At 48.4% G+C, this 141,465-nt stretch overlaps 10 protein-coding genes and 2 long non-coding RNA genes across 13 annotated transcripts; 6 read left to right on the top strand and 6 right to left on the bottom strand.

Moving 5' to 3' along the window:
- Positions 1-6,656: 6,656 nt before the first annotated feature.
- Positions 6,657-7,232, top strand: LOC120662908. The gene has a single exon (XM_039941960.1). The coding sequence runs from the start codon at positions 6,657-6,659 to the stop codon at positions 7,230-7,232; it is 576 nt and encodes a 191-aa protein (XP_039797894.1).
- A 17,735-nt stretch (positions 7,233-24,967) lies between these two features.
- Positions 24,968-28,296, bottom strand: LOC120658664. The gene is made up of 2 exons (XR_005668801.1): positions 28,202-28,296; positions 24,968-25,947 (listed from the first exon to the last, which is right to left on the bottom strand). It is a non-coding gene; the product is annotated as an uncharacterized LOC120658664 (long non-coding RNA).
- Positions 28,297-40,877: 12,581 nt separating this feature from the next.
- Positions 40,878-43,690, bottom strand: LOC120658524. Its single transcript, XM_039936776.1, has 4 exons — positions 42,721-43,690; positions 42,361-42,609; positions 42,107-42,198; positions 40,878-41,845 (listed from the first exon to the last, which is right to left on the bottom strand). Exons 1-4 carry the CDS (start codon positions 43,552-43,554, stop codon positions 41,065-41,067), a joined length of 1,956 nt encoding a protein of 651 aa, XP_039792710.1. The 5' UTR covers positions 43,555-43,690; the 3' UTR covers positions 40,878-41,064.
- Positions 43,691-47,529: 3,839 nt separating this feature from the next.
- LOC120658516 (formin-like protein 13) lies at positions 47,530-53,684 on the bottom strand. Its single transcript, XM_039936765.1, has 4 exons — positions 52,371-53,684; positions 52,103-52,299; positions 48,869-49,107; positions 47,530-48,518 (listed from the first exon to the last, which is right to left on the bottom strand). The coding sequence occupies exons 1-4, from the start codon at positions 53,507-53,509 to the stop codon at positions 47,724-47,726; spliced, it is 2,370 nt and encodes a 789-aa protein (XP_039792699.1). The 5' UTR covers positions 53,510-53,684; the 3' UTR covers positions 47,530-47,723.
- A 21,950-nt stretch (positions 53,685-75,634) lies between these two features.
- Positions 75,635-78,976, top strand: LOC120658515 (pentatricopeptide repeat-containing protein At1g25360-like). Its single transcript, XM_039936764.1, is given in 4 exon segments — positions 75,635-75,725; positions 75,728-78,332; positions 78,470-78,682; positions 78,781-78,976. Coding segments are annotated over 2 exon segments (2,388 nt in total). The 5' UTR covers positions 75,635-75,649; the 3' UTR covers positions 78,040-78,332; positions 78,470-78,682; positions 78,781-78,976.
- A 735-nt stretch (positions 78,977-79,711) lies between these two features.
- LOC120658556 lies at positions 79,712-85,644 on the bottom strand. The gene is made up of 13 exons (XM_039936817.1): positions 85,202-85,644; positions 84,948-85,122; positions 83,893-83,973; positions 83,572-83,654; positions 83,362-83,477; positions 83,169-83,279; positions 82,954-83,066; positions 82,557-82,863; positions 82,395-82,478; positions 82,255-82,305; positions 82,096-82,167; positions 81,448-81,516; positions 79,712-80,087 (listed from the first exon to the last, which is right to left on the bottom strand). The coding sequence occupies exons 1-13, from the start codon at positions 85,209-85,211 to the stop codon at positions 80,055-80,057; spliced, it is 1,305 nt and encodes a 434-aa protein (XP_039792751.1). The 5' UTR covers positions 85,212-85,644; the 3' UTR covers positions 79,712-80,054.
- A 4,565-nt stretch (positions 85,645-90,209) lies between these two features.
- Positions 90,210-91,906, bottom strand: LOC120658661. The gene is made up of 2 exons (XR_005668798.1): positions 90,870-91,906; positions 90,210-90,534 (listed from the first exon to the last, which is right to left on the bottom strand). It is a non-coding gene; the product is annotated as an uncharacterized LOC120658661 (long non-coding RNA).
- An 8,908-nt stretch (positions 91,907-100,814) lies between these two features.
- On the bottom strand, positions 100,815-102,609 carry LOC120658571 (U-box domain-containing protein 4-like). Its single transcript, XM_039936836.1, has 2 exons — positions 101,473-102,609; positions 100,815-101,384 (listed from the first exon to the last, which is right to left on the bottom strand). The coding sequence occupies exons 1-2, from the start codon at positions 102,475-102,477 to the stop codon at positions 101,301-101,303; spliced, it is 1,089 nt and encodes a 362-aa protein (XP_039792770.1). The 5' UTR covers positions 102,478-102,609; the 3' UTR covers positions 100,815-101,300.
- Positions 102,610-106,692: 4,083 nt separating this feature from the next.
- Positions 106,693-110,134, top strand: LOC120658554 (eukaryotic peptide chain release factor subunit 1-3-like). The gene is made up of 3 exons (XM_039936815.1): positions 106,693-106,847; positions 108,216-109,657; positions 109,745-110,134. Exon 2 carries the CDS (start codon positions 108,244-108,246, stop codon positions 109,555-109,557), a length of 1,314 nt encoding a protein of 437 aa, XP_039792749.1. The 5' UTR covers positions 106,693-106,847; positions 108,216-108,243; the 3' UTR covers positions 109,558-109,657; positions 109,745-110,134.
- Positions 110,135-124,058: 13,924 nt separating this feature from the next.
- LOC120658639 lies at positions 124,059-125,097 on the top strand. The gene has a single exon (XM_039936911.1). It carries the CDS (start codon positions 124,524-124,526, stop codon positions 124,821-124,823), a length of 300 nt encoding a protein of 99 aa, XP_039792845.1. The 5' UTR covers positions 124,059-124,523; the 3' UTR covers positions 124,824-125,097.
- A 2,425-nt stretch (positions 125,098-127,522) lies between these two features.
- Positions 127,523-132,745, top strand: LOC120658538 (BTB/POZ domain-containing protein At3g49900-like). Its single transcript, XM_039936798.1, has 4 exons — positions 127,523-128,049; positions 128,212-128,284; positions 130,498-131,010; positions 131,517-132,745. Exons 1-4 carry the CDS (start codon positions 127,820-127,822, stop codon positions 132,324-132,326), a joined length of 1,626 nt encoding a protein of 541 aa, XP_039792732.1. The 5' UTR covers positions 127,523-127,819; the 3' UTR covers positions 132,327-132,745.
- Positions 132,746-137,390: 4,645 nt separating this feature from the next.
- On the top strand, positions 137,391-140,785 carry LOC120658559 (arabinosyltransferase RRA3-like). 2 transcript variants are annotated; one of them, XM_039936820.1, is made up of 3 exons: positions 137,701-138,621; positions 138,711-138,767; positions 139,467-140,785. In XM_039936820.1, the coding sequence occupies exons 1-3, from the start codon at positions 138,598-138,600 to the stop codon at positions 140,553-140,555; spliced, it is 1,170 nt and encodes a 389-aa protein (XP_039792754.1). In that variant the 5' UTR covers positions 137,701-138,597; the 3' UTR covers positions 140,556-140,785. The 2 variants fall into 2 exon arrangements, with proteins under 2 accessions (XP_039792753.1, XP_039792754.1); XM_039936819.1 differs by lacking the exons at positions 137,701-138,621; positions 138,711-138,767 and adding an exon at positions 137,391-137,670.
- Positions 140,786-141,465: the final 680 nt, after the last annotated feature.

The following is a 141,465-nucleotide window of genomic DNA, read 5'->3' as shown; positions in this document are numbered from 1 at the left end:
GAATTATGGGCTTGGACCATTTATTCTAATCAATGCAATAAAAGAATTTAAAGTCCACCATTAAATGCTAGGGAATGAATTGCTTAATTCTGTATCAGGATTTGAGGAGGATTTCAACCGACTTAAAGAGTGGACTTCGTGTACACCACTTGTGAAGCCGGTAAGAGGAGGTTGGTGAACCACGCGCGCGTGCTCGCTCGCCTCGCCGGGCCGTGGGCATGGGCGTGGGCGTGGCCGGACGGGCGGTGTGTGGCCGGACGTGACGTGACGTGCAGGTGCGGTGCGGTGCGACGTGTGAGATGAGAGAACATTTTGCTGTTGAAAGCATTAAAACAGAGACAATAAAACGTTGTCATTAATAGGTGAATGATGACACAGAATAAAACCTTTGCGGTTAATGAAATTCCTGTGACTCAATTGCACCAGTAATTGCTGCTCATCAAAGCTCATTATGACGTCCAGGTTCGTTGAATCTGAGGCACCTCCACGCCTATATAAACCAGGCCCTCCTCCACTCATCCTCACACCACAAGCACTCTTGCTTCAGGTACTCCTGCTTAGGAGACCTCTCCCTTCTCCATCTGCTGCTTTCTGCCATTCCCATCGCTAGTGTTGCGCGCACAGCTTTAGCGAGAGCAGGCCTCCGGAACCTCTGCTCGCTGAAGGTCCTGCACGGAGCGCGGGCAATCAGGTTTTTGGGGAGCGTCTTGATGCGACTGCTCGCTCCCTGAACGACTAATTCGTCTACATTCCGGCATGAACGACTACTTCGTCTACTTCCTGGTGACCGTTCGTGGGACTGCACTACGAACCTCTTCCTGCATCGACGTCGTTCGGCTACAGCAGGAAAGGCCAGCCGAATAGAATGTCTATTCCAGTTGGTAATGGCGCAACCGGTGCCTCCGGCACTAGTACCGTCTTGGGGTACATTCTAAACCTATTCTGGTTTAATATTTTGTTCATGCTTAATAGTGAGAATAACATGAACACAAGCACATATTTTGTTCACACATTATCACTCTTTTATGCCATGAAATTGCTAGTAATATTTGGAATTAAAATATACTAAAAATTGCCTAGTTTTCTAACAATCCAAAAACCTGAACTTGTTAATAGGCTTTCGGTATCTAGCTTTGCTGCAACAATCAAACCACAAACGTTGGTAAGAGCGGCTTATACTATGGTTGACAGTGCTGAGAGTGATGCATGTAAAAGAGGATAAGCCTGAACAGTTCACTCCAGAGGAAGGGAGTGCGTTTGATGAGGCTGATACCCTCTTTCGAGGCTGCGTCATTAGTGTTCTCGCTGAAAACCTGGTGGATTCTTATGTCCTACTGCCAACTGGCAAAGAATTGTGGGATGCTCTTGAGGCTCAATATGGAGTGTCTGATGTCGGCAGTGAGTTGTATGCGATGGAGCAGTTCCTTGACTATAGGATGGTCGAAGACCGTTCTGTAGTGGAACAAACTCATGAAATACATACTCTGGCAAAAGATCTTAAAAATTGTATCAAAGAGTCCCCATGTGTGTTACCCGATAAGTTTGTGGCCGGATGTATTATCTCTAAGCTGCCACCTTCTTGGAGGGACTCTGCTACTTCTCTAAAACACAAGAGACAGGAGTTCACCATAGATGGACTCATTGGGACTCTTGATGTTGAGGAGAATGAGAGAGCAAAGGACATACGTGGGAAAGGAGTTGTTGGTGCTTCTAGTGCCAATCTTGTTCAGAAGAACAACTCACACAAGAACAAGAAAAAGCCACCGCAGAGCCAACCAACGACTAAGCAGGCAACCACCTTCAAGAAGAAGAAGAAGAAGAAGAAGGGAGCTTGCTATGTGTGTGCTAGTACGAAACACTTTGCTGCAAAGTGTCCGAACCGCAAAGGAAACGACTCCGCCAACATGGTCATTAGCGAGCCTGGAGGAACATCGGGGTATAGTAATTTATTACCTACATTTCTTTCAGGTTTTTGTTCACCCGAGTAGTGGGTTGACACTGGTGCTAATATTCATGTTTGTGCTGATGCTTCTTTGTTTTTTTCTTACCAGGACGGCGGGACTTCCTCCTTGCTAATGGAGAACGGATCGCATGCGCGTGTTCTTGGTGTTGGTATGGTAAATCTGAAGTTTACTTCGGGGAAGACCGTGAAGCTGAAGAACGTGCAGCATGTCCCCACCATCAAGAAAAATCTAGTCAGCGGCTCTCTACTGTGTAGAGATAGTTTTAAATTTGTCTTTGAGTCCAATAAATGTATCTTATCTAAGTTTGGTACTTTTGTTGGAAAAGGTTATGAAAGCGAATGCTTGTTCTGTCTTTCTTAGACAGATGTTTGTAATAAAGTTGCTTACAATATTATCAACATTGGTGAAATAAATGTTTGGCATTCGAGCCTTTGTCACGTTAATTTTGGTTGTATGATGCGCTTAGCTAATTTGAGTTTAATTCCAAAGTTTACTTTTGTCAAAAATTCTAAGTGCCATGTATGTGTTGAATCAAAACAAACTCGCAAGCCTCATAAGGCTGCTGAGGCGAGAAGCTTAGCACCTTTAGAATTAATTCATTCCGATTTGTGCGAACTGAATGGAATGTTGACAAAAGATGGTAAAAGATATTTCATGACTTTGATCGATGATTGCACTAGGTTTTGTTACATCTATTTGTTGAAGTCAAAAGATAAAGCTTTACATTACTTTAAAATCTATAAAGCTGAAGTAGAAAACCAATTTGAGAGAAAGATCAAAAGAGTTAGGTCAGATTGTGGTGGTGAGTACTTCTCAAATTTATTCACTTTATTCTGCGAGGGACATGGTATTATTTATGAGAGGACGCCTCCCTATTCACCTCAGTCAAATGGGTTGCCGAAAGAAAGAACCGCACTCTAATGGATTTGGTTAACGCCATGTTAGATACAGCGGGACTTTCCAAGGAATAGTGGGGTGAGGCTATATTGACTGCATGTCATGTTCTAAACCGTGTTCCTACAAAGAATAAAGAGATAACACCATTCGAGGAATGGGAGAAGAAAATGCCAATACTTTCATACTTACGTACATGGGGTTGTTTGACAAAAATGGGTGTGCCAATAACCAAGAAACGTAAGTTTGGACCTAAAACTGTGGATTGTGTCTTTTTAGGTTATGCTATTCACAGCATTGAGTATAGTTTTTTAATAGTGAAATCTGGAGTACCTGACATGCATGTTGATACTATAATTAAGTCCAGAGATGCTACATTTTTTGAAAATATTTTTCTCATGAGAGATGGAACAAGTTCATCTAGGCAAGAGTTCATCATGGATGATAGCTCTGCTGAGCCGATAGAACGCAATGAACCTACACTTGTGGAAAATCCTGAAGAGGGTAACAATGATGCTCCAAGAAAGAGCAAAAGACAAAGGACTGTAAAGTCTTTTGGTGATGATTTCATTGTATACTTCATGGATGATACACCCAGAACCATTGAAGAGGCATATTCATCTCCTGATGCTGACTATTGGAAGGAAGCAGTGAGGAGTGAGATGGATTCTATTATGTCTAATGGAACCTGGGAGGTCATTGAACGTACTTATGGATGTAAACCTGTTAGATGCAAGTAGGTGTTCAAGAAAAAGCTTAGGCCAGATGGTAGTATTGAAAAGTACAAGGCCAGACTTGTGGCCAAGGGTTATACCCAAAAAGAAGGAGAAGATTTCTTTGACACTTATTCACCAGTTGCCCGATTGACCACAATTCGAGTGTTACTTTCCCTGGCAGCCTCTTATGGTCTTCTCGTTCATCAGATGGACGTTAAGACGGCTTTCCTCAATGGAGAGTTAGAAGAAGAGATCTATATGGATCAGCCGGATGGGTTTGTATCAAAGGGTCAAGAAGGAATGGTTTGTAAATTGTTGAAATCTTTATATAGTCTCAAGCAAGCGCCTAAGTAGTGGCATGAAAAGTTCGACAGAACTTTGATGTCTACTGGCTTTGTTGTGAACGAAACTGATAAATATGTGTACTATCGTTATGGTGGGGCTGAAGAAGTGATTTTGTGCTTGTATGTGGATGACATACTGATTTTTGGCACTAGCCTTAATGTGATTAAGGATGTCAAAGAGTTTTTATCTCAAAATTTTGAGATGAAGGATCTGGGAGAAGCTGATGTTATTCTTAATATAAAGCTGGTAAAAGAGAGCAATGGTGGGGTGATTCTTACACAGTCTCACTATGTGGAGAAGGTGTTAAGTCGCTTTGGTTATAGCAACTATAAACCTGTCTAAACACCATACGATGCCAGTTTAATTCTTAGGAAGAACAAAAGGATAATGCGAGATCAGCTGAGATATTCTCAGATCATTGGTTCATTGATGTATTTAGCTAGTGCTACAAGACCTGACATCTCGTTTGCTGTAAGCAAACTGAGCCGATTTGTTTCAAACTGAAGCGTCCCCTCATAAGAGAAGACTTAAATCTGATACAAAGCACCAGTCCCAGGAGGCTGATGCCACATTTATTACATCAGATGGTTCAAAACCGTACAAACCTTGGAGGACACTCGATACAGATGATAATAATAATTAACCAGGCTACGACATAACACCAGACCGCGAACCACATAGGGTCTACTACGGGCTCAGAGTACTGCGACAGCGGAGGCATCTCAACAGGGCCGGTTCCACAGGCAAGGTTGGGTGTAGAACGATAACCCTACTCGGCGTCGTCAGGTACGAAGTCTGGGTCTTCTTCTGTAAAAAGTAAGAGTGGGGTGAGTACAAACGTACTCAGCAAGTCCAACCACACCCACGGAGGGGGTTATAACATAATAATATGCATAGGTAAATCAAGGATAAGGTTACGGTTTACTTTGCAGAAAAACAACATTTTATGCAGGGGTTTATTTTACGGAAACCTTTTAGAAATCAATTTTTTTTGCAGTAACACAGAGTTTAGGTTTTAAAACTGCTACCGGACTCCCCGTCTGTCGTAGCACACGGCACAACTGCCGGACACAATTTCAAAACAACTCACACCAGCCCATCCCAAAGAAACACTAGTTATGTGACCACACCGTAACTCGCCCAATACCGTGGGCACGGACTATTCGAATAGATTCTTAACTCTGCAGAGGTGTGCAACTTTACCCACAAGTAGGATACCACAACTCGAACACCGTCGTGTCGGTGTAGATCCCAACATAGCCATTACCCACCATAGCTAAGCCTGACTAGCCATCACGGGATGCACCAAGAGGTCATTGACCGTTCACTTAGGTATAACCGGGTATAAGTCACTCGGGGCTTATCCCTTTTCCTTAGTCACCCGTTCCTCTCAGCTCTCCTGATGGCTACCACACCAACTAGTGGGATTTATGCTACGCCGTTGCCCATTCAACGGTCGAGTGGTTTGCACGATAGTGGAGTTAGGTGAGATGACACACCAACTCGGTCCTTAGACACGACAAGATGGATATCTCCCTTCTTTGCCCTGCCACACAGGCATAAGCACACCAATCGGCAATTCACACAGAGATGCCGTCCATCCCGTCCATACTCATCTTTCGAAAATCCACGTTTTATCCCTTCCCACACGCACACATTTTCTTTATCAAATAAATTATGTTATGAGTAAAGTCCTAAGCGTTCTAATATCGATTAACGTCCAAGCAAAATCAGACATTAATCTAGGTGGTCAAGGAATGGTCATCACAAATCAAGGGGTGGCTATCCAACTGTGTTTTCATGCAAGTAAAACATATGCAACTTTTTAAAACAGGCCATTGGGTTGTGTTTATAAAACTAGGACAAAAACATGCATCAAAGGATGGGGTTGAACTTGCCGTCTTCGTAGCCTTCAGGGAAGGCCTGTCCTTCGGGCTCGGGGTCACGGAACTGGTCCTCGTTCTCCTGCTCATAGTACTGCTCGTTGACGGGCTCTCTTTCATTCACTCCGTGGTCTACAGCGCTCACAACAGGCACACAATCAAAACACAGAAAATAAAGATTTGTCGTCGAGCTCGAAACGGAAACACATGAAATATAGAGCATAGAGTATTATTTTTGAATGGTTTCTGAATGGTATGGCCAAAATTGAGTTAAGAGAGGCGTGGTAATGTTTTGGGTAGATCCGAGGTCGTTAGGTGCATAAAATGATAGGTCAAAGGAGTGTTTAGGCCCTAAACAGGGGTCCAGGGGCCTAATTGTAATTAAGTTTATGAAGGCAGGGGCTTGGTTTGCATTTTAGAAGTTTCTTGGGTTAATCTAAAAGAGTCAGGGGCCTATTTATAAATATTTTCATGAAATGGGGGTCTTCTCTTATAAATAAAACAAAGGACGGGGTTTCTTTTGCAAAGAGTGGAGGGCTTCTTTTCTGAATCAAGGGAAAGGGAGGGGGTTTTGGGCTAAATGGCCCCTTTCCTCCTCCTCCCTCTACGCTGGAAAACAGGGGAAGGGGGCCGGCGCTCGTCGGAGCTCGCGGGCCCGCGGCCTGGGGGCACGGCGGCAGCCCGGAGTAGGGGGAAAAGGAGGCGGCCGCCGTGGGAGGTCGATCCCTCCCGTTGATTTGGGAGATGGTGGCTCACAGGAGGTGGTACGATGGCGGCGGGTGGCGGCCAACCCTGGTCAGTGTGGCGGCGGCACCGCAAGGCACGACGGCGCCCCGGATCCGGGGAAAAAGAAGATGGGGAGCTCGGGAATCCCAGTGCCTACCTCGGCTCGAGCTGCGGTGCTGCGGGATGGGGGCTCCGCGGTGGCCTGTGCTCGCGGCGGCGGCAATGGCGGGAGTGGTGCTAGGAGGTCAGGGAGGCGGCTGCGGAGCTCGGGCTGGGGATGTGGTGCGGAGGAGCGGCGCCGGGGCCTTTATAGGCGTGAGAGGCGGTGGAGGTTTGGCGGGATGCGGCGGAGGCCGGCGACCGAGTTGATGGCGGTGGGGCTGGCTTGGCGCTGTGCGGCCGTCAACGGGGGGGCGGGCGCGCATGGCGAGGTGACGCGACGCTGCGGCCAGGCGGCGACCGCTGCAGGCGGCGCTGTGCCGGAGTCGCCGCCGCTGTGCAGCGTCAATGGCGGCGGTGTTCGCGCGGCAGGCGGGCCGGTGCCGTGGCTCGACGCGTCGCGGCTCGGCGAGCGCGTGCACGCGCACGCGTGCACACGACCGGCCCGGGGCGCGGGCACGCGGCCAGGGAGCGGCTCGGGTGCAGCAGGGCGCAGGCGAGCGGGTCCGGGCGGCGGTGTGCGCGTCGCGGCGGGCGCGGGCTAGGCACGGCCGGGGCGCGTGCGGCCGTGGGGCTGCCCTGCAGCGTGGGTGCGTGCGGCAGGGGTGGCGCCGAGCTGGTGCGGCCGTGGCGCAGACCGGGGGGGCGTGCTCGGTGGGGAGGAAGGGAGGGCCGAGCGGGCGGCGCTCGGGAGCGGCAGAGCAGAGGGAGGGGGGCCGAGCGCGCGGGGCAGGAGAAGAGAGAGAGAGGGAAGGAGAGAAAAAGAAAAAGAAAATGGGAAAAAGAAAAAAGAAAAAGGAGGGGAGAGAAATAAAGAGAGAAAGAGGGAGAGAGGGGCGGGCGCGTCGGCGCCGATCGCGGCCGCGGTCGGCCACGCGTGGCGTCCGGGCGCGCGCGAGCGCGATGCGCGGGTCGGGGGGAAAACAGGGATGGGACGGCAAGAGATTTGGATGTCGGCTCGATTCCTCGGGGGTATCAGGAAATCAGGCGGGAGATGATTCAAGAAGGGGATTGAGCTCAACGACGAAACAAAATTTTTAGGGCATGATTTATTTTAGTAAATTTTCGGGATGTTACAAACCTACCCCACTTAAAATGAATCTCGTCCTCGAGATTCGACTGGTTCCTAAATAGGTGGGGAAATTCCTTCTTCAGAGCATCTTCGCGTTCCCACGTAGCTTCTTTTACTCCATGTCTGCTCCACTGGACTCTGCAAATTCGTACCTCGGAGTTTCTGGTCCTCCTGGTGACGGTGTCTAGAATCCTGACCGGTATTTCCTGATATCGTAGGTCTGGCTGCAGATCTATTGTTTCAACCGGCACATGCTCCACTTCGGGTATCCTCAAACACCTTCTCAACTGCGAGACATGGAACACTGGGTGTATATCTGACATTTCTTCAGGTAGCTCCAGACGGTATGCTACTGCTCCAACTTTCTTCAGAACTCGGTATGGTCCGATATACCGAGGGGCCAATTTTCCTTGTACCTGAAATCTTCGGGTTCCTCGAATGGGTGATACCTTGAGATACGCGAAATCTCCTGGGTTGAAACTTATTTCCCGTCTTTTCTTGTCCGCATAGCTCTTCTGTCGGGACTGGGCTGCTTTTAGCTTTTCTCGAATCTCGGCGACTCTTTCCTCTGCTTCCTTTATGAGTGCGGGGCCGACTAGGGCATGTTCTCCAACTTCTGACCACATCAGAGGGGTTCTGCATTTTCTTCCGTAGAGAGCTTCGAACGGTGACATGCCCAAGCTTGCTTGGTATCCATTGTTGTATGAGAACTCGGCATAGGGTAGGCTTTGTTCCCAATCTTTGCCATAAGTGAGGACACACGCTCTCAGCATATCTTCCATAATCTGATTCACCCTTTCTGTCTGACCATCTGTCTGTGGGTGATAAGCGGAGCTAAAGTCCAGCTTGGTGCCCATAGCTTTATGCAAACTTTTCCAAAATCTAGAGGTGAACTGGGTCCCTCTATCTGAAACAATTCGGCTGGGCACACCATGCAACTTCACTATGTTTTCCACATAGAGCTTGGCTAGCTTCTCTCCGCCGTAATTGGTCCGTACGGGTATGAAGTGAGCTGATTTAGTAAGCCGATCCACTATTACCCATATGGAATCGTGTCCTTTCTGGGTTCTGGGCAAGCCCACTACAAAATCCATTCCTACTTCATCCCATTTCCAAACCGGAATGGGTAGGGGTTGCAACAATCCTGCCGGCTTCTAGTGTTCAGCTTTGATTCTCTGGCAAGTATCGCAATGGGCGACGAATCGTGCAATATCTGCCTTCATCCCATTCCACCAATATTTCTGTTTTAAGTCCATGTACATTTTGGTGGATCCTGGGTGGATGGAGTAGGCCGAGTTATGGGCTTCGTCCATGATTATCTGTTTGAAGTCTCCCTTCCGGGGTACACAAATCCTATCTTTATACCATAACGTTCCCTTATTATCCACCCTAAAGTCTGGTGCCTTATTTTCTCCGGTCTGCCTCCGGATTTCCATCAGTCCTTTGTCCGTTCTTTGGGCTTTTCTGATTCTTCCTTCTAGAGTAGATTGAACGTTTAGCACTTGGCTGGAACCTCGAGGGACAATGTGCACATTTAATCGTGCCATTTCCTCTCGTAAATGGTCATTCTTGGGCCCGTAGGATTTCCGACTTAGGGCATCGGCTACCACATTGGCTTTACCAGGGTGATAGTGAATTTCCAAATTATAATCTTTGACTAATTCCAGCCATCTTCTTTGTCTCAGGTTCAAGTCTGGCTGGGTGAAGATATACTTCAGACTTTTATGGTCGGTAAAAATTTCGCACTTATTTCCAATCAGATAGTGCCTCCAAATCTTAAGTGCGTGCACTATGGCTGCAAGCTCCAAATCGTGAGTTGGGTAGTTTTGCTCATGGGTCCTGAGCTGACGGGAAGCATATGCAACGACTTTCCCATCTTGCATCAGCACACAACCCAATCCTTGTCGGGACGCACCACAATAGATGACAAAATCCCGATGAATATCCGGCAGGGTTAGCACTGGGGCTGTCGTCAATCTTCGCTTCAACTCCTGGAAGCTTCTTTCACACGACTCCGTCCAGGTGAACTTCTTCTCTTTCTTGAGCAGCTCTGTCATGGGCCGGGCTATCTTAGAAAATCCCTCAATGAATCTCCGATAATACCCAGCTAACCCGAGGAAACTTCTGATCTCACTGACATTAGTTGGTTGCTGCCAATTGGAGACTGCTTCGACCTTCTCGGGATCCACTGCTACTCCTTCCGCGGTCAAGATATGACCAAGGAAAGCTACTTTCTCCAGCCAGAACTCACACTTGCTGAATTTGGCGTATAGCCTATGCACTCTTAGCTTTTCCAAAACTACCCTTAGGTGCTGCTCGTGCTCCTGAATACTCTTCGAGTAAATAAGTATGTCGTCGATGAAGACTATGACAAACTTATCTAACTCGTCCATAAATACCTTGTTCATGAGGTTCATGAAATATGCAGGTGCGTTTGTCAGCCCAAAAGACATCACCGTGAACTCAAACTATCCGTATCGGGTGACAAAAGTTGTCTTCGGGATGTCGCTCTCCCTGATTTTGAGCTGAAAATAGCCGGACCTTAGGTCAATCTTGGAAAAGTACCTGGCTCCTTTTAGCTGGTCAAAAAGGTCATCGATCCTGGGAAGAGGGTACTTGTTCTTGATAGTGACTTCGTTCAGTGCTCGATAATCAACGCACAACCTCATACTTCCATCCTTCTTCTTGACAAATAGAACCGGGGCTCCCCAAGATGACGAACTTGGCCTGATGAAGCCAATCCGTTGTAGTTCTTCCAGCTGTTTCTTTAGTTCCGCCAACTCGGAGGCGGCCATCCTATACGGTCTCTTGGCTATGGGGGCGGTTCCAGGAACAAGGTCAATAACAAATTCTACGTCCCTGTCTGGTGGCATACCGGGAAGTTCTTCGGGAAAGACATCGGGGTACTCATTCACTACTGGGACTTCTTCCAAGCTCTTGGCTTCCATACTGAATACCATCGGGTTTGCTCCACTTTCCCGGGTGTGGCAGGTCACTCGGACTCCTTCTGGGTTTGTTAGGTGTACTACCTTGTCCGTACAACCTATGAGGCCATTATGTTTGCTTAGCCAGTCCATTCCGAGGATCACATCTATCCCTTCTGACTTAAGCACTACTAGGTCTGCTAAAAACTCTACCCCACTTAAATTGATCCTTACCCGTAGACAACCCAGTTGACACCTGATGTCTCCTCCGGGCGTCCGGGTTAATAGGGGTGTTTTTAGTAGTACCGTAGGTATTTTATGTTTCTCCACAAAGCTCGAGGATATGAATGAGTGTGATGCTCCAGAATCAAACAGTACTGTTGCAAGAGTTGAGCTGACTAGGTACTCACCGAGTACTACGCCCTGGGCTCCTTGAGCTTCCTGTGCGTCGATGTGGTTGACACGGGCTCGTCCAAAAGACTGCTGGGATTGCCTCTGCTGGTTGTTGTTGTTGTTGCCACGGAGGGGCACTCGGTTGGCACCGGTCAGAACTGGCTTGGGTCCGTTCACTGTGTTGGAGAAAGCCGAAGTAGCAGGCTTGTTCTTGGCATAGGGGCAGTCGGCGATGAAGTGACCCATCTCACGGCAGTTGAAGCAGGCTCTCACGTTGCTGTTGTTGTTGGTGACCTGGCTCGCATTATTCTGTGAGGCCCTCATGGTGTTCTGGCTTCTGGGCTGTGTGTTAGGGGCCCGTGGCCCTGTCACTTGAGACTGAGTTTTGTACTGCATTGGGGCTTGGGACCTTGGTGCGTTGTAGCTGAGACTTCTGGCCTTCTGAAAACGATCCTGCTGGCGAGACTTACTCTCCAGAAACTTGCGCTTGTTCTCTTTCCTTTCATCAATCTTAGCCTTCTCGGTGAGGATCGCCTTGTTCATCAAGGTGTTGAAATCAGGATAGATCTGAGGAGTGAGCAGGGTCCTGAGTTCTGGGTTTAGTCCCTTCTTGAACATGTCCTGCTTCTTCTCGTCGTCGTTCACTTCATCTGGCGCATATCGAGACAGCTCCATAAACTGGTGAGTATATTCTTCCACCGACATACTCCCCTGCTGAAGTGCGCGGAACTCATCTGCCTTGCGCTTCATGGTGGCCGAGGGAATGTGATAACGGCGGAACTCCCTCACGAATTCATTCCAGGTGATGGTGGAGGCATCTCTGGCAGCAGTGCAGTAATTCTCCCACCAGGCTAAGGCAGTCCCGGTGAGTTGATGTGCAGCCAGAAGAACTTTATCTCGATCCTGGCACCCAAATGGCTCGAGCTTCCTCTGGATCACGCGGAGCCAGTCATCTGCATCCAAGGGGTTGCTGGATCCGGCAAAAGTGGGTGGCTTGGCCCTCAGAAAAGCTGTCAGCTTGTCATTAAAGGTCTGCTCTCGTGGCTGCCTGTTCACTAGAGCATTGGCCAGTGTCTCCAGTATGAGAGTCTGGTTATGGATTACTTGTGCCAGGTCCACGAAAGGTGGTGGTGGTGGCAGCTGTGCACCATGATTTTCTCCTCTGCCCTGACTCACTTCTTGTTCTTCCTGAGGATGGTTTTGCCCGTCAGGGTGTACTCCTGCATCAGCAGCTGCAGGGTCCCTGACGCGGGAGGCCCTCGTGAAGCTCCGGGAAACCATCTGCAGATTGGGTAGGGTTTTTGTGAGATTGGGATTAGGTGATGTTTAAGTTGTTTAACTCGTATTTTTGAAAAGGCAGAATTAACCTTCTGCCGAAGGGCACACACAACAAGCACACAACAAGGCAAACAAGCAACCTTCACTAAAGCGAGGCAGGGTACAACACGGGAACACGACTAGAACGCGTACTACACGTCCGGGTACACAACTTTAAAAGAAAAAGGGGCACAGCACTTCTTCGGACCACACGGCTTCATTCCTTGTCGGTTGCTCGCACTTCAGGCAGACTCATTGGCTTGTGTGGGTTCCTCCCTCGGAAAGGAACTCGCGTCCTCCGGGGAAATGAGTGGTCCTGGCTAGCCATTCTCTAGATCTCCGTTTTCCCGGGGTTGCGTTGTGGCTTCTCTGGCGGCGGCGGCCGTAGACCTTCCAGGGTTCTCGGGTGAGGCTTGTGGGTTTCCAAAGAGTGGTCCCCATCCTACGATGGGCGTTCCGAGCAGAACATGGTCTTCTCCAATTGCTGGGACTGGGGTTCCACTTCTAGTCCATTCCTGCATACGCCGATCCCGGGCTTGCCTGAGGCTCTCCTGAGCAACTGCTTCACTGCTGACCGCGGCTGCGGCTCTTGCCTCGGCTTGGACTGCTCGGATCTGTTGCAGTCTTACCGCGAGCTCTGCTTGCTCGGCTCGATGGGTCTGTTCCCTCAGCAAGTTGGCTTGCTCGTCAAAGAGCTGATCCAAGGAGGCTAGGTAGGTAGCCACTTGGTACAGGAGGCCTTCTTCAAGGCGGCGCCGTTCCAGGCTTCTCATTCGAGCTTCCCAAACTGGTGTCCTGATGGCTGGTGGGAAGAACCTCATTGGTGTGGGGGTGAGGTGTCCTTCGAAAATCCGGCACAGATAACGAAGTGCTTTCCTGACGGCTAGGGGATAGGTGTCCTGGTGCCTAAACCCTGTAGCAGCCACTCGCCATGACAGGATGTCGGGGTAGCGGTCACTTCTGGTGACCACTAGGATCACCCTGCAGCGGAGAGTGCCATGATGCTCGTACTCTCTGCTGTAGTACCTTGGGCGTTCCGTGACGCCAAGGCTCTCCAGGGCGTTGATCAAGAGGCTGGGGAAACCAGGTGCAGCTTGGCAGTCGCCCTGGGTCCATCCTTCCTCAGCCATCTGAAAACAAAGATAGGGTGAAGATCTTGCACGATTATTTGAGGTACACAAAAGGGGTAGATGATTTTTTATTTATGGCATCATGGGGGGGTACAACTTCATGGGCACATGATTATTATTAGAGCAAAGGTCCTAGCTTGGAGACAACTCCTATCATGGAGACTCTTCCTCGATCCTAAGAGGGCGCTTCTTCAGTGGGAGATACTGATCCATCATGTCATCCTCGGTCTGAGTTCCTTTATCCCAGTGGGTTTCTTCAGGTTCTTCTTCTTCAGTTTGAGTTCCAACATCCCAATGGGTTTCCATGCGCTCTTCCTCTTCGGCCTGAATGCCTACATCCCATTGAGCCTCTTCGGGTTCTTCTTCTGCGTCTTCTTCTATCCATCCGCCTATTCCCCAGCGAGCCTCGTACCTCCGCATACGAGCTTGGAGAGCGGCTAGCGAGTCCTCGGCGCGTGTGGCTCTTGCCCGCTGTTCTTCCAGTTCTTCCTCTTTTTCATCCATTTGGACTTGGAGGGCGGCTAGGGAATACTCGGCATGTACGGTCCTCGACCGTTGTTCATCCAGCTCCTGGGTTGCCTTTTCTGCTCTGTGGACTTGCTACTTCAGTTGTGCTGCTTGCTCGCGATAGAGCTCATCCAGGCCGGTGAGATAGATGGATAGGTGAGAGACCGTGTCTTCTAGGTCTTCTTCTTCTCTTCCAAGTCCTCTCATCCTAGCAATCCATGTGCGTCCCCTTCCTTCAGTCGGCGGGAAAAATCCCATAGGAGTCCGCTGGAGGTGATGCCTGTAGATCACTCGGAGCCGTCGCAGGGCCTTACGGGCGGCTTTCCGATAGGTATCTGGGAAACGGAATCCAGTGGTGGAGATGAACCAAGGGTCCACATCAGGGTAGCGGGTGCTTCTTGCTATGAAGATCATCAGGTCACACCGAAGAGTGCCCTTGGAGTCGTACTCCCGGTAAAGAAATTCTGGCGGATCCACAACTCCAATGCGTTCCAGGCTGAGTATCAACAACTTAGGAAGGCCGGGCTCTGCGAAACAGATTCCGCCGATCCATCCATCGTCAGCCATCTGGAACAGGGCAAGAACCAAAGGTAAGTGTTTGTGTGAGGAAAGGATTAAGGATAGAAAAGTCCTGAGGTGATTGGTCCTGAAAACGGGTTTCGCTCCTAGGGTCACGTCCTACGGCCAACCTACGGCTCTGATACCACCTGAAGCGTCCCCTCATAAGAGAAGACTTAAATGTGATACAAAGCACCAGTCCCAGGAGGCTGATGCCACATTTATTACATCAGATGGTTCAAAACCGTACAAACCTTAGAGGACACTCGATACAGATGATAATAATAATTAACCAGGCTACGACATAACACCAGACCGCGAACCACATAGGGTCTACTACGGGCTCAGAGTACTGCGACAGCGGAGGCATCTCAACAGGGCCGGTTCCACAGGCAAGGTTGGGTGTAGAACGATAACCCTACTCGGTGTCGTCAGGTACGAAGTCTGGGTCTTCTTCTGTAAAAAGTAAGAGTGGGGTGAGTACAAACGTACTCAGCAAGTCCAACCACACCCACGGAGGGGGTTATAACAGAATAATATGCATAGGTAAATCAAGGATAAGGTTACGGTTTACTTTGCAGAAAAACAACATTTTATGCAGGGGTTTATTTTACGGAAACCTTTTAGAAATCAATTTTTTTTGCAGTAACACAGAGTTTAGGTTTTAAAACTGCTACCGGACTCCCCGTCTGTCGTAGCACACGGCACAACTGCCGGACACAATTTCAAAACAACTCACACCAGCCCATCCCAAAGAAACACTAGTTATGTGACCACACCGTAACTCGCCCAATACCGTGGGCACGGACTATTCGAATAGATTCTTAACTCTGCAGAGGTGTGCAACTTTACCCACAAGTAGGATACCACAACTCGAACACCGTCGTGTCGGTGTAGATCCCAACATAGCCATTACCCACCATAGCTAAGCCTGACTAGCCATCACGGGATGCACCAAGGGGTCATTGACCGTTCACTTAGGTATAACCGGGCATAAGTCACTCGGGGCTTATCCCTTTTCCTTAGTCACCCGTTGCTCTTAGCTCTCCTGATGGCTACCACACCAACTAGTGGGATTTATGCTACGCCGTTGCCCATTCAACGGTCGAGTGGTTTGCACGATAGTGGAGTTAGGTGAGATGACACACCAACTCGGTCCTTAGACACGACAATATGGATATCTCCCTTCTTTGCCCTGCCACACAGGCATAAGCACACCAATCGGCAATTCACACAGAGATGCCGTCCATCCCGTCCATACTCATCTTTCGAAAATCCACGTTTTATCCCTTCCCACACGCACACATTTTCTTTATCAAATAAATTATATTATGAGTAAAGTCATAAGCGTTCTAATATCGATTAACGTCCAAGCAAAATCAGACATTAATCTAGGTGGTCAAGGAATGGTCATCACAAATCAAGGGGTGGCTATCCAACCGTGTTTTCATGCAAGTAAAACATATGCAACTTTTTAAAACAGGCCATTGGGTTGTGTTTATAAAACTAGGACAAAAACATGCATCAAAGGATGGGGTTGAACTTGCCGTCTTCGTAGCCTTCAGGGAAGGCCTGTCCTTCGGGCTCGGGGTCGCGGAACTGGTCCTCGTTCTCCTACTCACAGTACTGCTCGTTGACGGGCTCTCTTTCGTTCACTCCGTGGTCTACAGCGCACACAACAGGCACACAATCAAAACACAGAAAATAAAGATTTGTCGTCGAGCTCGAAACGGAAACACATGAAATATAGAGCATAGAGTATTATTTTTGAATGGTTTCTGAATGGTATGGCCAAAATTGAGTTAAGAGAGGCGTGGTAATGTTTTGGGTAGATCCGAGGTCGTTAGGTGCATAAAATGATAGGTCAAAGGAGTGTTTAGGCCCTAAACAGGGGTCCAGGGGCCTAATTGTAATTAAGTTTATGAAGGCAGGGGCTTGGTTTGCATTTTAGAAGTTTCTTGGGTTAATCTAAAAGAGTCAGGGGCCTATTTATAAATATTTTCATGAAATGGGGGTCTTCTCTTATAAATAAAACAAAGGACGGGGTTTCTTTTGCAAAGAGTGGAGGGCTTCTTTTCTGAATCAAGGGAAAGGGAGGGGGTTTTGGGCTAAATGGCCCCTTTCCTCCTCCTCCCTCTACACTGGAAAACAGGGGAAGGGGGCCGGCGCTCGTCGGAGCTCGCGGGCCCGCGGCCTGGGGGCACGGCGGCAGCCCGGAGTAGGGGGAAAAGGAGGCGGCCGCCGTGGGAGGTCGATCCCTCCCGTTGATTTGGGAGATGGTGGCTCGCAGGAGGTGGTACGATGGCGGCGGGTGGCGGCCAACCCTGGTCAGTGTGGCGGCGGCACCGCAAGGCACGACGGCGGCCCGGATCCGGGGAAAAAGAAGATGGGGAGCTCGGGAATCCCAGTGCCTACCTCGGCTCGAGCTGCGGTGCTGCGGGATGGGGGCTCCGCGGTGGCCTGTGCTCGCGGCGGCGGCAATGGCGGGAGTGGTGCTAGGAGGTCAGGGAGGCGGCTGCGGAGCTCGGGCTGGGGATGTGGTGCAGAGGAGCGGCGCCGAGGCCTTTATAGGCGTGAGAGGCGGTGGAGGTTTGGCGGAATGCGGCGGAGGCCGGCGACCGAGTTGATGGCGGTGGGGATGGCTTGGCGCTGTGCGGCCGTCAACGGGGGGGCGGGCGCGCATGGCGAGGTGACGCGACGCTGCGGCCAGGCGGCGACCGCTGCAGGCGGTGCTGTGCCGGAGTCGCCGCCGCTGTGCAGCATCAATGGCGGCGGTGTGCGCGCGGCAGGCGGGCCGGTGCCGTGGCTCGACGCGTCGCGGCTCGGCGAGCGCGTGCACGCGCACGCGTGCACATGACCGGCCCGGGGCGTGGGCATGCGGCCAGGGAGCGGCTCGGGTGCAGCAGGGCGCAGGCGAGCGGGTCCGGGCGGCGGTGTGCGCGTCGCGGCGGGCGCGGGCTAGGCACGGCCGGGGCGCGCGCGGCCGTGGGGCTGCCCTGCAGCGTGGGTGCGTGCGGCAGGGGTGGCGCCGAGCTGGTGCGGCCGTGGCGCAGACGGGGGGGGGGGGCGTGCTCGGTGGGGAGGAAGGGAGGGCCGAGCGGGCGGCGCTCGGGAGCGGCAGAGCAGAGGGAGGGGAGCCGAGCGCGCGGGGCAGGAGAAGAAAGAGAGGGAAGGAGAGAAAAAGAAAAAGAAAAATAAAATGGGAAAAATAAAAAGGAAAAAGGAGGGGAGAGAAATAAAGAGAGAAAGAGGGAGAGGGGCGGGCGCGTCGGCGCCGATCGCGGCCGCGGTCGGCCACGCGTGGCGTCCGGGCGCGCGCGAGCGCGATGCGCGGGTCGGGGGGAAAACAGGGATGGGACGGCAAGAGATTTGGATGTCGGCTCGATTCCTCGGGGGTATCAGGAAATCAGGCGGGAGATGATTCAAGAAGGGGATTGAGCTCAACGACGAAACAAAATTTTTAGCGCATGATTTATTTTAGTAAATTTTCGGGATGTTACACAAACCCGGGAGATGATCATTGGAAGGCTCTTGAAAGAGTAATGCGCTATCTAAAGGGGATAATGAACTATGGAATTCACTACACCGGGTACCCAAGGGTACTAGAAGGGTATAGTGATTCAAACTAGATTTCTGATGCTGATGAGATAAAGGCCACAAGTGGATATGTGTTTACACTTGGTGGTGGAGCTGTTTTTTGGAAGTCTTGCAAGCAGACCATCTTAACGAGGTCAACTATGGAAGCAGAACTCACAGCATTAGATACCACCACTGTTGAGGCTGAGTGGCTTCGTGAGCTCCTTATGGACTTGCCGATAGTTGAAAAATCAATACCGGCAATTCTAATGAACTGTGACAATCAAACGGTGATTGTCAAGGTGAACAGTTCAAAGGATAACATGAAGTCATCTAGACATGTGAAAAGGCGGTTGAAATCTGTCAGAAAATTGAGAAACTCTGGAGTTATAGTCTTGGACTATGTTCAGACGGCTAAAAATCTGGCAGATCAGTTTATAAAGGGTCTTTCACGAAATGTGATAGACAATGCATCTATGGAATTGGGCTTGAGACCCACGTGAGTCATTCTATAGTGGAAACATGTCCTATGTGATCGGAGATCCCGTGAAATAGGATGGTGAAATAAACTAAAGTCTGACTGAGAGAAGAGAACCTTTGTGAAAAAGGCTCATTCCGTGTATAAGGTGCATTTCTCTTCTAATCTGTATGGCAGGTTGGTCTATACCTTAATGTGTTCCAGGTGGTTTCTTTAAAATAAATGAGTTGTTTTCTTAAAACAAAGATGTTGTCCTACAGAACATCTGAAAGGAACACATCTATATGAGTCTGACTACTGGTCATGGTCTATGAGAACTAGGTATTCTCTAGAAACTCATGAATGGCCTAAAGTATGACTTATAAGCTCCAAACCGCAGGGATGCTTATGCAGCCTAGTACCAGTGTAGGGTTCTGGTCAAACTTGTTTGCACAAGACTGGCAATTCAAGGCATAGTCCATTGTACAGTTGTGAATAAATGTAGCCTTTGTCCTAGATGGAAGTTCAACTTAACAGTCTCTGTCAAATACTGGTATATCAATGAGGGAATGAGAGCATTTCTAGTGTGGCTTGAATTTCTTGGTGGGGATTGTTGGAATTATGGGCTTGGCCCATTTATTCTAATCAATGCAATAAAAGAATTTAAAGTCCACCATTAAATGCTAGGAAATCAATTGCTTAATTCCGTACCGGGATTTGAGGAGGATCTCAACCGACTTAAAGGGTGGACCTTGCGTACACCACTTGTGAAGCCGGTAAGAGGAGGTCGGTGAACCACACGCACACGCGCGCTCGCTCGCCTCACCGGGCCGGGCCGAGGCACGGCCGGCCGGACGGGCGGTACGTGTGCGTGTGCTTGTGCGTGGCACGGCCGGACGTGACGTGACGTGCAGGTGCGGTGCGGTGCGACGTGATGTGCTGAGATGAGAGGATGTTTTACTATTGAAAGCATTAAAATAGAGACAATAAAACATTGGTATTAACATGTGAATGATGACACAGAATAAAACATTTGCGGTTAATGAGATTCCTGTGACTCAATTGCACCAGTAATTGCTGCTCATCAAAGCCCATTATGATATCCAGGTTCGTTGAATCTAAGACACCTGCACGCCTATATAAACTAGGCCCTCCTCCACTCATCCTCACACCACAAGCGCTCTTGCTTCAGGTACTCCTGCTTAGGAGACCTCTCCCTTCTCCCTCTGCTGTTTTCTGCTATTCCCATCGCTAGCGTTGCCCGCACAGCTCTAGCGAGAGCAGGCCTCTGGAACCTCTGCTCGCTGAAGGTCCTGCACGGGGCGCGGGCAATCAGGTTTTTGGGGAGCGTCTTGACGCGACTGCTCGCTCCCTGAACGACTACTTCGTCTACATCCCAGCGTGAGTGACTACTTCATCTACTTCCTGGTGACCGTTCGTGGGACTACACTGCGAATCTCTTCCTACATCGACATCGTTCGGCTACATCAGGAAAGGCCAGTCGAATAGAATGTCTATTTCAGCTGGTAACGGCGCAACCGGTGCCTCTGGCATTGGTTCCGCCTTGGGGTACATTCTAAACCTATTCTGGTTTAATATTTTGTTCAATTTTATTAGTGAGAATAACATGAACACAAGAATATATTTTGTTCATATATTATCACTCTTTTATGCCATGAAATTGCTAGTAATATTTGGAATTAAAATATACCGAAAATTGCCTAGTTTTCTAACAGCAAGCACTTCTCCATGAGATGTTGTCGAGCCATTATTTACTATAGATTTCCAATCAAAATAAAATCTGTAGCTTTCACGTGGTGTGGACAGTGGCCAGCGTTGCCTCTTTCACTTGTTTAATTTACAGGAGAATGAAACTCCTTCTGCTCGCAAAGAATTTAAACAAGTTTTAATATCCTTTGCCAGTTGGAGATCATTCGTATTGTACTTGATGAAAGCGAGATCTCATTAGGTGGAAGCGTCGATCTGTCCCCCTTGAGTTCAACGCTTGCCTCTCTCTAGGTTTTGCCGTCCCTGCCGACTGCGGCGAATGCCCAAGGGCTAAGCTAGCTAGCTCTAGTTGTCTAAGGTCATGTATGTCGTACCAGCTCGAGCTATGAAGTATTTTAAAATTTAGCGGTTTGATTATTTTAAAAAGTCCATACCATTATTGTGTACTGAAAGATGGACTGCACTATATTATATTTATTTAATTTGGTGCCGCCTTTTTTCCGTAATGCAGATCGACGTACGATGTGATAGTGAATTTCTTCAACCCTGATATTCAACGTGATGCAGAACTGACAGCTAGCATAACTAACGAGAGAGAGAGAGAGAGAGAGAGAGAGAGAGAGAGAGAGAGAGAGAGAACTTTTGCAAATGCTCTAAATAAAACTATCTCCATTTCTTGGGAGTGTCATTTGTTACGAATCATCATTATAACACGTGTACATCTAAATATAAACGAGGACGTTTAGGTTGGGTAGTTACACAAAGACGACGATGATGATACGTGATGAGCTGATGATCCAAACATTCTTCTTCCACGTTCTTGCCACTATAACTGCCACTGAACTAACGTGATAATTTTAATAACGTATAACTCTAGAAAGCTCCTTTATTATGAATCAGCTCTAGAATGCTGAACATTAAGAATGTACAAGATTCAACTTTACTGTTAGTCATGCATGCTATTTATATGTTTAATCAAGATTCGCAAAAAATATTACATACATTTTGACCGCTAAGGTACTTTAAAAATTCACCACACTCTAATATGAATAAGAACATCAAGTTTGACTCATATTTAAATTCGAACTTATTTATTATGAATTAAAGAGTTTACATTAGCTTATATTTTTGAATTTATATGTTTATATGCTTTTTTATCTGGATGGGTTGGTTCTAAAATAATGCCATTGTTATTTTTGTTGAATATCCTATAAGTATAAGCTAACTAGTAATGTTAAGCTAGAAACACGATATCAGTACTAAACCTTTGAGTGGATAATGATAAATTGCCATATGCATCATCAGCATGGAGCAGATACTTAATTATAAGCACACATCAAATGTGGATGCTGACCATACTCCTTAGGGCCTATTTAGTTACCAAAAATTTCAAGATTCTCTGTCACATCGAATTTTTGGACACATGCATGGAGCATTAAATGTAATTTAAAAAATAACCAATTATACAGTTTAGCTGTAAATAATGAGATGAATCTTTTAAGCCTAATTAGTCCATGATTGGACATTAGTTGCCAAATAACAACGAAAGTGCTACAGTTCTAAAATCCAAAAAATTTCACCAACTAAACAGGGCCTTATTTAAAACTAGCCAGACTACCTGGAGGTACCGTATGAATAGACTTGAGAGCTGCATGTTGGCCATATATATAACTCATGCACACATTTGATTGTATAGTTGCAATCATACTATACACATTTTTTATTTTTCCCATCAACTTATGATATAAATTCATAAATTTATCCTTGCGTTTTCTCTGATTTAATTAGGATTATTATTGGTACCCTAATCTAGCAATTTTTATATTTTATACATATAATGATATAAGGTCTTAAGCCAAGGTGTAATTTTGTAGTTTAGAATGTTGCAAGATTTAATTTGCGTCTCTTGAAGAACCATACCCCAACAAGAAGATCGCCAAAAAGGTATGGAACATTTTTTTATTCAGTGACTTGGTGTTACGCTATGATTTGCAAGCAGCGCTAGCATAGTGTTCTCATGGGATTAAATAAATGGCCAGCGCTTCTGTTTGGGTCCATGGAGTGTTATACACTTGTACTTGAGTTCTTAGTTTATCTGATCCAGTTAGTTACTAGTACAGACAAGGAGTTAATATGGATGCTAGGTGGTTAGGGATTGGTAGTTAGGTTGTTTAATCATTTCAAACATCCATGGCAAGGATCGAATATTCAATAAAGAACTTGGCACTAGTTTTTCATAGGACTGATGTGTTATTATATAATGCGGTGCTTTTAATGTTTAAGGAGCAGTCAAGCTCAGCTCTACAATGGTGCATCTTAGTGAAGTAACCACTGTGATTATCCCTTATTTTCAGCAAGGACACATTTGCTTGGAACTCCGCCTATGCTGTCTGGAAGACTCTCTCTCTCCTGAGTCGTCTCAGCATAGCCGGTCCCAAGCCCGGGTAAAGGAGGAGTGTTGCATTAGGTTTCGGCAAACCAGCATAAAAAATAGCCACTCTAATGGATTTGAAACCCACACGTTTGCTTGGAATTTTTAAATGAAACAGCTTAGTTTAGTGGTGTGTAGGTAGTGAGATAATACTGATATAGTTCTAGCCCAATACAGTGAACCAAGAGTGCTGGCAAATCCTGACGGATTCCAATTGTGTGGTGTTATTCCAACACAAGATTTGCTGCCTAGATGGGTGACAACACTGACAGCCAAGATCAAGCGTTTATAATTCTTTCATTAACCCCAACTATCTTTAATCCTCACTTTGCAAAAAAAAAGAACTATATCATACCCTACTGTGTAAGAGCTGTATAAAATGGAGTGTACAGTGCATCACAACATAATTTTTGTAAGTAAACTTCACTATCGCCTTCTTTTTTGCAATTAACTGGCAAGATGGTTATAATCAAGGCAGGTTCAGTGCATGAGAAAGGCCGGGAGGAACACACACACACGAGGGGCAGTCTAATTAAATTTAAATCTAAATTATCTTAATTACCCCATTAACCTACTTTAATGACATATAGGAAACTTCCTTCTCTTTTTATGAACCACAAGTCAACCAGTATTAGTAAATATTCAATGCTTCATCAACTGCTCTATTGTTAGTGTTATATATACCGTGTCAAGCAAATGTCAACAGTCCTAGCTGACATTGAATTAGCTCGAACTAGAAGACTTAAATAAGTCAAAAGGCGTTATGCATTTTCAGTTTGCCGACACAATTCATCATGAAATTTCTCTCTCTGATCCTTTGTTTTTTTGGCACATAAAGTCTGGATCAAGTTGGGTTGTAAGGAAAATGAAGTATTATATCTTCTTAAGAGTGTACGCATAATAACATTATTTAGCTGATTTTTTCTAAAAAAATTATATATGATATGGCCCCTATTGCGCCAACAATGACTGAAGTGCATAAACTAGGACAGGAACAGATGATACAAACCATTTGTCCAATGATAACTGCAATATGGGGGCAATCAGATCAGTAGACTATTGACCAGTTAATTGGCTGTTGAAGGTTTTGCTCCAAATTAGATAAATACACACACACACACACACACACACACACACACACACACACACACACACACACACACACTACTAAGCAGTTAGTATGATAAAACTTGAATTTCGGTAGAATAAATTTAATTAAGAAAGCATGAGTCTTGCTGCAAACTTTATTTTGGCTAAATACAACCCGAAGCACAAATCTTATGGGTTTAAGATTCCCAAGTACACATGGTGCAAGTCAGCTATGAATAGCTGTATGATGTTCAAACAGTGCTTATTGACTTCTTAGAGCTGCCTTTAGTGTCTTGTAAGAACAGCAATTTCCAGTGTAGACAAATTCCAGAAGTACATAAAGCATATGCTAGTCTCTCATATAAGAACACAATTAAACTGTACGGTTAAATTGGAATCTAAGTAAAAGAAAGTATGGCAGTCAGGTGAGTGGCGGTTCAAGATTGATTGTACTACTGAGTATTAAAAAGTACACACTATACATACTAAATTAAAATACATTATCTTGTAAACTTAAGTTTGTACGCAAGAAGTCAATTCCGGAGCACCAGTTAGAAAGAGGTATGCGATGAGCAAAACGAAAACAGTTTCACATGAAAAAGAAATACATGATTTGATGGATAACTACAGAAATACATGAAAAAGAAGTTTCATAATAACCTATAGTTTCTAATGATAAGTACAAAGCAAGTCAGCTGCAGGTATGTGATGAATGATGAGTAATTAGTGTTTGCTATCCGAAAACCTAGCACTTTCATTCAATTTCTATGAATGATTCTTTCCAATAATATTGCCTGGAAGGCGCGCATCACCTTTCACTGCTCTGTGCTCTCATACAGAGTTTGGAGAGGGCAACCATGTGCTTCCATAAATTGGTTAGCATTGACAAAACAGAAAAAAGAACACTTATGCCTATACTTAATTAGTGCTGTGAAGTTCATAGTACCAAGATCAATCTTCACTAATTAATGCTGACAATAATCTAATCTTGTGATCACAAACAATTGACTACACCCATAATCGTTTGAAGTTATAATTGACCCCACTTGCATTTTATAGTAGCAAAAATGAAGGGACAAATTTGTGTTGCACCGGCAGTTCTGTGCTATGGAATCTGTTTTTCTCCCCATTTTTGGGATCTGACAGCTCTTCAAGTTGCTGAAAATGGGAACAATTGTTTCTGCAACCTTCATGGGAAGCACAGAATGACATGATCACACAGCCATTGATGACTGGTCTTAACTTTTACAACAACCAGAAGAACTTAATTCACATAATCCCTCCTGCCTTCAGCTCACCACCACTCCCCACGATCTACAATGCGAGTAATTGCTCAAATGGCCAAGCCAATCTCCTCCCCAAAATAAACAATATCAGCTTCCTAATCTTGCCGGGAAGATAAACAATACCATCGCTTGCCTATCTCGACATAATTGCGCATGCGGCTTTTATTATCCTGTCGGTATCAAGATCAAGAATTCGGCTGCAACAACTTAACACCGTCCCAACTGGGTTGACTCTGGAGATAACTTACAAGAGCCAGACAATTTGGTGCTGATTGTGAAGCAATATATCGTCAAAAATGGGGGCCACCTGCACTGCTGCACCCTACAAATACCGTCTGCAAGCACACGGCAGGAGCATTCAGAGCTTCAGACATTGTACCATCAGCACTTCTCCAAGCTAGTGCCTCTCCTTGCCTTGAGCCCTCCAACTCTACTGAAACAGAGAGCTCCTACACTTCGTCTGCGCCATCAATGGAAACTGACATGATGGCGCAGTTGCTTGGAGCTGATGATCACTGCTTCACCTATGAGCATGTGGATGAGTCCATGGAGGCATTGGTAGCTCTGTTCTTGCCTAGCCTCGACAATGACTCCAACTCCTCTTCTAGCTGTCTCAACTATGATGTCCCTCCACTGTGCTGGCCTCAACCAGGTCATAGTTCTAGTGTTACCAGTTTGCCTGATCCAGCACAGAACTTTGAGAGCTTTGAGTTTCCAGTTACGAATCCTCTCAAGCCTACCGACTTCAACTCGCTTTCTGATGTCCCGTACTTTAGTAATGACCTGAGCCCCCTGCAAAACCATTCATCATCTATAGAGGAAGAAGCAGCCAACGATGTACCGGCTACTAAGAAGCAGAAGTCTAGTGCCGCCATAAAGGTAATGAACACAGAAATACTTATGGATCAGTTACTAGTTCAGTTGCAATGTTGGGGATCCATGCTTAAGAGTTATTATTTTTTTCTGCAAAAATGCTTAAGAGTATTAACTGATGCAGGCATCAAAGAAGACCAAGAAGGCAGGCAAAAAGGATTCTGTCTGCAACGAAGATGGCACCAACGCCTATATTGATGCACAATGCTCCAGCAGCTGCACCTCCGAGGAGGGAAGTTTGGAAGGCAATATGAATTCAAGCTCAAAGAAGACGGGCACCAGGGCCAGCCGTGGAGCAGCAACTGATCCACAGAGCCTCTACGCAAGGGTAAGAACAAAAAATTCAGAACATTTTCCCTGAAGTTATGGGAACAAAAACAAGTCATATACAGTGACTCATTGAACTCTCTCTGAATTCTGACGAGTTTTATTATATTTGAATTCTGCAGAAGAGGAGAGAGAGGATCAATGAAAGACTCAGAATCTTGCAGAACTTGGTTCCCAATGGAACAAAAGTAAGTTCCTTTCAATAAATTAATTTCTGCCTAATATAAATTGGTAAATACAAACTCGTTTCTAACTTGCATAAATATTATCTTACAGGTTGACATTAGTACGATGCTCGAGGAAGCAGCACAGTATGTCAAATTTTTGCAGCTTCAGATTAAGGTCAGTAATAAAAAATTCCATGCCAGCAGACTGAAAATATGTAATAATCAAATAATTGTGACATATACTGCAAAAATGAACTTCACTAACTTTATGTCAAATAATTATGTGCAGTTGTTGAGCTCTGACGACATGTGGATGTACGCCCCAATCGCATATAATGGAATTAACATCAGCAGCATTGATCTCAACATCTCTCCTCTGCAAAAATAAATCTCTCTGGAGCTATAGTGCTAACACTGAATTGCATAGGAATCAATTTATTGTGGTTCGTATAGTCGTCCCCTGTATCATACTTGTAATGGAGCACCTTTTCAGTTTCATTTTTTTACTGATTCTTGGCATTTTCAACAAGCCATCCAAGGAAGTCATCGTAAACATTTATTCGATCAAAGATCGCAGTGGTACGATTAACTTCACATTTAAAATACAATTTTTTCATGCCACAAGGTTGGCATTTGTATTTATGTAATTTATTATATTGGTGCAATATGCCATCTTTGTTCCATTGGTATAAATTGCCCTCTTGACTTCATTGAAAATAAATTATTTTCTTTCTGAAAACCTTTTCTGCACATATATAATAGCATGCCGACAGGAGACAACAAATATCACACTTTGCTTTTATACCTGGACACTTGCAAATACATAGTTTTCAAATATTTGCACAAAACAATATATTGAGTGTAGGCAATTGATATCACCACTATGCAAAGCAACACGAATTTACTGAAGAAAACCATGCATCCTATGTGAGATACAAGCAGCTCTCTATGCGATGAACAATAATTTAGCAAGTTATGCGATGATGGAATACTATCGTTTTATACTTTTACTATCCAAGAAAGATGGCGGTCCACAATTTAGATTATCCAACTTAGATCCATGCATGGTCTTGCATTTAAGCAGCTTAGCTATGCTATATGATCGATTGCTGTCAGGTAGTTGAACGCCGGAGGAAGAAGCTCAGGCTTACAAATCAGAAGAGACTTCCTTCATACATGCAGATGGCAAAATCGTATTCCAATGTGGCTAGATCTGACCATATACCCATTCTTGGAACATATGAAAACATAAATCTCTCCGGAGCTATGCCTCTTAGCACTGAATTGCATAAGGATCAGTTAGTTTTGGTTCATATGCAGTCCCCTGTATCATACTTGTAAATTAATCAGTTAGTTTTGGTTCATATGCAGTCCCCTGTATCATACTTGTAAATTAATTCAATCTTATTCAATTTCTTTGCCTGTTCTGCTTCTTGGCATCGCCTACCATCCATACAAGGAAGCCAACATAATCATGTAAATGATCAAATACCGCAGTGGTATGATCCACTTCATCAAAAGATTAGTACAAGGATTTGGGAGGTGGGTATTCGAAATTTGAAGTATTGTTCAATTTTTTTTTTGACAGATCAAGTACATACTAGTAGCATATAATTAAATACCAATAACACAAATCCTAAACATTGCAGCTCTGTTTGCCGCCGACGCCTGCCGCGTACCTTGGCCTACAGCCTGCCGCGGACCCACCGGCCGGTCGCCGCCGCCCGCGGCCCACCGCGCCCTCTACACTGCAGCTCTGTTTGCCGCCGCCGCCTGCCGCTGTGATGGTCGCCTGGTCAGAGAGTCAAGTGCAGGAGGCCTGGTCGAGTGAGTCACCGTGAGGGACAAGCCTGGTGAGGGAGAAGAGGCTCGAGTGGGCTGTGGGCAGGCCCGTTAGTGGGGAGTTTTTGGCTGCTTGGCCTATTTAAAGAAGGAACGTGATCTGGGTGTTGTTTTTTTTATTTTTATCTATATATATATAAATATATAAATTGGCTTGTAGTCCAATGGTAAGACGGTCCAGTGGGACGCTTCGGGAATCTTCAGATCTGCCGGTGCTCAGTTCTTCGGAGGTGCTCATAGGGGTAGGGTTTGCGTACGTGTATTCATAGGGTGTGAGTGTGCGTGCGTGTTGTGAGCGTCTTCGTTGTACTGTGTGATTCTAAATATATATATATATATATATATATATATATATATATATATATATATATATATATATATATATATATATATATCATATAAAGATCGAAAATAATTAAAAACTTATTTTGCCCAAATTAGGACCATCATACCCCTCACGCTGAACCCACATATCAGACCTGAGGGAGGTGGGAGGGGTGGAGAACCATAAAAATTGCGAGTTTACCAAAAAAAAAAGATTGTTTTCGTCACCACGCCGATTCCTACCCAGCCCGCCGTACCCGGCACCACCGCGCGAATAAAAAGGGGCACGTATACGCACATGCGGCGTTTGAATAGACCGACGTGAAGACGAATGGCGTTCCTATGCGATCCCCTACGTCACGACGCGCAGCAATGGCGACGGCGGCGGCGCCCAACCTCGAGAGCACCAGGAGCGGCAACCACATCATCGCCTCACTGGCACCCCACCTTCGCTTTTGCCGAGCGCCTCGCCCACCGCATCGTCTGCCGCTCCTGGCGGCGCTGCTGCTGCCGCCTCGTCGACCGGGCACCCCCACCCTTCTCGTGGCTCATCGCCGCCTGCCACGAGCAGACCCACCCCAGACCCCGGCATCCTGCAACACCGGGTCCGCGTGTCCTCCACCTTCCCTAGTCGCAGCGCTGTCCCGTGATGAGAACCGGCCGCCCAAATCGTTGCTTCGGTCATGCTCGTGTGGGAAATAGGAAGAGGTAGTCTGATGCTCGGATTGATGGATTTGTTGGGGTGGTGGTGTAATCATTCGAGGCTGCAGCTTTGGAAAGGAAAGGAGGTAGATAGCAAACTTGCGGACAGCTTTTCTTGGAACAGAGGATAGAGAAGCAGAGATACATGGCTTAGAGAGAGCTTAAATTTGATGGGCGTGACTTGCTTGCTTTAGTGCAGAGAGAGAAGAGAAGGGAGAAGCAGACACCATGGTTGTGGGCTTGTGGCTTGCTTTCTTCGGTATGGCGGAAGGAGAAAGGTAATAGGTGCAATGATTTTTTTTTTCACGTGCTCTCTCCGTGTTAGCCAGGTGACATAGCATTCCACGTCAGTAAAAATGACGAATAATTAGCTTCACGTGTAGAGGTCGCAAAAATATAATTGCCAAAATAAAGATAGCAAATGAGCATACATCAATAAGGATGAAAAATAGTTAAATAACCCACTGGTGAGGAGAACAGCTGAGGCCGTAGGAACTCTCGGAACTTTTGCACTAAAGCTCCGAGAGTAGCATGTAACTTTTCACTACTTTTTTGTGTCTTGGCTGATTCACATAAAACCTTTTAGAATTATTACAAGCTTTCAACCCAGCCCGAGTAAAAAATGCAAATTCATCAAGACACCTATTAAATTAATAAAAAAGATAGAATATTATCTAAATTTTAAATTAATATATTTTTAGTACTCTTATCGTATTATGAGCTATTTGAGTATCTATATGTCATGTGTCATGTGCGTGTCGCACGTGCATCTCTGCTAGTGTGTGTAGTGTTATAGTATAATGCACCTGGGTGCATTCTCTCTCAGTTGCAATTAATGTGACTGTTCTAGTTGCAACTGGATTGTGTCCAATTGCAACGGTTCGCGTCCAGTTGCAACCGGATTGTGTCCAGTTGCAATTAGTTTCGTCTAATTGCAGTTGGTCTATTCTTCTTGTTGCAATTGATGTAGTCTCTCAGTTGCAATTGCAGGGTATAAGTGCATGCATCTTGTTGCAACGTTCACTAACTAGACTTGCAACTAGGTTGTAACTAGTTGAAACCAGTAGCAATTGTGCAAAAACAAGGTTCTAAGTGATCGCAACTAGTGCTAACTACGCTACAGCCAAGTTGCAATTGTAATGTAGCTATGATAACAACTCATAGTATCGTGATGTTGCAATTACATACTTGAAAAAAAAAGTTCATCAAATATAGTCTCATGGATCTCGTTTTGTTAAGCACATTTTTTCCAACAACCTAATGCAAATAGATCTGAAATCGGAGCTACGGTTTAAGAGATATTGTATTTTTTATCCAAATCAATAAAAGATTCTCTGCATGCGGCTTCCTGGTGGGTGGCGGGATTGAGCTGTGGTTGGTTGGCGAGTCCGGCGGAGGGTCTGTGCATTTGCTATAGCAAATGCACTTTGTTGCATTTTAGTGTCGTATATATGATTACATATGCTTGATATTTTTTAGAAATAATGAATATTCAATGAATACCCTTGAATATCAGGTGGGCCCGCCCCTGGACACAACTCGTACCTGGAAACCTGCAAACATGTAAAAGATCCGAACCTAAAGCTGTGATCAACGTAGCAAGCTACCCAAAGCATGATCAATTACAAACATGTACGTAAAAGATCCTAAAGCTGTGATCAACGTAGCAAGTTATCCAACGCATGATCAATTACATACAGACCAATTATTGTTTGCCAGAGGAAGGCGCAAGTCTCAGCCCTGGAGATCTGGACACAAAAGGCTTCCTTGGTGCATTACCACGGTATGATAATACTCTGACAACGAGCCGACATATGCCCATGTTTCTGTTCTCGGATCATACGCTGTTAGGAGATCTTGCATTTGTAGCCATGCGAGTATCTTCCCGTCGTCTAAGACGCCCAACGGCCACGGGAATAAGATGTAGCAAGGACTGCATGGAACCAGTGGGACGCGCATGACGCATCGCATGGAGCATCGTTTGGTCCAGGACCCTGTGTCCACATCCACGAGGAACCAGAGATCCGTCGAGCAATCCCGGTCTTTGTGATGGATGACGGCGAAGCAGCCATCCAAAGCGTCGAACTTGATGTTGTCCGTTTCTTGGAAAACATGGCTGCTCGGCGGACCCCGGAGAACTGCCGGCCTCCACTCCTCGGTCGCTAGGTCGAACAAGGCGACGTCCAGCAGCACCCTGCTGGAGCCGCCGCCGGGGCCAAAGGACGACAGGAAGTAAGCGATTCCATCAACAGCAGCTATGTATTCGGCATCCGCTAAGATGTCGACAGGGCTCGGCTTGGCCCTCCACCTTTGGTCGCCGGCGCCGCCGAGTGCTATGACCTCACAAGCCACCCCGAACCCCTCGGCCTTATGGTAGTAGCTAAGGCGAAGCACCTTGCACTCTCCTGTGGAGGGGACGCATCCGAGCACGCACGCGTTCACCATAGGGGACCTGTTTCCACCGGGCAAGATGCTGACTCCACCGGTGGCCGGGTTGAGAACAAGGTCGTCGGCGTCGGCGGCGTCCAAAGCCATCGTCGAGACGCAGACCGGGCCGGCGTGCGTGGTCAGATAAGAGCTGAGGTCCCCGAGGCCACGGATCCGCTTGACAATGTCGCCGGAGAGATCGAGGATGTGGATCTCGTGTCGGTGATATGCCCAAGAGCCCAACATCACAATACGGTTTAAAGGTCCAAAAGTATATTGATCAAAGAGGGATTAGAGTTACTAATGGGCCTATGAGATAGAAGCCCATTAATACGCCCTATATATACGAGGGGCGATACCGTGTGAGCCGCGCCACCTCCTAGTCGCCGCCCCTCCCTCTCTCTCTCGGCCGCCGCCCTTGCCGTGCGTGCGGTGCTAGCACACCGACGCCCGGCGTTTCATCCCCGTACGTGTGGACTCCGTGGAGGCGCTGCTGCGACTGCTGCGCTGATCGGCTGCTGGGATCAAGTACAAGGAGCTCGGTTCGTGGGACGTGATCGACTACTTCCTCTACATCGACGCGCGACTTCTTCCGTTGCGCGTCTAGTGGTAACGATCTATGATCTTCTACTCGCAAGTATCTTGGATATATGCGGTAGTGATGCTAGCGTAGCCTACCCCGTTTACCTACAGTGGTACCAGAGCCATCTTGCGTAGTTTTTGGTCTGGATCTTTTGCATATAGGTGATATGTTGTTGTAGTAGATTGGATCTATTACTTTTGCACGATTTGATTAGATCAATTGGTCATAAGGGGTTAAAACTGGAGCGAGTTGATTGCGCAGCATGTGACAAAAGATTAGTTTGTGTTCTTTCTCTGTTATGCATACGACATGTCCCTACCGGCTGGAATCACCATCGGGACTAACTGTGTGCATAGTCAGCAGATTGAACCAACAGATCGAGGTCATGTGTAGATGCAGTCTTCTCAAGTGCAAAGTTTGCACGGTCAATGTGATTGACCTAGTGAAAATTGAGGCATTATGAATGGCTCGGATTTGAGGTGATGCGATCATTCTGGTGAGATTTTCATAGGGATTCCATAGATGCGATCTGTGTAATTCCGTGAGGTTTTCAGGGCGCTGCCCTGAGACCCGCGGGGGGGCTCCCCCCTCGACCCCCCGTTGCTTTCTCGCTGTAGCGGCTTCCCAAGCGCTACTTTGGTAGAACACGTCATACGCCTAACTTGTTTTTGCAGGGTCTGATGTGAATGGTATGGCCTCAATGTCATGTGATGATTTGTGCGGCCTGCGTGTCGCAAGTTAACACAACCGGGTTGAGGTTGCACCATTATTGTATAACGACCTGCGTGTCGACTTGTGATGTTTGAATCCTTATGTAATTATTTCACTAACTATTAGATGTAGTAGCTTAGTATCTTTTCATGGAGGCTTCAATCATGATGGCGATGATGATCACCACAAGACAGAACGGATGGCAATGGAGGTCACCTTGGAGCCATGGCGATGGAGCCCATTGTGATGCAAGAGGCCATACTATTCACAATATAATATGATTATATGCTTGTGATGTTTATTTTCCTGTCATACTATTCTTTCATGCTTTTACATATGATGGATGCTTTAATCATGATAGAATAGCTTCCCTCAGAAAAGGTTGAGTTTTGATGCCTTTTACCAATAGCTGCACCTATAAATTTTGATCGTTGTGTGGTAGGTTTACCAAAGTAGAGTACCCTCAGCTATCACTTTTGTATAGGGTGGATGTCGGACATTCACAAGCATAGTATTGGTTTACTCAGCAAAGCTATCAAAACAGTTTTGGGCTTTAAGGCATAGGTTGGGGCCGGGGCATTGGATGCCACCCAACAAACAAGAGTCGCATAGAGATGTGATTAGTAATTTGTTGCTTACCTGTATCACTATTTTTCTAGCCGTGATGCTAAAGCTCTCTAGGATTTTAGTGATTATGGATCTTGAACCACTATATGTCATTAGAGGGAAGATGACTTTGATATAGTAGGTTGTCTTTTGTTAAATCAGTTAATGAAAGTCTTTTACATAAACTTAGTGCTAAAATCTTGCTTTACTTTAATGTTGTAGATCATGTCTGCCAGTAACAATTCCGCTTTCAATTTGCGTTCTGTTCTTGAGAAAGAAAAGTTGAATGGAACAAACTTTATTGATTGGTACCGCAACCTGAGAATTGTTCTCAGGCAAGAGAAAAAGGAGTATGTTCTTGTGCAGCCATATCCTGATGATCTCCCTGACAATGCAACTGCTGCTGATCGTAGAGCTTATGAGAAGCACTGCAATGACTCACTTAATGTCAGCTATCTGATGCTCGCCACCATATCCCCTGATCTGCAGAAGCAGTATGAGCATGCGGATGCTCATACCATGATCGAGGGGCTGCGTGGGATGTTTCAGAATCAAGCCAGGACTGAGAGGTTCAATATCTCAAAGTCCTTGTTTGCGTGCAAGCTGGTAGAAGGTAGCCCGGTCAGTCCTCATGTGATCAAAATGATTGGTTACATTGAGACTTTGGACAGACTTGGTTCTGAACTTCACCAAGACTTGGCTACTGATGTTATTCTCCAGTCGCTCCCGGCGAGCTATGAGCCTTTTATCATGAACTTTCAGATGAATGGCTTGGATAAGACATTGAGTGAGTTGCATGGGATGCTAAAGACAGCAGAGGAGAGCATTAAGAAGAATCCCAATCATGTGATGATGATTCAGAAGGGGAACAAAAAGAGGAAGCGTTGGACGCCTCCTAATCCCAAAGGCAAAGGCAAGGAAAAGAGTTCCGGTGGTGAGTCCTCGGGCTCTAAGCTAAAGCCAGCATCCTAAGGCCAAATCTGGCCCTACTTCTGAGGATGAATGCTTCCACTGTCATGAAAAGGGACATTGGTCTAGGAACTGCAAGAAGTATTTGGAAGAAAAGAAGAAGAAGAAGGGAAGTGAGACTTCCACTTCAGGTATAAATGTTATAGAAATAAATATTGCATTATCTTCTAGTGAATCATGGGTTTTTGATACTGGATCGATGATTCACACTTGCAAATCGTTGCAGGGTCTAAGTGAGACTAGAAGATTTGCAAGAGGCGAGTTGGACGTTCGTGTCGGCAACGGCGCAAATGTTGCGGTGTTGGCAGTCGGCACCTACCACTTGTCTCTACCCTCCGGATTAGTTTTGGAATTAAATAATTGTTATTGCATTACTGCTTTGAGCAAGAACATTATTTCTTCTTCATGTTTGGAAGAAGTTGGTGATTTTAAGATTGTAATAGAGAACAAACGTTGTTCTATTTTTTGCAATGGTATTTTTTATGCTCATTGTCCATTGGTGAATGGATTATATGTTCTTGATCTTGAGGATAAATCTGTCTGTAACATTAATACTAAGAGGCTTAGACCAAATGATTTGAATCCCACTATTATTTGGCATTGTCGCTTAGGTCATATAAATGAGAAGCGCATTGAACAACTCCATAAACATGGATTGTTAAGCTCATTTGATTTTGAATCATTTGACACATGTGAGTCTTGTTTGCTTGGAAAGATGACCAAAGTGCCTTTCGCTGGTCATAGTGAAAGGGCGAGTGACTTGTTGGGACTTGTACATACCGATGTATGTGGACCAATGAGCTCAATAGCCAGAGGTGGTTTTCAGTACTTCATTACTTTCACTGATGACTTTAGTAGATATGGCTATATCTACTTAATGAGGCACAAGTCTGAATCGTTTGAAAAGTTCAAAGAATTTCAGAATGAAGTACAAAATCAATTAGGCAAGACAATTAAATTTCTGCGATCTGATCGTGGAGGACAATATTTGAGCCTTGAATTTGGTGATCATTTGAAGCAATGTGGAATTATTCCGCAGCTAACTCCGCCCGGAACGCCTCAATGGAATGGGGTATCCGAACGGAGGAACCGAACCTTGTTGGACATGGTTAGGTCCATGATGAGCCAAGCTGATCTTCCATTGTCATTTTGGGGTTATACTCTTGAAACTGCTGCGTTCACACTGAATAGGGTTCCAAGTAAGTCTGTTGAGAAGACACCATATGAGATATGGACTGGGAAGCGTCCCGGATTATCTTTTCTCAAAGTTTGGGGATGTGAGGCTTATGTCAAACGTTTGATGTCAGATAAGCTCACTCTAAAGTCAGACAAATGCTTCTTTGTGGGGGTATCCTAGGGAAACCAAAGGATATTATTTTTACAATAAGGCGGAAGGCAAAGTGTTTGTCGCTCGTAATGGTGTTTTCTTAGAAAAGGAGTTTCTCTCAAAAGGATTTAGTGGGAGCAAGGTGCAACTTGAAGAAATTCAGGAAACACCCGAAACTATTTCAGCAACCACTGAACATCCACGGGATGTGCAAGATGTTGCACAACCCGTAGTTGAGGCACCAGACCCACGAAGGTCTATAAGGGTACGTCGTGCTACTGACAAGCTCAACCTCCTTATTACGGAGGAGCGCCACGTATTATTGATGGAAAATGATGAGCCCTTGACCTACAAAGAAGCAATGATGGGACCCGACTCCGACAAATGGCTTGAAGCCATGGAATCCGAGTTAAAATCCATGCATGATAATCAAGTTTGGAACTTGGTCGATCAAATTGACAGTGTGAGACCTGTCGACTGTAAGTGGATTTTTAAGAAAAAAATTAGACATGGATGGAAATGTTCACATCTATAAGGCACGATTGGTGGCGAAAGGTTTCCGACAAATTCAAGGTGTTGACTATGAGGAAACCTTTTCGCCCGTCGCAATGCTAAAGTCTGTTCGGATTCTCCTAGCAATTGCCGCATATTATGACTATGAGATATGGCAAATGGATGTCAAAACCGCTTTCCTTAATGGACATCTAAGTGAGGATGTGTATATGACACAGCCTGAAGGTTTTGTCGATCCTAAAAATACTGGGAAAATATGTAAGCTTCAGAGGTCCATCTATGGATTGAAGCAAGCATCTCGGAGTTGGAATATTCGTTTTGATAAAGTAGTTAAAGGGTTTGGCTTCATCAAGAATGAAGATGAGCCTTGTGTTTACAAAAAGGCTAGTGGGAGCGCACTTGTGTTTCTGGTCCTATATGTGGATGACATATTACTGATCGGAAATGATATTCCAATGCTTGAAGCCGTTAAAACCTCATTGAAAAAGAGTTTTTCGATGAAGGATTTAGGAGAGGCGGCTTATATTCTGGGTATTAGGATCTATAGAGATAGATCAAAAAGGTTAATTGGATTAAGCCAAGACACGTACATTGACAAGATATTGAATCGGTTCAATATGCAAGATTCCAAAAAAAGTTTCTTGCCAATGTCACATGGCATTACTCTAAACAAGAGTCAGTGTGCTATGACACCTGATGAGCAAAAGAGGATGAGTACGATTCCTTATGCTTCAGTCCATAGGGTCGATCATGTATGCTATGCTTTGCACGCGCCCAGATGTTTCCTTTGCTCTAAGTGTTACGAGGCAGGTATCAGTCAGATTTCGGTGAAGCTCACTGGACAATTGTAAAGAGTATCCTTAAGTACTTGAGAAGAACTAAGGATATGTTCCTAATATTTGGAGGCAAAGATGAGCTCCTTGTAAAGGGTTACACCGATGCTAGTTTTCAAACAGACAAAGATGACTCCAAATCGCAATCTGGTTTTGTTTTCTGCCTCAATGGTGGGACAGTGAGCTGGAAGAGTTCCAAGCAAGATACGGTGGCTGATTCGACGACAGAGGCCGAGTATATTGCAGCTTCCGAAGCTGCAAAAGAAGCTGTTTGGATCAGAAAGTTTGTTTCTGACTTGGGTGTTGTTCCTAGTGCGTCCAGTCCAGTGGACCTCTATTGTGATAATAGTGGTGCCGTTGCACTAGCAAAGGAGCCTAGAACAACTAAGAAGTCCAGACATATACTGCGGAAGTATCACCTCATCTGTAACTTTGTTGAGAGAGGTGATGTGAAGGTTTGCAAGGTGCACACGGATTCAAACGTTGCTGATCCGTTGACGAAGCCTCTCCCACAACCAAAGCATGAGTCGCACATGAGATCTATGGGTATTAGATCTAGTGTCATGAGTATGTTTATGTAATGATAAATAACTGTTATTTGTTCCATGGATGATTATTTTTACATTGATTATCAAGTATGTGACTTGTTCGTGAAACTCTTTGTTGACAATGATATGATTCTAAATTATCCCTAGTTTATGTCGTTGTGTGGGACAACAACGACGTTGAGACTAGCACATGCATTAATTGATGATCATGTTTCACGGATCAGATATGGAGATATCGGATTAATGATGTGGACACATGTTGGTGAACATGGTGTTGGATTGACCCATTCCAAGACAATGTTGGGATTGTTATTTTGTATGTGCCATCAGTTGTTCTTGAGTGTTATACCTACTGGATCCTTAGACTTGAGATCGCCATTGTTTCTCACTATGTGTAGTGGTGCATCTTGGGGCTACTAAACGCTATTCCGTGACTGGGTAGTTACAAAAGTACCTTACAGGTGTGTCATGAAACATGGAATGGGATGTGAGCGGATCAATATGGAATTTACCCCTCCTAGATAACGGGAGAGATATCTCTGGGCCCCTCGAGATAGTTGGATTTGAAAGTGCGTGGCCATGCCAAAGTGATTAAAGAGTTAATCATGATGACTAAAGGTTAGTTATGAATAGAATCCACTATTAGATCGAGAGAATGGTCGAGCTATCACAAAGGTGGCACGCATCTCGCTTTGAGCTTGACTGGTATCGTGTGGCAAAGGGATCGGTGTATGAGTATATCTAAGGTTCGGCCGATATGATCTTTATGTGTATTTGTGAGTCACTATGCCCTGCTAGGTGCCTCTATTGACTTGTGATTCGGAAATGATTTCCGATCACGACCACCTACACATGAACCTAACGGGTCACACATTTAAGGGGTTTGGAATGTTGGAAAGTTTGCATGTATGATTGTCTCTAGTGCAAGTGGGAGATTGTTGGTGATATGCCCAAGAGCCCATCATCACAATACGGTTTAAAGACCCAAAAGGATATTGATCCAAGATGGATTAGAGTTACTAATGGGCCTATGAGATAGAAGCCCATTAGTACGCCCTATATATACGAGGGAGGGGCTAAGGGGGCGATACCGTGTAAGCCGCGCCACCTCCTAGCCGCCGCCCCTCCCTCACTCTCTCGGCCGCCGCCCTTGCCGTGCGTGCGGTGCTAGCACACCGACGCCCGGCGTTTCATCCCCGTACGTGTGGACTCCGTGGAGGCGCTGCTGCGCTGATCGGCTGCTGGGATCAAGTACGAGGAGCTCGGTTCGTGGGACGTGATCGACTACTTCCTCTACATCGACGCGCGACTTCTTCCGCTGCGCTGCGCGTCTAGTGGTAACGATCTATGATCTTCTACTCGCAAGTATCTTGGGTATAAGCGGTAGTGATGCTAGCGTAGCCTACCCCGTTTACCTACATCTCGGCATCTCCGCCGAGCATGAGGGCGACGAGCACAGGGTGGCGGGCCAAGCGCGCCCTGGCGAAGCGCGGGTCGGAGGTGAGGGAGCGCCACGCCCGGCAGATGAGGCGGAGGCGGCAGAGCGCCTTGGCCGGGACGCGGAGGAGGACCTAGTACTCCGCGTTGTTGGCGGCACCAAGGGAGTCAGCGTCTCGTACGACCGCCGCCGACGTCATCGCCCGGCCGGTAGCTAAAACTAGGAGTAAAACGGTCTCAAAGTGTCATCTAGGTCCCTAAACTCTCAAAATGTATTTTTAGATCCCTAAACTTGTCCGGAGGTGTCATTCAGAGTCCCTAAACTCTCAAGATGCATCTTCAAGTCCCCAAATTTGTATTGATATATCATTTTGGTCCATAAACTCTCACGGTGAATTTTCAAATTCCTAAAAATTACCATTAATTAATTGTATGGATTGTTTATTAAGCTATTTTTTCAGCCAATTCATTTATAAATCTTACGACTAAGACCATTTTAATTCTGAATTATTTGCTTATTAATCATACATCGGGGGTTAATATAGATCAATTGATAGCAACGATGTATATTATAGTTTTCCTGTTTAACATGGAGATATCAATGCTAATTCTGAATATTTTCTACTAACTATTTTATATTTTGTATGCTCTTTGTATAAGTTTATTAAGATAATGTGTTCTTATTCTCAATAAAAATTAAAATAGCATTTTTTATTAAATTTAAAGTAGCAAAATAACTTTTCATTAACTCAAAGTAGAAAAACAATATTTATATTAAATTAAAAATAGCATCTTGAGAGTTTAGGGACTTGCATGACACCGCGAGAGAAGTTTATGGACCTAAAAATATATTTTCAGATATTATGGACCTATGTGACACCTTGAAACAAGTTTAGAGATCTGAAAATGCATTTTGAGAGTTTAGGGACCTAGATGACACCTTAAGACAAGTTCGAGGACCGCCCGTGTACTTTACTCCTAAAACTAGCTTGGAGGGTGCATCGTCGGCGAGGTCACATATGGAGATCCGCTACATGGGTGGGTGCTGGTGCGTAATCGAAACAGATTGTCCGTTAGTACTCGTGTTGCGTTAGGAATTAGGATTGAAGAGATATGCTGCAGTGCAGGATCTGACAAATCTCAGTTTTTTGGTTCCGTCTCCTCTCGGGTTTCTGATCTTTGGAACGACTTGCACAATGCTCATGACGTGTACGTTTTTTTTTTTTTGCCTTTTTCTTTTTATGGAAAATTGCGTTTACATGGGCTCAGTACTCGCTTGATAGACCAGTATGGAAAAAGTTGTTTTTACCTCCTAGATAATGGGCCGAGTCTAGGGTGATTCGAAAACCAACTATTTGGGCTCGAAAGCCAGATAATGGGCCGCCAGCCGGGCCGGTAGATAAATAAATCTGGGAAGAGTGCAGGTTTTGCAGCGCGGCGCATGCGTGGACAAGTTTATAGTCAGTTGGTGGATGTCGGCGCACCGGATGCCCATCAGCAAATCCATGTCAAAATTTTGGCGAGCCACCCAGGAACTCAAACTGGACCAATATATCCTATGTGCTTTTAATATTTTGCAACAGTACTATTCACTTAACATAAAAAAGCACCCGACAGACCTAATTTACTGCAGAATTACCTCATTTGCTCATTCTTATGTTTTTATTTTTTTTTGTGTACATGTGTAGCTACAGATCTTTGCTCAGTTACTGTCACCTATTTATTCCTGCTCTTTATCTTCATCGGTTACACTACTGATACCCTCGAGCGCCATTGCTGCATACTGCACATGTCTTAGTAGCACTCCATAAATCTTCCTCCGTACTCTCTCGCACGCATCGCTCTCTTCTTCCTCCGACAGTACACTATCCTTGCTGCCTCTGTCGATCGGGAACATCCTCTCGTGCCGCACGACGCGGTTGAGCCAGTCATCCACCTTCTTCAGCTGCTGAAGAAGCCCTGCGACCTGGGAATCACACGTCGTATAGGCGGTCTCGCTCTCGATGTCGTCCAGGAACTTGTCGATGTACTTGAGGAACCACCGGTTGCAGTCCGACCGCATTGCAGCAGCCAGGTCCAGGGCTGCATTCAGATTGCTTCCCTCGGTGGAAGCATCTGCAGTTTTCTTCGAGGGCCTACTGCTGCTGTTGCAGTTGCACTTCGGCTTGGAACAGAACAGTGGGCTTACAGGCTTTGGTTCGGACACTGGTGCCCTTGCAGATTCAGAGGAGGCTCTTGTGTGGCTGGAGAAGGGTGACAGGTCCGCTTCCATAGCCGCTCTGACCCACGAGATGGCAGATTGCTTCCTGTCCAATGCAGTCTTGGTAGCAGCTTTTGGCGAAGCTAAGGATGTTGAACAACGGCATGCTTTTGCTCGTGTAAATCTGGCCTGCGACTGAGCTATGAAGATAGCTCGATCGAGCTCTTGAGAGAATTTCAGGAACCTGTCGATGAGCTCCTTTGGGTCGTCGTCCTTGTCATATTGTAGTTCAGAGTATTTGCTGTAAAGAGAGAGAAACAAACATTGAGCTGCAGTACATATTTTTCTGAATATTCTAAAGAGATGATGCTATGGACGCTTGTTTTCAGAACAATCAGACACTGTTTTTCAAAAAAAAAAAAAGAACAATCAGACATGAATTTTTTTTCATAAGCTCTACCATAATTCAAATCCAGTTAACCAAATCTTTCAGTGTGGCTCACCTATTTCCACTTAATGAAATACGTACTCAAGCACCTTCGCGAAAAAAAGTGTGGCTCACCTAAGGCACTTTATCAACTTATCAGTGGCAGTTGCCTCTAGCAATCCATTAAGCACAGCTTGCAGCGCCACGTCTCTCTGCTTCATTGCTTCCTGCCATGGGAAATTGGCAGCGTTAGCTTCATGATGTAACGAAAGAAAAGAAAAGCATACCGTGTACATTCAATATTGTACTAGTAGCAGGTCAAAATTAACTTGAATGTTTGACAGAACGGATTCAAGGAGTTAAAAGAAAAGAATGATGAAGCAGTGTACCTTCCCATGCCGCACCAAGCTTGAAGAGAGCGAGCTCCACATCACATTGTTCTCGCACCACTTGATGCCGCTGGACGAAGCGCTCTGCGGCATCGTTGTGGCACAGGAACTGTCTCTGGGCGTCATGCTGTTCCTCCTGGAGAGCACCTTGAACGCCTTCTCTGCCTTTCTCCTCACCGACTCCAGTGGATCATTCACCACGTCGCTCTGGTGTGCGGTGGGTTTTGGGCCGGATTTACCTGGAGAAACCTGCATGATACACATAAAACTTCATTGAATTAGCTTGATTTCTACTAGTTGCTTTGATGAATTGAACACTTCTATAGATTAGATGAGCTAACTGCAAGAGATAGATTTTACACTGTTGCTACGTCTCCGAGGAGCGACGGGTCTCATGTCCTTGCTGCTGCCGGTGAAATCCCAGTTCCTCCTGGCCGTGGACAACGAGTACGATGACGAGACGTCCGATGTGTCGTCGTCATCACTGCTGTTGCAATATACGGACGGGACACTGATCTTCCTCAGGCTCCTTGGGGAGTCCAAGCACCTCAGCACGCTCTCCTTCCTCCTCGCCGCTGACGCCGGCGAGCCAGCGTCGGACAGGTTCGTGATCGACTTGGACCTGTGGCGGTGGCTGATCGAGGCGGGGGATCCCCCCTGCCGCGTCCTCCTCTCCGGCAGCGGGGGAGTTGGCGACGGGCGGCGCGGGCGCTCGGACACGACCTCCTTGACCTCGTCGTCGCCGGAGTCCTGCTGCTGGACGCAGGGGTACCGCCCGGGGAGGACACGGAAGTTGCGGAGCACGGGGGCCGGGACGGACGGCATGAGGCTGTCGACCTCGATGACCTGGCCGATGTGGAGGCCGTTGGCGAGGATGAGGTCGTCGTGGTCGGCGTGGAGGCAGACGTAGCAGGAGTGGGAGGAGTCGGAGAGGCGGAGGTAGAAACCATGGTGGCCCGAGAAGGGGTCTGCGCCGGAGAGCGCGGGGGTGATGTTGGTGACCTGGAGCAGGACGCGGTCGCGGGCGCGCGGACGCGACCGCGGCGTGGGGGCGGCGGGGTCGTCGTCCTCGGAGGGGTCGGGTGGGCGGAGCAGCCGCTGCAGGCTGCCCGGGCGCAGCGCCGGCCTGTGCGGCGACGAGGGCAGAGAAGGAGTCGAGCGCGACGACGGCAGCGTCGTCGGCGGCGGCGCCATTCGCGGAGGAGGGTGGGAGAGGAGAGAGAAAGCCGGTGCGGGATGTGCGGTGGCGAGAGGAGGAGAGAGAATGGAAAGGGGGGAGGCGGAGGCGGAGCTGGATTTGTGCGGGTGATGCGGGGTGGATTTGAACGGCGGCGGTTCGGGCGGCTCACGGGAGATCGGCGATCTCAAATTCTCAACCGACTGGGCTGGGATGGGCTGGGAATGTATGGTTGGTTAGTCGCGATTTTTTTTTATTTTTTATTTTCGTTTTTTACAAAAATATTTTTTGTTTTCGAAATTTATAGAAATATACCCGGGCGCCCCGCTGCGGGGCGGCAGGGACTTTTCTGCAAAAATTTTCGCTGAGCCTCCTGGAGGACCGTCGCCTAGGCCGCCCAGGTCCGTGCCGCCGCCGCCGTAGTAATAATACTGCGGCAGCACGGCCACCTCCTGCTGCTGCGACGGGAGGTAGCCGTAGCAGTCGCCGCCTGACGATGCGGAGTGGTCCGACTCCGGCGGCGGCTCGACGCGTGACGATCCGGCGAAGATGGGGGCGAGGAGGCGGAGTCGCCGTCCTGGCCATCGCCGCCGTTGCCTTTTGTCTTCTCGAACACCCTGCACAGCACCCAGTCCTCCTGCAATGTACGGGAGCAATCGCGCCATTGTTCAGACTTCAGAGTAGTAGCTAGGACTACTAGTCTAGTAGGACTCTAGGAGCTGCGTCTAGGCCACGAGGAGAAAAGAAATATACTGTTAGTACTGGCAGTAGTAGAAGTACGCACCAATTATTGTGCAACGCAAGGCAGTAGAGCGGCCAGTCAAAATGACAAATAGTAGTAGCTGGTCCACTCTGTCTGCACGTACTACATAAAGGAGTACTAGGCATTTAGTGCGTGTGCTTACACTCCTCGTACGTGTCGGCACACCAGTGCATGGCCAGCTTATCTGCACGTTCGCCCGTGCTGAGGACGTCCGTCCTTGCGCACAAGGAGAAGGGTTGCAATTATATCCAGGCGCGCATGTACAGCGTGACCGGACCTGGGCGGCCTGGGCCCGCCCCGCTGTCGGGCGGCTTGGGGGGCCGGGCGACTGGTCCTCCACGGGTCTTAGCACAAATTCTTCATGAAATTTTTTGCAGAAAAGTCTCTGCCGCCCCGCAGCGGGGCGACCAGGTCCCGGCCGCCGGCAGCAGGGCGGCCGGGATATATTTTTGTTAATTTCGAAAATAAAAATACATTTTTGTAAAAAACGAAAATGAAAAATAAAAAAATAAAAAAACCGCGGTTAGTCTTGTTGCTGCTGTTGGGCCTCGCTGATGACTGGTGAGAGGAATACATAATTGTCAGTGCCGACGATGGACACGATGATGTTTGTGCTGCTGCCTGCGTATCAATCATAATCTAGTTCTCTACACTAGATTAGGTGTGATATCGCTAGTTACCGATATTATATCTATATTTATATCTATATCTATATCACTAGTTCTTTACACCATACAGAGAGAGCTTTTTAGAAAATATTTTCACCAAGAATATCCACCTGGAGGTCTCATGGACCCAGTGTGCTCGATAATCAATAGAGAATGTAAAAGTACTCCCTCTGTTTCAATTTGTAAGTCATTTCAATCTTTTTAATAGTCAACACATCTCAAATTTGACCAAATTCATACACAATAAAGTATTAACATTTATAATACCAAATATCATTAGATTCTTTATTAAATATATTTGTAGTTTTTCTATAATTGTGGTCAAACATAAAAATAGTTTGACTATCCAAGAAAGCTGGAATGACTTATAATTTGAAACTGAGGGAGTATAAGATTGAAGGGGAAAGCATGATTTTTTAATTCAGTCATTTTTTTCATCACCAAACCACGCTGCTTACCCACTCATGCACCATCGCCCGGAGCATCCAAACTAATTTTTTATTTTACTATGATTGTTTAGTTGATATTATTAAGAGAATTATTTTATGAAAGTGGGATGATTTTGTAATGAATATTGAATAAAAAGGATACGGCTAATTTACGGCCGACCATATTATAAATTGTTCGCAAGACCATTTAAAAAATAATAATTTACACAACCAATTTTCCTTTTCTACAGACAATATCATCTTGGAGACTTGGACAAACACTCGGAGATTCGGACATACAAACTAGGATGTTGTATGTGAGCGGCAGGGAGAGAAAAGAAAAATGACAAATGATGTCAGCACATGCATGCATATGTGAGGAGAAAATGGATACAATTTCAAACACTGAAAATCATAGTTTCAAAATCGAGTGTACAAATCAAATCCGGTGATATAGTTGCGCTTGTTTCAATAAGAGCTTCAAAACAAGATCCCAAACCACTATGTTTCAATGTTACATTTTTTTATGGGCAAATACTTTTTATTGCATTTTAATTTGCTTAAGACTTTTACAAAATTTGCTTGTGACTTTACAATGTTGCTTGACTCGTCTAAGTTCAGTTAAGTGATATTGATATTTTTTAATGAAGTGATATTGATGTTGATATTGAGAAGATAGATTAGATGGTGTGATTAGAGGAGGATGGCAACCAATTGTGTTGGGTAGTAGGTTGATGTTTATTGAATGATTAGTGATAGGAAACTTTAGCAAGTCAATTGAGCTTTTTTTTACTTAGTTTATGTTGGTATTTTTCTATTTTATGTAAGTAATTTATGTGTCTTTGAAAAATATTGTCGAAACATATTCAAGTGATGTCTTATTTGAAGATCTTTTCGAAAAGAAATACACTTGTGCAATTAGAATTTGAATTTGATGGGCGATTCAAGAACTACAATATTTTTAAATTTTCAAAATTGCTTGCATGTGCTGTGGTGGTAGATAAAAGTTCTCCACTCCAGTTGAGCCGTTACGTTGAGTCAGATTTCAATGTGGATGTATACTGCAGGAAAATGAGAGTACCAGACGATTCCACAAATTCTGTGTTCTATGATGTTATAATGATATATGTTTATATGCTTCTCTCAAACCCTCTAGTCAAATTCAATACTACCCCTGTCCCAAAATATAGCAGCTTTAATTTTGAACTTGATCAACATCAAACATTTTCATTTTTTTTATCAATATATGTTTAAAAATAAAATTTTTTAAATAGAAGAGGTTATATGCATGTTATGATATTTGGTTTTATTATGATAGTATCATTTTTATGTTGTCAATCGTTTTGATTTTTTTACGTCAAAGTTTCAAAGGTTTGACTGGATTTTTTTTAAAAATAGCTATGTTCTATGTCAGAGTAAGTGTATTTATATGCTTCTCCCCCCAAAAAAAATGAATAAAACTTATGGGCGAGCGTTCGACTCCGTGCGTGCCTTAGGTTATCCTTTATGTAGAAAATATGAAAGAGATTCATCATATATATATTCAAGGAACACAATCATTGCTTAACACTAACAAAATAGTCATGTCTTAACTTTTCCAAAACAAAATAGTTGCAATGTGGTCTGTAGCTGCAAAAAATACAAAATAGTCCTCTTTTATATGTACGACATCAAAGTACAGAAGAATCGCTTTGGAGCCACTCTTCCTATCTTGTGATGAACGCTTTGTGCATTAATTAATCTTCCCCATTTTCACTTCGCTGTCACCACTGTGGTATCCTTCTGGTTTTCGTACTTCATTCATCATGTTAGCCTTTCCATCATTCGCAGCGTCGGGCCCTCAGCGATCATGCTGGCAGCGGCCAGCCATGTGTGCAGGCCCATGATAGTGCAGAGGTATCCCATGACTACTACATTTTCTGGTCCAGATGCAGATGTCCAACAGGCTTCTTTCTGAAGTAGTAGTAACGCCCTACTTAATCAGCACACTGCAAACTCAACTGGCTGAGGATTTACAATGAACTGTTTATGATTCCATGAGACCATGACACACTACGTCACTCTCGGTCCATTATCCCATTGCCGTCTGTGCATGTGCATCTTCACAGTTGTAAAAAGTAAGAGAATGACAGATACCATGATAGAGTGAGAAGCCTCTGTCTTATATACTGTATGTCTATCTTTTAACCTTTGTAAAGCTATTACACAGTGACTTTATGTCCTGAGTTCTGACATCGACTACACATGCTCAATTCTGCAAGAATCACAGCCCTCAAATCCGGACAACTATCCTATGCATCAAAAAAATGGTTTCCTAGTAGTTCTGCTTAAGACGACGAGCTATCCTCGTCGGAAGAGCTCGGCTCCCTCCGCTGCTCGTGCCGGCGCGGCGGCAAGGACGTGCCCGCCGAGACACGGAACGACTTGCCGGACCCCATCATCACCCTCTCCGGCGTCCTACCGACATCCCGGCACACACGGTCCAGCGTCGACAGGAAGTCGCTTACCACCATGAAGATCCTCAGCGGATGAGGCTCCTCCTTGGTGGCGTCGCCGTGGAAGTACTCTGTGGTCTCCTTCACGCGCTGCTGCGCGCTCTCCCCGGCCGCCTTCACGCTCTCGATCTCCACCCGAGATCTTCCGAGGAACGCGTCCATCTCGTCGAAGAACTTCTCGCTTGAGTCCTGATCAGGACATGTCTCCTTGAGCTGCATGACAAGCTTCACCTTCTCGAGGTCGGTTTCGAGCCTCGAGACATTGCCAATCAGCGTATCCATCTCCAATGCGGCCGCCCTCTTCACGTTTGAGAGCTCACTGCTGAGCCCAGCAAGTACTTTAAGGCCGTCCTTCTTGAACTGCTCCTTGCTGGCGATGCCAGAATTTACTACTGCTGTTTGATCAGAACTTAAGCCTTCTGATCGGATGATCTCTTGTACCACGAAATGGAGCACTGTTGTTTTTCCATCTGTCGACTTGATGTCTGCAAGCTTTAGGAGAGTGTCAAGTTTGAAGGCCCTGGCTTCGCCTCGATTAGTTCCATCGTTCATGCGGTTCCCAGTCTTCAGAACTGCATCTAGCAACTTCATGAATAACTTGCTGCTTCTCAGATCTGCACAGGCTGCCTGAAAAGGTTCTGAAAAAATATTACGTTTTGATAATTGGCCTGAATGTACCTATTTTCAGTTTCTAAAATTAACTGAATTGACAGCAGGTTACCAAGCCTGCATATGTTTTCTGAAAATCCATCATTTGATTATAAACATATGATCTGCAAACCCTACAACAAATGCGAAGTTACCAAGCGTCTATTTCAAACAATTAGTAACATACTTGTAGTTACCGAAAACAAAATTATTTTCTGAAGAATGGACACACGTAACATGAATTTAATGAAAAACAAAGCATACTAGTTTGTAGTTGAGGAAGTGTTATAACATTCAAATGGAAAGGTCGAATCATCATAGCTATTTACCTCCAGGGTACCAAAAGAATTCTTCAAATAATCCACTTCAGTATCAAAGTTTGCTCTGTACAGCAATGCGTCTACTCTTTTGAAGGCAAAAGGAACATCAAGTACGTCTTTCAGAAAGTGCTCTGCTGGATCAAGTTTTGATATATCACCAGTATAATCTTTTAATTTCAATTCTTCTTCTTTGGTGGGTGCCATCTTAGCTAGCGTTTCATAGAACTCAGACCCCAAATCTCCACTTCCTGTTGGACCACATTTCAAACTGTATTAGTTAAAAAGAACCAAAAGGCATATTGTGACTCCAAACTGTTACCACAACAACAAAAGATGACTCAAACTACTGAAGAAGATATCAAGAAAACAGCAGCCGCAGATTGACCGTGCATGTCGATATCTAAACTAGGATGGTAATGTGTTGTATACAGACCTGCTGCTGCAGGTCCTGAAATCATGAATGCACTGGGAACACTAATGCACATTGCACAACAGTTTCCATTTGTCCATGATTTCTAATTATGTGGCTTGTGTATCACGTCAACAGTATATACAGATATAATTCAGTACTGTAAACAGCATCCTTGAAATCAAAACTGAAACAGACTGTATAGATGAGATATGTTGGTTGTGAACAATAAACAAGGGACATGAATTAATGTTTGTCAGATCCAACACAAACAGCTAATCAATGTTTCCATGTGATTGCATAAGAAAACAACTGAACCATAGGCCCACTACCATGCCATGAACAGCAGCACCGTACTCTATGAAAGGAAGCCGCACAAATAGCTCCTATCATAGCTGTTTACGTAATCATCAACAAAAGGTTTACAGTGCTAATAATTCTAATTAGTGTATGCTGGATAAGGAAGACACATAAGGGGTAAAGTAAGAAGAAATCTAGGGCATAAGTCACAGAAGTCAATTCCAAAACCAATAAAGGTGCTAATCATGTATGTTCTACAGCAAAAATAAATAATAAATCTATTTAGTGCAACGATAATGGATCAAGTGGCCATCATATCCAACAGCTCCTCAGCACTTTCTTTTTGGTGGTTAACAACTCCTCTACACTAATTAATCCAAGAGATAACCCCAGACTGGCATAACACATCAAATTGCGCATCCCGCATGAAACAGTAATTTTGGTTGAGAAGAATTATTTGAACCGTGGCAAGATATATGAACACATGCCCTCATTTAGATAAGTCGACTGCCAACTGTTATTTCTTATGCTGACAGAAGTTAGCATTAGCATACAATAGTGAGCCCACTTCTCACCCTCCTTGTGATCTTATATATTGCACGTAACATACAGAATTTTCAGAGTTGAATGTAAGAAAGCTGTTCAGGCAAAATTTTAAAAACTGGTTAACTCATAACCAGGTCAATTAACAAGATCAATGCCCTTATTTATTATAAGAAAGCACATCAACTAATCAACAACTTAAGATCAAGCAATAGAACACCTAAATTTAGTATGGATACCCCATGATGTCAAGACAATCATGAAATTAGTGAACCTATTGCAACTACTTCTACAAGGAACTGAGCTGGTGAGAGGTCTATTTGTTCTTCTTAATGCAAAAGTACCTAGTTTCTCATAGGTATCCTGTTATTTTATTTCACAAATTAATTTATCAAATAAACTCTTCATTACTTTCATAATTGATAAGTAACTGTTGAAAAATTATCAGATAGCTGAAAAAAAATTTAGGGCTACCACATATTAGTTGATGAAATGCATATGACAAATTCCAAGAACATTAGTTAACAAATTGCAAAGATAAGTAGATAATAGGAATCCCGCCATCATCTACATCTACTATCCGCCAGATTTCCTTCTTCTATAAAGATTTTAGGCAACAAATGAATATGTCACATCTTTTGGACAATACGAGAGAGAAGCCGACAAGAAGAGGATGGTGGAAGTGATAAAAATTCTTGAATTGGATATGCAAAGTTCGGGCCGCATTTACCACTTTACCATTTGTAACTACAGATGTTACCAAGTTGGAAATGCATATGTGTGACATAACATAATCACAAGAGAAACCAGAAGCATCAGAAAGTAAATACTAAATAACCTGCATCTTTTTGAAAGATGCTCTTGCCTCTCCAATACGGCAATACATGCCTTATTCTTTGTCCTGAACTCCTGATCTAACCATGACCTTACATGACATGATTGATGACGCTACATCCCTGATGGTTCACACAAACATCCACTCCAGCTAATCAAATATTAACACCATAACTACATTAGAAAATAAGAACAAAGTTTTATTTTGGATGCAGTAACCCAAGCTGAACTATCAACAACAGAAGCTTATTTGGAACATATGGTGTGTTTCAAAGGCTGCAGAACTAATAATGCAAAAACGATCCTCGTTGGAACGCGTTGCATTTTAGTCTAAGTGATTGTGAAAGTAACCCTCCACCAAAAAAAATCTTGAATATGACGATTGTGGTCAAAAGGCAGGACAGGTATAGGAGCCTTCACTATCAGTGCATATCTAAACAAAAGAAAAGGTGCTTTATAGGATGTAGGAGAGATTCCCTGGTATACTAAGAAATTTTATTTATTAGGTAAGCAATACGACAGTCTCCCATGTCTAAGAATTGTGTTCAGGCATAACCTGAGAATATAGGAGTTAGCTACCCAACTCTACAAATCGCAGACTAATAACATATGAACGGCAGGAATGTGGACTGGTGAACAGTGCAAAACGTATGATGCAAACCCTATACCAGAACAGCTCCAGAGGTGTATAGGTTGGCAGCAAGATTCGTCAGACGCTTAGAAGCTATTATTATTAGCCTGAAATTTACCAAAGTATAACTCCCAAGACAAAATCTCTAATTAATCACACCCTCCCTTTAACTAACCAACAACAATATGAGGTACCCATTTTGGCAGTATTTTAAAAGCTCTAGTCAGCCATTCAAACAAAAGAAAATGCCAAATCGCCTATTTGCGACGGTCGTGCTAGCGCGGGAAGGCGGTACTAAACAAATTTTGAAAATTGAAAATTTGGTCTTTGTATTTTCCTGGGACCAAAGAGAAGCACCAACCCAATCACTTGTCAAGTTGTTGTGCGTACTTTGTTTAGCAGTAACTAGATTGTACTGTGAGGACATGTGAGCATTGGGATTGCACAAGGCTTTAGAAAATTCCAAGCTTCAGCAGGGGACCAGACTAGAACTGTGATTGTAAAAAAACTGAGAACACAAACTCACCGTGCATGAGTGCTCCAATCACATTATCCGACGTCACATTGAGCGCCTTGAGCATGATCGCGACGTTTTGCAGCCGTTTCGGGTCGAGCAACCGGCTCTCCTGCTTCCCGGCGCCTCCCCTCCTCGCCGTCTGATCGGAATTCCCCGCGCCGCCGGTGTTATTCAGGAACAAGCTCTCCATTGCCGCCTCGTCCACGCTGCACCAATCACCACGGCTCAGTGCAAAACGATGAAGTGTTATGGAAACACGAACGGGAGAGGGGCTCACCGGAACGAGTCGGAGTTATTGACCTGGTCCCAGACGGTGGTGCGGCCGGAAATGGCGCGCAGCTTGTCCCAGTGCAGCGGCTTCAGGCTCGGGGGCTTCGGCGGCCGCGCTTTCCCACCGTGGCCGTCGGGATTCTCGCCTCCTCTGTCCTCAACAGAGGGCTCAGGGGGATTGGTTAGCGCCAAACTGGCGAGGACGGCGGGAGACGGGGACTCCGTGGGCATCGGTCGCAGCAGCCTCTGCCTCGGCGGCGGTGGGGGCGGCGGCGGACGAACAGGCCGTGGGGGATTGGACTGTGGCGGAGGCGGTGGTGTGGACTGCACGGGCACGGGAACAGGCGCGGGCGGTTGAGGAGCAGTTTGCTCCAGGGCGCTGCGCTGGCTCGTGCTCCGGCTGAACCAGGACTTGGCGGTCTTCGGCGCGGTGTAGAACGTGGCCTGGTCCTCCTCATCGGAGGAATCCCCCGTGGTGGTCATCGGAGGCGTGGACGCCGGCGGGGGCGGGGGCTGCGACGCCGGCCGCTTCAGCGGCGGCAACGGCCGGAGGTCGGGGCTCGGCTGCTTCACGAGCGCGAGCGGGCGGAGGTCCGGGCTCGGCGGCCGGTGGAGGCCCACCTCCACCATGGTCGTTAGCGGGTCGAGGTATATCGCGTCGGACGCCGTCGAGCTCGGCGGCGGCGACCTCTGGTGCCGCGCGCTGCTCCCGAGGTCGCTGGCAACCCTCACGGCCGCGGCGCCGGCGTCGGGCCGCGCCGGCTTCGCGGCACGGAGGACGCTGCCGCTGTCGCCGGCCCCGCCGGAGCGGCGCCGCCACAGGAGGAAGCACGAGTAGAACGCCACCGCGAGCGCGACGAGGCCCGTGGCGAGCGCGATGGCGACGGCGTTCGTCACGCTGGGCGAGGACCGCCCGCCGCCCTTGGCCGCCGCCGCCGCCGCCGAGGCATCCGGCGGGGGAGGAGGCGGCACGATCGAGTCATCGGACCCCGGGGGCGGCGTGGAGTCGATGGGGAAGAACGGCTGGTGGAGCGACCTCCGCCGGAGGCTGCCGCCATCAGCCTCCGCCCCCGCCGACAACAGCGACAGTCCAGCCACCACCACCACAGCGAGCAGCGCCCTCACAACCTCCTCTCTTCCTCGCATCAGGAAACAAGCTCTGGTAGAACCCAAAATTCTCTAATAAAACCCCCCAATTCTCTTCCGATTTTTTTTTTCAAAATTTCGGTGTCGTCGCTTCAGTTTCTGTTTGTGGCGTGGCCTTCGGAAGGAGAAGGGGAGGGAGGGGGCCGCGCCGCGTCACCGAAGTGGCAAACGAGAGTGTGCTGTACGCTCCACGCGCATAAGGGAGCGGCTGCTCCTTTCAGAGACACACTGACATCTGGGCCCCTGCTTCAAGGTGCAAAGCAGCCGTCCCCACAAGTCAGAGAATAACTGTACGGGGGGTGATTTGCGGTTCAGGTGGGGGTGGAGGTGGAAGCGAGCGAGCCGCCATTTCGGCGTGTTCAATCGGTCGGTCGCACGAGAGGACCACGCTGCCCCGGAACCATCAATGCTCCACTGACTCGTGGGACCCACCAAAGCTGGGCCACCCGCGTCAGCATCAGGGCGTCCTGCACGTCGCGTTGGCGAAGCAGTGAATGAAGTGGCATTCGACAGTCCAGAAAGAACCGAGAGAGCGTGGAGCCACTGCGGGCCCAGCGTGGAAATCTTACTCGTACGGCCCTGGTTGCTTTGGTCCCCTTTTCATACCTGCTCTGTTCCAGCCCATACATCGACTTCTCACTGCCGCGTGGGCCGAAACTTCTAGGGCCCGCGTGGCGGTGGCGGAGAGGCGTTGGCTGGGGAGCGGGATGACGTGGGGTGGGACACGGTGACTTCCTCGTCCTGTTTTCCCCCCGCCAGCGCACGGGCAGTGCCGGCCTTCGTCGTCGCCTGCGGTGATGGGGTGTGGGGGAGACTCGAGTCGGGGCGGTACAGTGTGCCCGTGCGTGTCAGTGAACTTCAGTGGGGTCAAGAGGCTGTTGGTTTATTTATTCTTGGTTTGTTTCAACTTATTTCGATTTATTTTTTTCATAGAATATTATTTATTCTACAAGCTCACTATTATTCATACGATCAGCCGAACAAGATCTAACTCGCGGGGCGTCTCGGGATGTGGGGGTGGACGTGACGTGGCACGCCGCGGCGGCTTCGCGCCTCTGGATGGAGCGGCTGTCACCACCTGCGGAGGGCTGTGGAGGCGAAACTGGGCCATGGCCCCCCCTTGGCCCAGGAAAAACAATGAGGCCGTGATACTCCAAGCTGTTATTGCAACGGCGGACATGATCTCGTTGGGCCGGCCGGCATGATCGAGATCTGCCGACGTGTGAATAATTCGATTACATACCAAGGGGGTAGGGCCACCTGTAGTGGAGCTGCCACCAGTGGAGGAGCTTCTAGCGCGCGTCCCTTGATAGTTTGCCTTTCTTCTTCTTCCTCGAGAGCTCCTTTCCAGAGGCTGCTCAGGTAGCCACTGTGAGGCGGTTCTGCAGCTCCTTGTCTTCCGTGCTCGGCACTGTAGCACTCCCCCCGGATTCAATGCTAGCTCCGCCACTGGCTGTCAGGGGGGCGGTGGATGTGAAGCATCACGCAGCCCCGAGCTAGCTAAGGAAAAAGATTCAGGACCTGCAGAGCATGGCGAGCGTCTGCCCGTACACATCACTGTAGCAAATCATTGATTAATTACCGTCATTAGATTCGTCGCGAAAAGTTACACCCATCGTTGAAAAGATTTTGCGAATTGACTTCATTTACTACTTCATGCATAAAAGATATCGTTCTTTTTAAAAAATAGAAACGGAGTTCAATTAAAATCTGATCAAGAGAAATTGTGTAGAGTCAAGGCAAGACATTGGCCTCATTTGGTTTCGCACGCTAGGATTCTAGCGTGCCTCTTTTAGTCTCCGCATGAAAGAACAAATAAAGTCTATTTGCAAAAATTTTTTAAAGATAGGTGTAACTTTTCGCGACGAATCTAATAACGGTAATTAATCGATGATTTGCTACAGTGATGCTACAGTGACCATTATCTAATCGCGCGGTCAAAGACCTCATTAGATTTTTTTAGGGTCACTAGCGCGAGGGTTCTGAAGTTGGTTTTGTAAACCGGCTTTATTTGACACCATAATTAACTGTCAAAATATTACTGTTTACTAGCACGCTACAAAATAAACGGGACTATTGCAACAGCTTGAGCTCAGCGGTGAGGGCAAAAGATGACTGCGAATTTTCTTTTACTGTTCGGAGATTCGCCACCGGCTCCAGTTTCCCCTACAACCACCGGAAGCATTGAACAGCGATTGTGGGGGCAGCCACGTACAGCTAGCTCGTGCGAAATCGTGGGATCGCCGGAGTGCCATGGCGACTTGACGAGGGGAAGCTGTGGCGCGGGAATCCAGAACCTCCAGATTGACATCCAGTGCATAATTCAGTAGCAGTACATCTCGACGAAGACTTTGGGGCCAGCATGGCCAAGAAAATTTTGCCTGAAACTTGTCTGTATTCGAGAAGAAATTTGACTAGATTAACCGCAGGAAGGCCCCGACATTTTCTAGCTTGGCACCAATTGACTTGGGCCGTTGGGCGTGCTAGATCGAGATCAAAACTGAAAGAGTGAGAAAGCCAACACAATCTTCTGTAATCTTGGTCTGCTCCTTGTCGTAGAGTTCCTCGAGGAGGAGCAGGTAGGAGCGTGCGGAGAGGAAGATGCGGGGCGGGTGCTTGGCAGTGAGGGTGGAGACGGTGTGGCGGTACTTGGAGGAGAGGCTGCGGATCAAGTTCAGAACCTGGCTTGGTTCCGAGACAGGCTGGCCGATGTCGCGGAGGGCGTCGGCGAGCTGCTTGAGCCGGGAGGTGTACTGGCCGATCGTCATGTCTCCTTGGTAGAGGCCGCGGAACTCCGCCTCAAGGTAGACCGCGCGGTGGAGCTGGTTGTTGCGGAACATGTCGATGCGCTCCCAGACCTCGTACGCGATGGCGTCGGGGGCGCGAGCGAAGTCGAGGACGTCCCGGGACTCAGAGTTGTACATCCAGCTGACGATGCACTGATCAACCAGCATCCACTCCGGATCACGGCGCTGGCGGCGGGTCGGAGGCACGGCGACGTGGGCGGCGAGGCTGAACTTGCCGATGACGGAGTCGAAGAAGCACCGCCATTCTGCGTGGTTGGGCTCGGCGACGTCGAGTATGTGACAGAACCGCCAAGTTAAACGGCTTAATTAAGCGTAATGGCCATCATCTGAACGCATCAGGCGCATTAGCTTAATTAAGTGTAACCTGACAGCCTGTTTCCAACCCACAGGCCGACCGAAACACACCAGAAGTCTCGCGCGACGGCGAGCACAGACGGTACCAGCATAATATATTTTCACAAAATAGATAATAACATAAATATTTACAAAACAACTTTAAATTTAGAATTTACATAAAATAAATGACAGCAACGGAAGAGAATATGATCTGAGAGAAGGAAATTTGATTGAGAACCAATAAAACAAAACGATAACTATGAACACGTGAGGACGTCACATCGAGCCCACTGATGCGAATCCTGGTTAGCTTTTATACCTGAAACAGGGTAAACCACAAACCCTGAGTATACTATTACTCAGCAAGACTTACCCGACCAGTGGATATAACTTAGCCCACATATCTAGACATGCAAGACATTTGGCTGGTGGTTTATTTTGCAGAAAAAGCAACTAAAGTAATTCCTTACTTTCATTATTTTAGCTCCAGGTTCTATATAAATTAACTCTCATCTAATATTTGCATAGACCTACTATAGCAATCATGGTGATGCAAGCAAAATAATTCAATGAGATCAATATTTTATATAAACATACCTAACTCACATTCTACATTTTTGCTACGGTGTGACAAAGAGACCAAGGCCCTCATAACCGCGAGACACGGCGAATCGATCCGATTTAACCTTGCAAGGTGGACCTAACCAACACGGCACGTATTGGCCCCGTCGGACTATACATGCCAACCATTCCCCTCCCCGCCTCGAACTACAGGAACCAGCCCAACGACATATGGTCAAGCCGAGCTCAACGTGAGACCACCAAAAGTAAACATATGCAACCCAATTCAACGCGACTACTCGACTCGCCCCAGGAGTTGGGTGCGGGTTCCTGTACTTTCGAAGCAAGGCAGTACTCGGCTTACCGGTTTCGACTACCTCCTACTTCCGGCATGCGGTTAGTACAATTCAATCCCCGATCAGTACTGCCACAACGACCGGTCCTTGATCGACACAGGCGGGGCTAAGACAACCAGGAACCCTGTCCTGCTGTCATACCTAAACATCATCACTCCCCCGTCCGGTCTCAAATTTCCATTCATTCCATATTGCATTCCATATCTCATATACTGGAATATAAAGATAACTATAAATCTCGCGAGTAACCGGAAATTACTCGACTTTTGCCCTATAGCTCGCGAGTGACAGGAAGTCACTCGACTTCTATCGAGAAGTATTAAGCATAGCATTTCTATCGTCCTATACATGCTAGTATAATTTAGGGAAACCTAGGAATCATGCAACTAGGGTTCCAATCAACTCCTGAAACGTAATGCACCAGTAATAAATACATATATAGGTGTCATAATTTCAAATAATAGGATGTGCACCGGGGCTTGCCTGAGGGTAACACTAAGTTAGTGTTAATACTAGCAAGGCCTTGGGCCCTTCCGACCATTGGGCCGGGTCTTCCCGAATTCCTTCCCGGGCTTGCTTTACTAGCTCTCGCAGGGCTTCATGGTTACGCCTGTTCCACGGTCACGAGCTCGCATGTACCAAAATCTACATGTATGCAAATGCACAATGCATTAATGATATGAATGCAACACTCATTATTAAGTGCACAAAGAATTGTAAGATTAAATTCACAGACTCCGAACAATCATGTATTCCCCTTTTTTTTCCATGATAAAGGACAACAGAATAAGATTATAAGAGTTGGATTTATATCAAAAGTAATTACCATTAATGAGATGTACTTTAAGCAAGATAAATTACTACAAAACACATTAATTCACCAGAGGCATGTAAATCATCCAGAGGCACATGGATATCATGTTTCAAAAATCCTATACAGAAAACCTAAACCAACAGAAGTGGTTCCAATATCTTATCATTTTTTTTTTGCTATATATTATAAAAATTACAAGAATAAGACAGCAAACAAGCAATAGATCAAAAATAGTATGAAAACTTTATATTCCACCTATACAAGTTTCAGATCTAAAGTATAAATGATAACTGTAAGCTAACACAATTGGTTTCATAATATTTGGACTAAGTAGCATAATTTTTATCCACAAGAATTATTTTAATAGAATAAACACTAAAGCATCAACATTAAATCATTAACTCATGCATACATGCACCAATAATTCTAAACTTTTACCACAGCTATGAATAGCATACCACAAAATTTTCTAAGCACACGAACTATTTTATTTAATTAAACAAACTGTGTTTTAATTATTAATTTAAATAAGTTTTAATTTAGTGGTGTGTTTTATGGGTTCACTGTATATATATATTTACATGGAGTCCCACAAAATTTGATTTGCATTTTTACGATTTTCATTTGATTTAATACAAATTCTATAAGTTATCAGCCTTAAACAGAAAAAAAATAAAGGGCGCACGGGCTTGATCTGGCCCAGTTAGGCCCAACAACGCGCAGCCAGGCCCATGAAACGAGGCAGGCCGGTCCAACAGGCCAGAGCCCAGCGTGGGATGGTGCTTTTGCATCTAAGCCCCCGTTGTCCTTTCTATTCTAGATAACACTGTTTTTACTATTCATATGGGTCACAAGGTTTGCAAATAAGCCCTCGAACTTCCTTGTCTTCCCATCTACTCGGTCCACGAATACACACGCAGAGCAAGGGCACCACTCAGGAGCACCAGCCGGCGAGGTGGTGGCCGGGGCGGCGCGCAGGAACAGGGGGCGGCGCACAGGAGGGGGAGCGGCTCACCTTTGCTCGAATCGGGCGGGGGATGGCCGGCAGGCCCGGCGACAGGAGCTCGAGCTCGGCTCGGTGGCGTCAATGGTGGAGGGACGACTCTGTGTGACGAGGCCGAGGGCCAGGTGGTCGGAGAGGTCGACGTAGTGCCCCACGACGGAGGAATCGAACCACAAGGGTTCGGTCCCGTCGAATCGGACCGACGGGCGGAGCTCTGCTCCCATGGCGGCGCGTCGCAGGCACGGCAAGCACGCGGCTGTGCTGGCATGCGCGCTGGAGCGTGGCGAGCGGCTACGCGGCGGTGCGAGCAGGCGTGCCCGGCGGCACTGCGCGGGGGCGGTGCGGGGCGCATGCGCGGCAGCGCAGGCAAGCAGGCAGCTAGGCGCCTGTGCGCCTGTTGGACGGAGAGAGAAAGAAAGATCGAGAGAGGTTCAGGGAGATATTTTTGCATTTTGATGAGAGAGTAGATCAAAATATCTCGCACAGTGAACCCACTCCAAAATTTATTAAATAGACTTTAACTTTCATGTGGGTTAAAATGCTAGAAAATTTTTAATCAGTAATTTTATGTATGCCTAATCAATGCTAATGATGAAGTTAATTGTGTGCTTAGCCCTACTACAAGGTGATTTAACACCCAGGGTGTTACAATCCCACCCCCTTAAAGAAATCTCGTCCCGAGATTTAGAAGGAAGATACGGAGGTGAAGTATTCTTATTATACCTATAAAAATTCGGCATGATAATTTTGAAGAAAAATTTTCTCCCTCAAATTATGAACTAATCCTATAATTCAGTTACAGGATGCCTGTTTGGAAGGAAAGCTAACTGGGACCAATGTTGCAAGGCATCACGCGAACGTGGCCATGCCAATATTACAACTGATTGTGCAAATGCTTTAATGCAATGACGTAATGTACGTATGTGAGGCATGGTTGCAACTATACCATGCACCAATGGAATAACGGATGTGAGAATTGATGCATGTGACCTGATACTTATGCAGAGGAGTTTATGGACACATGCTGCAAGCAGTCAGCGTTCCTTGAGCGACAATTCTAAATCAATTTATTTAAGACGACACCTAGTCATTTCCCTATTTTGTAAAGTAGAACAAGATGGCCATAGAGTTCTGCAACAAGAGAGTGTAGCGGAGTCTCGTCCCCATCCACCTAGATACCCGCGCGCCCCTAGCAACACAATCGTGTGGACACACGAGGTCTTAGGTTCCAACGCGGCACCATAGATTGTGGGACAAAACTCTACCACAATAAAATCAAAGATAGCAGCCCAAGTAGCATACGTAGTTGGAAAACAGATTCCTGGAACATGGATAAACCACAAATCCTACTTCGACTTATTGTTCCATTTGATGCATGTAACCCCTTGATGATTTCATCAACATGCACTGTGTGATGTTGTTAACTTATGCCATGCATGATTATCCTACCAATGGTCATAGGCAATAAGTTACAGCTATCCTGATTCATCCTTTATTAAACCGAGTCTAACTGAGAAGGATGGTCATATATGATTTTGATATTGAAACTAAAGTTTGCTAGTAAGGGAAATGTACCAATGTTAGGATGAAACTATGATCATTGAGCCATGACTAGAAAAATCTTTAGCTCAGGCGATGGTGCATCAAGAGAATTGGCTAGAAGATTCTTCTATCGATAACGTACTTATTTTGATTCTCAAGACAACGAGATTTAATAATTTATATATCCTAATTCATGAGTTCAATTTTATTATTATTATTATTATTATTATTATTATTATTATTTTATGGTATGTAGCTGAATGGCCACGGATATTGGTATTAAAAGGGAGGTCAAATCCAACAATTAACTCTGCTTAACTCCGCCTTACTTAGGTGGTGTCTATGTTAAAATTTCAAACTAGTTGTTGGGATTATGTGAGACATAGATCAAGTCGTACATCATTAATATCTATGAAATTTCACTAGTAATGAGATGGAGATGTTTCTAAAATTTCCTTATGAATAGCAAGAATTAGATTTGGCTATGAAACCTTGATTGACTTCTAAGAACTGTATAGGACTAATGAGAGTTGGCTATGAAACCTTGCGCACTTGCTCAAGCGTAGTTCTGGACATCCAAAGAAAGTCAAGGGAACATTTGGAGGGAGAAAAGAAAAAAAAATCATCTCCAAGTTGCTTGTACAAGATTAGCAGAAAACTTAACACCAATGTCTAAGCTGTTTAGGCTCGTACACTAGGATGTTCTTGAAAGAATCGAACTCTCTTGATTGGGAACATGAATCATTGGGGATCAAGGAAAAGTTTGTGCTCGAGAACATTCTTGCTCAATATTGTTTATTAACTAAGTTGCATGATACAAGATGCATATGTTGCCATGACTGTTAGTGTACTACTATCCCAGAAACTCAAACCTAAAACAGCGCGTTCGCGTCGTTATTTGTCTAGGACCTACCCCCTTAAAAGATCACACCAGAGAAAAATGATTCCAAAGATTTCACAAAAAGAATTGGCGATGTAGTTTCGTCCACATGCACTCAAGCACCAGCGCGCACCTAGTAGCACAATCGCATGGTGGCCACACACGCGAGGCCCTAGGTTCCGTCGCAGCACTAGAGGTCATGGGACAAATCTCCACCACATAAGAACCAAAAATAACACCTTGAATATCACAAATAGATCGAACGAGATTACAGAAGTCGAAAGCAACCAGAGAACGTACTTAAAAGCATGAATACATATGTTTAGCCGAACTACCACCGATGTTTCTTTAACCCTGCCTGGCTCAACAATGCAACATGATGTCATGCAATAGTGTGGTTGCCATGCAACAAATATGCGACATCATTCATGTTTATTTGAGCAAGAATGTAAGCTGATCGGAGTTAGGTGTATGAATCAAGACGATTAGAATTGAACGAATATGAACGCTAGAAGAACAATATGATGCTTCTGATCATCAAGAATAGCCGGAGGTGCGCTGTGGAACAAATGGATCACTACTAGAGTCACTGATGAGAGAAGCAAGACGGTTGGTCTCAGACATGGCAATGAGCTTTTGGTCCATGACAGCTGGGCCCGAGCCCACGTATCAGGTACAAGTATCTACACAAGCATAAACTACCTACTCCATCCCAAGAGATAAAAATAATAATACTAAATACTAGTACTCTACTACTCAGTTATTAGAACTACTAGCTCACTCTTCAGTGCTGACCTTGAGGCTGAGGCCTGACCTACGTTCAAATAAATAAAACTAGGGCACCAGAAGCTGATCGGACGCTTCTGATCGAACAAATGGTCCAGAGATGAGGACATACGATTCCCAACTAACACTGACCAAATGTAGAAAACACCAATATTTGAATAATTTGGAAGGACCATTGAGCCACAGATAGGAAAATTTTAGCTCATGCGATGGTATGTTAAGAAAAATTGGCTAGGAGATTCTTCTTAGTATAATATCCTTATTTGGGCTTTCAAAGATAATGAGAATGTTAAGAAAGACCTAACCATTACTACTGAGTCGTAACTATAAGCATAGAAGGCACTGGATCAAGGGGCCAAGTTTAGTCTGGAGGTCCATATGAACATTCCCCTAAGGTCGTTAAAATTTCTATAATATGTAAATCTATAATTTCTCACACCTTTCTCATAATTAAGTTTTTCAGGAACAATTATTTGGATAGCTAGAAGCTGGACCGATATTGGTGCATCGCAAAATTTCAAAACAGCGATATATGCTCTTAGTGAATGAGTGAGTATTGGATGCACCAGAAAAACCACCCAAAACTCCACACATGATGATATGATGATGCATGCTCGTCTAATTTCGTCATCTCCAAAATTTGCCAATATAATTATATGGCAATATACGTGAATACTCGGTGGCATATATACGTACTCTCCCTATTATATATCTAGTCGTTTTGTACTCGTTCTAACTCACGCAATCGTTTGTTAGTGTACCTGCAGAAAATCACATGATATACATACATATATCCACGACTAGACCCTTCGTGCCAGCACACACGAACGGCCCCCATGTGTCCTACGCCACATGGGTAACGCATATGCAGTTGCCCACATATTCACACATACATCACCATCTACTATAGAGATGGCGCCCATGCGTTCAACGCTGCATGGACAGCGCTTCATACGTTACCGAGGCAACGTATTCACTTCCCGTACAAATCGCCTTACGGGACACCCAAGGGTAAACGTGTCCCAAGGTACACGGTCATGGCCAATCGCATGACAGATTTACATCTCGTAACATTACCTTACGAGATGGCCGTGATTGCAATCACACGGCGGGAAGTCCGCACTCCATATCAGGCGGCAGATAGTGACAAGCTCATTTGAATGGAGCCTTATCACCTCCTCGTATGCTCATCATACAGGACCCGCGCACGTATGAAACACGTGGGCTATTCTAAGGGACTACGAAGAATGCTTATCTTGCTTACCTTAGCGTAGATGCGTCGATACAATATTAAATAAAGGTTGTGCAAGAAAGTAAGTTTTGACATAAATGTAATGTGCTGGAAATTAGTTGATATTATATAGAGCCACCTGATACAACTTACAATATATAGGGCTTACGTACTAATCTTCCCTAATCCCTTAAGCGCAAAGAAGCGTATCTTTCTAAAACTCATTTTTAAAATTTGAAAACACTAAAATAATCATGCTAGTATCCCCCCTGGTACATTTCAGCTCTGATACCAGCTGTGACAGAACCGCCAAGTTAAACGGCTTAATTAAGCGTAATGGCCATCATCTGAACGCATCAGGTGCATTAGCTTAATTAAGTGTAACCTGACAGCCTGTTTCCAACCCACAGGCCGACCGAAACACACCAGAAGTCTCGCGCGACGGCGAGCACAGACGGTACCAGCATAATATATTTTCACAAAATAGATAATAACATAAATATTTACAAAACAACTTTAAATTTAGAATTTACATAAAATAAATGACAGCAACGGAAGAGAATATGATCTGAGAGAAGGAAATTTGATTGAGAACCAATAAAACAAAACGATAACTATGAACACGTGAGGACGTCACATCGAGCCCACTGATGCGAATCCTGGTTAGCTTTTATACCTGAAACAGGGTAAACCACAAACCCTGAGTATACTATTACTCAGCAAGACTTACCCGACCAGTGGATATAACTTAGCCCACATATCTAGACATGCAAGACATTTGGCTGGTGGTTTATTTTGCAGAAAAAGCAACTAAAATAATTCCTTACTTTCATTATTTTAGCTCCAGGTTCTATATAAATTAACTCTCATCTAATATTTGCATAGACCTACTATAGCAATCATGGTGATGCAAGCAAAATAATTCAATGAGATCAATATTTTATATAAACATACCTAACTCACATTCTACATTTTTGCTACTGGTGTGACAAAGGGACCAAGGCCCTCATAACCGCGAGACACGGCGAATCGATCCGATTTAACCTTGCAAGGTGGACCTAACCAACACGGCACGTATTGGCCCCGTCGGACTATACATGCCAACCATTCCCCTCCCCGCCTCGAACTACAGGAACCAGCCCAACGACATATGGTCAGCCGAGCTCAACGTGAGACCACCAAAAGTAAACATATGCAACCCAATTCTCCGCGACTACTCGACTCGCCCCAGGAGTTGGGTGCGGGTTCCTGTACTTTCGAAGCAAGGCAGTACTCGGCTTACCGGTTTCGACTACCTCCTACTTCCGGCATGCGGTTAGTACAATTCAATCCCCGATCAGTACTGCCACAACGACCGGTCCTTGATCGACACAGGCGGGGCTAAGACAACCAGGAACCCTGTCCTGCTGTCATACCTAAACATCATCACTCCCCCGTCCGGTCTCAAATTTCCATTCATTCCATATTGCATTCCATATCTCATATACTGGAATATAAAGATAACTATAAATCTCGCGAGTAACCGGAAATTACTCGACTTTTGCCCTATAGCTCGCGAGTGACAGGAAGTCACTCGACTTCTATCGAGAAGTATTAAGCATAGCATTTCTATCGTCCTATACATGCTAGTATAATTTAGGGAAACCTAGGAATCATGCAACTAGGGTTCCAATCAACTCCTGAAACGTAATGCACCAGTAATAAATACATATATAGGTGTCATAATTTCAAATAATAGGATGTGCACCGGGGCTTGCCTGAGGGTAACACTAAGTTAGTGTTAATACTAGCAAGGCCTTGGGCCCTTCCGACCATTGGGCCGGGTCTTCCCGAATTCCTTCCCGGGCTTGCTTTACTAGCTCTCGCAGGGCTTCATGGTTACGCCTGTTCCACGGTCACGAGCTCGCATGTACCAAAATCTACATGTATGCAAATGCACAATGCATTAATGATATGAATGCAACACTCATTATTAAGTGCACAAAGAATTGTAAGATTAAATTCACAGACTCCGAACAATCATGTATTCCCCTTTTTTTTCCATGATAAAGGACAACAGAATAAGATTATAAGAGTTGGATTTATATCAAAAGTAATTACCATTAATGAGATGTACTTTAAGCAAGATAAATTACTACAAAACACATTAATTCACCAGAGGCATGTAAATCATCCAGAGGCACATGGATATCATGTTTCAAAAATCCTATACAGAAAACCTAAACCAACAGAAGTGGTTCCAATATCTTATCATTTTTTTTTTGCTATATATTATAAAAATTACAAGAATAAGACAGCAAACAAGCAATAGATCAAAAATAGTATGAAAACTTTATATTCCACCTATACAAGTTTCAGATCTAAAGTATAAATGATAACTGTAAGCTAACACAATTGGTTTCATAATATTTGGACTAAGTAGCATAATTTTTATCCACAAGAATTATTTTAATAGAATAAACACTAAAGCATCAACATTAAATCATTAACTCATGCATACATGCACCAATAATTCTAAACTTTTACCACAGCTATGAATAGCATACCACAAAATTTTCTAAGCACACGAACTATTTTATTTAATTAAACAAACTGTGTTTTAATTATTAATTTAAATAAGTTTTAATTTAGTGGTGTGTTTTATGGGTTCACTGTATATATATATATTTACATGGAGTCCCACAAAATTTGATTTGCATTTTTACGATTTTCATTTGATTTAATACAAATTCTATAAGTTATCAGCCTTAAACAGAAAAAAAATAAAGGGCGCACGGGCTTGATCTGGCCCAGTTAGGCCCAACAACGCGCAGCCAGGCCCATGAAACGAGGCAGGCCGGTCCAACAGGCCAGAGCCCAGCGTGGGATGGTGCTTTTGCATCTAAGCCCCCGTTGTCCTTTCTATTCTAGATAACACTGTTTTTACTATTCATATGGGTCACAAGGTTTGCAAATAAGCCCTCGAACTTCCTTGTCTTCCCATCTACTCGGTCCACGAATACACACGCAGAGCAAGGCACCACTCAGGAGCACCAGCCGGCGAGGTGGTGGCCGGGGCGGCGCGCAGGAACAGGGGGCGGCGCACAGGAGGGGGAGCGGCTCACCTTTGCTCGAATCGGGCGGGGGATGGCCGGCAGGCCCGGCGACAGGAGCTCGAGCTCGGCTCGGTGGCGTCAATGGTGGAGGGACGACTCTGTGTGACGAGGCCGAGGGCCAGGTGGTCGGAGAGGTCGACGTAGTGCCCCACGACGGAGGAATCGAACCACAAGGGTTCGGTCCCGTCGAATCGGACCGACGGGCGGAGCTCTGCTCCCATGGCGGCGCGTCGCAGGCACGGCAAGCACGCGGCTGTGCTGGCATGCGCGCTGGAGCGTGGCGAGCGGCTACGCGGCGGTGCGAGCAGGCATGCCCGGCGGCGCTGCGCGGGGGCGGTGCGGGGCGCATGCGCGGCAGCGCAGGCAAGCAGGCAGCTAGGCGCCTGTGCGCCTGTTGGACGGAGAGAGAAAGAAAGATCGAGAGAGGTTCAGGGAGATATTTTTGCATTTTGATGAGAGAGTAGATCAAAATATCTCGCACAGTGAACCCACTCCAAAATTTATTAAATAGACTTTAACTTTCATGTGGGTTAAAATGCTAGAAAATTTTTAATCAGTAATTTTATGTATGCCTAATCAATGCTAATGATGAAGTTAATTGTGTGCTTAGCCCTACTACAAGGTGATTTAACACCCAGGGTGTTACAGAGTACCACCGGGACGTGGGAGCGGATGTTCACCGTCTGCAGCGTGCTAGCCGAGAGCGGAGGAGGCGGCGCCGCAGCAGCGCCACTGTCGGCAGCGGAAGACGAGGAGGAGGAGGAATCATCGTCGCGGACGAAGCCGTCGAGACGGTAGAGTGGGTTGACGGAGGAGGCTATGGCGAGGAAGGGCGAGAAGGAGGATCAGAATTGAGCAACTGATACCATGAAAGAGTGAGAGAGCCAACACAATCTTCTGTATTGATCTCAAGTCAATATATAGATTACATCAGGCAGCGCCTGTGCGTGCGGTTGCGCAGCGAGTGCACCGGGCGAGCGAGCTACGTGGAGCGAGAGCCGGGCGGGAGATGCGCGTCGTGCGCGCCGTGCGCGAGATGCGCGCGTGCATGCGTGGCGAGGCCGTTTGGCGGAGCCGTCGGCCAGGCGCAAGCAACGGAGGAGGCGAGAACGTGATGGACTCGTTCAACAAAAACCACCGCCGCTATCAATCTGCTGCAGTAATCCAAACGGGCTTATGACTATGGCTGCGTTTAGTTTGTGAAAAAATTTGCACAGTATCAAATTTTCGAACACATACATAAAATATTAAATGTAGTTGAAAAAATCACTAATTACATAGTTTAACTAATTACCACAAGACGAATCTTTTAAGTTTAATTAATTTATGATTAAATATTAATTACCAAATAACAATAAAATATACTTACAGTATTCAAACCCAATCTTTTTCACCAACTAAACACGCCCTATCATCCACACACATGCGCCAGGAAACAGAGTTGCAGTCCTGTCCGAAAACTCCTTTCCAGCCTTCCAGGTACACATTCATTCCAGCTTTTGACGCTGCGTCTCATTTCGTCCCCTTCAGCCTTCCAATTCCTCTTTACAGACCTTCAGAGGATGCATAGCCGCCCTCTGAAGCAAGCAAGCACAATGCCGCTGGCCGCTGCCCGGAAAGGCCATCCTGCAGCAGGGCGGCTGTACCTGTACTACTGCTGTGCCCGTTCGGCGTTCACTGTTGGCCGCCTTCCTTTTGCTGCATGCGCTCGCCTGCAACTTTTTGCGCCCATGTGTGCGGATCCTTGCTCGGAATGGAATGGAATGTGCGTTGCTTCGGGACCCCGACCGGCGGTTAGCTGCGCCGTCACGTTGCCAAAGTGACCCTGAACTCGTTGGTGTCCGGCCACATCATTTGTTCTCCCGAATCATGGGCCTCGGAAGAGGGGGCGAGCGCCGGACCAGGACATGGCACATCGGTGAGTGACGTCCGCGACCGCGCCCGCTCCGTTAATGCGCCTCTCGCCGTCGGGAGACGAGCGACCGACGGTGCGCCGTCGCCGGTGCGCGGCCCTCCCGTCGGATGGGATGTAGATGCACGAGTGGATGGCGAGTTGGCGACCGCTTCGTCAGGCCCGGCGGCCGGAGCGCCGCTTCTGTCCAGCCAGGGCTGCAGGCCAGGGCACTGAAGGACTGACCTGGAGCTTGTTAGCTTGTGCAGTGGACCGGTGGTCCGTGCGACAACTGAAGGCGTGGCGTTTTTTGTCACGGGACCAGGGGGCGGAGCTGCATGGAGGCACCGGGTCGTCGAACCCCGACGGATTTCGTCAAAATCAAAATCAAGGGGAAATTACTATTTGGTACTATTCATATGTGTGGTGGATCCCAGCGCCAAATGCATCAGACCCCGACGCCAAAAATTTCTGGCTTCGCCCCTTCCAGGACCACCCGTACCATACGCCGGCGACGCGCTCCTCGCTGCTCTCCAGCGGTAAACGGCTGCAGCGTGCGACGGAGTTGGGATTTGGGTTTGAGGTCGTCTTGGCGCCGACAGTGAGTTACTGCTCGTGATCTCCGTCGCTCAGAGCATCATCAGAGGCGACGACGCAGGACCCGTCGCTTTGCGCTCCTGCATCACATTCATCCATCTCAGTTATCACAAACCGCGAGTGGCTGGAGGAGGACCTGCCCTGGCTTCGTGCATCGCCGAGACATGGCTTGGTTCGGTGCTGAGTGGCGACAGGATTGCTCTCCGACGCTCGTCTTGTTCTCCGAATCGATTCTGCTGTTCGGTACCGATTCCCTGCTCCGGGAGTCCTCGGCCTGATCATCGCAGCCTGCACTAGGAGCCCGAATGGTTCTGTCTCGTGTAGTAGGAATAGGAGCAGAACTTCTATAACATCTGGGTGTATTGAAGCGGAGCCTGAAATTGTTCTTAAAAAAAAATGATAAATCTATTTTACAACCTCGAACTAGTCAATAAGTCCGTTTTTCAACCTCCAACTACGAAACCGGGTAACATAGGCCCTCGAACTGGCAAAACCGTCCGAATCACCCCCTCGATCACTGTAGCAAGCTGTTTTGAGTGCGGTTTTGCTACAGTAACATTTCCGAATTTCTGGAATTTCACACCTCTCAATTAAATAATAAAGAAAGCATAGTTAATATTGTCTAAAAATCATGATATTTTTTTGGGAGGTAGATAAAAAGACAAGGAATCTATTTTGGCTAGATGTGCTACAATAGACATAAAGGAATTTGAATTATAAAATTTTAAAAATAGGTAAAATAAAATTCCTTGAATTTTTAGGTCAGCTAAACCTATGATAAAAATGCATTAAAATATGATAATTCATAATTTTTTATTTAGTTTAGTTAGGTACTTTTTATTGGCCCAAGTTCTATAGAATATTTATAAATTAAAATTTGAGGAATCAAATTTGATTCAAATTTGAGCATTGCGAAGGAATTCAAAAACTTTCATAAAAACTTGGGCCAATAAAAAATACCTTATTAAACTAAATAAAAAATTATGAATTATCATATTTTTATTTCATTTTTATCAAAGGTTTAGCTAACCCAAAAATTCAAGGAATTTTGAATTCTACCCATTTTTAAAATTTTATAATTCAAATTTCATTATGTTTAATGTAGCACATCTAGCCAAAATAAATTTCTTGTCTTTTTATCTACCTCCCAAAAAAATATCATGATTTTTAGACAATATTAACTATGCTTTGTTTATTATTTAATTGAGAGGTGTGAAATTCCAGAAATTCGGAAATATTACTGTAGCAAAATCGCTCTCAAAACAGCTTGCTACAGTGATCGAGGGGGTGATTCGGACGGTTTTGCCAGTTCGAGGGCCTATGTTACCCGGTTTCGTAGTTGGAGGTTGAAAAACAGACTTCTTGACTAGTTCGAGGTTGTAAAATAGACTTATCCCTAAAAAAACTAACTGACGATCATCATCAAAACAAACTTTGATGGCCAGCACAAGATTCATTATCGTCCATATCCCGTGAAGATCTTGTCTGCCACAAACCCGAGGGGAAGGTTGGAATCTCAGCCGCAAACGACGCGACACATACAAATTGACCAAAAGAGTTTCAACCTTGTTTGGATCTCAAGCTACAATGATATCTTCACGTGTTTGCTTACGCGATTTAACAAAAGAATTCATATAATTTAGTTCCAAGGTGTTGCGTTGAGATCATTAATGCGGTATACGTAGAATGCAGTAACAAGTAACAGCTGCTGGTTTGAACCATAAGAAAATCATCTTTTTTAAGAAAACGGAAATGATATTTTTATTAAACCGAAATTGCCTCTAGCTGACAACGCCTTAGGCCCAATAGCTAATTGGAGAGGCCCAATGCCTGAAGGACCAGACTTATGCAATTTAGATCGCCCCAATAGCTATGTAGGCCCATCTCAGATGTGAAGAACCTTGCCAGTCCGACTCCAGATCTAGTCCCTTTTTCACATCGCCGAGATTCGAGGAGTACCCGATGGGTTTTACTAGATAAAAAATAGGTATAAATGAGTTTTTTATCTATGGGTATATTATTGATCAAAAATCATACATCCATTGCGTATAGCAGGTATGAGTGTGCATGGAGACTATTCGTACCCACTTACCCATGCGTAAGAAACACCCGCAGAAAAGAAACAAGACTACCTAAGTGCCTAACTCATTTTAGCTCATATGATCCATGAATTTGGTTCAAATCCAATTAAACCCTTCTAGTATATATATTGTTGAACCCTCCCTAAAGTTTTACTCCACCCTCCAATTTTAGTTTGGAATGATTTTATTTTTCATGTGAATATCCAATATTTATATGTAATTCTTGGGTATGCTTTCGGGTGGAGGTTACTTGTCAGGTACAAATTACAAGCGCAGGTACAAGTAATCTAAAGGGTAAAATTTAATTCTAACACGTACGCGGGTATGAATGGACATTACCCGTAAGATACTTATCTGTTGCCATCCCTAGACCCAACCCACCAATTCCTTCCCCCTCCCCCTCCAGACCCCACAGTTCCTTCTCGTGGAGAATTCCCGGCCGGTCATCTTCTTTCACCACGAAATTCAGGGTTTTAAAATATTTTTTTTACAAAACTCCATTGGTTTGTCAATTGTGGCCGTCAATTCAAAATGTTTAAATACATTCCAGACAAACAACACTTCAGTTACACATCTGCACGTGCACAACCTGAATTTCTTTCTTTGTTATTTCAGCAGCAACAACTTGCCAACCTAGATTTGTGTTTGGATACTTTAGAATTTGGATTCTGCAGCAAAATTTTCGTGACGGTTAGCATATCTCATCTATCTTTTTGTTGTTTTTTTAGCTTTAGTCTAGTGCTCTTTTAGTCTAATTCACAAATTACAAAATTAGTGACCATCTAAGCAACGTATCTTTTTTTTTGAAGTAAAAGGCAGGAGCTCTGCTGCTCAATTAAGACGATAGAAAAATATTTACAAAAAAGGTTAGCACAACAGGATGCCAAAGGAATCCGAAGGCTAACCCACTCACACGACACGGTTGAGCACAAACACGACACATTGCCATAGGTCACCGTTGCCGAGCATGGAAGGAAAGCCGCTAGCAGCTCCGACTTCCTATGGCAGGCCACCCACGAACCACGCACCGATGGTTCCAAAGCAAGCGGCCACAACCGGTTATCGTTGCCCAGCTCAACGTGAAGAGCAGCTCCAATTTCTAGTCATAACCCACGCCTCACCCAAGCAGATGAAGACCCCAGCAGAGACCCCAGACAATTGCGGAGGGGCGAGGTCGCCGCGTGTCATCGTTGCCAAGCCGCGTCCCCTACGCAGCAGCTCCGACTTCACATTGCAAAACCCGTCCCCACGCGTCGAGGGGCGCCGAGAAGCGAGAGCATCCACCCAGCCACGACGAAGTCCAAATGCGACGCCTTCAACAAGGGAGCGATAGCAGGGCCATCGCCGTCACACGTCCACAATGGACCGGGTTTTCACCCATGGACGTCGACACTAGGGGGATATGTGACGCCCCTAACAGGGAAAGCGGCACCAATGGCGTTGCCGTCACTAAGGCTTTCGCCCAAGATCCCACTAGCGCCAATGTCGGGCCAAGAAGCCGGACCCCTCCCAATCCATCACCTTCCAATGCCGCTGTCCCGCCGCCCCATGGAGGCCTTATCAGAGGGCAACAACGCGTCGGCTGCACGCGGCAGCCGCACAGTTGCGTCGACCGCCACCCCCTCCGACCAGGCAGCACATGGGGACGGAACTGCATCCACCGCTCGTGTGACACCGCCGCACGTCGAGGCCGTCGCCGACCGCCGCCGCTGGCACAAGCACCCGCCGCCCTCGTTGACCACGTGCCAGCAGCCACAGGCGCGCGCCACACCCATGGGCATCGCCCCCTGCCATCAGGGCGCCTAACCCGGCCGCCAGGGCAACGGCCCCTGGCCCCTGGCGTGAGGCCGCCGCCACCACCACAGCCGCAAGGGCTGCACCAGCCGCAGCATCAGGGGAGGCGAGATTCGGAGCGCCGGTCTGCAGCCCAGCCGCCTCCGCCGCCGCAAACCTGCGAGCGCGCCGCCGTCGCCGCACCCCACACCGCAGCTGCGCCGACGCCGCACCGGACCGCTAGCCCACGCCACCAGCGTCGCCGGCCGATGTCCCCACCACCACGCGCACGCCCCGGCTGCACCACCACCAGATCCGGCTGGCGCCGTGCTGGATCCGTGGCCCCTCGAGCTCTGCCGCCGTGGAGCACTGCCCGCACCGGCGAGCTGCCACGAACGGAATTGACGGCCGCGCCCGCCCGAATCCGCCGGAAGGAGAGGAGAAGGGCCCCCCGCCGCCTTCTTCGCGAGCCACACGGGCTTCCGGCGGTCCGCTCGGGCGGCGGCGCGGCGGGCGGAGGCGTCGGTAGGGGGCGGCGGCTAGGGTTCCTGAATCGCCCGAGTCGCCGGACGCTCTTTGATAGAAGCAACGTATCTTGATATTTGATTTAAACAACATACTATCGGTTCTGGAATACACGGGACGACTAGACTACGACCAGGACCGACTGAGGTTGACTAATCGAACTGATCGATGATTAATCATCTCATCGGTAGACTAGATTTGATAACATTGCTTTTGAGCTGCTGGGGAGAAAAAGGAAATCGTTCACACAGCCATGGAAGTTCAGAAAACCTCTCAAACCTGACTGAATCCTCGACAAGACCCCGCGGGCCCGCGAGGCCAATGGGGTTTTTATATTTTTACCATTATAACGAATGGCACTCATCAGATTATCATCTTTAGATTGGCACCTACAACTATACCAGCAGAGAGAAGTTTAACTTACAATTTTACCACTTTTGCACATGTGGCAAGCCACGCAGGCATGACACGCTGGCACCCAGTCAGCTCGCTGGTGTCAAATGTCCTTCCTACCCCTAACCTCCTCTCTCTCACTCCCTCTCCAACAGCTGGGTCACGCAGATCGTCTCACTGACAGGTGGACCCCACTCGTCAGATTCATCCCCCACGACACCGACCACGACCCCATGGTGGCCACCGAGCGCGACACCATGGTGGCCGCCCTTGTGACGCGCGCGCTGCTGCCGTCCGCCCTCCCCTTCTCCCCAATCGCCTTGGTCGCCGCCGCTCGCCATGGCCCCGCGCGGACGCGCGCACGCCACCGCTCGCCGCCGTACGCCGCAGACGCGCGCACGCCGCCGCGGACGCACGCCACGAGGCCTTGCAGGGGCCCTGCGCGCGCGCCGTCCTCTGCCGGTGCGAGGAGGGCCGCCGTGGAGGGGCGGTTCCTCCGCGTGAGGCCGCCGTGCGCAGGCCGCCGCGGCCGCACGCTCGCCCCGCGGCCTGGCCGCCGCCATGGCCTGGCCGCCGCCATGGCCTGGCCGCTGCGTGCCGCCATGGCCGCCGTCACCGGCCGCCGCCATAGCCACCAGAGAGGGAGGAACGAGGGAGTACAAGCACGCCGAGCCGCCGCCGCCGCGCGCGCGTGGGCCACCCCGAGCCGCTGCGGACGCCGTGCGGGCCGTCCGCCGCGCCGCTCCTCGCACTGCCCGGCCGGCCTCCGCTCCGCCTCGCGAGTCACTCTGCCGCAGCCGAGCGCCGCCGTGGTCCCTCCGCCGCCAGGAGGGAAAAGGCGCCATCGAGGAGGGCCGGAGGGGCGCGCCGGCGAGGAAGGTCTGAGGAGGGCCGGAGGGGCGCGCCGCGGGCCGAGGAGTCGAGGCCGGAGGGGCGCGCCGCGGGCCGAGGAGTCGAGGCCGGAGGGGCGCGCCGCGGGCCAAGGAGGCGAGGCCGGTGGAGCGGCCGCAGGTCTGGGAGGACGCGACACCATGGTGGCCGCCGAGCGCGAGGCCAGCGCGCGCAGCTGGCGGCCGCGCTCGCCATGGCCGCCGCCTTCGAGGTGTCTCCTACCATAGGTGGGAGATGAATTTGATGAGTGGGGTCCACCTGCCAGTGAGACGATGTGTAGGACCAGATGTCAGAGGGGGAGAGAGAGGAGCAGGTCAGGGGTAGAAAGGACATTTGACACCAGCGAGCTGACTGGGTGCCAGCGTGTCATGCCTGCGTGGCTTGCCACATGTGCAAAAGTGGTAAAATTGTAAGTTAAACTTCTCTCTGCTGGTATAGTTGTAGGTGCTAATATAAAGATGATAATCTGATAAATGTCATTCGTTATAATGGTAAAAATGTAAAACCCCCGAGGCCAATTGAACCCAGGGCGGCGCGGCGCGGAGCGCGCCCGGCTTGCCCAACCACGCCACGACGCTATGCCACCGCCGCCCGCCGTCACCTCGCTGCCCTACCAATGCTCCGTCCTCCTGCGGCGCCTCGCCGCTCCCTTGCCCCCTCCTCCTTCCTCCGCGCCCTCCGCTGCCTCCACGCGCGCCTCCTCGCCTCCGGGCTCCTCCACGCGCCGTCGCACCTGCACCCCACGCTCCGCCTCATCCACCTCTACACCCTGGCCCACGACCTCCCCGCCGCCGCGCTCCTCTTCCACTCAAACCCGTGCCCCGTCGCCGCCACCTCGCTCGTCGCCGCGCACGCCGCCGCGGGCCGCCTCCCCGCCGCCGTCTCCTTCTTCGACGCCGTCCCGCCCGCGCGCCGCGACACCGTCCTCCACAACGCCGTGATCTCGGCGTACGCCCGCGCGTCCCGCGCCGCGCCCGCGGTCGCCGTGTTCCGCTCGCTGCTCGCCTCCGGCTTCCTTCGGCCCGACGACTACTCATTCACCGCGCTCCTGAGCGCAGCAGCCCACCTGCCCAACCTCTCTGTCCGGCACTGTGCACAGCTACGCTGCTCGGTGCTCAAGTCTGGCGCCGGGAGTGCCTTGTCGGTGTGCAACGCGCTCATTGCGCTGTACATGAAATGTGACGCGCCCGGAGCGACGCGAGACGCACGGAAGTTGCTTGACGAAATGCCGGCTAAGGATGAACTGACGTGGACTACTATGGTCGTCGGGTATGTTAGGAGAGGCGATATTTGTGCTGCGAGATCAATTTTTGAGGAGGTTGATGGGAAGTTTGATGTCGTGTGGAATGCCATGATCTCAGGATATGTGCAATCAGGATTGGTTGAGGAGGCATTTGAGCTGTTCAGAAGGATGGTGCTAGGAAGGGTGCCTCTTGATGAGTTCACATTTACTAGTGTTCTGAGTGCTTGTGCAAATGCTGGGTTCTTTGTGCTTGGGAAGTCTGTCCATGGTCTGATCATTCGGTTGCAGCCAGATTTTGTGCCTGAGGCAGCTTTGCCTGTTAACAATGCATTGGTGACCTTGTACTCGAAGGGTGGGAAGATTGCTGTTGCCAAAAGGATATTCGACAGTATGAAATCGAAGGACGTCGTTTCTTGGAACACCATTTTGTCAGGGTATGTTGAGAGCAACTGTTTAGACAAGGCAGTTGAGGTATTTAAGGAGATGCCTTATAAAAATGAGTTGTCATGGATGGTGATGGTCTCAGGATATGTCCATGGAGGGCATGCAGAAGATGCACTTAAGCTGTTTAACTGGATGAGGGCTGAGGATGTAAAGCCATGTGATTACACCTATGCTGGTGCTATAGCTGCATGTGGTGAACTTGGGGCACTGAAGCATGGGAAGCAGCTCCATGGGCATCTTGTGCAGCTTGGTTTTGAGGGGAGCAATTCTGCAGGAAATGCACTCATTACCATGTATGCTAAATGTGGTGCTGTGAAAGAAGTTCATCTTGTGTTCCTTGTAATGCCCAATGTTGATTCTGTTTCATGGAATGCTATGATCTCAGCTCTTGGGCAACATGGACATGGAAGAGAGGCACTTGATCTTTTTGATCAGATGGTTGCTGAAGGCATGTATCCAGATAGGATTTCCTATCTCACAGTATTGACAGCTTGCAATCATGCTGGTTTGGTGGATGAAGGCTTTCATTATTTCGAGTTCATGAAGAGGGAATTTGGCATTATCCCTGGAGAAGATCACTACGCGCGGCTGATTGATTTGCTTGGTCGGGCTGGACGAATTGGAGAAGCTAGAGATTTGATCAAGACAATACCTTTTGAGCCCACCCCATCCATTTGGGAGGCCATTCTTTCTGGTTGCCGGACTAACGGAGATATGGAACTTGGTGCTTATGCTGCAGACCAGCTTTTTAAGATGACACCACAGCACGATGGCACATACATCCTACTGTCCAACACTTACTCAGCTGCAGGACGTTGGGTAGATGCTGCAAGAGTAAGGAAGCTAATGCGTGATCGAGGGGTAAAGAAAGAACCAGGGTGCAGTTGGATAGAAGTGGGAAACAAAGTTCATGTATTTCTTGTTGGTGACACAAAACATCCAGAAGCACATGAAGTTTACCACTTCCTTGAAATGGTTGGTGCTAAGATGAGAAAGCTCGGATATCTTCCTGATACAAAGGTTGTGTTGCATGACATGGAGCCTCATCAGAAGGAGCATATATTATTTGCACATAGTGAGAGGCTGGCGGTTGGTTTTGGACTCATAAAGCTGCCTCCTGGAGCTACGGTTACAGTTCTTAAGAACTTGAAAATATGTGCTGATTGTCATGCGGCAATAATGTTCATGTCGAAGGCGGTCGGAAGGGAGATTGTTGTTAGAGATGTTAGGCGATTTCACCATTTCAAAGATGGAGAATGTTCATGTGGTAACTATTGGTGAAAAACTGAATATACTTTTGCCGCAGTAGCACCGGCTAACACATGCCCACCAGGTCCTGTCTCAACTTTATATTGTCAGCCATCTTGGTTGCAATCAAACAAGAAGCCTTGAAGAGGAATTCACGGACTGGATCAGCTCAGATCAAAGAGACTATTTTTTCATGGCCGCTCTGTCAACTGAGGTCTTACTGTTAATCTATTAGTCTGTGTTTCATTGAGGCTTCAGGTGTGCTATATACTACCCAGGATAGGGGGGCCAATGTGCTTAATGTTCATCAGCGAAAATCCTTCTCAGTAAGCATCAACATTTCATTTGCGTATATTCAGTAGTCAGTCTAGACCAGATTAAACAGACAAGTTTACAATCTAGGTTGAAATTTTTCACATTAGTTAATGATGAGAACTTAAGTTTTGTGTCCTAAAATTTTCAGGAGCAGTAATGTCATGACCTGGTTCATTGAACACCACAATGACAGACCATGCAGCTAAATCTTCAGGTAGACGGATGGCAGCCAATGCATGGGAAGAGGGGCAACTGGGCATGAATGAGATCTTCAGTAGTTTTGGCAATGGTGGTGCTACCAACTGGAAAACCCCAGCATTAAACTCATCGGAACAAATATGAAACTTGCAAAAACCAAAAGGTAAGCTGTTGTCATTTCTTTCATTGTCTCTTGGCTTTTGCTCATCATGAGAACTGCCTCAAATGGACTGCCAATGTCATCTTTTCTTACGGTTACAGACTGTACGGCAAATGGACTGTTACAGAGGCGAGGGACCGGCTGGGACTGCCCAGAGATATAACTTTACTATCGCGCTCCCTCTCATAGTTACTTGAAATTTCTCAAGGTAATTTACCAATGTGATTTTGGGACGGCACTGACAGCAACAATAATAGTACAATAAAGGCTTATAGAGGAGTCACTTGATACAGTTTATCTTTACACGTTTAGACGGCCCCGTCAAAAATCATTGGTGTAAAATCCATTACCTCATTTGTGCAGCATGGGTGTGGGTGAGCATAATCGTCAAGTGAGAGCGAGCAGATTGAAGATCAAATCAGAGTGTTCTGTTCGGATTTATCTTGCACACTACTTGTCTTGCTCGGTATCATTCATCATTGGACAGCATTTCCTGTTAGATAGCGAGTCGTATTGGTAGTAGCACACAGCGGATCGTTACAGGTTACACAGATCATGCGTCGAAAACGAAAATGTGGCAGCAAACATCTATGATCGCATCGAATCTTCTATTCTAAAGCATAGGACTATAGGAGTATACTCACAACTCACAAACAGAAACAAAAGAATTTACGGACTGAGCAATATAGGCAGGATGGATCGAAAATGGCGTACGTATCACCAATATTTTATTTTTTGAACGTGCTCGCTCTATTTATTCACCAGAGTTACGTATCACCAATAGATACTCGTGCAATCGAACTCGCGCATAATAAAGCATGGACTCGCTTCATCACATATTATGCTCGGTTCCTTTCGAGCGATTGTGTTTTGACTCCACTCGTGCTAGCCTGCTAGGGCACGCTGAACCACAAACACCTGGTGAATTCTCGTCGTGAACTTGTAATTACGTTACTTTCAATAATGATATTACCTCGCCAGCAATGAAAAGATTCACATCTTCCCTCCTTAAACGTAAGGCTCGCAGAAAGAGAACGACGAATACCAATATATCACCATGGATCAAAGTGCTGTAACTGTCTGATGAAAACATATCAACATACTAAGAATGGGGAAGGCCATCAAACAAAACCTGCCGGCTGCCGTGAAAGTAGCCAACTCCAAAGAAACTTGTTTAACTATATTCCCGCATAAATCATGCTATCTGAGGTTCCAGATGCACGAACAGTAGTGTAATATTACTCTTGCATCACGTACGCTATCATGAACGCACAAGCTCCAATGGGCTGTGCTAGCAGTAGTTTACACGGATAAATGTCCAGATATAAAGAGAGAGACACAGAATGGCTGTTGTTTTCTCATCCTTGTAACCTTGTTACTCGACCAACATAGCAGCGTTCTTCCTCGCCTGAAATGATCAAAGCATTGACTGTATTAGTACAGTATGCATTCTTGTAATTGCTAGTTTTTATTCTAAACTGCTGGCGCATGCAAATGCATAATCCATGTAGGATGCTTTATATCGTCAAGGTACCACTAACATTTTAGTTAGGGGAATGGGTGTTTTTACCCCTACTCTGAAAGTTAATTGTGATTTTACCCTCACTTTTTGCAACTTTGTGATTTTATCCCTGTTTTATAAAAACAAAAGCATCCGTTTGCCCCTACTTTTAACTCTGTTAGAGGGATGTGAAATAAACATTTTAAAAGAAAAAGGAAAACCCTTCATAATAGGGTGGAAAAACAAACACTACCACTTATCCATTGAGTCCCATCCCCTTATCCTCCCTCTGGTGACCCTCCTCTCCCTCTCGATACTGCAGAAAGCGGCGGCGGTGGGAGGTCTTGCACGGGCGGCGCATCTGCGCCAGCGCGGGCGCGCAGCCAGGCAGGGGCTTGAGCGTGCGGCTCAGGCAGGGGCTCGGGCACGTGGCCGGCTAGAGGCTCAGGTAGGGGCGTGGATGCGCGGCCGGCCGTCGTGCGGGCAGGGCCGAGCAGGGACACTGGCTTCCGCACTGCTCTTCGCCAAATACGTCGTCCTCACAGCATCACTCGTCGATTCCTTGAGCCAGCACCTTCAGTGTGCAATCGTGATCCCATTTGAGCTGACCCCAAACCAAATCCATCATCCATCACCGGAGCTCCGATCTCGCGGTTTTCTTCATCCTCAAGCCACCATCATGCGGAGCAGAGCAGCTCACCGGTGAGCCCTGTGTTCTGGGTTTTTTTTTTTTTGCTCGAATCAGAGGATGGGGGGAAGAGGTGGCACGTAGGGTTGGCGCAGGAGTAGAGCACAGGGCCGTTCCGTGCCTTGGAACACAGGCGCCACCGTGTCCTGTGCCGCGGCCATGGTGCGCCGTCGCAGGGTCTCATGCTCCGGTCACTAAGAGGCCTAGTTGGTGGCCAGGGCATGCTGGTGTTGTGTGAGTACTCCTCAGGTCTTTTCCGGCGAGGGGAGGGCACTTTACTGGTGTTTACAAAATCAGGGGAGAAAACACAAAGGGTAAACCCATCTTTTACTAGCCCAATTCACACCATTAAGTCCTATTAACGAAGTAGGGGTAAACTCTCTCTTCGTTTTCATAAAACAGGGGTAAAATCACAAAGATTGGGAAAATGAGAGCAAAATCACAATTCGTAATCAAAATAGGGGTAAGAACGCAATAGCCCCTTTTAGATATTATGCTTGACATTGAAGAAGAGCAATGCAAGGGCACATGACTGTTAAGCACAAGATTTTTTTTTATGTACGAGGACATTAGCATTACCTGGGCTAGACGACGCTCCTTGTTCAATTTCAGAGCTCTTTCTTTTTCCTCTTCAGACCGAAAGATTTTCTGCAGGAGGTTTGGGTTGTTTGTGATCAAAATCTATATAAAACTAATAGCAACCCAAAAGAATAGGCATATCAACAATGGAAACTTGAACAGATAAGAGAAGATGTGAATGGTTTTAAGGACCATTTACAACATGGGATGCTAATAAAGCCAGTAAATTTTTTGGGCATTTTCTGTGACTGGAATTGCATAGGAAATTGCAACAGAGCATTTTTCTTGTCCTCAGGCTAACCAGATTAAATTAAGCAATCAAGGACACTACGTTATGCCTTTTCACAGTCATCCTTGATCCTGGTATATCTAAAATGAGACAATGAAAGCCTAAACCCAGAGATGCTATTACATCCTATCTTGCTAGCCTTTCAATCCTATTACGCCCTATTTGTCTCTACTCTCAATCATGGTTATAGTCAATTTTTGCTAAAGGCGTGGAAATTGTACGCAAGTCATCAGTTAAAAGACCACCTGGTAACTTATCTCAAACTGGCATGGGCTAATAGAACAATGTTCAACTCTCACAAACTTCCTACATTATAACTACCTTTGCAACTTAAGTCGTCTATGGCGTCGATTTCTTACCTTATCAGTGGATGACAAAGTTTCAGTAGTGTCAACTTTAATGTCAAATATATCTTGAAGAAGTCCATTCTCCTGTATTTAAAAGAACGGCAAGACTTGTCATATCATCAAGCAAATTTGAGAAGGAAATAAATAAATAACCACTCAAGAGATAGTAACCTTCACATGCTTCAGAAAGCCTTTCCCAAGGAACCGCTTTAAGAAATTCAACTGATTATCAAGGGAAAAAATAGCTAATGAGAACATGACACAATATGCACTATGTTATGCAAACCAAGGAGAGAGAGAGAAACAATAACCTGGATTAGTTCAGACCATGATGAAACCCTTAAGACATCACGCTTTCCAGCAATCTTGATTGATTCTTCAGGGGATTCTCCATACTGCAAAAAATGGCTATCAATAGTAAGTGAAACAGAACAAAGAATTTGAAGAACTAGCTAGATTAGATATGGATAGACCTTGACAAAATCCAAGATTCGTTGAAACAAGTCTCTTTGATCAGTAAGGTTTTTCTTGTCTGCACCTTTACCCCCAGCCTCTGCAGAGAGATTAGACGCTAGACCAGATATTTTGGCTTTTAAAGCTTGCATATCCAAGAAAAGCCTGTTCTTAGAACCACCAGTTCCTCCTGTGTTGGCATCACCATCTTCACAAGAAGAAACATCGAGCAGATTTAACTCAAAGCACAAAACCAATGCTTCACCAGCAGCCATTCGAACAGCACGATCCTCTGCTTCTAAAAGAGTAGAGAGAAATGCAATGGGCCTAGCAAGTAGAAGAAAGGCAGGTTAAGTAAATCCATTAATAGTTTAGTGCGCACACATACGCAGGTGCAAAACAGAGGAGAGTACTGACTCTTTCCAACTGTTGGGATTTATCCTCCATGAACCAATAGTAGTCAGGAGAAATGTCCATGCAGATATAGCAGCTGCTAACACAGGAGGCTTAGGTTTCCTAACAGTTCCCACCTGCAGAAATTCCAGACATATTCAAACATCCTTGAAAATTGGATGCAGCTGCATCCAACATGAGCTTGTGAGACATGATAACAAGTAAATGGAGAAGCTTACATTTGAACCAGACTTTGGATGAATCACATCCCACATTGCTTTCAAAGATAGCTCTGTTTCAGCCAGATCAGTTGCACCAACAAATGTGATGACAGCCAAACAATCAAGTGCCTACAGAAGGCCAGTTTAACTTCACTTCACTGAAAGTGCAAAAAAAGATTGGAAACCAGACGAGAAACAAATTTACACATACAGATATCATCTTTGCAGCATCAGACCAAGCTTGAAGTACTCTACAAAGTTGGGGATGTGACTCCTCCATAATTTCATGTGAACTGCTCCCAGCACCGAGCGTAATGGCCAATAACCCTGGATGTTCCAAAAGAAAACAGCCAAATATGGTGTCACAAAACAACAGTATTTGTTTTGAACTGCAAAGTGTGAACAGGGACAGGATACAAACCGATGGCACGAGATGCCAGAAAAACCTCCTTAGTAGATCCTTTTTTCACAGAATTGTTGAATTGACTTAGCAGAGTAGCATACCTTAAAAAGCATAAAATCAAAAAAATGATTATTCATTTTACCAAGCGGATTCAGATAACACATACCATATCTAAAGTGAGCTATCTTGATAAAATAGAACATAACAGTGTGATATTTGGTTAGTTTGTTGGGTTCATGGTAACTTAAATGCAATTACAATATTATTTCCAGATAAATAACCAAAGAACTGCATGAAACACTTCGAAACTAAAGGCTGATAATGAAACTTATAATGTACTTGTTCTCCACAAGACCATGAAGCATAAAACTTTCGAAGGCATCAACCAGTTTAACCAATGCTGCCTCTCTTGTAGATCCCCTGAAAGAGATACAAATGGTAACATCAGTACAATGAATATTAGTTAATGAAAGGCTGAGGATAATGTCCAGGATCAATTATTGTTATTGTTTATAATTAACAGGAATAACATTATTAACCATGATCAATTATTGTTATTGTTTATAATTAACAGGAATAATATTATTAACCATGATCAATTATTGTTAAGAGAAATATAGCAATCCAGAAACAGTGTCCCCAGAAGCGGCACAAGGAAGCAATACACACAAACAATAACATTGTCCCCATCGCATTTTAGACATCACTGCACAAACAATAAAGCACCAGCTGAAAATACAACTTCACCCTTTGAAAAATAATTTTCCAATCTTTTAACTATTGTTGCTTAGTAACATCTCCAAGGACAACAGCTAAGCAGAACATACAACTAGGAAAGTAATTTCCAATCTAACTATTCAAATTTAGTACCACCTCCAAGTGAAAATTGGGCATCTACTTGACCATTTGACACCAAATCAATAGGCCACATTCCACAACTTCAACTTGTTTCATGTCGATTTTGCTAAGCATGGTATAGTGTAAATGTAACATGAAAGGGAAAGGAAATCTTATAAGCCAGTTTAACAAAGAAACATGAAGGTTACTCTAATGTCATTAATTGCTTCCTATTATTTTCCAGCTAGCACCGGCAATTCCACCATGAAACAAGGAGACAGCAACTTTTCGTCCACAACAAATACCTCCAGTACCCGAACTAGTTACAGAAGAGTTCATATTTCAATTATAATGAGTTCCTAACATGGGAACTTGCAAAGTAGACCAAACAAATGAGACAGCTACAATTAAGTACAGCAAACAACAGTCCCACATGGAGCCATGAGTTAAGTAGCGAGCATCACAGGAACAATAAACAAAAGCAAATTACCAAGACAACTAAGATGGGCACACGATCACAAGGAAATGCTAGAGAAGGCTAGAAGGGGAACCCCGACCTCTTTTCGTAGAGGTCGTCGATGTACTTGTCGAGGACGAACTCCTGCGAGTTGACGTGCTCGGTGGCGTACGAGATGGAGAGATCCGACAGAGCGGTGGACGAGGAGCTTACGCTGTCGGCGTCGCTGCTGTCGAGCAGATCGTCCCCACCGCCGCGGGCCTTGCTCTTTTTGCCTGCACAAACCCAAATCCCCCAAATCACCGATCAGAACCGCAAAACATTTCCAATCGATCGGCGTCAACAGAAACTCACTTTTCCCCATGGCGAGAGACCGGCGTGAGACGGAACCAAAACTCAGACTCTCACAGGAACCTTGAGACAAGCCGCGTCAGTAGAATCAGAACCGCGAATCACGGAGAGAGGAGGGTGAGGAAGAGAGTGGGATCAGGAGCAGGTGCGATGGACGCGAAGAAAGGGGAAGGGGGCGGCGAGATCGGGGTTGGGGCTGGGGCGGCGCGGGTCGGCGCAGGGACAGGGGTCGGAGAAGCAGAAGCAGGGGCCGTTCCTCTTGAGTGGCTCGCGGAGGCGCAGCACTGCCATGTGAGGAGATCGCGGCGAGGGGGGGAAGCGGGGTGGGGAGTGGCTTCAGGTTTCTCTCGCGCTCGCCTTTGCTCGAGGAGGGGGGAGGCGGCGTCGCTGGCGTATAAACGAGCGGTGGTGAGGGGTTTCCAAGGAAGAAGCGGCGCTGGCTGGTGGAAGGGACGGGAAGGGGGAGGCCCAGAATGGAAGCTAGGGCACGCTGGCCATTACCCTTTTTGTTTTCCTCGTTTTTTTGTTTTGTGTTGCTTTTCTTTCTCGTTTTGATTTTTCTTCACCGCTTTTCCTCGTGACTTGACTGACTGTGAAAGGAAATTATCTGGTTCCTGTCAGCCTTGTGCTTTTTCAAGAAAACGCAAAAGTTGCGCGTGTCTTCTAATTTAGACGAATAAAAACGAGGGAAAATTTAAACCCTTGTGATTTGTTAGGAAATGCTTAATGAAATCCCAGTGTGTATTCGTTTACGATTTTCATTATGATTAATCATACTCCAGTACTTCCTCTTTCTTGAAATAAACAAGGTCTCAAGTGCTGTAGCAGTAGCAAGCGTGAGCCCATGCGCTTACATTCCCATTTCCCGTGAACTTTGATTCGGTCCCCAGCCGATCTTGAGGACTTGAGACCTTGTTTATTTCAAGGAGGAGGAAGTACTGGAGTAGGAACTGCGCAATGCGCATGACGTCGAAGCTGATCGCAGATTTAACAAAAAGGTTGATTGGCTTAGCGTGTGCTTGGTACAGGTACGTCCCCTCCCATCCAATCATCTATCTTATCTTCAGAGCTCAAATATCCGGTGCTTAACCGAATTAAGCAAGATCAGTTGCGCCGTTAACTTGTACGAAACCTGCGCCGCATATTGGAATCTGACCAAAACCGCGGCCGCAGAAGATGCCGCATATTGGAATCGTTCGCTGAGGCTCTGTTCCCACGCAATCGAATGTTTCGACACATATATGGAGTACTAAATGAAATCTATTTACAAAATTTTTTGTATAGATGAACTGTAAATCGCGAGACGAATTTAATGAGTCTACTTAATCCGTCATTAGAGGTTATTTACTGTAGCATTACTGTAGCAATTTAGCATCTAATTCCAGCCTAATTATGTTCATTAGATTCGTCTCGGCATTTACAGACAGCAATCGCAATGCATTTTTTATTTCGTCTAGATTTAAATCTTTATGCAGGTGTCGGAATTTTTTTTTGAAATTTTGGTTTTCGCAACCAAACACGCCCCGTGTTCTCGATGGACGTCACGATCATGCGCCATCGCGTGCGTGGCGTGGGTGTCGACTCTCGAGGTCGAGTTTGGGTATGGAAACCACACGATCCACGCGCCGTCAACCCGGACCCGGACGCAGAAGCAATTTCGCGACGCAAAGGTGCCGCTACGTGTACACGATTTCTTTTCCGACGAGGCTACGATTTCTCCAAAGAGGGTCGCCAGCAAAGCAAAAGAGAAATTCCACACGTACCACCACTTTAGATGGCAATTTTTTCATCGAAGCCCATGTCAATATAATCCGCATGTCATTAACATAGGCTGATGCTACAGATGAAAATGCACAACAATATTCTCCTAAAAAGAAATTTGCATTCACCCTGCATTTATACGCGAGAGGAAAAATCAAGCTAAAGGAATATTCTCCCGTCATATAAATCTGTATTATTTAGAGCATCTCCAAGAGCTCTTGTATCTATGGATAACTAAAATCTTGATATAGTTATTATGTAAAACGAAATAGCTAGCGAAAAAGGGATGAAACCCAACAGCTTCTCCAAAATCCAAAAAGAGATGGCTAGCGCTCAGCGCTAGGCAAAGATACCCAGCGGCACCCTCTGGATAGAAATTGAGAATAGAATACGAGGTAGATAGAGTTTTTGTTGGATATGAGTTTTTTGTCTTTTTTTAGCTAACTCACCCAAGATACAAGAGCTCTTGGAGATGCTCTTACAGCATCGGTATCATATAGTCTCAGAAGATGACTCTACCTATAATTTTTGCAAAATACTTATAGAAACTGCATTTTTTTAGATAAACCCTGCACCAGGAGAATTTGATAATTTTTATTTTTTAGTGAGAATTTATTGTTCCGCATGATGCGTTCCTTTTTTCTGTGAAAGTACATGATGCGTTCATGTCTTCAGTTGCACACCTCCATGGCTTCAAGTTCATATCTAGCTCTTTCTAGACGAGTATGGTGTCATTACTTTTCTATAAAGAACTGATCACTAGTATATTTTTTTGGCTCGTACTCCGCCTACAACCTGGTCTGCGGGTTCACTCAGGCCAAGGCCGTGTTTGGTTGCCTCCCGTAAATTTTTTGAAAGGCCATTTTTTACATTTGAAATATTAAATATAGACTAATCACAAAAATAATTACAGAACTTGTCTGTAAATCGCGAGACGAATCTAATGAGCCTAATTTATCCGTCATTAGAGATTGCTACTGTAGCATTACTGTAGCAATTTAGCATCAAATTACAATCTAATTAGGTTCATTAGATTCGTCTCGCGATTTACAGGCAGCAGTCGCAATGTATTTTTTATTTCGTCTAGATTTAAGTCTCCATGCCGGTGCCGAATTTTTTTTTTTGAATTTTGATTTTTGGAACTAAACACGGCGCAAATCGAGAGTTTGGGCTCATTTTCCAAGCCTAACGAGAAATGAGGCTGACAAGAAATGTTGGGCTCTGACCCCGAGTGGTTTTTGGTTAAGGAAACCCAACATCTTTTTAACCCATTGCGACGGGACTATACATGGGCCTTATAAGCCTGAGGCTCTACGGCCCATCCTAGTTTTTCGACTTCGCGCGTTCAAAGAACGGGAGGGATAAGCCTCCCTCCGCAGCTGACCAGTTTTTTTTTTTTTGAAAAACTAGCAGGAGCACTGACTTGTCAGGGAAAAGAAGCAGAAATAGTATCTTATAGTGTTGAAAAGAAAAGGGATAACATAAGTACTAGGATTTCCCGCAAAAAAAAACATAAGTACTAGGATAACTCTGGCCCCGAGCAGACCAATTTTCTAGTGTGAACTTTATGTTTGATCTCTTGCATCACTTCCGCCGGGCTCTTTATCTTATGCTCGAACACACGCCGGTTCCTTTCCTTCTACATATTCCAAGCACAATACATCATCATCACTAGCGCCGATAAGCCTCCTTCCGCAGCTGACCAGTTATTTGCAAGGTTTATGCTAAAAAAAGTTTTTGCAAGCACAAAGTAATCAACTAGCGCCGGTATCCACGACCACGAAGTATACGGCATCCACGTCCAGCCCCTGTTCATACGTGGGAACAGAACCGCCGTCGGCCGCCGGCACCGGATGGCCCTAGCATCTCCGCGCCCTGCGCGGCTGCGCCTGCAACTGGACGGCGCTCCTGCCACCTGCGCCCGTTCCCCGTTCCTCTCAACGCGACATGGACGGGACATGGGGGCGGCCAGCGCGCTCGAATTGGCCCGTGCCGTGACCCGCGGACGCAGGAGAGGATATGGGCGCGACCGAGCACGTCGCGCTCGAAAGCGAGAGCAGAGAGGTATCATCACTCGACACTCGACGCGCGCCTGACGCTTACACCGCCAGTTGTTTCGATGTGTTCCCGCGAGATGCATCAAGCTCCATCAGACGCCATCCATCCATCACTCTCTCAACTGAAAACCAAATCCGGTCAAAGTTATCCGTGAAATCATCACGCTCGCCGGCCCTGGTTAAAACTCTGGAACATGCTGCCCGCATCAACAGTCCAGTGTTGGAATTATCCGGGGAATGGAGGCTAGGGTTGCTGTCCGCTGCGATCATACGATCTGCAGCCGCCGTAGACTAGCATGGAGTGATGGAGGTGAGTGTTTTTTTCTTCCGTAGCGACGATGATTGGCAGGGTGTCACTTCTGGCTGACTCGCCCCTTGTTTAGATGCAAAACTCAAAATTCAAAAACTATCACATCAAATGAGAATCTTACATGCATGGAGTATTAAATCTATACGAAATAAAAAAAACTAATTGCGTAGTTTGCTTGTAAATAACAAGACGAATCTAATGAGCCTAATTAGACCACGATTAGACACTAAATTGTTACAATAATTGCTACAGTAAACATGTGCTAATGACAGATTAATTAGTCTTAATAAATTCGTCTCGTAGTTTACAGAGGAGTTCTACAATTAGTTCTGTAATTTATCTATATTTAATATTTTAAATGTGAAAAGATTCTCTCTCAAAAAGTTTACACCGTGCATTTAAACGAGGGCTCGGATGAATGGATGCAACAGTAGACTTTACTGGTAACACCGTACCGTACAGCTCGCTTGCAATTCACGATGGGGATTTGAGAAGCATCCAGCCGACAGTAGGAAATGTCTCTGTTTGCATCCTCCTCACACGGTCACACCATGCTCGTGTGTGAGTGTGTGTGTCTACCTAAAACTTCAGAGGCTGTGTTTAGTTGCCAAAAGGATGCGAAAAGTGTTTGCGAAAAGCACTGTATTACTTTTTATTTATATGTGGTAAATATTATCCTACCATAGACTAACTAGGCTCAAAAGATTCATCTCGCAACGTACATTAAAACTATGAAATTAGTTTTTTTATCTATCTACATTTAGTACTCCATGCATAAGTCATTTACTATATTTAATGTTTCGATGTGATGGAAAGTTTGGAAAATTTGGAGGAGTTGGAGACAAACACACAGCCAGAAAGTGAAAACGTGAGTCGGCAGAAGTGATGCAGAACCAGAATTTTTTTTGAAAGAAGTAACCCGGACAACGACGACAAGACAGATAGATTGGTAGGACAGCAGATACGAATGATGATACACCAACTTCGCAAATCTTGTCAAGAATGGTTGCTTTGCTATGCTCCCGTTTCACGATCTGCGGGGTTAACTGGCTCGGAATCTGCAGAATTAGAAGTCCTGAAAAGATGATGGGATTGGGACGACCGCCGCCGCAACCATGACAAGGTTAGGCACTGATGGACCGGTGCATTCCCATGCGTCCGTGCTAACGCCACAGATAAATTTTAAGGCACATGATCCATAGTTCAAACTGGAAAATATTTGTTTCACACAAAAAACAAAGGGTCAGTTTAATGACCGCTAAATACTGCATATCACAAGCTCTGAACTACCATTCGATGTCAAGTGGCCATGTATGATAAGTTCATATAGCTAATATGATGAATTGGAAAACTCTGTTAGCTTAAATAAATTAATTCTATAAATGGATCATGTGTAATTCTTTAATAGATTTAAGAAGGGCAATAGTTATAGAATATTTTGGGATGAAGCTTCAACAAGCAAAGTAATTTTAACCTTGCAAATACTCTACATAAAAGTACAGCTCAAATTTGCACAAAAAATACTATCAAGCAGTGTATTTACCTTTTTGCTTCTATTGTTTTGATTCCTTGCTGCTTGCTGGTGATGAAAATAAGCTTCGTTGGTATTCTTTGTCTTCCCGGTTCTGGTACAACATTTTGTCAGAATTTTTTGTTAGAAATACTCCAATCTAAATATAAGGTTATTCTGATTCAAAGATGACTGTACATTAAGAATCATTAGTGAGAACTTCAGGTTAGATATGCTACAATCTAAATAATATTTTGTTCAATTAAAGATAGCAACCGAATAAGAATGTCTAAAAGACTTTGAATTAGAACAAATTTAGCAAACCAAAAAATGTGCGATGCATTGAAATTTCATCAAACAGTAAGTGAGCGTGGAGCAAATGCAAGGGGTTTGGGTCTATGCTCGGACGTCGTGGCTATCTGCTCGGACGCAGGCGAATGGATTTTACGATCAGTGAGACTGCGGTGGCGGCGGCCTGAGCTCCAACACCAGAAGCTAAGCTATCTCCCTCGTGCTTCTCTAGGAAACAAGGCGGCGGCGGCCTGAGCTCCAACACCAGAAGCTAAGCTATCTCCCTCGTGCTTCTCTAGGAAACAAGGCGGCGGCGTCTGGCGCTTGTGAGAGCAGGACCAGCCAGCGGCAGCTTCTGCGCTCGCGCCAGGCCCGTGGGGCTCGGCCAGCGGCGCCGCCACGTTTGCCCGCGCTCTGCCGAGCGTGGGGAGCCAACGGCAGGCCTGCAGCGGGCGGCCGCAGCTCGCCGCCGGGTGCGGGGAAGCGAGCGGCGAATCTGCGCTTCGTTTCCGCGAAGGGACTTCATGCGGTTCGGCTTGGCAGCGCGTGCGGCGGCGCGCGGGGCAGCCGCGGCCGGCGGGTGTCCTCCGGTAGCAACGTGGGCGTCCTCCGGCTGGCGCCCGGCGACGTGCGTGGGGGAGGCGAAGTGGGGACGTCAGGGTCGGAGGTGGGGATCTGGAACTCGGATGGAGATGGCGGCGGCGCGAGGGCGTGAGAAAAGAGAACGGAAAAAAAGGAAAAAAAATGGAGCGCCTGGTTCGAACTGCGGGCGATGGTCGGCGTCGCGCGCGGGGCCGGTGGGGTGGGTTGCGTTGCGTTGAAGCCTGGCGGGAGGCTTCAACGCGCTGTGAGTCGTCGGATCTGAAATGGATGAAATCTGGATCGTTTATTTCAATAAGTGGGATTTCCTGGGTACGTTTTCTTTGGTACTCATAGGCTGGCTCTCTCAGCGGGGGCTAGATTTGTGGTGGACATAGCGAAATTTGCATTGGTGCTTTAAGGTGCGTTTAGTTGGTGAAAAAGTTTGGACTTTGGCACTGTAGCACATTTCGTTGTTACTTGACAAATAATGTCCAATCATAGACTAATTAGTCTTAAAAAATTTATCTCGTGCTAATCAGTTAGACCATATAATTAATTATTTTTTCAACTGTATTTAATTCTTCATGTATGTGTTCGAAGATTCGATGTGATAGATATTGTACAATTTTTTTTACAAACTAAACAGGGGCTTACTGGATTGACGAAGCAAAGGCCTCCACCTCGTGGAGTGACTGAAACTGAAGCAGCCATGCCCAGTCTCTGTGGCTTCGATTCGTGCATTGCATCAGGATGACAGGATGCAGAGCGCGAGAGCTCCCGGTCTGGCTGCCGACGAGCCCTCCACCATCACACATAAAGAACACCTCGCCGATCACCTCACTCCCCTCAAGAATTCAAGATTCGTTCGAAGCGTCGTCTTCATGACGCGCGCTGCGCGCATCACCTCCAGGCTACAGCCCAACAACTTTGGGACAGGGAGAGATAGGGAGAGGACACAGGAGAAGCAGAGACGTTGTTTGGCTAAGGCTCTTCGCACTCATCATATTTTAAATTCATTTTTTAAAAGAAATATTCATACTTAGTTATCGAGTTTCTCCTCTCTATATTCAGTTTCTCCGCGTTCATTCACTCTCTAAATTTCTACTCTATATCAACTACCACGAGTAGAGCCCACGTGTCATAATTATTTTTTCTTTTTTTACCCCGCCACCCCCGCACTCCTTCCCCACTCTCTCTCCCCTCTCTCTCTCCCTCCCTCCCTTCCTCTCTCCCTCTCTTGCCGGCGCTAGGCGAGCGGGCGGAGCGGCCACGGCGGCGAGCCCGCGGGACGGCGAGCGACAGCCATCGCACGCTGCCTCCCTGCACCTCCCTCCCCGGCGCGCCCCTTCCCCTGCGCTCGCCGCCGCCCCCTGGAGGCACAGTACGCCCCATGGCGGTGGCCAGATCCCCTCTCCATCCCCTGCTCCACGCCAGACCGCCGCCGCCCGATACCCTGCTCGCGCCGGCTGTCGAGCTCCCTCCGCGCCGGCCGGGGATTCGGCGGCGGTCGAGGCCCGCGCCCCCTCGCGGCGAGGCAGAGCGGCCGCGCGGCGCGCCCGCGAGGCTGCCGCGACGTCGCGTGGCGGGACGGCGCGAGGCCGGCCGGAGCTCGCCGTGGCCCCTGGGGGCACGGGGAGGCGGAGGTCGCCGCGAGCAGGGGCCGAGCGCAACGGGCTCCCCCGCGAGCTGCTATGCTGCTCGAGTTTGCCGCGGCGCTGCTCAGGCGCCGCCGCCCTGCTCTGCTCTGCCCGCCCCCTCCCCCGCAGCTTGCAGCAGCGCACACGTCCGGGCCTCCCTACCCCTCCGCCCGGGGCCATGGAGGCCGGCCACTGCCCCCTCCGCTGTCTCTGCCCTCCTTGTCCACCCTCCCGGCTGCGGCGGCGGCGGCGCGGCGCGGCCGAGCCTGCCTGCACCGGACCGGGTGCAAGGGGCTGGCAGCGGCGGACGGGCTCGGCCCCCTCACCGGCGCGCTGGACGAGCGGGGGGCGAGCGGGGCCGCGGTCCCCGACGAGCATCCCTGGATCTCGCGGGCGAGCGAGGCGGCTGCGCGCGCGCGTTGCACGGGGCCCGCGCCACGCTGGCCGATAGCGCAGCTTCTGTATTGCGCTGGGCATGGCGGACGGGGCTCTCGTCCGCAACGCTTGCGGATGGGATAGAGAGCCCCGCTGCAGCAAAAATTTTCTCTATCCCATACTCAAGGACGGGATACGGATCCCCAGTGCGGAGAGCCTAACAACTTAAGTGCGTCACCGAAGCTGCCGTATCTGCTCACCTTTTTTTTCCTCGCTTTTTTCTGTACCCGATGAACTAAACATCGCAGGCTCATCGCCGTCCATCAGACGCGCTGTTCATCGCACCTGGCTGAAAATCCCGTAGGGCGAACGGTGCCGCGTATGGGGGACTGAGGGCTGTTTAGTTTGCGAAATTTTTTGGGTTTGACTACTATAGTATTTTCATTTTTATTTGATAATTAGTATTCAATCATAGACTAATTAGGCTCAAAAGATTTATCTCATCATTTACAGATAAATTATGCAATTGATTATTTTTTAAACTATATTTAATACTTCATGCATGTGTCTAGAAATTCGATGTGACGGGGAATCTTGAAAATGATAAAGATGCATCTCAAAAAGAAAAATGATAAAGATGCAAATACGTTCTGTTTCTCTGTGCGGTGATCAACTTCGAGAAGCGTTTTTGTTTTGTTTTCTTTAGGGATAGCGTAGTACACATGCTTTCTGTGGGTGTTTATTTTAGCTGCAAAGAGGTGTGGGTGCTTTGCTTTGGAATATCAGCGACGGGTGTGTTGTCCATGCACACTTGGTTTGGTGTCAAGAATTCCATCACCTAAAACTGAACGGCCCGTTTCTGTTCAGATAGGAGGGGTGCAGTCCTTTTCTCATGGATTTTTTTTTCTTATTATCACCCTTTGGTCTTTTGTAGTCTAAAAATATAGTTTCCCCTGGACCACGTTATCGCCTGTTATTTCTTTATATTTTTTGGATCACTTTATCTGTGTGAGTCTAATCCTTGATTGGGATATTTTCCAAGAAGAAATTTTTTATTGGTACACAATAATTCTATACGAGCATTTTGTGTGCTGAAAGGTGCTTCTAGTGGGACCATTTTTTTCCTGTAAAATCCTTATCAAGTGGCAGGCTTCCACGTATTCTACATATCACAGATGCATGTATAGTTGCCCTAGTATAATCCCCGACACCGACAACACAAAGCTTGTCAAAATAATTGAATCGATCTTGGCACCAACGAAACAAGTACTACCACCGATTGTACGGGCGAACTTGGCACACGAGCGCGTCACAAAAATGGCACATCGCATGTCGACGCAACACAACCATCTCGAGCGATCTCCCTGTCATCCTAACCACTGCAAAGACTTATCCGACGCAGCCGATTTGTGAGGATCCAAAACACCAAGAGATCTCGCATTCTACATCTCTCATGCAACAGTCTCTCAGAAGCTACAGTCTCTGAGGGAGATCTGCACGGGATTATACTAATGAAAGCCTGCAGAGACATGCCATTAGTTGTTTACTGTTTAGCAGTGCCGTGTCGCGGGCAAGGCTCAAATGATGTGCAGTCCCTATGATTCTGCCCAGATCTCTCTTTCTCGCGCTAGTTTCTTATGCTGACAGGACAGCTACACCTGTAGGTCTGCAAAGGGACACGCACATCAGTGACAGCTCAGAGATCTTGGACAGGAGAGCAAGAAAATGAAGGAGGGGGCGGCAATATGAAGCACCAGGAATCTTCTTGGATTTGATCCGTTTTTGTTGCGGTTCCCTATAAGCATCTACATATAAATCACAGCAGTAGTACAGGAAGTCGCACGTTGTTTTCTTACATGACAGCAGATGTAACACCTGGGGAAGATAAACAACAACTGAACTGACCAGCTTGTTATAAAATGGTGAGGAAATTGTTTTGAGTTGTACTCCTAAACTGAAACTTCAGTAACCATATTCAGGTGGCCGGACGACATGTCAGAAACTCAAATTGCAGTCTGTCTCTTCGGTGTTGGCAAAGGTTTGAAACATTACACGATCTGGTTCTTAACTCTGAACAGTACTTGCAGGAACAGTTGTCGTTTCTGAATACATTCAGAGCCATGTACTAAAATCTACTGTTTCTATAGTTGTAGGCTCCAGATCTGATCGGTCTAATATTTCTTAATTGGAGTAATTATTGCACATGAGAATACACTATCATGAAATTTGTGCATCATGAATCGTATCCCTTTTTTAAAATGAAAGTGTTCCATGTGATTTAGCAATAGCACAAATTCATACATATGATCAGTAGGGGCATCACCCCTCCTGTTTCATCATTTAAAGACAAACAAATTCATCAAATATACAATTATGACGTGCTTGCATCATTGAGCACCTAAAAGGGAGATAGGGAAAAAAAGGTCAGGGCCGGCATCAATATCCAACTTGCCAATAATGTAATGCTAATGATGCCTATTATTGTGATCATGTGGACGATGTCATTGTGCTGAGAATTCAAAGTTCAATGCGACGGCACAAGAAAGAGAAAGCGGTCTCCTTGGACGAGTTTCGATTCCTAGCGTAACGCCTGCAGGCTGCGGTCAGTCGAGGCGTCCGCGTACGAAAAGAGATCAAACACGACAACCGAAATGTTCAGACGTACTATAGAAACATTTAAAATTCCAAGCTCACCCATCGGTGCCCCCGTTGAACGAACCTCCACTGCGCGGTGCATCGTTGACACGCCCTCTTGGTTCTGCACAACCAAATGGCGCCATTCCTAGTTTCCGGCCCCCAACAAAGGCGAGGACGAATAGTTCAACAGAGAAGCACAAAGGCTTGTGCTTTTCAATGTTCACGCAAAAACCAGAAAAGTAACAAAAAAAAACACACTGCTACTACTTCCAGCACATCACACCAGTAGTGTATTTCATATTTCAACTTTGAAGAATCGCATCGTAAAAAAAATTTATGTCAGCAGATGAATTTGTCAATTGCGACACTTTTCCAAGGGCAAATGATGATTTGATGTGACCGCAGTTTTCTCAGCAGCGGTGGACGTACGCCTAACTTAACTCGCAAAAGAAACGGGAAGGGCACGCGCGCGTAATTCAAAAGGGCCCTTGGTTATACTAGTTATAGAGATCGAGATTGGCACGAATCATTTGGGCGACGGCCGACGGGGGCGACGGCGACGGCAATTATCTGCGCCGCTGGGTCAATCATCGCGGCCCGTGCGGTGGCCGCAGCAGCCCCCAATATGTCCGGACGGATCTGGCCTCTGTCTAGCCGCGCCTGTTTACCAAACCCATCGAGCCACGAGACGGCCCGGCGGCGGGCGTCGCCGGCGCGGGGCGTCGTGGAGGCAGCGCCACGAGTGACGGAGCGAGCGCGCGGCCGGCCACTGATCGGCGCGTTTATTGTCATTGGTTTGGTCGGTCGACGGCGGGGCCCTGTTTCTCCCATGGGCCATGCTCGTGGCCATGGCACTTTGATTCGCCGGTGATCCGTGCGCGTGCATGTGGCGCGTCCACATTCATCGGCGGGGGCGCCCGAGCCTCGCCGCCACGTGGCGGGACACCTTCATGGGAGGCGACCTACCGGTCAGCGACGGGCCCCACTCGCCATTCACCTCTCGCAAGTCGCAAGCCCACCGAGCTCGCCGCTGTCGCCCTCGCGTCGCTCGCCATGGCTGCCTCTGTTTCCTCGGTCTGCATCCATGCCGCCGTGCCCGTGCGTATACTCGATGAACCTCTTACCTCTCCTTCCATCACATGCAGATCCATGCCTCATGCGGCATGGGCAACACAGGGCCTCATTTTGCAAAATAATTTTGCAAAGGAATCTTGGTCATTTGAAGTACTAAATGAAGTCTATTTGCAGAACTTTTTGCATAGATGGGTTGTAAATCGCGAGACGAATCTAATGATGCTAATTAATCCATGATTAATTAATAATTAGCGGATGGTTACTGTAGCATCACTGTTGCAAATCATAAATTAAGTAGACTCATTAGAATCGTATCGCGATTTACAGCCCATCCATATAAAAAGTTTTTTAAATATACTTCATTTATTATTTTAAATTAACAAAATTTCTTTTCACTTTAATGAGTTTACGGCTTTTTTGCGTTTACATATAAAGAACTAAACAGGGCCAGAATGTGCAGAGCGTTGACGGGAACGTGCGAAGGAACATAGCTCTGGGGAGACGGGACGGCGCGGCAGGCAGCGCTGCAGACGGGAGCAGGGAATTGTCCAAGGTTTGCCGCGGTCAACCACGTTCGTCAACAGCGTTCCTGGTGAAACGTCGCTCATGGCATGGCATGGCGAGCCGCCACACATGGCAACGTCCGCGTTGACTCCGGAACGCCAGGCTCGGGCCGCCGCCTGTAAAAGGAAAGATTGGCAGCGTTACCCCGGGTCGCCGGGCAACCCGAAAGGAATCCCGCACGCACCGCGACAGAGGCACAGAGCGCACACGACGCGCGTCAGGCGTGCTCGAACGGTGCCCCGTATGTCTCCCCCCACCCCATATCGGAGTGAGTTTCAACTCCCCCTATATCTCTAATCATATCGTTTCTTCGCGATATTAATCCCGTTTGAGCCCCGTAACATGATGATAATGTGTATTATGACAGTACAAATACTGTATGATTTTTTTAAATTCAAAAACGTTAAATAAATAGTTAGTTAATGAGTGATAGTATATAGGGGGAATAGATATGGGGGAATGGTTGGAGAGAACGAGTTATAGCGGGAAGAATTTTTTGGAGGGAGATAGTAAAATATAGTAAATAATATGTTTGGGGGAGAGTTGGATGGGGGAAATGGTTGGAGATAGCCTCAGCGGGCACGAACAACCTCCTTTCAGCTCCGGCACCCAACAACCTTCGATAACAAAAAGAAAAGAACGCATGTGGCGCCACATGTTTGGCTCTCCGTTCCGCATGTGTACCAGCAGCTCCGGACGAGGGCGGCGCGGGCGCCATCATGGTGCTGGGTGCCGGCACGCCCCGGTCCATCATTGGCGTCCGCCGGCGCCGTGGCCGGTGCTCGGATGCTCTCAACAACAACAGCAACAGCGATACTCAGGCCGGCGTCCGTAGTGGCGAGCGAAACGCGCAGTGGAGTGGAGGGGCAGCGTCGCCGCTCGCCACTCGCCCGGCGCCCGCGGCCCTTTCCGCTCGCGGGCCTAACACGTGTCACGCCGCGCCCGGCGCCGGGGCCCGGGCACGCGATCTCGTTTCAATCCGGTGTGGGAGGCGAGGAGGGCGGGGGGCGCGCGTCACATGTCCGCTGGGGCGGCGGCCGGCAGGGGCATGTGTGCGTGGGTGCGGGTGCGGCGGAGGCGGCAGCCACAGCACAGGCCTGCTGCGCTGGGTTGGTGGACGTTGGTGGCTCCCCCGCGTTAATTTCCTGTTCCGTTCGGAAGGAAGTGGCTCCCGTTGCTTGAGATAAAGGAATCCGTGGGATAATGAAATAAACTGCAATTTTGCACGGGAGTGTGGGTGACTGTACACTAGGAGATCACCGAGCAGTGCATGTTCTCAGTGGCAGGTCCATGGCTGCATAGCAAGAATTTCCTAGGGTTTCCCCCAATAAAGCACACGAGTGCACAACTAGTGGGCATTGTCAAAGACGCACGAGTAATTTTATTCACTAACTAATCTGGAAAGAGCCCTCTAGATTAGGTAATTTTGTTCAATGTACTAGTACTGGAAATGAGTGTCACTTGGCACACTAGTTGACTAGTACAACTCCACAAATCACAAGGCAGGAACTCAAAAACCATTCAGGATAGAGTACTCCCCGTAGCTAGCTAGCTACTTGTACTGGAATTTCAGTTTTTCGTGGTGCTACCCACCTTGGACCTTCCCCTGTTGAACACGTCGCATAGATTTTCCCTTTTTGTTCCAACAATGGTTGCTTCATGCGCAAATGATCTCATTTGATAGGTCAAGGAACGGCTCGTTGAGAGAGCGGAAGGAAATATCTGACCGGTCACTGCTTGGCACGCATCGATGTCGTTCCGGAAAGAATCTTTAATGCATAGAGTATTTAAATGAAATTTATTTGTAAAATTTTTTCACGGATGGCTGTAATTTACACGACGGATTTAATGACGGTAATTAATCGATGATTTAGTACAGTGATGCTACTGTACCAACTTCTAATCGTACAGTCACAGGCCTCATTAGATTCGTCTCGCGAAGTAGCGCAGAGATTGTGAAGTTAGTTTTGTAAACGGTCTTCATTTAGTATCTTTAATTATTGATCAAAATTTGTGCTATTTGTGATACAGAAGAAACCAAACAGGGGCCAGACGTCCAACCGTGCAGGCAGCGGATGGCTGACGCCAAGCTCGATAGGACAAGCGATTGCCGTGCTCAAGATTTCATATATCCGAAGATACCAGTACCGATCCTAGCGACGACAAAGGGCGTCCACGAGAGAAGTGGGTAGCGAAAGGAACGGGCGCAACGCCCACGCATGGCACGCGCTCCACGCCTCCGGAACACAAGATACCCGGAGCCGAGCTAGATTTATCTAAGAGAGAGAGAGATAGAGCACCGGTCACCGTTGTTTTCAGCAGGAAGCCGCAGGGGCAATCTGCGAGCTAAAGAATGATCGGCATGCGGCGGGGCCAGCCAAGAACGTGTCATCTTTACCGCCGGGAGGCGGGACGCGCCCCCATCCTGCATCTTCTAGACCACAGGATGCGGCCGCAGCAGAGGCTCGCTCCTGATTTTCGGTGGCGCCGAAGAGGACATCGGAGTAGGTGACAAAGGGTGGCACTAGAATAGCTAGCGCTATCGCCATCGGTTGAACCGGCAAAGGTTGCCGGTTTACCAAGTCACGGCCAACGACGACCCGACGACGGGCAACTGGGCAAGCGCTCGCCGTTCGTGCCACGGAGCAGGGGACCTCGCCCCGGCCGGCCGACGGTGGTGGGAAGTAACCGCAACCACCACTCGCCGTCGCTGGGGAACCACGCGTGGAAACGTCAGGGAAACGGTAAAAACTGGATGGAACAACCGGATCCAATCCTGATTGCAGCAGGTTCCCGACCAACCCGGCGGGTGCTCTCAGAGACACAAAGAACAGAGGCGCTTCTCGTATCCACCACAGGATCGGAAACAAACTTGATTCGTTCCAGACGCTGCCCACACACACGTACACACTGAGACTAGCACAATCCAACCCACACGGGCACACGCGAACTCGAAGCTTTTCCGCAGCTTCGCTGCACACACCCTTCTGCTTTGCCTCGCCGCGGCCGGCGGCGAGGAAGCAACCAAACCGAAGTCGAAACTGTAAAGGGAACAAAAAGGAGGCTGGGCGGGGAGGGAGGTAATTGCAGGGAGGCTAGACTGTTCTTCGGTCCTCCGGACGACATCTCGCTTGAGGAAACTGTACACTCGCTCGCGGACGCAAACACGCTGCTTGCTATTTACACGCGCGCACCGGCCGGTCGGTGCCGGCTCCGGCTCGTCTCGCCGAATAAGTGAAGCCAGGCTGGGAACGCGCGACCAAGGTGGGGGTGGGATGGGACCGCCCGATTGAGGAACGGTTCGTCACTCCGCCGCAACGACCGCCGCTGGCCTCGCGCGGAGGCTCGGGCTCCGCGGCTGCCGCAGCAACTCGATCAGCGACTCCGCCTGACGGATAGGAAACGGATTAGTCCGTGAACAAATGGGCGAATTGTTTGGAGCTTCCGCTGATGCGGGAATGCGAGGTGGTTTGTACCTTGGTTTTGAGCTTGGGGCGGGCGGAGGGCGACTGGGAGAGGGCGACGAGGGGAGGGATGGCACCCTCGCGGGCGACCATGGTGCGGTACGCGGCGTTGTCCTCGCAGATCTGTAGCAGGGAGAGCGTGGCGATTTCCTTCTGCCGCGAGCTGCCGACCTCCACCATCTCGACGAGCACGGGGATGCCGCCTTCCTCGACGGCCGCGGCGCGGCCCTCGCCCGAGCCCACCAGGGAGTGGAGGACGTAGGCGGCCTTGTCCACCATGCCGGACTCCGGGTCGGCCATGAGGTCGAGCAGGGGCCGCACGGCGCCGGCCTCGACGGCGCGCTGCCGGTTCTCGCGGGCGCCGCTGCAGAGCGCGTAGAGCGCCGTGGCGGCGTCCTTCTTCCCGCGCAGGCCGCCGGTCTCGAGGAGGGAGACCAGCAGCGGGATGGCGCCGGCGCGGCCGATGGCGGCCGCGGCGGCGCCGTCGAGCTGGGAGAGCCGGAGCAGCGCGCACGCGGCGTTCTCCCGCGCGGCGGGCGACGCGGCGGACTTGAGCGCCTGCACCAGCGGCCGTATCGCGCCGGCCTCGACGATGGTCGCCTTGTTCTCGTCGCAGATGGAGAGGTTGAGCAGCGCCGTGACGCCGTGCTCCTGCAGCAGCGGGTCCGCGTGCGACAGCAGCTTGACGAGCGGCCGCACGCCCCCGGCCTTGGCGATGCGGACCCGGTTGTCCGGGTTGTGCTTGGCCAGCAGCCGGAGCTCCATGGCCGCGCGCCGGAGCGAGTCCAGCGACGGCGCCGGCGACTCCAGCTCGGCCATAAGGGACGAGATGGCGTCCTCCGACGCCTCCGCCGCGCAGGACAGCAGCAGGCGGTGGATCCCCGCGGCGGCCGCGGGCGTGAAGGAGAGGTCGTCGCTGCCGCACTCGCTAAAGGGCTCGGAGCAGGACGAGTCGCCGCTGTCGCTGTAGCAGCTCGTGCTCCGCCGCCGCGGGGAGGTGGACGCGTCCGACTGCATCCCGGTCCTCAGCCTGGTGCCGTGCCGCGCCGCTCAGCTAATGCCCTGGAGGCGTCAGGCAAGGAGAGGAAGGAATCGGGTTCCTTGCTTTGCGTTCGGAGAGGCGAGCGAATGAAATAAGGGAGGGGGTCGGGTGGGTTTAACCCACTCGCGCTAACTAATCCACCCGCCTTAACTTTTTTTTTTCCGTTTCAGCTCTGCCGCCGTCGGATCATATCGGACGGTGCCCGACCGCCGCGTGGCAAGCGACGGACGAAGTGCGTGAGCCGCGGCCGGCGCGGCGCGCGGAGCTCCAGCCGTTGGATCGTGGCGCGACGGGGCAGGAGGCGCGCAAGCGGCAGACGGGGCAGGGGTGCGGGGTGCCACATGAGATGGGACCCACGGGGCGCGTACGTACGGGCGCGATGCACGTGAGGGCGGCAGGGGCGTGCGTGTCGGGGCTGGTCCACGTTGGCGTGCCCACGCTGGGCTGTCTCGGTTGTGGGCAGGCTTACCTGGCGCCACGGGCCCGTCGTTTAGAGGAGGGGCTTCGATTGGCGAGCAGAAATGGGCCGGGTCCGGAGCTCCGGCCCCCGTGGTCGTTTGGATGGCTTCCACAGTTCCACCCCCGATCCACCCGATTTGAATGATGCTTGACTGATTGTGTCAAGTATGGTCTTCTTCTGGTCTTGTGGATGAGCTCTGTATGAGAGCGAGAGCGATGGCAGCATTCGAAGGCATGTCAATCTGCAGACTTCAGATCACTTGACGGAGTGGCAACGAAGGCTGCGGTGACGCCCAGTGAAACTCGATGAGTGGCAGCTAGATTAAGCTGTTGACTTAGATGGCTCCATGACTCCATCCAGTTTGAAGCATCAAAACCAACTTGGGGTTGATCTTGCTTGTACTGTGTGCCGTAGAGTTGCAGATTGTTCTGGGTGGAGTAGTAGGAGTATCTATCTATCTACCTTGTCCTCTACGTGGCCTAGAGCAGGAAACTGTCCACGAGTACCACTTGCGGTCATTTAAAAAGTTAGCTTACTACAGGATGGTTATGCCTTCCAATCCCAAATCAGTAGCAAAAGACCAAGAATAAGAAGCCATCAGCCATGGTTCACAACCAGGGTTCAAAATTTCGGTGAAATTTCGGCGAAATTTCGGTATTTTTTTCGTTTTCGGTAGTTACCGGGAAGTGGAATTTCGGTAAATTTCGGTAAATTTCGTTTCAAAATTCAAAAATTCAAAAAAATTTGTAAAAAAATATGTAAAAAATATGATAAAAAACTAGGTGTTTTTCTAAGCAAATAGGACTAGAACACATTCAAATCTAAGATCATTTGCTAGGCTAAAATTAACATTTGAAACCGTAATTTGAATGACTCGTCATTTCATGTGCAAAAATTTGTTTTCTCCCCTCGACTTCAACTAGACTTTGATTTATCATGATATTGGTGAGGTACCTATTCAATTTCATATACATACCTACAACTAGGATGATGATCCATCGGCCGGCCCGGGTGGACTATACTCTCATCAGTAGACTAGTAGATCTGGTTTCCTCGTGCTATCCAATTAGGCTCGTCGTCAATCTTGCTTCGCTTTTACCTTTTGCATCTGCTTTTATATTATCATCTAGCAGCTCTTTTCTTTGAAGTCCTCTGTCTGCTGTAGTCTATTATTCTTAACCAGGCCCTCGATCTGGCTCTTCTTCTAGCTTTGTAGCCGGTAACTGTGGAGACTTGGGAGTTTTTTTTTGAAGTTGTGGCCATTGCTGATACGTGTTAAATTCCATTGGCAATTCTTCTCCATTGGCAACTGCAGATTAAGTCAGTTGTGGCCTTTGATCTGCCCCCACTTCGTGGAAGAAAGCTTTGCATTGCAATAGTAGGTCGGTGACTGTAACCTTGATTCCAGTGAATTTCCTCCAATGCCATTCCAGTCCCGAGGATAAGAAGAGGAGGTCAAATTCTTGCATCCACAGCATGCATGTGACCAAAATCTTAGGCCACAAGAGAATTGTCACCATCTATAGAGCAGGGAAAAACTTTCCGTTGGAAAACTGCCGGAAAACACACCTTTCAGAATGCTTTAACAATTCTCTATACAAATTGAATCAAACAAAAAATTCAAACACTGTCACATGAATTGATAACCAATTCAAATCATATTTGTCCTGGATTTAAAACAACTTTCAATTGGATCAACTAATGTCCCTAAAAATTTATAGGAATATCCACCATAACAAGAATAATAAAAGTCCAGTTGAGGCCTAAGAGAGAAAATGAAAGTTGTCACATGAAATGACAAGACTTTTAATTGGTAGTTTTTGAAATAATTAAATAACTTTCAAACCATTGCTCAAATGAAAAAGTTCCTGAAACAAAAGTTGTAGATCTCGAAAAACTGAACAAAGTTGGTATTCAAAAGTTTTTCATTTAACCTCGGGAACAGTACGAAAATCACAACGGACATCATTTTCCGGTCGAAATCACCGAAATTTCGGTCGAAATCACCGAAATTTCGTTTTTTGAATTTGAATTCTCTTTCCGTTCGGAATTAGCGAAATTCGGCGAAATTTCGGCCGAAATTTCGTTTCCGGCAAACGGCGGGATTCGGAAAAAAAACGAAAATGTAAACCCTGTTCACAACACGCTTCGGTCTTTGTGTCTGAAACAAGGGAACCAGGACCAACTCGCCTGAATCACATGCGACGCGGTTTATTACGCCTCGGCTGAATTCTTTGTTGACGTTTAGAAAAAAAACGAATGTTTATTGCGATAATACAAGCACGAACTTCGTATTCCAAAAGGGGTCATCAAAATTCAAAAGGGATCCGGGGGCAGAACATCCGAACTTCCACGGCGACCGCTGCTCCGAAAAAGGATGGACGGGGTGCCAAAAGCGAGCGAGCATCTGCTCACATCACCGAGCAAAACGAGTCGAAGAAAGTACACAGCGCTTGACCAGAAGGAAAGGAATAACGCGGAGGATGCAGCAGCAGTACGTACCCACCTGCCTCGTGCCTCGATTCGACCTGTTGTGCTGCGAGGCTGCGTCACTTAGCACGATAGCGCGGCTTCGTTCTTCCCGACCGACCACTCAGTGGAGATCAAGGTTCTTGCTTGGTTATATTCACGGGCTGATGTTTTCTCTGCGTCTGTCCAACTGAAGCGATCATGCAGTTTGATGATGGGACTTTCCGAACTTCCAAAGCTATGGCCATATTGTCAGGCAGCACTGAACCTGAAGAGCAAGTGCATTCCGTATATTCAGTCTTCAGTTGTCAGTTTCGTCAGTTTTAGCATCCATTGAGTTCAAGCAGAGCAAGTCGGCGTTTCCTGCGACGAGTTGGCGACTTTGTGGATGGCATCCAAGTTTCTTATCAAAATCGGGCGCGTTTTGCGCTTAAGCTCTCTTTACAGATGTTATTAAACAGTAGTATCTAGCTTAACGCAATTCTGTTGCTAATGTAATGATCAAGCGACCTGATTTTAGGCTTCGGTGCCCTGGTCTGTTACCTCATCGAAGGAGAACACCCTAATATAGGCCTTGTTTGGCTCCAGGACTTTTTTCAAAAGTCCCTATCACATCAAAAGGAATCTTACTATTTTATAGTATTAAATAAAATCTGTTTATAAATGTTTTTTGACAGCTGAGTGCTTTTTCGCGAGACGAATCTAATGAGCCTAATTAATCGATGATTGGCTACAGTGATACTACAGTAGCAGTAGTTGCGCCGCCATGGCAAGACCTTTGTTTTCTGTAATCAGTGAGTTGCTGTTGCTGTTCCTTGCAATTTCCTTCAGTTCCCCTTTCTGTTCCCGTTTGGTTTTTCTCTTCTTCCTGATCCTGACACATATGGGAACATTCATTCATCTAGGTATCTAGTACGGTACAGGTAAACAAAAGTGAGGTATACTCCTACTTTTTTTTTTATGATCGAGAGGTACTCCTACTGAATACTGATGGACAAGCAACAGAACTACAACGCAGTCGATAGTGCATTCAAAACATGCACGGTGATTTTTGGGCCTTGCTATTGATCTGTCAAATTAGAGGCCTATTGGGCCTTAAATGTTGCTAGCTGAATTGGGTTCCAATCACCCGGGCTGTGTTTTCTTGGGCCGCTGGCCTGCTCCTCCTGCCACCGCAAGTCCGCACGCGATGAACTGGTCAACCGCAGCCCTAGATCTGCCCGCCGAGCCACTGCACGCGGGCCCAGGCGGTAACCTGATCGCGCCCGCAACGACGCGGCTCTGATATCAGCCCTGGCCTTATCGGGCCACAACCACAACAGCCGACAGCCAGACGCGCGAGGGTTTCCCTTCCACAACCCCCCACCCGCGAGAAGTCGGCTGCGCTCCGCTTCCGCCGCCGGCCCTCGCTCTTCGGTAAGGAAACCTAGCCCCGATCCGCTCTTCCTCGGTTCAATCCCGTCTCGCAGCTCTGTGATTCTTACGGGCATGTAGTCGTTTGTGTGTCGCTTGGATCCGATCGGATCGTGCAGGGCGTTCGTTCCTTGACGTAATCGTCAGATTCCGTAGATCGGGGTACTCGAAGCCGGATGCCGTTTCGTCCGATCGGGTCTAGTACTGAGGCGATCTGGGGTTTTGTGAAATTTCTAGATCGTGTTGAGATCTGTTGCCGTCGTTATTGCACGATCTGTTCGGGTGGGCTGTCCTTCGCAGCTCCTTCATCCGCCCACGAGTGTTTAGGGGCGCAGATTTGTGGATTCGTGCTGCGCTTGGTATTTCTCGTCGATGTTTTGGTTTGGTTTGATTTGTTGTTTGTGTGGAAGAAAGAGTAGATTATATCGAACCCTAGATACATGTTTGAGAATTCAGAGGTGATGGTCTGGTGTGTGTGTGGGGGGGGGGGGGGGGGGGCGGTATTGCCTTCTTAATTATCTAGATTTCCAAATAATATCTTGGGAGCTAGAAGTTTCTTAGATATGCAATTGAACCTATTCCTCCTTATGAGTTACATTCTCTAAGGTAAACGGTTCATGTGGATATGAACTTGGAGGATTGTCAAAGTTGGTTATGACAACATATCAGTTGAAATGTTACTTGTGTAACATTTGGTATATTATGATAGAAGTTTACAGCCCCATGTTAAGTGCAATTTTTGTATGAATTATTTTCTATACCTAATTTACTTACATACTTTGTTAGCAGGGTAATATTTGATGCCTTTTAAATTACTTGTATAGTGTTTGTGAACCTAGATTTGCCAGCTAACTGAAGTGATTTCAGTATAGAATGGTTTCTTCGCACAGTGAACTAATTTGAGATGTCTCAGATGGAACACATGTAGTGTTTATATTCACATGAATATTAACCTGCTTTTTCTAGCTTATCTGTTTGCACTATAAAGCTCTTGTGCTGGTCTTGTGTCTGAGTACCACAGTACAACTATTATATATCTATTCCATTCCCAGGAATATTGGCAATGCAAACAAATTATGTGGAAAAGATGTTAGTTCAATTAAAATAAAATAGTTGCAGTTTTCAATCTGTTTCCCCCAGAAGTGCCCCTTTTATTGTTTGTTTATATATTACCTTTGTTTGGTTTTTAATGATGGTTCAATTGGACCTTTGGAAATGAACTCTTGTTAACAAAACTCGGAGAACATTCTTTTAGTTCTAGTATTAAATTGGTTTGATGCTTTCTCTATTTTCATTTCAGTTTGAGAATTGGGCTGCTGTTTTTTCTTCATGTCTCATATTATGTATGTTTGTGTGTTTTGTGGTCTCCAGGTTAACTAATCATCCAGACCCAGTCAATATGTCTGACAGCCATGAGACTGATAGGAACATTGAGATTTGGAAGATTAAGAAGCTGATCAAGGCATTGGAGTCCGCTAGAGGCAATGGCACAAGCATGATCTCTCTTATCATGCCTCCACGCGATCAGATTGCTCGAGTGGCTAAGATGTTAGGTGATGAATATGGTACTGCTTCAAACATCAAGAGTAGAGTCAATCGTCAATCTGTGTTGGCTGCTATCACCTCAGCTCAACAGAGGTTGAAGCTCTACAACAAAGTGCCCCCGAATGGATTGGTTCTCTACACTGGAACCATTGTTACTGAAGATGGAAAAGAAAAGAAAGTTACTATTGATTTTGAGCCCTTCAAGCCTATTAATGTGTCGCTATACCTTTGTGACAACAAGTTCCACACCGAGGCTCTAAATGAGCTCTTAGAATCCGATGACAAGTTTGGGTTCATTGTCATGGATGGTAATGGTACTCTTTTCGGTACACTAAGTGGCAATACCCGTGAAGTGCATCACAAGTTCACTGTTGATCTCCCAAAGAAGCATGGTAGAGGAGGACAGTCTGCTTTGCGTTTTGCTCGGCTTCGGATGGAGAAACGCCACAACTATGTCCGCAAAACAGCTGAGCTTGCTACACAGTTTTTCATCAATCCAGCTACTAGTCAGCCTAATGTTTCGGGGCTGATTCTTGCTGGTTCTGCTGATTTTAAGACAGAGCTGAGCCAATCTGACATGTTTGATCAGCGACTTCAAGCCAAGATACTTAATGTGGTTGATGTTTCTTATGGTGGTGAAAATGGTTTCAACCAAGCTATTGAACTGTCAGCTGAGATCTTAGCAAATGTGAAGTTCATTCAAGAGAAGAAGCTGATTGGCAAGTACTTTGAGGAGATCAGTCAGGACACTGGGAAATATGTCTTTGGTGTTGATGACACCCTGAAGGCACTTGAAATGGGTGCTGTGGAGACCCTGATAGTGTGGGAGAATCTGGATATCAACAGATATGTGCTCAAGAACAGCACCACTGGTGAAGTTACTATAAAACATCTGAACAAAGAGCAGGAAGCTGACCAGAGCAATTTCCGTGATTCAATCACCAATGCTGAACTGGAAGTTCAGGAAAAGATGTCTCTCTTGGAATGGTTTGCTAATGAATACAAGAAGTTTGGTTGCTCGCTTGAGTTTGTCACCAACAAGTCTCAAGAGGGATCACAGTTCTGTAGAGGATTTGGTGGCATCGGTGGTATGTTGCGCTACCAGCTGGATATCCGCTCATTTGATGAGCTTTCTGACGATGATGGTTTGTACGAAGACTCTGATTAGCAATCAGCCAACCTCATGCTTGTGCTGGCCCATGGAAGGACGCCACAGCTGCAACAGCTCGGGTTTGCTATACCTACGCAGAAACACTTAAAAAGCAGCTGTAAGTACATATGTTCTCTTGTTCATTTTTTGTTTGCCACCTTCTGCATACCACTATTTTGCTTGACTCTATCTCCCTTTGTTTCAGATCCAGAGCTTGATGGGCATGGGCCAGCATCCTCCTCTTCTGGAGGAGCTTAAGAACAAAATGATGAGTCGCAACTCGCAATCATGGCACAGCAGTGTTTCAAGAAGATACCGAACTTAATCCGCATCATGGCAGTGATGTGTCGTGAAGTTACCGTACTCAAGTGTCTATTTGATTTCGGGTCAATCATTATGGTAGTGGTGTGTCAAAAAGTTATCGCGTTTGAAGGCCTAACGCTTGTTATGGTGATTTGTTGTCTTTAAACCATATGTTCTAGTCGTTTGCAAGTCTGTCCCAAGATGTGAATTCTGGTTGATCGGATGCTTTGTGACTCTGTTTTGCATGCTCTGATACTAATGCAGCTTTTCAATGAAGGTATTATATGTAATCTGTCGTCCTGCATTGTCCTCCTTGCATCTTGCCACTAGCTGTTAAATTAACCATTTGCTTGTTTTAATTGCTTTTTGTTTTTTCCTTTTTCAAAAAAAGAAACGGAAAAGAAGTTGATTGTCACTGAAATTCTTAAAAATCTTTAATCCGCTTGTTTCACGGCAGCACTTTATTCATTACAGTATATGCTTAATGGGCTTAATACATTTTATTTTCCTATTACAATTGTTTTCTGATTTCTTTTGAACTGATTCAATGTAAGTGGGTACCGTGAGAAGAAATGATTCCGCAATTTGGTAATGTTGTCTTATTTTGTTCTTTATCGTGGAAATTAATAGACAGAATTCTTAACATACTTTTTCATAACTATATCGGGCGTGCATTACTTAGATGGGAATATATCTGGTGCAAATCAATATCTTCATGCAAACTCCAATCTCCACCGTGCATTGTGATACTTATACAACGTCGTGAGTTTTCTGGCTGCAGACGCCTGGCCCGCCTGGCGGCTGTCCATTGTTTCGCTTTACGATCGGGCGGTTGCGTGGTCAGGTTGTGGTCTGCAGCATTGACGCCAAAAGCAGCCGACAACCATGAAGGTTGGTCAATGATCAGGTAAGCCGCTGTTAGCATGTGACTACGGCCCCTTGTACTGATGTATGAGACTCGTGCACAGATAAGGAGAAGCTTATCCGAGCGACCGAGCACATGATCAACGTGTTCCTCCGAAATCACGTTACTTTTCCCATTCTAATTTGTTTTCCATTCAGACTAGAATTGATTTACAGAACTCAACTCGTAGAACGCTTCACTTCATCAAGTTCAAACTTTTGATTTGAGGCCGTGTTTAGATGGTGTAAATGCAAAACACAAAATTTTTGTAAATCGCTTGCATGGTGTACTAAATGTAGTTGAAAAATAAATCGCATTATACAAATGGACTGTAAATCGCGAGACGAATCTAATAAGCCTAATTAGGACGTGATTAGACACTAAATTGCTACAGTAATGTCGGTACCCTGTAGCAGGGATACCCACTCTTACTGCAGCAAGGCAGGACCCGCGTAGTTACCCGTAGCTGCGCGGGAAAGATGGAGTAGCCAGGCCCCACAGGCCAGGTTTTTCCCTCACCAGGCCAACGGCCCCGGACCGTTCCCTGCTTGAGGATGGGTCCGGTGACGCCACGTGTCTACACAAAAGGGAAGCTCCGAGCTGACCGCCGAGGCCTCGGACCCCCAGAGGGGTCCGGGACCTCCTGCGCCCGTCCGGACTCCCCTCACCGTGTAGGGGTCCGGAGCCGCCACGTGTCCCGGAGACGTGGGATTGTGCGCGAGTCTTCCGCCCACCTACCGCATTTAATGCGATGGACAAGGCGTGCTCTGCCGCCGCGGTACACAAGACAGCCTTTTGTCAGGCCCCGCTGCGCGCCGCGTATTACCAAGGAGCACAGTGGAGCCGCCTGAGCCGCGCCCGCGCAGAGCCCGTCTGCCGCGTTAAATGGATACGACGGCCCGGCACTTTTCCATCATGCCACCTACGCCGCTCCCTACACAGCCGCTCAGCTACGTAACAGGCGATGCTACTAGCTGCGTCGGGCTCCGTCTCGACAAGACAGCGCCAAGACATGATGGACGGAGGGCTCCGGGAGCAGGCGAGGGAATCCAAGAGAGAGATCTCCTTTGCCTGCAACGCCATAATGTATGAACACTCCGTTATTTTATATTACATCGTTGGACCCACCTGTCGGGGATCCAACAGCCGTGTACGCACCCTCTTGAGATATAAAAGGGAGGTGCCCGCTGTGCACAGGACAATCTCCACAATCCAGACAGGCTGAAGCACTCGCACCTTCTCACTCTCGTGGGAAGGCAATACGACACACAGTGGACGTAGGGTATTACGCTCCGGCGGCCCGAACCACTCTAAATCTTGCTGTGTTCATCGAGTTCTTGAGAAAGATTGATCTAAGACTAGCTAACCCCCGAGTACACACCCTCAGGGCTAGGGCGGGTGCCTTCCGCCACCCGGCTGTGGTTTGCAGCACCACGACAAGTAATACTGTAGTAAATATGCTCTAATGATGGATTAATTAGGCTCATTAGATTCGTCTCGTAAAATTAGTTTTGTGATTAGTCTACATTTAATACTTCAAATATTGAAGATTCACTTCCAAAAATGTAAAAGCGCAAAATACAAAGTGATCTAAACACACCCTGAATCAGCATACAAGTTGAAGTCGCATTGCCGAACCTGATCAGATGAACACCAACGGGCAACAGCTACTCCGAGCTGGGATCAGGCGAGCATCAGCTTTCTGACGTGGAACGTATGGTGATTAGTGCTACTAAGACTGACTCCAACAAGAGCATGCATAGCCATTTATGCGTCTTCTACTACACTGTACATCATCAAATTGATCCCCAACAAAGCAGGCATACACAGCACGCATTTTGCATGGGAGGTTGTTGGAGATGAGAAATTTTTGCCTCTCCAACACGAACTGTACACACGAGGCAATACTCGGTTTGCCTCTCGATTTTGGAGTCAGTCTAACAGAATCTTAAGTCAGTCCAAGATCGACAAATGATCCATCCAGTATCCGCTGTCTGCTGACGAGGCTACACCTTTCCAAGCAGAGGTGTGGTCAAAAACAGTGGTGCTTCTTCGATATCCAACTGCCCGGAGAATATGGCCGGAGCTGGTGTGCTACCTTTAGTCACCGCTCCTGTCATATCCAACGTGAGGCTCTACCACGTGCTGATTGACGGTGGGGCTGGTCTCAACGTCATCAGTTATGCAGCATTTAAGCAGCTGCAGATCCCAGAGTCCAAGCTGACTCCCTCTCGCCCATTCTCCGGAGTGGGCCCACACCCGGTGTTCCCCCTGGGGAGCATCACATTGCCGGTCACGTTCGGGACCGAGGAGAACTTCCGCACAGAGAGCGTCATGTTCGATGTTGCGGAGGTGAACCTCCCGTTCAACGCCATCATTGGCCGACCGGCACTCTACCGCTTCATGGCCATTGCCCACTACGGGTATTTGGTCCTGAAGATGCCTTCCCCTGCCGGAGTCCTCACCGTGCAGGGTGACCGCACCGCTGCCGTCGCTGCAGTTGAGAGACTGCATACTCTGGCGGCAGAGGCTGCACGCTCAGAGGAGGATCCGTCCACCTCGCAACCCAGGGTGCCTGCAAAGGCTCCCAAGGTCCAACCATCTGACCCGGACCAAGTTCCCGTGAAGTCGGTACAGATTGGAACAGACTCCACCAGGACCACCCGCATCGCGGGAAACCTGGAGGAGAAATAGGAAGACGCGCTCATCGCTTTCCTCCGGGCAAATGTCGACGTGTTCGCCTGGGAACCGTCACAGATGCCCGGGATCCCCAGGGAAGTGATCAAGCACAATCTGAGGATCTACCCTGACGCCACGCCGGTGCGCCAGAAGCCTCGGAAGCAGTCCGTGGAGCGGCAGAACTTCATCCGCGAAGAAGTCCACAAGCTCCTACACGCCGGCTTCATCGAGGAGGTCCACCATCCCGAGTGGTTGGCCAATCCGGTCGTCGTCCCAAAGGCCAACGGGAAGCTCCGGATGTGCATCGACTACACCAGCCTCAACAAGGCATGTCCAAGAGACCCCTATCCTCTTCCGCGTATCGATCAGATCGTGGACTCCACCTCCGGGTGTGAACTTTTGTCTTTCCTAGATGCATACTCTGGTTTCCACCAGATTCAGATGTCTAGAGAGGATAGGAAGCATACTGCCTTTGTAACAATAGATGGGCTTTATTGCTACATTGTCATGCCGTATGGTCTAAGGAATGCCTTACCCACGTTTGTACGAGCTATGAACAAAACCTTCTGTAATCTAATTAGAAATATTGTTGAGGTTTATGTCGATGACATTGTGGTCAAGACTAAGGTAGGGTCAACACTAGTGGAGGACCTGTCCCTCGTCTTCGACCGTCTTCGCGCCACGCGCACAAAGCTGAACCCAGAGAAGTGCATCTTCGGCGTCTCAGCAGGGAAGCTGCTGGGTTTCCTGGTCTCACATCGAGGCATTGAGGCAAACCCAGCCAAGATCAAGGCGATCGAAGCAATGAGGCCTCCTGGCCGTATCAAGGACGTCCAGAAGCTTACTGGATCTCTCGCTGCTCTTAGCCGCTTCATATCGAGGCTGGCTGAGAGGGCCCTTCCCTTCTTCAAGCTGTTGAGGAGGTCCGGTCCATTTTCATGGACCGAAGAGGCTGAACAAGCCTTCCAGGAGCTGAAGCAGCACCTCACCTCACTGCCAGTACTGGTGGCTCCAGAACCCGGTGAGCCGTTGTTTCTGTATCTTGCTGCATCTGCGGAGGCGATCAGCATGGTGCTGGTCGCCGAAAGGATGGAGCAAACTCCCCAGGGGAGCACCAAGGACTCCTTGGCCAAGGATGGTGAGCCGGACCCCGGACACGGGGGCCCGTCAGCCTCACCCCAGCTTGAAGGTCCGGGCCCTGCACAGGCAGGTCCGGAGGAGCCTCATCCCAGTGGGAACCCAGAACCACTGGGGGCCCAAGGGACAGATGTGATGGACAAAGGCGAGCCGGACCCAGGAACTAGGGTCCGGACCGTCCAAAAGCCAGTCTACTACGTCAGTGAAGTCCTCCACGAGGCAAAGGCCAGGTATCTTGAGACGCATAAGCTTATCTATGCAATACTTATTGCGTCCAGGAAATTGCGCCACTACTTTCAAGCACACCGAGTTGTTGTAGTGACCTCTTACCCATTAAGAGCGATCCTACACAACTCCAACGCCACAGGCAATATCGCCAAGTGGGCAGCAGAGCTGGCGGAATTCCAACTGGATTTCCAGCCACGCCACGCGGTCAAGAGCCAGATCCTGGCTGATTTCATAGCGGAGTGGACTCCTTCCCCAAGCAACCCTGGGGGTCCGGTCATAAATGCTGGACCCCCGGAGCCGGAAATCAGGACACCAGTCTTCACCGAGCCTCACTGGACACTCTTCTTTGATGGGTCCGCCCGCGAGAAGTGGTCCGGGGCTGGTGTGGTCCTCATCGACCCAGACGGAGATCAGCTGAAGTACATGGTGCACCTTGAGTTCAAGGCCACTAACAACATGGCGGAATACGAGGCTCTGATCTTCGGCCTGACGCAAGCCCTCTCATTGGGGGTCCGGCAGCTTCTGGTGAAGGGGGACTCCCAGCTGATCATCAAGCAGGTCCGAGGGGATTGCAACTGCAACAATCCCCAGCTCGCGGCATACCTCATTCACGTGAGGAAGCTCGAGAAGGACTTCGACGCCTTGGAACTGCAACACGTTCCCCGCGAGCACAACTCAGCAGCAGATGATCTCTCTGCGAGAGCATCTACCTGGGCATCTGTGCCCGAGGGTGTCTTTGAAAGACGGCTGCTGAAACCTACCGCCCAGCCTGCCGAGCCGGGTGAGGGGGATCAAGCTGGCACCTCGAAGCTAGCGGTCCCGGCAGCATTCCACCTATGGTGCCCAACCGGGGCTGTGTGTTCTGATGAGGAACCTGGTGTCCTCACGGAGCCACTCCTACCTGCTTTGGGAGCTCCCGATGCATGGATCTCCGAGATCCGGGACTACCTGAAGGATAACATCCTCCCTGATGACGATGTGTCCGCTGAGCGCATAGTCCGATTGGCTAAATGCTACGCGGTGGTAGAAGGGGGTCTCTACCGCCGTGGCGCCAACGGAATCCTCATGCGATGCATTTCCCAGGGAGAGGGCCGCGAACTGCTCGCGGAGATCCATGGAGGCGAGTGCGGAAGTCATTCCTCCTCTCGCACGCTTGTTGGCAAGGCCTTTCGGCATGGCTTCTACTGGCCAACAGCACTCCAGGATGCGGCTGAGCTGGTAAGGTCCTGCAAAGCATGCCAGTTCCATGCAAAGCAAATACACACCCCAGCTCAAGCCCTGCAAATGATTCCACCCTCGTGGCCATTCGCTGTGTGGGGTGTGGATATCCTGGGGCCTTTCCCCCGGGCTGTCGGCGGATACCGGTTCCTCTATGTCGCCATCGACAAGTTCACCAAGTGGCCGGAAGTTACTCCTGTGGTGAATATTACTAAGAAATCAGCAGTCGCATTCCTCAGGTCCATTGTGTGCAGATTTGGCGTCCCAAACCGCATCATCGCGGACAACGGGACCCAATTCAAAAGCAGACTCTTCCAAGAGTACTGTGAGGACATCGGCATCCAGCTATGCTTTGCGTCCGTGGCACATCCCCGCAGCAATGAACAGGTTGAGAGAGCGAATGCAGAGACCCGCACCTACAACTGCTTGAAAAAGCATGGTGCCAAATGGGTTGACGAGCTTCCGTGTGTACTATGGGGCAACCGGACCACACCCAGCCGAGCCACCGGGGAGACTCCGTTCTTCCTGGTCTACGGGGCCGAAGCATGCCTTCCCCCAGAAATTCACCTGGGCTCCCCACGGGTCCAGGCCTTTGACGAATCCATGCAGGAGCAGCTGCGGTGCGATGATGTGGACTTCGTTGACGAGCGAAGGTGGCGAGCAGCAATCCGAAATGCACGTTACAACCAGGCGCTCCGGCGCTATCATCAACGGTTCGTGCACAGTAGGGAGCTCTGGGCTGGCGACCTCGTCCTCAGGCGGATCCTGAACTGAGCGGGGCTCCACAAACTCTCCCCCAGCTGGGAGGGGCCTTTCAAGGTTACGGAGGTATGCCGGCCCGGATGCGTTCGCCTCGCCACAGAAGACGGAGTGCCGCTGCCCAACCCGTGGAACATAGAGCATCTGCGTAAGTTTTACACCTAGGCAGAGCAGGGAAATAACTTTTCCTTTGTAATAAGATAGAGTCAGCATGCGGCCCAGAGCGGTTGAGGGCCACCCTCGTAAACCCGACCTCTGGCATCCATCGCACCATCGGCTAACGCGCGGCTCAGAGCGGTAGAGGTCCGACCTCATAAACCCGGCCTCTGACATCCATCGTGCAAGCCATGTACATCGAGATTGCAAAGGAAAGAATTTCTCCTAGTTCTATCTTTGTGTCAAAGCTAAATTACGCATTTCGATTATCGGAATTTTCGCTTTTTTCTAACCCCCGCGGGACCTCCACTCTTGTTGCTGCAACTAAGATCCGCATTGAGCTGCTGGACTACCGTACAGGTCCGGACCCTCTTGCTGCTGGAGAGGGGTCCGGACCCCTAGAGACCTACTCTGGGGAGCGGGTACTTGTTTCCTGGGGTGGTTCGGAGCCCAGTGTAGCCGCTTAGCTAGTTCCGTACCCAAAAGCCTGCACTCTCCACCACCCTGTAACGAGTGCTCTAGTACCTGGAGCCGGGTAATTAGGGGCCCGGACCTCGTCCCGGCTCAAGAGCTGGCTTCCTAAGTCCAACACGGCATGTCCAGCACTATATCTCAAAGGATCGAGCACAGCAAAGTGACCTCACCCACTGCTGCGAAGGGTCTGGGACGGTGAAGCCAGGTCCGGAAAGATCGTGCTGTTTCCTGGAATGGTCCGGAGCCCTGCGTAGCGCTTTAGCCTGGTTCCGACCCTAAGCCTACGCACTCCACCACTCTGTAACAAGCACTGACCAACCTGGACCTGCGCATCTTGAGCCCCGGACCCTGTACCAGCCTGGCACTGGTCAGGGATGAGTCCCGCGGGCCTGCTACTAAGCTGTGAATTTGAAGTGATATACAAGTTAAGCCTCCTCTAGGGTGGTAGCCAGACTCAAAACAACTGAGTCTATCTCCCAGGGGGCCCGAGCATCCACTTTGTCCCAGACACCATGAATGGATCCTGCATGCGCCAAACAGCTAGGTTGCAGTATCATTGCTACCATTTAAGCAAATTTGATTCTTCTCTCTGTAGTTCTGTATGCTACGCAGGGAACAAGACGCTTGCTCGTCTTACAAACTATGTGACACCTATGCCCAAGGAGGTCCGGAGTATCTTCTACGGCTCACGTGGCACACAGGTTCAAACAACTGAACCTATCCGCCAGGGGGCCAGGGCGCCGGGGTGCCGCATACCGCAAATCAACAACCGACAAACAGCTAAGTTGAAGTTTCTTCTATTTCAAAAACTTTCAACTAATACAATGTTTGTTACATAATGCAAAAGGAAAAAAAGATACAATCCCCAGCCTAAGGGTCCGCAGGCTCTCGCTTGAAGTAGGCGGCGACGAAGTCAACGACCTCCCGCACGCTGTCCCGAGCGGCGGCCTCCGTCTCTGCTACAGGGCCATCGACCACGGGCGCCAGCGAGATGGCCGGGTCGTGGCTCCGGAGGCAGGTCAGGATGTGCTCCGCCACCATCCGGATCAGCTCGCGGCCCTCGTTTTCAAGCTGTCCAGTAAGGACCGGCCCCAGGCGCTGGAGCCTATCCGAGGCAGAGCTCAACACTGGGAGGGCGTCAGCTATCGAAGCTGGCGGCTCCGTCACCTGGATCGGGCTCATTCCAAATGGCACCAGTGCGAGGCTCGCTTCGGCCGCCCAGTCAGCGATCCGCTGGGCTCCAGCGCGCTGGTCTTCCTGGTGCTTCTGGACCGCCTCCCGGACAGCCTCCTGCACCCGGGTGTCCAAGGCCGCCTTGGCCACCTCCACCTCGCGGGACCTCTCCTCGAGCTCGCGGGACCACTCCTCCAGCTTGGCCTCCTTCTGCTCCGCATATGCCTTCAGCTTCTTGAGCGACTCTCGCTGGCGCCCGAGCTCCTTCTCTATGCCGGTGGCGTGGGCCTCCCGCTTGGCGAGGGACTTCCGGCCCTCCTCCAGATCCGCCTCGTCGGCAGCCAGCTGGCTGACTCTCTCCTGCAGTTGCTCGCGCCATCCCTGCAGAGTCGCAGAGAAGACGTCGAGCTCCTGCCTCCGGAACTCGAGGTCCTCGCTGCGAGTCTCCAGCTCGGACTGTTGAACTGCGAGGTGAGCCTCGAGGTCGGACCGCTGAGCAGCGAAGCCAACAACCTCCAGGGTGAAGTCCTGCTCCCGCTGCGCCAAGGATTTCTCCCGGTTCGACACTGCGAGCTCTCGGTCAAACACCTTCTTAAGGCTGGCTCGGTAGGCCTCTTGGTCCGACTTGAGCTTCGACCGAGCTTCCGCAGCGCGGGAGGCTTCTGCCTTCGTGTGCGCTTCTAGGCGGGTGTGCCAGTCGGAGAGACGCTGGCGCTCGCTCTCCAGTGCAGACCACTCCCGCCGGAAGGCCGCCTCGGCAGAGGAGGTTGCCTCCTCGATCGACCGCCGAACTCGCAACAGCACCTGAGGAAGCGGAGTCGCATCCTCCTCCGGGGATTGGAGCTGCAGGAGCCGTCTGCCAAACACCACCTCCAACTCTTCCTCCGCAACAGGACCGGAGCTGGAGGTAGGGGCTTCCGATGCGGCACTTGTCTCCGGCGCCTCCGCCGCCGCCGAGTCGGGCGCGGCCGGACCCAGCTCCGGCGCCCCCGCTGCGGCCGAGTCGGGAGCGGCCGAGCTCAGCTCCGGCGCCCCCGCTGCTGCCGAGTCGGGAGCGGCCGAGCTCAGCTCCGGCGCCCCCGATGCCGCCGAGTCGGGAGCGGCCGAGCCCAGCTCCGGCGCCCCCGCTGCTGCCGAGTCGGGCGCGGCCGGACCCAGCTCCGGCGCCCCCGCTGCTGCCGAGTCGGGCGCGGCCGGACCCAGCTCCGGCGCCCCCGCTGCCGCCGAGTCGGGTGCAGCCGGACCCAGCTCTGGCGCCCCCGCTGCTGCCGAGTCGGGCACGGCTGGGCCCAGCTCCGGCGCCCCCGCTGCCGCCGAGTCGGGCGCGGCCGAGCCTAACTCCGGCACTCCCGCTGCCGCCGTGGCGGACGCGGCCGCATCGGGTGCCCCCTCCACCGATGCGTCAGGAGCGGCTGCGCCCTGCACTGGCACCTCCACCACCGTGTCGGGTGCGGCTGCACCCAGCACCGGCGCCACCGCCGCCGCCGCTGCTGCACTGAGCACTGCAGAGTCTGGAAATGGCATGACAGTCAGCATCGCATCATGTGCCACGGAGTAAGCAGCAGGACGCCGTACCTGAGGGTCCCGCACCTGCTGCCACCGTCGCTATCGATGCCGAGGTCGCCGCCGCCCGGGCACCTGCTGATGTGCCAACGGTGGTAGAAGAACCGCTGGGGCGGGAAGCCCTGGTAGCAAAGCAGAAAAGCCATCAACAAAAAACAAACAAACAGAACACCGGCGCAGGCAAGGAGAGCAGGATGACACTGACCCAGCAGTACCGGGTACCCAGCGTCCCCGGAGCCCGGGCCTCTTCTCTTGTGGCTGCTGCTGCTGCTGTTGCTGTTGCTGTTGTTGCCCGTGCAGCTGCGATGCAGGCGCAACCCGGGCCTGCACCCGTTGCTGCTGTTCCTGCGGCTGCGGCATGGGCGCAACCCGGGGTCGCACCTGTTGTTGCTGCTGCCGTCCGCGTGCCTGCTGCCGCTGCTCTTGCTGCTGCTCCTGCTGCTGCTGCTCTTGCTGCCGGCGCGATGAATTCCTCGGCGGCGATGGTGGTGGTTCAGTTGCGCCAGAGGACCCGTGGGGGCCGGCAGCCCGGGAGCTACCTTGGCCTGCGCCCTCAGAAGACCTCTGGCGCTTCGCGGCGGGCTCCGAGACCAGGGTCCCGTCGCCCCGGAGTAGTCTCCGCCGGCCTGCGTCCCCCGACGACGCACCGGAGCTGCTCTGAGCCTGGCTGGAGCCGGCCGCGGCCGCGCTGCTAGCCGCGGCCTGTTTCCCCTTCGTAGTGGCGCCGGACCCCGCAGCGCCCAGCGTAGCCTGATCCCCGGACGTGCCAGGGATCCGGAGCCCGCGGTTCGCGTCGCCTCCGGTCTGGCGTGGGGCCAGTCCCCTGTCGTCCAGAGTCGGCAGGGTTGTCAGCACCGCCACCCTCGCGGAGTCCTCGCAGAGGGGGACTATGCCCTGCGGGAGGATCAGGTTCTCCGGGATGAAGGTGTCTCCCGTCACGTTCCGCACCAGGACCTCCAAGGCCTCCTGGGTCAGGTCGCTTCCCTCCCCGCGGTGGGTCCTGCTGCAATCGTTGAGGCCGGTGAAGCTCCACGCCGGTCGTGGCCGCTGCTTCAGGGGGGCGATCCGCCGCTTCACGAAGTCGCCGAGCACGTGCCATGAGGTGAGGCCGCTCTCCGCCAGCGACCTGATCTTGTCCAGCACGGAGTCGAACTCCGGCTGCAGCGACGGCTTGGCCCTCCAGGATGCTTTGTCGGAAGCGGGCCCCGCGATCGGTAGGGCAAGGCGCTCGTTGGCTTCGGTGGTGGCGATCACCCAATCCCTGCGCCATTCCTCCCACCTTCCGCCAGCAAGGCCGGGAATGTAAGGAGTCGGCAGGTCGCTCCTTATCTGGAAGTAGTACCCTCCCACTTCGTCCCTGCTCCTTCCGGACCTCACCAAAATGAAGAAGTAGCGGAAGAGGATGACGCAGGGCCGAACTCCTACGAACATCTCGCATAGGTGCACGAAGATGGACGTCAGGAGGAGGGAGTGCGGCGTCAGATGCTGAAGTTGGAGGCCGAAGTCTTCCAGCAGCAGCAGCAAGAATGAAGAAATCGGCAGTCCCACGCCGGCGGAGACATGCGAGGTGAATAGCACGAACTCCCCGGCGCGGAGGTTGCCAAGGGGAACCGAGCCTGCTCGCACCCCCCAGCCGGTCTCCTGAGCACTCCACCCAAGCAGGCGGCGCACTGTGTTCAGCTCTCCCTCGGTCTGGAAGCGACGGGGATGAACAAGGGATGCCATCTCTTGGTGGGTGAGGAAGGAGCTTGTGTAAGGGGGAGAGAAGGGCGAGGAAAGCTCGGAGGCAAAGGGGCGCAAAGACTGGAGGAAGAAGACGAATGCGGGAAAGCAACCGTGGAATGCGGTATGCCCCGTTATAAAGCCTGACTCAACCGGCGCGCCCCGGAACCGTCGCCGGAACTCAAGCGACGCCCGCACCCGGAGTTAGCCGCCCAGTCCATGACGTGGGGGCCCAGGCCCACATGTCAGGGAGGGTGGGTAATCAACGAGGGTGCGAGAAGGCGGGATCCGAACCGTCGCCTGCGCGCGTGAAGCAAGGCGAAAGCCGAGCTGACGTGCGCGCATTAATCGCAGGCGTGGCCGAGCTTTTCGGGAGCTGCGCCGGTGGTAAATGATCCGTTTACTCCGGCCGCAGCAATGCCGAACGTCACGCGTGTGACTAGGTGAACCACTGATCGTGGGGCCCATAGTCAGTAATCCGTTGCGACGTGATGGAGCAGCAACCAACCCAATGGGTGGTCAAAGCCGGTCAAGACCCCTGCGGAAAGGAGCTTCAAGCTATACAGAGCCAAATCGCAGAAGTGGCCCCACCTGTGGGTTCGTACCTCTCCCAAGGTGGGCCCGGGGGCCACTGTCGGTACCCTGTAGCAGGGATACCCACTCTTACTGCAGCAAGGCAGGACCCGCGTAGTTACCCGTAGCTGCGCGGGAAAGATGGAGTAGCCAGGCCCCACAGGCCAGGTTTTTCCCTCACCAGGCCAACGGCCCCGGACCGTTCCCTGCCTGAGGATGGGTCCGGTGACGCCACGTGTCTACACAAAAGGGAAGCTCCGAGCTGACCGCCGAGGCCTCGGACCCCCAGAGGGGTCCGGGACCTCCTGCGCCCGTCCGGACTCCCCTCACCGTGTAGGGGTCCGGAGCCGCCACGTGTCCCGGAGACGTGGGATTGTGCGCGAGTCTTCCGCAGGAAGATCCGCCCACCTACCGCATTTAATGCGATGGACAAGGCGTGCTCTGCCGCCGCGGTACACAAGACAGCCTTTTGTCAGGCCCCGCTGCGCGCCGCGTATTACCAAGGAGCACAGTGGAGCCGCCTGAGCCGCGCCCGCGCAGAGCCCGTCTGCCGCGTTAAATGGATACGACGGCCCGGCACTTTTCCATCATGCCACCTACGCCGCTCCCTACACAGCCGCTCAGCTACGTAACAGGCGATGCTACTAGCTGCGTCGGGCTCCGTCTCGACAAGACAGCGCCAAGACATGATGGACGGAGGGCTCCGGGAGCAGGCGAGGGAATCCAAGAGAGAGATCTCCTTTGCCTGCAACGCCATAATGTATGAACACTCCGTTATTTTATATTACATCGTTGGACCCACCTGTCGGGGATCCAACAGCCGTGTACGCACCCCCTTGAGATATAAAAGGGAGGTGCCCGCTGTGCACAGGACAATCTCCACAATCCAGACAGGCTGAAGCACTCGCACCTTCTCACTCTCGTGGGAAGGCAATACGACACACAGTGGACGTAGGGTATTACGCTCCGGCGGCCCGAACCACTCTAAATCTTGCTGTGTTCATCGAGTTCTTGAGAAAGATTGATCTAAGACTAGCTAACCCCCGAGTACACACCCTCAGGGCTAGGGCGGGTGCCTTCCGCCACCCGGCTGTGGTTTGCAGCACCACGACAAGTAATACTGTAGTAAATATGCTCTAATGATGGATTAATTAGGCTCATTAGATTCGTCTCGTAAAATTAGTTTTGTGATTAGTCTACATTTAATACTTCAAATATTGAAGATTCACTTCCAAAAATGTAAAAGCGCAAAATACAAAGTGATCTAAACACACCCTGAATCAGCATACAAGTTGAAGTCGCATTGCCGAACCTGATCAGATGAACACCAACGGGCAACAGCTACTCCGAGCCGGGATCAGGCGAGCATCAGCTTTCTGACGTGGAACGTATGGTGATTAGTGCTACTAAGACTGACTCCAACAAGAGCATGCATAGCCATTTATGCGTCTTCTACTACACTGTACATCATCAAATTGATCCCCAACAAAGCAGGCATACACAGCACGCATTTTGCATGGGAGGATGTTGGAGATGAGAAATTTTTGCCTCTCCAACACGAACTGTACACACGAGGCAATACTCGGTTTGCCTCTCGATTTTGGAGTCAGTCTAACAGAATCTTAAGTCAGTCCAAGATCGACAAATGATCCATCCAGTATCCGCTGTCTGCTGACGAGGCTACACCTTTCCAAGCAGAGGTGTGGTCAAAAACAGTGGTGCTTCTTCGATCGGTTGCGTGTGCACGCAACCCTTGCTGGAGAAGATCCTCCGATCACCCACTGTTTCGCACGGCAACATCAAGACCGCCATCATACCGGGGGAACTTATCCGAGACAGACCGGGATGCCCAGCGGACCATGTGACGAAATGGATTCCAGCAGCAGCAGGAGGCCGGGCAGCCGCCCGGCGAAATTTCCACGCCCGGGCCAGTCAAATTCGCGCGCCCAGGTCCTTGCCGGGAAGGCTCGAACCCGCCTGTATAAAAGCGCACGGCCCCGGTCCTTGGCACGGCACGAAGCAACGCAAGCAAGGCTGCAAGGGCGAGAACCACTTGGCGTGAGGGAAAAAAAAGAGCTCGGAACACACAACAGCAATGGAGGGGCTGATCCCGTTCGTGATCGACGCGTTCAGGAGGAGCCATGAGCGGAGCGGCTACCGCACCGTCTCGTCGGACGGCGGCAGCTCGCGCGGCGGGGGCAGCAGGCGGCACCTCATCGACTACTCGGAGTTGCCCGACGCCGGAGCCGCGGCGAGCGTCGTCGACAGGGCGTCCGGCGGCACTCTGCACCGCCGCGCGCGGTCGGACTACGTGGAGACGACGGCCGTGCGTCGCAGCGAGGAGCTCGGCAGGCCGGCGGCCGTCGTCGCAGGGTCAGCCTATCGCCGGAAATGAGGGGGTTGCGTGCGAGCTTGCTTCCTCTGAACTTTGGAGCACTCAGGAGCATAAAGCGATGCAGCATGTTGGGGGAGTAGTTAACTACAATTTGTTCTGATTAATTCGTTCTTAGCCATGCATTAGTGTAATAATCAAAGAAGAGAAAGCTCAGCTCGTGAGCGTAAAGAGGCGCTCACGGCTCGCATTCTCCTAAGCTCAAGGTCAAACCTGTATTTGTGTTGCTGTTCCGAAGGAAAAATGAAATGTATATATATGTCACCGATATTTTTGACTTGTGTATTCCATTAATGTCTGAAATGAATAAAAGAACGCTGAAAAGAAAACTCGAAAACTCAGAGATCAAGCTCTCCCCCAACTGATGACGTACGCATATATGTCATCAATCGGTGTATGATTAGCTTACGCTAGCAAGTCAGGAAATTTTGGATAGTTTCTAGATCGGCCAGTTTTGACACGGGCAAGGAGTGAGTGTTTATCGCAGACAAGTTGTCGCCCTTGCTCATCCTCTGCTGCGACTCTGCCATCCGAGCTTCGCCGCCTGCAGGCAGGTTCAGGTCTCGCATTTACCCATATCGCTGTCAAAAATTCAAAAAGTTATCTGAACACTGACCGTGTTCATTCCATGCAAGTAAAGTGCAAACGAAATTCCTTGTTAATTTTTCTTGCGAGGTGAAATTCCTTGTTAAATGATCTGCAATGCTCCTGACTTTTCCAAAAAATTTGTGCAAACAAAATTAGTGTCTCCAACAGGACCGTTTGCTTTAAAAACATGACTGAAGAGTGAGTAATCTGCCGCATACTACTGTTCCAGCGTCAGGCTATGGCTGGACCGCTAGAGCGCCACAGGAACTGCCACCCGGATCGGCAGTCGCAAACCTCATGGCTTTTTATGGCTCTACTACACTGGGTCCTCGCTTGACATTTACTCCGCCCCAGCAATGTCCTCGCAGCGTTGCAGGCGATCGACTCTCGCAGCATCGCTTCATATCAGAGGATGTACGCGCGCGCTTCTTTGCGTCAGGGACGTGCAGGAGCGCAGCAGCAGAACTTGTTCATGGAAGACTTGGCAACAGTTGCAATGTTCTTTCCAGAATCCAGACTCACACAGGGTGCGTACCGAACTTGACCCTATTTATTTTTCTAAAAAAAAGAAAAAAATGGGTAGCCATTTTCTTTCCCTTTCAAGAATGGCTTCGAGATCCCCTGACCCTGCACACAGCGTCATTTAGAATGCTGCCGTGCTGGCGACGTTATCCAGCGCGGACAGCCACCTCCTTTGATGTGAATCCTCAGCCGCCCATCGTGTGCGATCCTACGGCTGCCGTAGAACACGTACCGGTGTACAGGCATGTATCGTACGCGCCGTAGAACAGTTGTGAAAAGGTCAACGCCAGTTAGGCAGTTACTGCGGCCATCGCCGAACCGGCCGGACGGAAGTAGAGCGCCGCACGAACACGCAGGATCGACGCACGAAACGAAATCGTCGAACACGTGTTGGCCCGCGTACGACGCGACCGCCGTTCCTCGCGCGAGCACGTACCAGTGCGCCACCGTGCAGGGGCAAGCGCGCTTGGGTAGATGCCAAATGACAGCTCGTCTGGCACGAATCTAGATGCACGGTGGCCCGAGCGTAGTTCTACGGCAACCGTTTTGAACTTTTGATGCTCGGCTTTTAATTTACGGGACGGATGCGGACAAAGCCATGTGATCAGCTTATGTGCGAAACGGGGAGGCCCATGAATGTGAAATTTGTACTACTCTCCATAACCTCAAATTAAACTGAAGCTTCCGCCTAGGAAGCGAGATTCGATGGCAAACTACTTTTTTCTTCGGGCGTTGTTTAGTTCCCATCAAATAAACCCCGTAAACGTAAAAAAAATGTCACATCGAATATTTCGACACATGCATGAAGTACTAAATAAAATCTATTTACAAAATTTTTTGCATGGATGGGCTGTAAATCGCGGGACGAATATAATGAGCCTACTTAATTTATGATTTGCAACAGTGATGCTACAGTAACCATCCGCTACTTATGGATTAATCAGCATCATTTGATTCGTCTCGCGATTTACAACCCATCTGTGCAAAAAAAATTTGTAAATAGACTTCATTTAGTACTTCAAATTAGCAAGATTTTTTCGCAAAAAAAATTTGCGTTTCAACTAAACAGGGTCTCAATGATGATCTGGCCCCATGCACATTAACGGAATAGCATTTTTATTTAAAAAAATAGGATAGATTTTAATTAGTACTACTAGTAAGTCACAGTCAGCATTCAACGGATACTAGGACTAAGAGCCAGGAGATCGTATCATCCAAAGTTAGGACATCTCTTAATGTCATTTGCATTCTAACGATCTAATGTTACCTGCAAGATTGCATGGTTGAGTTTTTCAAAAAAAAAAAAAGATTGCAAGGTTGGACTGTCACCGAGATTTTACATGAATACTTTTAAAGCCCAGCCGTCCTTCTCTGCCTCGTGGTCGTCCTCGTAGATGGTGTCGAGGGATGCAAGCGGGAGTCCGCAAAACCCACATATATATTTAATTAATTGGGTTGCCGCAATAACTCGCGAAAATTTGGTCTATACGTGGGTTCGCGAGCTAGCCCACTTACATCCCTGCGAGTTCGAATATCCAAATTCTGATGTCTAGGGTTTTGTGAACCATAGCAGCCGATGCTGTCCCTCTCACCATCAGAGCCGAGGTTGAAAACACACGAGCTCTCGGGCACCATCATCAGCGGTGTCCCCTGCAGCCCTGTTGCAGGACAGGGGCTCAGGGAGGGAGGGATCGGCGGAGGAGGGAGGCGGGCCGGCCGCGGGGTGCCACCGCATTTACCCTCCACATGCACGCATTCATTGCCGCCCCGATTTAACACCCCCGACGCCGACCCCCTTGACGGCATCGCTGGGTACTGCTGCGACTCCCGCCCCGCTGCCGCCGCTCCAGCCTCCGGAGGACGAGGAGAGAGAGGGAGCGCGGCACGGCATGGAGATGAGCCGGGGGTGGCAGGAGCTCGGCGTCGTCGACACCATCTACGAGGACGACCACGAGGCGGAGGAGGACGAAGAGGAGGAGGAGGAGCGATTCGACTCTCCCACCATGTCGTCCTCGGCGGCCACCTCGCGCTCGTGCTCCCCGGAGGTGGAGGAGGAGGACGCCGCGGCGGCGGCGCACCCATCCCTGCCGCCGGCGCTCTGGCGCGCCGTGCAAACGTGGTACGTGCCACCGCGTGTAGCGCATGCTCCTCGCGATCGATTCGACCCGCGCGTGGATTCCGGACGGGATTGGAGTTGGAGCGGTGAATTTTGCTCCGCCGGGGACTGTCGAAACAGACTGACTGACCGATCGCCCTCCTTGATGGTGATGGATCGATGCAGGTCGCGGGCCAACGGATCGCGCAAGCCGGACGTGATCGTTCGAGTCCAGGAGCATCGCCTCCCCCTGCACAGGGTAACACCTTCGATTCCTCCTCCTTTTTCTCTGCTGAATCTTCTCTTAACATCGGCGGTGATAGCTGAGTTCTCGTTCTTTCCCCTTTCTCTGCTGAATTCTCAACGAAATTATTTTTAAGCTCAAAGTTTTTCCCTGCTGTACTGCCGTCCAGCCCGTCCTGATCGAAGTTTTTCAAGCATGGTAACGGAACCGGCTCCTCCGTACTGCTGCATTAGTGGTTCCAGCAGTTTTTTCGTCCCCGTCTTTATGATAGATCGTACACCGCAGCTGTATCCCTTCCGTTGCAAACAAGAATTTATCATCCATGGCGGATTAACTCGCGTGCCCGGCTGGACGCTTACACTGAAACGGCAACCCATGAAACCTCACCCATTGCAGCGCGCGTACGCGTCTCCTGTGAAGGTGACGGTGCCATCGTTCTCCCTGCACCAGGAGGCAGTGCCCAGTTGTCATAGATTCACCGCGGCGTCTGCCTCCTCTGTTCCTGCACAACCTGGCTGCCTCACCCTCTTTCTCTTGCCGGATGCACCTGCACTGCACGTGAATTCGCTGGGGCCAAGCTGCAGCTACCGATTCCCAGCTTGACACACAGTGACTCTTCCATTTCCATCGGACTGCGATTGCAGCGAGTTGTGGTTCAGCTTTCGAGCCATGATGGATGGCCGCAGATCCTCTTCCCCCGTCTCTGCCGGCTCTGCCCCACGAGGAACAGCTCCCAACAATGGCGTCCAAAGAGGCAATAATTGATGACGCACCTGTAGCCCATTCATTTACCACCACTGCGCTGTCCCCGCCTTGGTTAGCGCATCAGCGCGGGAGGAGCCGTAACTTTCAATCTACTCTTTCTGTAGCCGTCACCGTCAGTCCGCCGGAGGACCATCACACGCCGGAGTAACTGCCTGGGGAAGTATTACTCGATCGAGCTTGCCTTCAGCATATGGCCATCGCGGGTTCTAGTAGTAGCTCCTACGTTCTCTTAGGCTTTGTTTAGTTTCCAAAAATTTCGGCACAGTATTTGTCATATCGAATCTTCAGACACATGTATGGAGCATTAAATGTAGTTGAAAAAATAACTAATTACACAGTCCACCTGATTAGCACGAACTGAATCTTTTAAGTCTAATTAATCGATAATTGAACATTATTTGTCAAATAACAACGAAATGTACTACAGTACCAAAACCCAAACATTTTCACCAACTAAACACACCCTTAGAGTAGCATCATTTCTGAATTCTGGATGTTCCTTCGGTGATTCGAACTGAAAATTTAAGATGGAAGTGGAGTAGATAGAGATCCAGCGATTTGGAATTCGGTCCCTCCATCTCCGTGGCATGTGCATGTCAGTTCGGGCCTTAAATTCTAGGTCGATGAGCAGGTGATGTTACCGGGATTTCGAATGCCGGCGATCGTGTTGGATTGGGACCAGACCGTAGTGTCGGCGTACGCGTACGAAAGTACTGGCCGTTGGCCAATGGCCATGTCGCGTTCATGTCTGTCTGACAACAGAACGTCGTTTCAAAATGTCTGTATTTTAGTACAGTACTAGTAGTTGTGGTGGTGCTACCACTCGCTGGGATCTGAACGTAATTCTGAACGCAGTGGCATTCTCTGAACATACCAGGAAATGCAGTATGTCTAGGGGAAGTTAACTCTGAAGAACTCAAGCAGAAGAGTGAGATGATGATTCAAGTTTAGTGAAGAGTTGTTTCAGTAGCTTGGCAAGTTGCGTGCCATTAGTCCATTACGACAACCTTGATAAAAATTCCAAAACAACTGTGTTGTCATGTGCACTGCCACATAATCAAGATCCAACTTCCTGGCCCTGCAACATTTTGGCATTGCTATGTTGTGGGCTCGGGTAAGGTACATTCGCCAGATCATATGGTCGAGCTCCATCCTGATTGCAGCGACTTTAAGCTCACACACGAAGCTAAAATCTGCCGGTACCTGCCGTACGGATAGTACACTCATTGTTCTTGTCTTCGTTGTTATTAGTGACAAAAGATTGATGAGAAAAGATCATGTTTCGGAAATTGTGGAATTTTGCAGCGGACAGCTCAATTCATCCATTCAAGCAGAATTCTTTTTTTAGGGCCTATTAATGCGTTTCTTTCAAAAAAAAGGACCTATTAATGCGTTTTTTTGCTGTATGAAGTGATCGTTTTACAGTCAAATTTTGCATGATTTTGACCTTTCAATGTTCACAGGACGTGATCACATCTCAGAGCAGCTTCCTGAAGCGGCTGCTGTCGGATTCCAGCGACGTCGCCATCGCCCTGCCATCGGGCCTCACGTTCGACGGGTTCGTCCACGCCGTCGGGTCCTGCTACGGCTCCGACGAGGCGGCGGCGGCGCTGTCCCCGGCGAGCCTCGCGGCGGCGTGGGCGGCGGCGGGCTGGCTGGAGCTGGGCGCGGGGCGGGGCCTGGCCCGCGCCGCGGAGGACTACTTCTTCCAGGAGGTGGCCACGGACCACGGCCACGCCGCGGAGGTGCTGCGGTCGTGCGCGGCGTTCCTGGGCGGCGAGGCGGCCGGGACCGCCGCGGACCTGCTCGCCCGGTGCCTGGAGGTGCTCGCGGCGTCCGGCGGCTACGGCGGGAGGTGGCTCGACGACGTGGCCGCGCTCCCTGTGGAGGAGTTCCTGGTGGCCGTGGAGGCCATGCGCGCGCGGTTCGCGCACGACCACGACCTCATGTACACCGTGGTGGATCACTACCTGGAGGTTCGTACGTGAAAGTGAAACGAATTTTCTTTCTGTTCTGCTCAGTTCGATCGATTCCCACACCGCCACACGCCAAATGGCGGCATGCAAACTTGCAAAGGATGTCACATCGGCCTTGTTTGGTTCCCAAGCACTATCAAGTGCTACAAAGAAAATCTCGCATGCATGGTGTGCTAAATAAAATCTATTTGCAAAACTTTTTCAGAAATGAGTGTAACTTTTCGTTCCGAATCTAATGACGGTAATTAATCGATGATTTACTACAGTGATGCTACAGTAACTATTCTCTAATCGCACAGTCAAATGCCTCATTAGATTCTTTAGAGTCATTAGCGTAGGGTCCTGAAGTTGGTTTTGTAAACCGACTTTGTTTGACACTGTAATTAACGGTCAAAATATCATTATTCACTAGCACGCTACAAACCAAATACCAAATGGGGCCATCATTTGGGGTGTTTCGTAATGTTTAGCCAAAAAACTTGCTAACTGCGCCGGTGTTTATGCAGAACCACAAGGGGAAGCTGACAGAGGAGGATAAGGGAAGACTGTGCTACAACGTCAACTGCACCAAGCTGTCGCAGCACCTCTTCATGCACCTGGTCCAGAACCCGCGCCTGCCGCTCCGCTTCGTCGTGCAGGCCATGCTCGTCGAGCAGCTCCACTCCCACCACTCCATACTCCTCAGCCACCACCACCACGCCGCCGCGCCGGCGCCGGGGCTGCCGCCAGCGCCGGTCCTCAAGCCTTCCCTCTCGGGCGCCTTCAGCGGCGGCCTCGCGGGGGACGCCGCCAGCATGACGCTCGGCGACATCCTCCAGCGCGACGCCGCGCTGCGCCAGTCCGCGCACATCCGCGCGTCCATGCAGGCCACCAGCCTGCGCATCGAGACCCTCGAGCGCGAGCTCGCGAGCCTCCGCACCCGGCTGCGCCGCTCCGAGCAGCAGCAGCAGGCCGAGGCCACGGCCGGGGCCTCCGCGATCGAACGCGCGCCGGGCAAGTCCGCCAGCTTCCGGATACCGCGGAGCCGGCTCTGGGACGGCGAGGAGCTCGCGCCCGTCGGCACCAGGCGCGCCGCCTCCAGGGACGGCAGCGCGAGGGGCTTCAAGTCGCGGCTGGTGCACGGATTCAAGAACCTGTTCAGCAGGAGGCAAGGGGCCGCCGGCGCGCCGTCCGCGTGCGGCGAGGACGCCAGCACCCGCTGCTTCGGCGACAAACGCGCCGCTGCCGCTGAGCTTGAGCTGGAGATCGACGACGACGAGGTGATCTGCGTGGAGGAGAGGTGGCGGCCGCACCGGAGAAACCACTCCCTCGTATGACCGCCCGTTACAGAGGGATTGGCGTCGTTGCTGCGCTGCGAGCGTGCACGGCGAACAACAATGAGTGTAGGGGTGGAGTCGTGGGAGATCCTTGGGAAATGATCACGCCACTGTTTACACGGCCATGACATCGTCGATGATTTGTTAGCTTTGTTTGATAGTTTCTGTTGATGGATGATGACGTTTCTTGGATGAAAGGCTAAGAACCAGCCTCACGTTTTAACATGTCCGATGTCGATGCTGACTGAATGAGAGGGGTAGTCGGTATGTTGTGGTTTTTACGCAATAGTTCGTTGTCTTATTTCTTTTTTGTTTCTTCGGTTATTTTTCTAACCTTTGATCGATGTATACTACGTATGTGCTGTTTTTTGAGATTTAGATGTATGTGCTTTGGTAACAGGAAGGAAAGGATGAATCTAGCTGGATGATTTTGCCTTGTTTATACTCGCCTTGTTTGGTTGTTGTTCCAGAATTCTAGAATAAAGTTTGACCGTTCATTAAAGGTGTCAAACAAAGGCAGTTTACAAAAACCAACTCCAAAACCCTTGCGCTAGGAACATTGACGAATTTAATGAGGTCTTTGAGCGCGTGATTAGAGGTTATTCAAGACCACATTACTGTAGTGCCATTGTAGTCAATCATCGATTAATTACCGTCATTAGATTCGTCGCGAAAAGTTGCATTTATTCCTGAAGAGGTTTTGAAAACATACTTCATTTAATACTTCATGCGGAGTCAAGAACACGCATTCTAGAATCCCTAGAATGAAACCAAACAGTATATGTTTTTACCTTTCCCCACCAATGGCTAGATTCTTGGTAGCCCTTGTGGCCGCATGGTCAGTAGTGGTCTGGTCCTCTCCAGCGAGCGTTAGTTCTATTGGTGATATATTTAAAATTAGAGAATTATTTTCTTGATTCTAAAAAAAAGTTGTGCTCAGTTTCTCAACCTTTTTTCTCTTGAACTTGGCTATTTAGCCCCAAAACGAGTTTTGTTTAGTTTCTTGGCCCCTCCATTACCTGTGGTTAGGTCTGCAGTCTAATTATAGTAAAACACATCTAGATTTTTAGAAAAAAATCATGAATTTTTGGTATTTCCCACTAGTAAAATAATTTCTAGGTATTTATATATCTATTTTCAATTTTTAAATCATAGAAAATCATAGGAACATGGTAAGATAGTAAAAAATTTACTGGAGTCAAATCTAAAAGCATGTTAGATTCAACAAAAATCACCAACCTACCATTCAAGCTACTGAAAAGTAGATATTGGTAATTTTTGCTAGATCCAACATGTTTAGATATGATTCTTGTGATTTTGTTCACTATTTACCATGTTCCTATGATTTTCTATTATTTTAAAAACTGAAAATAGATTTATAAATGTCTAGAAATTATTTTACTAGTGATCAAAATACCAAACATCTACGAAAAATTCTTTTACGTTATTGTATTCTTGGTTAAAAAATCTAAACTGATACGTCTGGATATAATTAGACTGTAGACCTAACTGCAGGTGACGGAAGATCCAACAAACTAAACAAAACTCATTTTTGGGCCAAATAGCCAAGTTCAAGAGAAAAACAGTTAAGAAACTTAGGATAACTTTTTCTTAAGACTAAGGAAATAACTCTCTCTTGAAGTTATTAACATGAGCAGCGAGCTCCGATAAGGCAAAACAAAATGCTTGAGCATCTCATGTAGTTCCAACAAATTTGGATCAATTTGTTCTAGAAATGACCTTCTATCTGATTTAAGATTTGAATTTTGTGATTTTAACCCCTGTATTCAACAATGCTCTACATAGAAGGTATGACACTCTGTATCTCCTTTTTCCTCATCCCATCTCATTCTGAAAAAAAACATACATATGGATATATAATCTTCCCTAATATTCTTCTTTTTCTTATATCATGACACGTGCCACTCCATTACTCCATTGCCACTCCATTCCTCAGATCTAGGTTTTCTAAACAATGTCACCATGATGCCATGATCTTGCCCGTCATCTTTTGAACATAAAAAGTCTTGTTTGATTTTTTAAGTAGCTGTAACATCGAATATTCGGATGTCAATTCAAATATTTAGATGCCAATTTAATACGAAACTAATTACATAAGTTGTAATTAGGGCTCTAGACAAATCTATTAGGTATAATTAATACATGATTAGCGAATGGTTACTCTAGCAATTAATGATCAAATTATGTAATATATTCGTATCATGATTAAATCAGGACTTATGAAATTAGTTTGAATAAATCTATATTTAGTACTCTTTATTAATATTTAAACATACGATGTGATGGAACTTACTCCCTCCGTACCCATATTGTCGGTGTCCTGGCCCGGGGGCCTGGCACCAACTAGTGATGATGCTGCGTGTCCCTAATTCCAGATGGTTGATGCGAGAAGCAACACAGTAACACACGGGTTTATCCTGGTTCCGACCGCGGGGCCGTACGTCCAGCAAGGGGTGTGCGAGGGCACTGTACTGACTTGCACCGAGGTGCCTGTAGTAGGCGGTACAAGCGAGGCGAGAGAGGGAGGGAAGCTCCCAGGTCTCTGCTAGAGGAGGAGTTGATTGAGGCAAGTGCCAATATCGGGGCTCAAGAGCGTGTGTGCTCTGTGAGTTGTGCTGAATGCAGTGTTCTGCCCCGATCGATAAGATAAAGCCCGCCTCCCCCTTTTATAGACACAACGAGGGGCGGTCTACATGTACGGGGGGAGAAGTCGTCGTTCTTCGCCGAATCGGGGGTGCACAGTGGTTGTCTACTGTAGACAGTACACTGCGAGCACTGGAGATCGCGACACCGGGCGTGGCAGTTATCCTGGGCGTCATCCTTGGCCTTGCGGAGATCACGCCGGTGTCCTGGCAGCCCCGGCGGACGGCGTGGTGGTTGCTGTAGAGGGTACCGTCCTCTGCACTTGACGTGGCGGCATTCCGAGGGTCCTGCGGGCGGGGGTCTTGATCTGGTCAAGGCTTGGGCCGCGCCCGAGGGTCGTGCCCATGCCATTCGATAGATCTGCAGAGGGGTAAGTACAAGGGAAGTACGTGGAGTTGGCAGCACAGTGGCTAGAATAGTGCCGAGCACGTCTCGCATAGCGTCGCAGGTTCCCACAGTGACGCCACAACGTCCGGAATGGCGGAGCAGTGACCGGAGTTGGCGGACGGGACTCCGGTCACAGCCACTGTGCGGAATGGTGGCCTGACGCCGTCTGACCCGGGCTCTGCGGAGGAGTGGTTGGCGTTTAATGCCTCCGTACGGCAGGAGGGCTAACGGATGGTGGTTTGTCCTTTCCGTCGAGGGGTGGTCTCGAGCGAGGCGGAGATGCGGGGCGCTGTCGAGGGTCTCGGCGGGGAGCCCTCGAGCGAGGCGAAGATCGCCCCGCGGGTTCGAGGAGGCTTGGATGGGCCGCACTGTGTACGTGTGCTGCGTATTAGGTTTCTTTGAGTCCTTTCCTTTCCTCCGGATTGGAAGGAGGCTGTAGGCCTTCGTGGGCCCAGTTGGCTAATATGTGTTTGTGTTTTAGGGCGATTTTAGTCCCTTGATTAGGGTGCCCCTAATCATGGTACCCGACACATATTATTTGTTGTTCTGGGCCTATACGCCGATTTCACAATGAGTATCATCCTTCCACTGCCGCGCGCAGTTTGGATGCGTTTGCCCCTGGAACTCTTCAGCTGCCGTTCCGCGTCGTGCCCTTCCTAACTCCACATGTTTCACGTGCCCCCAAAACTCGAGCAGCAGCCAACCAGCAGGCGAGCCCCCAGCGAACCAGACAACTAGCACAACACCATGTGATGGGACTTACTCCCTCTGTACCCATATTACTTGTCGTTCTGGGCCTATACATCGATTTCGCAAACAACCAGCACAACGCCATGTGATGGGACTTACTCCCTCCGTACTCATATTACTTGTCGGTCTGGGCCTATACACTGAATTCGCAAAGAGTGTCATCCTTCTGCTGCCGCGCGCAATTTGGAGGCAAGCCGTCCTTCTGCTGCCGCGCGCAATTTGGAGGCAAGCCGTTCCGCGTCGTGCCCTTCCTAACTCCACATGTTTCACGCGCCCCCAAAACTCGAGCAGCAGCCAACCAGCAGGCGAGCCCCCAGCGAACCAGCCAACTAGCACAGCGCCATGTGATGGGACTTACTCCCTCCGTACCCATATTACTTGTCGTTCTGGGCCTATACACCGATTTCGCAAACAACCAGCACAGCACCATGTGATGGGACTTACTCCCTCCGTACTCATATTACTTGTCGGTCTGGGCCTATACACCAATTTCGCAAAGAGTGTCATCCTTCCGCTGCCGCGCGCAGTTTGGACACGTTTGCCCTTGGGAACTCTTCAGCTGTCGTTCCGCACGCAGTTTGGACGCCCTTGGGAACTCTTCAGCATACCGTCGACCCCCGGCCTATGCAACAGACTAGCAATTCAAGCTATGCAAGTTTCTTGTACAGCTAACATCCGCAGAGCTATTTAATAAAGGTAAAGGAGGAAAAATACTCTCTAATTAATGACTTTTTGGTAACAACAATCATGTTCTAAACGACAACTATTATGGAGGGAGTATGACTTAAATTGAAAAAAAAAGCAAACGAGACCTTAATTTGTTTGACAACCGCTGCCGCTGATGTATCCCATGACCCATGTGCAATGGTGGGAACCATAGTCGCACGCAAACCGCAAGCATAGGCGTACCATGTGTAGGATAAAACACGATACACGAAAAATTCATGACAAAATTGCAAAACTCTGCTTGAATTTGACTGTTTTTATTTTGTAAAACTCTGCTTGAATTTGACTGTTTTTTTATTTTGTAAAACTCTGCTCCCTTCTAAATGATTTGGCACTGCTCTCCCGGTTTGATAAAAAAAAAGCAATATCAGCTGTTGACCCCAAAATCAGCTGAAGGCCCCACCGCCTCCTCGTTTGACGAATCCCACTCCGCGTCAGTTCGCCGTCCTCCGTCCGGCCGTCCCAGTCGAGAGCACGACGACCCAAAAAAACGGGAAAAACGAGCGTCGCCGTCACGCACACGCCTCCGCCCAAACTGCTCCCCCCGGGAAAGGAATCCAGCCAGGCCGAGGCGCCCCCCCCCCCCCCCCCCCCCCCCCCCCCCGGCGGCCTCGCCTCGTAGAGGGAGATGGCCAGCCGGCGCGAGGCGCCCCTGATGCGCGGCGGCGGCGGCAGCGGCGGGCAGCCGCTGTCTCGAGGGTCTCGCATCGCCGCGGCGGTCGTGGTCGGCGTCGCGCTCGGGTGCCTGTGCGCCTTCTTCTACCCCGAGGGCTTCTTCCCCCGCGCCCCTGACTCCGCCATCAATTGGCATCGCCGGGTACGGTCTCGTGTTTCTACTCACTCTCACCCTCGTTACTTCTGTTCCGTTGGTGGCGGATGAGGACCGGAGATCTGAGGTTTAGCCGGATCGGTGTGTTTGTCTTTGGAAAGTTTCTGGTGTTGATCCATGTACCAGTACCAGTACTTATTCGTGTAAATAAGGTTCATATTGGACGAATGCAGCAGTATCAAATGGCGAATCATAGTTAGCCAAGTTGTGGGGAACGTGGGACAACATCCAGTGTCTCCCACGAGGGTGCCTGTTGGATTCTCCTCGTTTGGATCAATCGAGTGCAGTCTTTGACGGATTCTAAAAAGCTGTAATGATGCTGTGATAATTTCTTGCTTCTGTGAAAAGGTTGAGGTAACCAACTAGATAACGCAGAGAACACGTTAAGTGCGCCTGGATGGAATTGGAATTAACTTTAAAAACTAGATAAGGAAATACCTCAGAGGAAGCAATCGATTTAGCTTAGTTACTACATCCCAAAAGGTGACTGTTCCTTTCATTTGAGATGAAATGGTTATCACTCTGGTGAAGAAATAACAGGTGATGCATGCACTTTTTCTCTGTTTTTAATTTTTTATCTGCACTGCATGACTGGATGCACTGCTGCCTGCTGCTCAGCTCTGTGATCATTCATAAATGTGATCATGTTGGCTACATGCTGCTATATCGTGTTGCAAGAAATGCTATTTATGTGCACCTTTGCCCGTTTGCTACTATGCTTGACTATGCCGACAACCACTAGCATGTTATGGCAAGAAATGAGCAATTCATGTGCACCTTTCCCCATTTGCTACTATGTTTTGTCTATGCTGGGAACCCCTAGATCGTTCATGTATTTCTTGTAGCTGCAGTCTTGTTCATCCACCAAGGAACAAGCAGTATTTTGAGCTGTTGTTCAATTTGTGGTGCCTATAGATGCGGTATACAGATACAGTCCAGGTACTAGCAATGTGTGTATCAAGTTGGAATAATATAAAACATGGAATTAGGAAAGGCACTTAACTGGCCTTTTGAACTTCAAATCGCAGTTGACCTGGGAAGATAGAGAGGACAAGCATGAGCCTCAATTTATCAGCGCTCTAAAGGTTCTTGTTCCATTGTTATACTCTACATGACAATGTCCAGTTAGACGCGTAGTCTCAGTTCTCACCTTGGCTGATTGAGATATACCATAATGCTTTAAAAGTATTTTCTTCTGCCTTCACATTACCATACTCTTAAGATAATGTGGGTCTAAACAGTCATCTTTGTAATTTCATTAACATATAGAACCCGCTGCATTCTTACTGTGAACTTTAAAAAATAATTTTGACAACATTTAATTTTGGATCTTATAGCTAATTTATTTGACTTTCAGATCATAATTTCTCATCAAGAGAGGCTATACTACTCTCTCTTTCTTGGTAAATACAAAATGTTTATGAAGTACAGAAAATTGGGTCGTGAGACAAAATTTAACAATGGGGAAGACGCTTTCTGTGAATTTCTTGATGACAATAAGGAATCGCGAACCTTCTTTTGCACCTGATAGTCATATAGTCATTTCATTACTGATGCTATCATTCCTCTATCTGTCCTAGGGTTTTACAGAAAAAGATAGAGCAGTTTTGTTCAGTATCATGCAGATATCAGATTCAAATGTTATAATATCTATTCATCACTTATATGTTTATTCAAATTTACCATATATTATTTTAAGAAATCGATTGAAGTTATATATCATGTATGGACCGTTTTCTTAGTTCTCGTATACTGTTTTTACAATTATTTTTTTTCACCATTAGGCTGACTCAGGTGCCTGTGATACATCTCGGGAAGTTGCCAACCTAAAGTCACAGCTGTTATCATTGGAAAAGAAAAACGCTGAATTTAGGAAGCAGATCAATGAACTATCAATGAAGGTTCAGTTGGCTGGACAAGGGAAAAACGAGTTCCTGCATAAGGCTGGTCCATTTGGTACAGTGAAGGCTCTGAGAACAAATCCAACAGTCACTCAAGATTTATCCATCAATCCCAGATTGGCAAAGATATTGGAACAGGTTGCTGTGAAGAAAGAACTCATAGTTGCCTTGGCAAACTCTAATGTGAAAGAGATGCTTGAGATGTGGTTCACTAACATAAAACGGGCGGGTATTTCAAATTATTTAGTTGTTGCATTAGATGACAGCATAGAGAACTTCTGCAAGTCCAATGATGTCCCAGTTTACCGTCGGGATCCTGATGATGGTATTGACAATATTGGCAAGACAGGTGGAAATCATGCTGTTTCTGGACTCAAATTCCGCGTATTGAGGGAATTTTTGCAGCTGGGGTACAGTGTTCTCCTCTCTGATATTGATATAATTTTCTTCCAGAATCCCTTTAATTATCTTTACAGAGATTCGGATGTAGAGTCCATGAGTGATGGCCACAACAATATGACAGCTTATGGATTCAATGATGTTTTTGATGAGCCTTCAATGGGCTGGGCAAGATATGCACATACAATGCGTATATGGGTTTATAATTCTGGATTCTTTTTCATAAGGCCGACGATTCCTTCAATTGAGCTTCTGGATAGGGTAGCTGGTCGGCTTTCTCGGGAGCCCAAATCATGGGACCAAGCAGTTTTTAATGAGGAGCTGTTTTTCCCATCACATCCTGGGTATGAAGGTCTTCATGCATCCAAAAGAACCATGGATATCTACCTCTTCATGAACAGCAAAGTTCTGTTCAAGACTGTGAGGAAGGATGCTCATCTGCGGCAGTTGAAGCCGGTGATTGTGCATTTGAACTACCATCCTGACAAGTCGGATCGCATGAAAGCTGTGATTGAATTTTATGTTAATGGGAAACAAAATGCTCTCGAACATTTCCCTGATGGGTCAGAATGATAGAAAGCAGGTTTTGTAGATCAGAAAAAAAAAATGACACTCTTAGTACCTAGTCGTCTTGAAACTCTGAATGAAAGCACTCCGTAGTCGTTTTAAATCCTCTGTGCTTGAAATGACAGCTTTCACTGAGCATCTAACTCGGTACAGTTCTGTACTCAAGTATTGGGAAGCACACAACCCATGTTTTATACATCATGGCGTTTCGTATAAGCATTATAACAGTAAAATAAGTTTACTGACTTGTTCTGCATTCAGAATATCTTAGATCATGATGTTTTAGGCATCAAGATCGAAGTATTTGCATGAAGTTTTCAGCAAAGGTTCATATATGCATCATCATCATCATCATCATTAAAAACGGGGTTCATGTGTGCCAGCCCCACTGTGTTCCGTTCGATCTTGGGCTCCTATTGGGCTGGAGAGGACGCGTGCGCATAAGGCCCGTTTTTTTCCGTGCGAGGCGGCGGGCCAACGCGAAGCCCAAGCAAGCATTCAGTGCCGCCGTGAAGCTGGGCCCAAGAGGAGCATAGCAGGATTTCCCTTCTTTAAGTGCAACGCAGCCCGGAGAAATGTTAATTATGCGGGCCATCCATCCCTAGCATTGAACATTCAGGTGGGCCTAGCTCAGCTAAATTAAAGAGCTTCTTCAACCTCATGTGTCAGGTGGACGTCCTTTAAGCCTAGTCGTCATGTAAACCTTCGTGGCCCAGCCGGCGCGAGGGACCTGTCTCCCCGATTCGTCTCGCGCCACCAGATGACCAGAGAGATCTTGTCGAATCAAGCGCGCCCCGAGCCCGAGCTAGATTGAGGTGCACGGTGCGTGGCCTCATGTTCGTGATCGTGGTGGGCACGCCGCATCCGCATGCGCATGCGCATACGACACAATCACACGAGAAGCCGGTGGCGCGGC

This window comes from Panicum virgatum, chromosome 2N (genome assembly GCF_016808335.1).
Source record: "Panicum virgatum strain AP13 chromosome 2N, P.virgatum_v5, whole genome shotgun sequence".
Classification (NCBI taxonomy): domain Eukaryota; kingdom Viridiplantae; phylum Streptophyta; class Magnoliopsida; order Poales; family Poaceae; genus Panicum; species Panicum virgatum.
This window is presented reverse-complemented; position numbering and strand designations above follow the sequence as displayed.

Coding starts and splice junctions, on each gene's coding strand:
- LOC120662908 (XM_039941960.1), top strand. CDS start 6,657: ATGGGGAGCTCGGGAATCCCAGTGCCTACCTCGGCTCGAGCTGCGGTG.
- LOC120658524 (XM_039936776.1), bottom strand. CDS start 43,554: ATGGCGCCGCCGCCGACGACGCTGCCGTCGTCGCGCTCGACTCCTTCT. Junction 42,610..42,720: donor CTCGGAGACGTAGCAACAGT/GTAAAATCTATC, acceptor TGTATCATGCAG/GTTTCTCCAGGTAAATCCGG. Junction 42,199..42,360: donor GCTTGGTGCGGCATGGGAAG/GTACACTGCTTC, acceptor TTCCCATGGCAG/GAAGCAATGAAGCAGAGAGA.
- LOC120658516 (XM_039936765.1), bottom strand. CDS start 53,509: ATGCGAGGAAGAGAGGAGGTTGTGAGGGCGCTGCTCGCTGTGGTGGTG. Junction 52,300..52,370: donor AATAACTCCGACTCGTTCCG/GTGAGCCCCTCT, acceptor TGATTGGTGCAG/CGTGGACGAGGCGGCAATGG. Junction 49,108..52,102: donor GATTGGAGCACTCATGCACG/GTGAGTTTGTGT, acceptor GTGGTCCAACAG/GAAGTGGAGATTTGGGGTCT.
- LOC120658556 (XM_039936817.1), bottom strand. Junction 83,478..83,571: donor TCTGGCATCTCGTGCCATCG/GTTTGTATCCTG, acceptor TGGAACATCCAG/GGTTATTGGCCATTACGCTC. Junction 82,306..82,394: donor CATGGTCTGAACTAATCCAG/GTTATTGTTTCT, acceptor CTTGATAATCAG/TTGAATTTCTTAAAGCGGTT.
- LOC120658571 (XM_039936836.1), bottom strand. CDS start 102,477: ATGCAGTCGGACGCGTCCACCTCCCCGCGGCGGCGGAGCACGAGCTGC. Junction 101,385..101,472: donor GCCCCAAGCTCAAAACCAAG/GTACAAACCACC, acceptor CCTATCCGTCAG/GCGGAGTCGCTGATCGAGTT.
- LOC120658554 (XM_039936815.1), top strand. CDS start 108,244: ATGTCTGACAGCCATGAGACTGATAGGAACATTGAGATTTGGAAGATT.
- LOC120658639 (XM_039936911.1), top strand. CDS start 124,524: ATGGAGGGGCTGATCCCGTTCGTGATCGACGCGTTCAGGAGGAGCCAT.
- LOC120658538 (XM_039936798.1), top strand. CDS start 127,820: ATGGAGATGAGCCGGGGGTGGCAGGAGCTCGGCGTCGTCGACACCATC. Junction 128,050..128,211: donor TGGCGCGCCGTGCAAACGTG/GTACGTGCCACC, acceptor GGATCGATGCAG/GTCGCGGGCCAACGGATCGC. Junction 128,285..130,497: donor ATCGCCTCCCCCTGCACAGG/GTAACACCTTCG, acceptor CAATGTTCACAG/GACGTGATCACATCTCAGAG.
- LOC120658559 (XM_039936819.1), top strand. CDS start 137,482: ATGGCCAGCCGGCGCGAGGCGCCCCTGATGCGCGGCGGCGGCGGCAGC. Junction 137,671..139,466: donor CCATCAATTGGCATCGCCGG/GTACGGTCTCGT, acceptor TTTCACCATTAG/GCTGACTCAGGTGCCTGTGA.